Here is a 125,687-nt window from a genome sequence, read left to right as displayed (position 1 = left end):
CGGGGTCCGGGGAAGGAGCAGAGGCCAGGGAGACAGAAGAAGGCAATTAACCTCCCCCCACACACATACCCTGAGTGGGCCTGGAGTTACAGGGGGAACCCGGGGGTTTCGAGCAGCTGGTGATATTGCCCGGACTGGAAGGTCCCAGTGAGGGAGGAGGGACCCGGGGTGGTCAGAAAACAAACCACAGAAAACTTCTCCGTGTTATTGTTGCATAGTGATATCCTGATATTCGCCCTCTTCCCGCACGATTCCGGGACCCCACCGAACATGAACCGCAGAGGCCTGGATCGCAGGGTTTGTGAAGGTCACTCTGCCAAATTAGAACAACGCGGCTCCCGAGGTCTGGGTCACTAGGGGATGGGACACTGAGTCTAGGGCTCAGCCCTCCAGTGACCTTGGCTCTGCCCAGGCCCCTCTCCGAGTCTATTTCTCGGAGTCTCTGGATTGGACAGCGCCCACCTCTGGGGTCCCTACAGCTCTCGGGAGTCTGTAGGGCTGCCGGCTACGTCTTCCTGGTCTCCTCCAGCTCTCCCCCTTACCTCGAGGAAGCGCGGCGCCCTCTCAGACCACTGTCTTCTCCCTCTTCGCCTTCTGCCCCCGTTGTTCCGCCCGCCCCGTCTCTGAAACAGCCCCCACCCCCTTCTGCCTTGGCCTGGGGTGAGGGGGCTTTCCTCTTGGGAGCCAGAAGGCTTCTACAAGCCTCCATCCTTTTTTTTGTTGTTGTTGTTTTCCCCTCTTTTCTTCCATTCATTCTAAAAATAGCCCTCCCCCTTCCCCACCCCTGGCATCTCGTGAAAGGTAATGCTCTCCCGGGCGGGGTCCTGAGGCGGGGATTCCGCGGTGCGGGCTGGGCTGGGGGAGGCGGACCGCGGGGCGGATGCGGGGGCGACTGGGAACGCTTTTTCCCCCCTCCCATTATGTGTGTAAGCCGCGTTCAGAGGGAGCCGCCAGCGTGACCGTGACCATGTGTGGAGGGAAAGAGAACAAAGCGGCAGGGGCCCTCTGGGGTCTGCATTGTGGAGGCAGAGAGGGGGAGGGCTGCGGGAACAGCGGGGACTCGACAGAGGAGGGGCCTCACCCAACACCTCCCTGGGGGTGGCTTCCAGCCCTTGGTGGGATGCTGAGGCCCGTGTGAGGGAGAGTCGCGAGCCAGTGGTGGCAGGGCACGCATCATTTGGGGTGTCCCCCGCCCTTGAACACCCACAATTGCCCCGTGGGTCCCCCAGAACGTCCCCTCCCAGTCCCGCAGCTCATGTGTCCCCAGTGTCTCCCCACAGTCCCTTCTCTGTGATGCAGCCACAGAATTCCATCCTCACCCATGTGACTGACTGGTCATGTCCTGCCCCACATTACAGGCAATCTCCTGCTTGAACCAAGAGGAGGATCCTGACTCAGCCCGCTCCTGAAAAGGCCACGTGGTCCAGCCCCCACGTGGGGGCCCTTTACCCCAGCCTTTCAGCTGTCACCCTGTCCAGCCTCGGGGGCGTTTGCATCTGCTGTTCCTTCTTCCAGGATCACCCTTTCCTGGCTCTCCTCACCTCTTATTGTCTTTCAGAAGCCCGGTCCAATGTCACCTCCTGCCTAGAGTCGTTCCTTATCTGGCAACATCATCCTAGGTTACTGTCCTCATTCCTGGTGGGAGCGGGTCTGTTCACTTATTCACCTTCTGTTTCCCCCAGGGGAATGGGGGCCCCCGGTGCAACTTGGGCCTGGCTGATGAGAGGAGGGGGCCAGCTCTGATCCAGCACCACCCCAGGAGCTACCCAGCTTCAAATAAAGGGATGGCATCACCCTCTGTCCAGTGAGCTGCCCCAGAAAGCACCCCTAGGACATGGCACAAAAGATGCAGGGCCTGATTCTGCAGGGGCACCGCCTAGGACATTGAAACTAAAAGCACAATCAGGGGCTCAAATGTTCCCCATCTGAGGACTGCTTAGCCCATTATCAGAATAACATGCCCCTGGGAAAAATGATCCATGGGGCCGAGTTTCTGGCCTGTTAAGCAGAAGCCAGGCGGGAGGTGCGGTGGGAAATAAATATGAAGAGCAAAGATGAGAAGTGGGGAGAGGGGGAGGCAGTGAGGGGCAGCCCAGCTCCAGGGGCTCTCAGGGGCTGACCTTTCCCCGTTATTAGCTTTCCCATAATGTTTTATGGTCTTATACTTTTTGAAACCAAAGGGGAGGATAAAAGGAAAATTGCTTTGCTGCTGGAGGGTACAAAAGCTCGGAGAGGGTGTGTGGCCCTAAGGGATGGAAAATGCAGCTGTCTGCGTTGAAAAATCAAGTACTCCCCCCAGTACTTGCCTCTATAAAATTACCCTCCAATGTTTTTCCGAGTATCTACTATATGCTTATGCGCCCAGAGATTGAGGGGGAGTCTGGAGTAGGAGCTTCTTGGGTCACAGGCTGAGAGTAAGGAGCCCAGGAAGTTCAGAGAGAAGGCGGTGATGGCAGCTGGCATGGGCGGAGACATTATGTCACCTCAGCAGGGCCAGGCCCCAAGGCAGAGGGTTTGGAGGGGCTATGGGGGGGGGGGGGGGGGGGGGAGAGAGAGAGAGAGAGAGAGAGAGCACTAGTGCCCGCAGGAGGACCTGAAGGTGCTGTGGGAGACGTGCCTTTGAGCATTTCACTGCCTGGCCAGGACTCCACCTCAAGGTGGTGTTCGAAGCCAGGAGGATGGGAGATGGCATGGGAGGGCACCAGTATGCAGGGCTGTGGGGCACCAGGGAGGTGAGAGACAAAGGCATCATCTGAGAGGTCTCAGTGGCTTTCAAAAAGGCTCAAGGGACAGGCTGTTGGGGGGGGGGGCGGGGGACGGCAGTGAGGAGAGGGAAGTGGTCCGACCAAGATTAGGGCTGCCAGTAAAAACAGTGCACGGAATGAGACATACTTAAAAATTATTCATTGCTTAACTGAAAGTCAAGTTTAACTGGTGTGTCCTGTACCTTTTTTTTTTTCTAAATCTGGAAATCTTAGACTTGGATATCCTGGCTCAGCAAACCTGGGGTTTGCTTTGTCCTGAAGGTGTCCGTCCTCTCCCCCAGTCACCTCTACACCCCACCGTGTTCCCTTCAATAAGCTTCTCTTTGTTTCCCTCATACTGTCCGTGTCCTTTAACTGCTCCCCAACTTCCTCCTCCGTTCCTTCCTTTTCCTCTATTGTCCCCCTCCTTCGACTCTCTCCCTCATCACCCCCTCCTCCGATCTCCTCCGGTACCCCTCTCCCCACCACCCCCACACTTTCCCTTTTCCCCCTACCTTCTTGGGCACCCACTCCGCCTCCTCTTTCCACCACAATCCTCCCCTATCCCACAGCCCCTCCCTCCACGCTCACCCCCTTCCCTAGCGCCCACCTTCTCCAGTCCTCCCCACACACCGCCCCCACCATCGATCCCTCAGGCGCACGAAGGGAAACCCCAGCCGCAGGCGCGGAGCCCCACGCAGGCGCAGAGCCGCCCGGCTTCCCCGAGGCTGCCGCCGCCCCCGCACTGCGGCGGGCGCGCCCGGTTGCCAAGGCGACGGCGAGGGCCGGAGCGGGAACCTGGGGAAGACCCCGCGCTCGCTCCCTCCCCAACCCAAGCCTCAGCGAAACCCACTCCAGTTTGATCCAGTTTCCCCGCCCCGCCCCCAGTGCGCACTGCGGCAGGTGAGGATTCCCTGGCCCACAGGGCGGGGGTCGGGCGAGGGTCCACGCATGCGTGCCGGGCGCGGCTTTCCCGCCCCGACTCGCGCACGACGGGAAAGCCCTGGCGCCTTTGAGACAACCCCCGCGCAGGCGCAGTGAGTGTCCGGCGTCCCCGTGGCGCCGCCTGGTCGTCAAGGCAACGCGCGCGAGGAGGACTGGGAGCGCACGGAACTCCCGTCTCACGCCCCCTCCCGCGCACTGCGGCGAAGCCGGGGATTCCCTGCTGCCTGCACGCATGCGCGAGCCTGGGATTCCGCGGGGATGAGGCCAGAAAGCGACAGAAGAGGATTTTCTTTGAAACAGAACAGTCGTTATTACCGTCGTCTTTATGTGTGAGGAATGAAGGCGGCCCTCTCAGCAGCTGTCCTAAGTTTTACCTTCATTCTCTGGCCTACCAGCCGTCCCCCTACAAGTCCCCAGCAGAGCTTGCCACGCGCAGCTCCGGTGCTCTTCCTACTCTCTGCTCACACACCTGCCATGGCTCCCCGTCGCCCTGGGGCGAAGTCCCATTCATCGCCCCATTCTTCAGCGTGGTGTCCAAGGCCGTGCACGCTCCGCTGGCTTCTTCCCTCCAGTTAATCACCATTGGTCCCCGATCTTCCCTAATCGCCGGCCACAAATACCCCAACGTGGCCATGCAGGAGGTTCCTTTGCCAAGCTCTTCTTCAGTATCTGCCCTTCCTAGGTACCATCTCGTTGATTCTCGAGATGGCCTAGGATTAGATACTATTTCAGTCCTGTTTTATATAGGCAGAAACAGGCTCAGACCCATTAAGGCCCTGGCCTAAGGCCCCCAGAGGTAAGAGGGGGAGCTCAAATGGCTCCACTTGTGGGGAGCCATCTGGGCTCCTCCACCCGTTATTCGGCTGACACCTCAAGCCCCAATTCCGGGCCCCACCTCCACCCCGCTGGCTCACCAACAGCCTGGGTGCTTCCTGGCTATGTGACACTGGCAGATGACTTAGTTTTCCCATCTAGAAAGAAGATCAATATAACACAGGGCTGTCCCCGGGGCTCCGTTAAATGACATTACCATGTGCTAGGCCAGGGCCCAGCATCCAGTGGATTCTTCTCACAGCATCTCACAGTGGATTCTTCTCACAGTCCTCTCTGGGGAGGATTCAGCTCGTTGGCACCCCCTGTAGGGCTCCTTCTGTCTGTCTCACTTCCCTCAACCTCCACGGGGTCTTCCTGGGGTCCATCCTAGATCCCTCACATGCCCCCTAGTCCTTGTCTCAGAGTTGGTTCCTGGGGAAATCCCCAAACTAAGCCAGCGCTCAATATATGTTGGTTCGGGCTTCCCTGGTGGCGCAGTGGTTGAGAGTCCGCCTGCTGATGCAGGGGACGTGGGTTCGTGCCCCGGTGTAGGAAGATCCCACATGCCGCGGAGCGGCTGGGCCTGTGAGCCATGGCCGCGAAGCCTGCGTGTCCGGAGCCTGTGCTCCACAGCGGTAGAGGCCACGACATTGAGGGGCCCACGTACCGAAAAAAAAAAAAAAAAAATATATATATATATATATATATATGTTGGTTTTTATGTCAGCTACCATTGTTTCAGGTACCTGCCATACTGCACTTCAGCTGTACCCAATTATTAATGGCACGCCCCCCCGCCCGCCCTTGAACAGGAGTTGTGACCTCCAGGCCTTTGCATGTGTGGTTCCTTCAGCCTTTTCTGTCCCTTGTCTGTGTGGAAAACTCCCATCCTTCAAGGCCCTCCCTCCATGAAGACTTTTACCTCCCTACTTCTGGGCAGAGCCTGGCTCCCTTAGGCTCAGCCGTGATCCCACAGAGTTGGGGACATCTGTGAGGATCTGCATCCGAGACTTGACACCTGGGAGGACAGAGTTCTTGGCATAGGCCTGAGAGGAACAAGTCTGCTGTGTTGGAGAAGTTGGGAACAAGGAGATAGTGGGGACAGAGCTGGGGGGCTGGTGGAGAGTGAGGGGGATAGGGGCCAGAGGTGCAGGGGCAGGCTTGTGAGTGCAGGGAGGGTGTCACTTGGATGGGAGCCCATAGCAGTGACCTGGTAAATGCGTGGACCCCGCCCCAGACACTTGGGCCCATCTCCCAGCTACCCTTCCTCCCTACTGACTCCCTGAGGCCAACTAAGCTGTAGGAAGCCAGAACTAAGTTGAGCTCTCACCCAGCCCTTCCCAGATATTCGGCCTCCGATGGGATACTCCTTTCTACCCGGATCCGCCTGCCCAGTGCCCTGCCTCTGCGACGGAAACTGACTCATCTTCCACTAAGGCCTGCTCTAAAGAAATCCTCCATCAGGAAGCCTGCCCTGTTATTCCAAATGCCTCCCGTGTTGGAATAACAGAACAGCCTGCATCTCCTGACCCCAAGCACAGTATGTGACCTGGCTGCTGACTCTGAACCAGAATCTCAGGGTGCCAACAACTCGCCTCCAGCTCTCCTCTGGTTCTGCCTCTGAAGTGCTGTGTGACCTGGAGCCAGTGCCTTAACCTCTCTGTGCTACCCCTAGCAAGGCTTCCAGGGGATGATGGTACAGATCTCTCACTGAATAACTGGCGCAGCCGGGCTCAGCTAGCCTGCTAGGACAGGAGCGCGGTTGGGGGCCCCTGTCTTCTCTGGCTGTGGCCTGTGCATTCCACCTCATTCCAGCCCTTCTTTCCCACCACCCACCCAGTCACGTAGACTTCAAGTGCACACTCTGCCTCACCGACTGCCTTTATTGGGCACTCAGCCCCAGGGCACTGGCGCGTGCGGGAAGGGCGAGGGGTGTCACTGGAGCAGGGACCCTCGGGCGGGAGGTGTGGCCAGTGATGCCTCCTGGCCCCCAGGACACGCGCCGTGGCCCCCAGACATCTCTGTAACCCTCGGAGCTGACCCAGCGGAAGGGCGTGTGGGGTCGTGACCCTGGCCGCCACGGGGCGTCTCCCGCAGTTCCAGGCTCACTTGGGGGTGTTGAAGGGCACGGCGCGCTGATTCATGGGGTTGTCCGGCGAACGCAGCCACTCCTTCTTGAGCATCTGCTTCAGCTGTGACAGCCGCATGTTGGGGTTTTCTTGCTTGAGCCGCGGCAGCTGCGCCTCCTCGAAGGCAGTGAATGCCGCCCGCATTCTGCGCTCAGGGTGTCTGTCTGCCGCCTCCTCCGCCACGCTGGTAAAGGCGCAGGCGTCAACGGGGGCTGGGGCGTGGCCCGCCCCGCCCCCAGAGTCTCAAGCTCCCCTCTGGGCCCCAAGCCCCACCCCAAAGACCTAGGCCCTGCCCCGTACCTGAGCACTGCGATGGCATCCTCGATGGTGCGCGCCTCCACGCTGCCCTCCTCCAGCAAGCGGCGGTTCACATTCTCCTCCAACGGCACTTCCAAGTGGCTCTTGGCTTTCTCGGCTGGGGGCGGTAGCGACCGGGGGACAGAGACATACCAGAAACAGAGAGAAATAAGCAGAGACGCAGAGTTCCATGGAGATGAGAGACACCATAGGGGAAGAAGTAGGGGAGAAAGGGAGGGAGGCAGGCAGGCAGAGAAGGATGCCGGAGAATGGAAACGCAACTTGAGCTCCCCGCCCAGTCCTACCTTCGCGATGGGCCAGTCTTGCCCGCCCAGTCCCCAAACTAACTTCCCGGCAGCCCACCACTCAGGAGGCACCTCATACGTGGCTGCTGTCTCCTCACCTCGGGGCACCACATCAGCTGTGGGGACCCCGGGGAGCACAGGCCAGGGTCAGGTGCAGAGTAATTACACACCTGTGTGCCTATGGCGTCCGTGCTCAGAGCCAGGCCTGCCGAGACACCGCCCACCCACCCTTCACCTTGCAGAGCCCAGGCAGCTTCTCTGGAGGTGGGGAGTGGGGTCTGGACTCAGTCCAGGGGGTAGGCCCACTGCCTACTGTTTATCAGGTAAAAGGGCAGCTCCAGAGTGGGCCGAGGCCCTCACCTGGGTCCGGGGCTTCCTTGTGCTGATAGTCTCGGCGGAGTGTCTCCTCAATCTGGGCGCGGGTGACCTTGCTGGAGGTGGCCACTCGCGGGGCCTTGATGCCCTTAAGCCTTGAGTCCTCCTCCTCCAGCAGCCGCTGTGCCTCCTTCTTGCGCTCCAGCTGCTCCAGGCGCCGCTTCTCCTTCTCCTCCTGGGGGATTGGGAGTCAGGAGTGGACCCCGTCCCACTGGCATGGGGTCCAGTTTCCATCTCAACCAGTGTGGATGGAGGCCTTGCTGTGTGCTAGACCCCATGGTGGGCGTAGGGGACACGGATGGGAGCACGATGAGCCTACCTGGGGGCTCCCATCCTATATGACTAGGGAACAACAGGGAACCTTGGCCAAGGCAGTGGGTGGGTGGCTCCTGAAGAAAAAGTGACACCTGGGCTGGAGGAGGAGCCAGCCAGGAAAAGAGCTGGGGAAGAGGAGAGTCCTTAGTGGTGGGAATGGTGGGTGCAAAGGTCCTGAGGCAGGAACCACCTAGAATGACAGAGGAACAGCACAGAGGCTGGTGTGGCTGGAGGGAGGAGGGGAAGTGTGGAGGACGAAGACGTGGGGAGGGCAGAAGTGGTACCATGGGGAGCCTCAAGGGCATGGGGAGGGGTTTGTACTGGATTCCAAAGGTGACAGGAGCCACTGGGGTCTGGACCCATTTGCCATCTGGGACAGCGCTTCTGGCTTTATAGCCAGGAGCCCTTGGGAGGCACCATCGAAGTGTTCCCAGCTGAGCGTCACAGGGGCTGGGACTGATCCCACCCTGGCTCCCCAGGGAGGCCTGGATGCCAGCTGGTCGAGGGGACATGTGGCCTGTAGGACTTGTCCTTGGTCGCTGCCCCTCCACTACTACAGGGACAGAGCGAGGTTCTGGTTCCTTTGTAGTGCAGTGTGGCTGTGTGGCCGTAGGCTTGGAATATTCTGCCGCCTCCCGCCCAGCACTCCCAAAGGGCCCTGCACTGCAGGCACTCCCACCTGCCCACTCACTGCCTGCAACTCTGCCATCTGTCCGCCAGGCCTCAGGGACAGTCCCTACAGCTGCAGTGTCCCCCGTGACAGGGCTAACTGCCCCAGAAAAAGAGGTTCCTGAGGACACGTACTGGGCCTCTGACCTCCAACCTGCCTGCCTGATAGGAAAAAAGCCGGGGGGGGGGGGGGGGGGGGGGGGACGGGGAGGGTGGTGGTTAAAGATCAAGGCTGTTTGGGCACAGCTGCGAGGATCCCATGTCTGTGGTCAGACACCTGGGGTAGGGCCATCGTGCTCTGAGTCTCAGTTTCCCCATCGGTCAGAGGTAATGTCCTCCTGAGGCTCCCCGACCACTGCATGGTGCGTGTACAGCCCACATTCACCCTGTCCACAGCACGGCCTTGCCTCAGGGCCTTTGCACTAGCTGTTCTGCCCTGCTGGAGCACCACTGCCAGCTTCCTTTCCTGATTAACTCTGGCTCATCCTGAGCTCCTGGCTCTCTGTCCTTCTGCTCTACCACATGGCTCTTTCCTGTGTTCCACAAAGCCCTGTTTTCTAGTCTTCCGGTTATCTGGTTAGTCCCTGAGGCAGGAGGCAGGCCCTGGCCCAGCACACAGTAGGTGCTTAAGTAGTGTGCTGGATGAATGAGTGAATGAATTCCAGAAGGCTCCAATCTCAGGAAGGACATGCAGAATGGGGCCATTAGTCTCTAGAGACATGGGACTGAGGCGGGAACATGAGCGGTTATACTTTGACGTTCGGCAGACTTTTTTGAAAAAGACGCTCGCAGTTTTTTATAAAGGCCAGTTAGCAATTGGCAGCATCTGGTGATGGGTGAAGGATGAGGCTGCGGCAGAATATTCTGCAGCCATCAAGAATGAGCCTCATAAGTAACTGAGATGGAACCCAGAGAGTCAGGTGCTCATTGCCGAGTTGCTTAATATGGAACAAATGGAAACGAAATGCCAACCTCTGGGCGGGGCGATGAATTACGGCCCAGCCCAAGGCTGATGGCTGGCGGCTGGCAGAAATCTGGCTGTGTGACCCCATTTAACGGAGGGCATGGCCTTTAGGGTATGGCATTGGGTGAGAAGAGCCTTTGGTGTCACATGGGCGGGAGATGCTCGTTTTCTTTTAGTGTTTTGGAACAAACGTGGATTTGTTTCTTTTTCATAAAAACAGTATCTTTTTAAAGCAGCTGTCACGTAAGGAAAGAAAGAGGGACCGGGTGTGCTGTGTAGACTGTGGGCCCCCCTCACCCATCAGCAGGAAGAGGGATAAACAAAACCCAGAAAACCACCCCATGGGGAAGGAGAACCATCAATGGCTCCAGGTAAGACACTCGGTGGGGGGGCGGGGGGGCCCTGGTGGTCTAGTGGTTAGGATTTGGCGCTTTCACTGCTGTGGCCCAGGTTCAATCCCTGCAGCACGGCCGAAAAAAAAAAAAGGAAAACACTCAGGCGGGGGGACTGCCTGGGAGGGGCATGGGGGCTGGGAATGTTCTAGAGAGCAGGGGTTGGCAAACTCTGGCCCTCCACCTGTTTTGGTAAAGTTTTAGCCTATTTGCATACGGCGGCTTTGTGCTACAGCGACAGGGTCGAGTAGCTTTGAGAGCCTGTCTGGCCCCTATTGCCTGTCGGACCTCTGCCCTGTGCGTTCTTCCAGGTGTGTGCTACACAGGGGAGTGGACAGGCAAATGCTCCCTGGGCCACACCCCTGGGGCATGGACGCTTGCAAGGCTATTAGTCAAACCTCATCACAAACCAGAAGGCAGATCCCTGGCTTCAGCTAGCGCCAGCCTGGCTCCAGCCCGGCTCCAGCCCCTCCTCACAGCCCTGTGACCTGGACTTCCTGTCTTGTCTGTGCCTCAGTTTCCTCATTTAGAGGATGGAGATGACACCGAGGCCCAAGATGCAGGCCTGGGGAGGGCTCCTGGGGCCCTGGGCTGGGCTGCTGCCACTCCCGGACCGTGGAAAGGTCTCTGGCTTTTCTGTCTAGATAATGGATCCTTGGCAGACATTAGTTTTCCTTTGGGGTTTTCAACTTTCCTATATTGTCAAAATGTTGACAGTCAAAAAGGAAATTTAAAGACCTCCATGGACCCAGTGCAACACTGAGGGCGCTGAGAGGAGGGAACCAGTGATATTCAATTCCAACTAAAAACAAGGCAGGATCCAGCCCTGCACAGAAAGACAATGGGAAAAACTCACAAAAGTGCCCAGGCGCCCCCTGAACTGGGCATGCAGGGACGGTGTGTCACCACTGCTATTCCAGAACCTTTAACAGTCCCAGCTGGAGCCTATCACCAGCCCAGGGGGCTAGAAGAGGCTAAGAATGGTTTCTGGTGCCACCTACTGGGCCAAGAGGGTCAGCATCAGCCCTGAACCACTCCAGACACCAATTAAGCCCCCACTCACTGTGTGTGTGGCACTGCGGGCCCCCGCAGGAGACGGCCAACCATCCTGGCCCTCTTTTGTGTTCTTATAAACACCTGGAAATGCCTCCAGGCCCCAGGTCAGCAGGTCTGAAACAGGATCTATCAGCATGTGTCAGCCTCGGCACTGCTGACGTCAGGCTGGCTCACTCTGCTGTGGGGCCATCCTGTGCGCTGCCAGGTGTTGAGCAGTATCCTGGGCCTCTGCCCACCAGATGCCAGTAGCACCCTCCGGCTGCCAGTTGTGACAACCAAAAATGTCTCCAGATGTTGCCAAGTGTCCCCTGGGTGCGGAATCGCTCCAGAGTGAGGTTGTGCCAGTCTAGACCAGCCCTGGCATCACACGAAGGAGAGAGACAAGCTCGTGGAGGGCTTGCCATTTCCTAAACGTGCCAAGTCCTGGCCACCCCAGGGCTTTTGCACGAGACTTTGCCTCTGTTTCTGTCTCCCTTCTTGCTCTTGCTCCATGTCCAATGACTCCTCACCCTTCAGGCCAAAGACCCAGGGGCCTCTCACCGCCTTCTACTGTGTTGACCGCCCACCTTGCCCATGGGTGGGGCGTGGGAGCCCAGGGCCCACCCACCTTGCGCTGCTCCTTCCTCATGACGTGTTTGTCCTCATCCTTCCAGTAGGCATCCTCCAACTCCTTCTGCTTCTTGGCATCAGCTGCTGCCTTGGCCTCAGCCCTCCGTGCCCGGGCCGCTGCCGATTTAGTGTTCTCGCCCTGGAACTTCTTGGGCATCCCTCAGAACGCTGTGAGTGGAGGGCAGGGACCAGTGACTCTGGGGCATCCACCCTCGGCAGCCCCAGACTCACACCTGTGCAGCTACGACCCCCTTGGGGCCTCAGTAGCTCTGTCTATAAAACAAGGGCTTTGGATTTATTAATCTCTCTTTAAAAAAAAAAATCTACTGAGGTGAATTTTACATAATACAAAATGAACCATCTTAAAGTGCACAGTTCAGTGGCATTTAGCACATTCACAATGTTGTGCAACCGTCCCCTCTATCTAGCTCCAGAACGTTTCCATCACCCCCAGAGGAGACCCGGCCCCATGAGCAGCCCCTCCCCCACCTCCCTCCCCCAGCAACCACTCATCTAATTTCTGTCTCTATTGATTTCCCTATTCTGGACTTCTTTCACTCAGCATCATGTTTTCGAGGTTCATCCATGTTTGAACATCTGTCAGAGCTTCATTCCTTTTTATGTCTGACTAATATTCCATTGTACGGATGGGCCACATTTTGTTTATCCATCTGTCCACGATGGACACGTGGGTTGTTTCTACTTTTCAGCTCTTACAAGTCATGTTGCTCTAGATCCCTGCGGGCCAGTCTGTGTGTGGACCCTCCCACTCTGCCGGCTATGAGGCCTCAGTGTCCCGGCCCCACAGCCCTGAGGCCGAATCCCCCTTGCCCTGGGTAAGCAGCTGCCATGAACTGTTCCCAGTGATCCAGCCCAGGCTCACACAGCCAGGAGATTTTAGAACAATCGTAAAGCTGTTGTCCAGCTGGTCTGTGTGAGTCCCATACTGGGTGCTGGGGAAATGATGACACCAAATGGGAGGTGCCACCCTCCCCACACCCAGTCCCCTACTAAGCATTTTATATGGCCCAACTACATTGAATGCTCTCAAAGCCTTAAACACAGGGACTGTCCTTATTCCCTTTCGAAGGTGGGGAAGTCAAGGTATCTGGCTAAGTTGCACAGGGCTGAGCCTGGAGTCTCACCTCTAAAGCCTGCCTTTCAGGTGAGGAAGGGAAGACAAGAAATTAAGATCACCCCACCTCCAGAGTGCTGACTGAGGACACAAGCACTGTGTGGTCAGGGCAAGCCTTCAGCTCTCCAGGCCTCAGTTTTCCTCATCTGGGAAATGGGCTGATGTCCATCACTCCTGCTTGTCCTCTCCCCACTGAGAATCTCCAGCTCAGTCCCTTGCTGAACCTTGGAGAAGTAGGCCCAGCATCGAGAATGATGGGGAAGGAATGTGGGGGCCATCCTGACTCAGGACCACCAGGCAACCCCCCACCACCAACCTCCTAGCTGTGTGGCTTATGGGGGAGGGGGCTCCCATCATCTGAGAAGTAGGGTTGATTCCAGTCCCTCCCTGCACAGGATGCAAGAGCTGCCATGGCAGGGCTGGATACGCCAGCCTGATCCTGTACTTCTCCCAGCTGCTCCTGGGCCCCCTGAATCAAGCAGTCATTACTGAGCATCTACAATGTACCCAACAGAAAACCTCACCTGGATTCCCCAGAAGAGCACTAAGAAGTGGGTGGGGGTCACAGTCTAAGTGTCAGGTGAGGAAACTCCCCACATGCCACCTCTCCCTCCATCTCCCCCTCACTCTCTCAGCAGCAGCCACACCAACCTCCTTGCCTTTTTTCAAGCCTACAATGCATGTTCCCACCTCAGGGCCTTTGCACTTGCCCTGCCCACCACTTTTGCTCCTCTTTTTACCCAGTTAATTCCTATTTAAACTTCAGGGCTCAGCTCAGGTGTTGCCACCTCCAGGAAGCCTTCCCTGACACACCCCCTGACTCTCAGACCATAAACTTCTCTCTGAGGTACTTGTTTAGGTTGCTATCTATGTTCATTTACAGGATTATTTGACAAATGTCCATCTTCCCCACCAGGCTGGGAGCTCTATGAGGGCAGGGCTGGGACTGCTTCAGTCAGTGCCCTGCAGAGTAGGGGCTCAAAAAATGTTTTGCGCAAATGAATGAACAAGCATCTATTTCCAGGGTTCCCTCAGTATTTACTTCACACTCTGTGTTGTGTCCAAACTCAGCTTCTCACTTCTCTTCCCACTCACTTCCCTCTCCAGCCTCTGAGCCTTTGCTCTTGCTATGCCTTCACCCGACACACCCTCCTCTGTCCCTTCTTCCTGTGAAAACCTGCCCACTCACAGAGACTCAGCCCCAGCATCTCCTCCTCCTCGTGTTGCTTAAGACCCCCAATTCCATCCCAAAGCCTGACAGGGCTTTTCTGACCCCCTCTTCAGGCCAGGACTGAATATTTATGTCCCTCCAAAATTTATATGTCGAAGCCCTAACCCTCAATATGACTGTATTTAGAGACAGGGCTGGGACTTCCCTGGTGGCGCAGTGGTTAAGAATCCGCCTGCCAATGCGGGGACACGGGTTCGATCCCTGGTCCGGGAAGATCCCTCTTAGATGCTGCAGAGCAACTAAGCCTGTGCACCACAGCTACTGAACCTGTGCTCTAGAGCCCGCGAGCCACAACTACTGAGCCCGCGCACCACAACTACTGAAGCCTGTGCGCCTAATGCCTGTGCTCCACAACAAGAGGCCACCACAATGAGAAGCCCGCACACCGCAACGAACAGTAGCCCCCGCTCGCCACAACTAGAGAAAGCTCACGCACAGCAACAAAGACCCAATGCAGCCAAAATATAAATTAACTAATTAAAAAAAATGGTACCTTATCCTTTAAAAAAAAAAAGAGAGAGAGACAGGGCCGGTGAGGAGGTGATAAAGGTTAAATGAGGTCTTAAGAGTGGAGCCCTAATCTAGTAGAGCTGCTGTCCCTATAAGAAGAGAAAAAGTCACCAGAGCTTGCTCTCTCCACTATGTGAGGACACAGTGAGAAGGTGCGCATCTGCAAGTCTGGAGGAAAGCCTGCATCTGGAACCAAACTGGCTGGCACCCTGATCTTAGACTTCCCAGCCTCCACAATTGTGAGCAAATAAATCTGTTGTTTAAGCCACCCAGTCAGTGGTATTTTGTTATGGCAGCCAGAGCTAATACAGACAGCTTTTCTCCTCTGTTTGATAAACACTCACACACAGACACTTTGTCATTCAGTAAACACGCACTGTACACCTAGTATGTGTGGGATGCTGGGGAAAGAGGCAGTGCTGATGGGCTTCCTGACAGAATGGGACTCCCAGGCTTGTTGGGAGATAGACAATAAGAGTGGTAACTCCAGATCAGAGCTGTAATGGGGCCATATGGACACTGAGGAAGTCGGGAGGGGGCTTCTGACCCAGCCTGGGGAGGGATGGGGAGGGGGTGTCAAAGGGCTTCCTGGAGGAGACATCAAAGGAAAGACTTAAGGGAGTGGGGAGATCCAAGCCCCCAGGGGTGTGGGGGAGGCAGGCTGGGAAGGGGATTTGTATTCCAGGGTATGGGAAGGTGCACAGGGCGTCAGAGCCCTCTGGGGTTGGTAAGGAGGTGAACTGGAGGATTGAGACAGAAGCACGGAGCTCAAACAGGGGGTCTAAGGAGTGGCTTTGGCTAAGCAGTGGGTACACTTAGGGGGGAATCAAGACCTTCGTGGTTGATTGGATGTGAAAGTAAGAAAGAGAATAAAAGATGAAACTCAACGCTGCCTCCTCCAAGAAGTCCTCCCGCTACCCCTTCTAGGCTCCCCCAGCCCGTCGTCCCTCTCCCCAGCCCTGATCCCATTGCAAGAGGCCAGGGACGTCCGTACCCAGCTCTGTCACCCCCAGGCCTGTAAGCTGCCCAGGAGCAGGACCGGAGATAGGTGGCCTCGAGCACGACGCTGTCCCTCTGGGTCTCAATCGTCCGCTCCGGGAAATGGGCATAGCCCCTGCGGGAGCCCTGGAGACGGTGGTCAAAAGCGCCTCCGTCTCCGAGCACCCCATCTCCAGCCCTCCCGGGGAGGTGGTCCCAGGCCCAGCAGCCCCGCTGGGCCCACCCGCACCCCGCCCCCCGGCTCCGCCCGCGCTGCTACCGCTCCTACCTCCTTCCCCCGGCGCCGGCCCGGTCGCACCTCCGTGACGTCACCGCAGGGCTTGCGCGCTGGGCCCCAGGGGGACGCGTGCTGATTACGTCTCGGCTCCGTCGCCATCTTGGTAGAGGAGATGCTGCTTTGGTCTCCAAGCCAAGGGCGTTAGCCGTTTCTTTTTGTCTTCAAGAAGAGAATATTTTATAAACCCTCATCCCTTGCGCTCACTTCATATGTTAGCTAGTCAGGAGAGGAGAGCAGAAACTACAATCTGGACCATTGTCTCTACAAAGATGGCCGTTGCCCAGATGAAAAATGGAGTCCTCGGTTTCACATGTGGGTCTGGCGGCGTCAGTCAGGAGTTGCTTGGCCGCCAGGGCGCGCCAGAACCTGCGGTCTGCGAGTGGTGAGTAGACGCGCTTCGCCTGAGGAAGACTCAGGCCCTTCGCCATCGCTTTGTGCTTTGAAGACGCTCTCCTAGTACACATTCTCTGCCTCCCTCCTGCGAAGTTGAAGTGGGAGGGAGCAGGAGAAAGGGACAGAGAAGTTAAAACACTCCGCGCTGTCCAGGTGGGGAAACTGGCTCAGAGAGGAATTGAATTTGACCAAAGTGCAATCGAAGGACTCAGAATCCCTCCTCCTGGATTGCTATCCACCCGCGCACACACCTTGCTCTTTGGGTCCCCACTGCCCTGCAGGACTCGCCCCACCTTCCCATCTCATCTCCCTCCTCTTCCCCACTCTCTCTCAGCTCCAGCCACACCAGCCTCCTTTCTCCCAATTGCCAGACACAGTCCTGCCTCAGGGAATTTGCCTGTGCTGTTCCCTCAGCCCGCAGCTTTATGCACGGACGACTCCTTCACTCCTTTCAGGCCTTGGCTCAAATATCCCTTCCTGAGAAAGACCTCCCTGACCTCCCCAAGGATCAATAGATGGTGCCCCGCCCCCAGCCCTCTTTATTGCCTTCATAGCATCAACTTGCTTTGTTGGTTTACCTGTTTATTTTCAGTCTCCCCTATGGCTGTGATGTCTGGAGGATGGAACCCCTTCACCTGGAATATTTGTCACCAAGAAGAAGGGGCTCAGCATAAACATTTATTGTTGTTCAGTATGGGGTTGGGGGTGAAAGTGCCAAAGGCAACACCTAGTTAAGCTTCTACTGGTAAAGATCCAGGTTTTAAAAAGAAAAAAAAAATTTTTTTTTTTAAATTTAAGAAACGAGCCAGGCTTGTCACATCTTCCTGAGGGCGGGAGCCTCTTGTGTCTGTTGACATATCTGAGGGGTGCAGGTCAAGTGAATCGTTCCAGAACAAGTTAAGTCTTCTACAAGGAGATTTCTGCCACCTCCCAGGCCACGGGGCATGGCTCGCATTCCTGAGAACTCTTGACTTCTATTGCTGTGACATTCTATAGCTCTTAGAGGCTCACATTCTCTAGTAAGTATTGAGGGTCTACTCTGTGCCTGTGCTAGGAGCGCAGCAGTGAATGAGACAGACACAGTCCCTGGTCTCCTGGGGCTCACAGTCAGGAAATCATACAAAAAATTATGATCCTAACCTTGGCCAGAAGATGTGCGCCGTATTGAGAGTGGGCTATAGAAGCCTGCAGGCAGATTTTATGTGACACACACGGTTTTATCTGATACAATGATAAATTTTATTTCTCTATTATATATTTGTATATTCATATACCCCTGTATGCCTAAATACACACATAGAGAGCTATATTAACATACTGCACTGCAAATTGTTACATGAATAATGTACACAATGAGGAAAATTCAAATTTGGGTCTTTTTTTCCCTGTAAAGTGGCTGTTACTTCATGTTAAGATGCACAGACATTGCCTTTTGTCCCCCAAATATTGTTAACTCTTATGCTTTTTGAAATGTTCCCAACTTGTTTTTTGAAAAGATCCCTTACTTTTGAAAAAAATTAAGTCCCTCATAACCATTGTTTATTGCCGGGAAAATATTTCTTGTCTTTATGACTTAAATCTTTTCTCCAGCAACCATCATGATTTTACCTTTCCCAAATTAAGTCTCCAAATTCAGAATAAGACAACTCTGAAGATGTCTTTTATGCCTCAACTCTCGTTGGGCATCCTGAGATTGCCATTGGTTAACACAGATATTTGTTCCTTCACCTATAGAAGCAAGGACAAAAGTATCATCAAGTTTGTCTAGAATTCTTGGGGACTTGGTGGCCCGGTGGTTAAGAATCCGTCTTCCAATGCAGGGGACGCAGGTACGATCCCTGGTTGGGGAGCTAAGATCCCACAGGCCGCAGGGCAACTAAGCCTGTGCACCACAGCTAGAGAGGAGCCCATGCAGGGCAACTAAGCCTGTGCTGCAACTACTGAGCCTGTGCACCAGAACTACAGAGAAGCCCCCCACAATTAGAGAGAAGCCTGTGCGCTGCAACGAAAGATCCCACATGCCGAAACTAGGACCCGACGCAGTCATAAATAAATAAATAAATATTAAAAAAAAAAGTTTGTCTAGAATTCTCCAAATTTTAATTAACTCCAAACTGTTAGGAGAGCTTTTTCATTTACCAAATTTAGGATTTTTTTTTTTAAAGTGACAAAAAGAGAGCCATATTCCTCCGTTGGTTGTACTGATGTAAAATTTGCTAAGATAAGTATCTTTCAATGATTGTATACTTTTCAGGTTACTAGAAGCATGGCCATGCAGAAGCACAAAGATAGCTACGAAAAGCAACTGCAAAAGTATTTGTTTCTTGGATTCTAGATCCACAAATTCTTTTCTTTTTGTTCAGTGAAAGGGATGGAGAGGCAGTAGGGATCTTGACTCAGTCACATGGGAGTTGTCCAGCACCATTGTTTATTTCAATCTTTCATTGGATTCAGTAGCCAGGATTCAGTAACCTTGTGTAAGAACTAGGGCAGCAGCAGCAGAATTTGTGGAAGCTTCAGTGACTGGGTTCTGGGGTCTCTGCTCAACTAATTGGACCCCATGCCTGCCTGCAGACTGCGCTTCAGATAGAAAACACTCAGCATTCTCAGCTCCTGCGAGATATTCCTGTTTTCCCTTTCACGTGTCACTCTCCATCACCGTAACACTCTAAACCCTGCCACCCTCCTTTCCTCCTCAAAGAAGGGGAATCCACAGTTGCCTCCCCATGTTAAAGAATTATCCCAACTCAGGACACCCCTGGTGGTCCAGTGGTACAGAATCCGCCTTTCAGGGCAGGGGACGTGGGTTCGATCCCTGGGCGGGGAACTAAGATCCCACATGCTGTGGGGCAATTAAGCCCGTGCGCCACAACTACTGAGCCTGAGCGCCTCAACTAGAGAGAGAAAACACGCATGCCACAACTAGAGAGAAGCCCATGCTCCACAATGAAGATCCCACGTGCCACAACAAAGACCTGATGCAACCAAAAAATAAAAAATAAAAGAATTATCCTGACTCAGGGGTGATCTTATAGAGCTGTGCTGTCCATTAGAAATAAAGGTAAGGTGGGCCACTGATTGGGTTTAATACTTCCTAGGCACCACATTAAAAAGGAAAAGAAACAGATGGAATTCATTTCCTGATAAATTTCACTTAGCCCAATGGAGCCAGGATATTGTGACTTCAACAACTAATAGAATTCTAAAACAAGACATAGCAAAGATCTCAGAAATCTCCCATCTTCCAAGGTCTAAACTTGCCGATAGCCTTGTTGGCACTAAAAATCAAACACCTCAAGTTATCTCATTGTGAGTAAATAGTAGTCTGACATGCATTTGATGGTTCCACTCCCAATCCTGAAGTCTATCACAGGCTGACGTGACTAAATACTGCAGGAGACTCGGAGGTTGCCCACACAGTATCACTGACACGTGCAAGCTGCTTTTCCACATTGTCCACGTAAGCAATCCCAGCATCACCTGAAACCTCAAGAGACAGTGTTCTGAAAAAGTCATCAGAGGAAATCTGCCCTTGAATCTTTTTTTTTTGCGGTATGCGGGCCTCTCACTGTTGTGGCCTCTCCTGCTGCGGAGCGCAGGCTCCGGATGTGCAGGCTCAGTGGCCATGGCTCACGGGCCCAGCCACTCACACGGCATGTGGGGTCTTCCCGGACCGGGGCACGAACCCGTGTCCCCTGCATTGGCAGGCGGACTCTCAACCACTGCGCCACCAGGGAAGCCCGAATCTTTTTTTTTTTTTTTAATTTATTTTCTGGCCGTGCAGCGCGGCATGCAGGATCTTAGTTCCCCAACCAGGGATCGAACCCGTGCCCCCTGCACTGGGAGCACGGAGTCTTAACCACTGGACTGCCAGGGAAGTCCCTGCCATTGAGTATTGATGGAAAGAGTTTCATCAGGCTCTGTGATCTGTGTTTCCCAATTAAAAACAGTTAGTTCATCTTATCCTGACCCCTGGATATCCCTTCCATTGGGAGACCTTAAACTGAGGATTCTTGGCACGCTCTAGAAACCTACAGCTGCAGTAGATAGACAAGTCCCTGTGAAAATTAACAAAGGGAAATCTCATTTAAAATGGAGTCAGGAAGCCCTGAAGGGGGAGCTCTCCCTCTCACAGATATACCTTCTGTTGCAGCTTACTTTACACTCCTGGGCAGGAAGAAGACTGCTACTCCTACAGGAGAAAGGTTTTTTCTTTGCCCAGCAACAGCCCAGCCAATGAGAAACTACCACAACTCACCACTGTCACCACCCTGAATTCTTGCTTTCCTCTGGTGGACTTTCCTTCATAGCAGCGCCCCCCCCCCCCCCCCGCCCCACTTCCCACTTTCCTCTGTAAAGAAATGTTCTCCTTTGTTCTCTGGACTTGCACATGATTTGCCGTAGCTTGCATGGGCTGAATTGCAATTCCTCTGCCATTCCCTAGTAAACTCATTTCACTAGTAAAATAACTGGCTATTTTAAAGGTTGACACCCCCTCCCCCCTCCCCCACATAAAGCATCAGCTGTGGACAACTTCCTCCCAAGATTAATTTTCTGATTCCACAGTCATTTTTTAACTTTGCTTTCCCCCTGTTCATCTTGCGTATTATCGTATGTTGGCACCCTCTATTAAATGGCTGAAAGTTTTCTCAGTATGCTCTTTCTCATCTTCATCCTGGACTAGAGACCTCCTATGGTTTCCTTCTGCCGCTTAAACAAGAAAAAATCTCTCGTGTGTGTGTTTCACAGACTGCAGCTACTCTTCTGGATAATAGCTGATTGCTGCGTCTTCATTCCCCACCTGATCCTGCTGACAAAAACGTAATAGCTATGCCTCTAAACAATTCAGAAGATAGATGTTGAGGGTTGACTTGTGTCTCCCCAAACTACCTATTCAAATCCTAGCCCCTGGTACCTGTGAATGCGACCTTATTTGGAAATAGGCTCTTTGCAGATACAATCAAGTTACAATGAGGTCATATTTGATTAAGGTGGGCTGTAAGGCAATGATGGTGTCCTTATGAGAAGAGGAAAATTTGGACACAGACGTACAGAGGGAGAAGGCCACGTGAGGACAGAGGCAGAGACTGGAGTGATGCTGCTCGAAGTCAAGGAACTCCAAGGACTGCAGGCAGCCACCAGAAGCCAGGAGAGAGGCATGGAACAGTTTTCTCTCTCAGTCTCCAGAAGGGTCCAACTTGCCGATGCCTTGATTTCAAACTGAGAAAGTCAAAATAAATATCTGTCAGTTTAAGCCACCCAATTTGTGGAACTTTGTTACAGCAGGCTCAGGAAACTAACATAGTAGATTTCCTTCTATAGGCCGCTCCTACTATGTACACTTTCCTCACCTACTTAATCCCAAAAGGCATTTTGTAAAAATTGGATGTTGATCTAAGGTCAACAAAAGGCTTCTGCTGAGGTCATTACAACTGTATCAGCAAACCCAGCCCATCAGGAGTAGAGACAAATATTTGGGTTATCTCACGTATAATAATGTGTTCCTATTAGAGACACCCCATTCTGCTCAGAAAAGCAGAATGTGTTCCCATTCAACCTCTCCTGTTCTGTATTACAGGTCCAGCTTCTGCGCTAGAAGTCCCACAAACCCGTTTAAATTCCTTCACCAGTGTCAATTTCTTCGTCGTAGCCAGCCCAGGGCAGTCTACACCACTTCCTGCTACAAACACTTCCTGCTACGCAAGATAATACTGCAGGTCAAGCAGAACCGTCTGTGACCAGAAAAAAGAAAAAGCGGCTTGAATCTCTAGAACAGACCCCAGGTTGAATTGGGGGCATGTTTCCTTTGCCTGGATTTGGTCATCTAGGCTCCTGGCTTTGGGTTCCGTAAGGGGAGGCTTTCAAGATTGTCCCCAGTGATCCCCCACCATCTGGTATTTTATGCCTTTGTGTAAATCCCTCCCTTTGGAGCGGGTCGGACTTATTAACTTGCTTTTTTTTTTTTTTTTTTTTTTTTTGGCCATGCTGCACGGTTTGCAGGATCTTAGTTCCCTCACCAGGGATCGAACCCGGACCCTCTGCAGTGGAAGCGCAGAGTCCTAACCACTGGACCACCAGGGAATTCCCTTACTTGCATTTTTTTTTTTTTGCGGTACGCGGGCCTCTCACTGTTGTGGCCTCTCCCGTTGCGGAGCACAGGCTCTGGACGCACAGGCTCAGCGGGCCTAGCCGCTCCGTGACATGTGGGATCTTCCCGGACCGGGGCACGAACCCGTGTCCCCTGCATCGGCAGGCGGACTCTCAACCACTGCGCCACCAGGGAAGCCCCTTTACTTGCAGTCAATGAATATCACACAGCAAAAGTAATGAGATGTCACTTCCAAGATTACGTTTCGTAGACTATGGGTTCCTATGCCCCAAATTCCTAGCCTCTTTTGCAGTAAGGGTGGCCATGTATGGAAGTATGTTGTAGGGATTTCTAGGAAAGCTTTTTCTATCCTGATAAAAGGGAGATGCATTTAAAAATATATATTTATTTATATTTGGCTGCATCGGGTCTTAGTTGTGGCATGTGGGATCTTCATTGCGACACATGGGATCTTTCGTTGTGGCGCCTGGGCTTCCCTCTAGTTGTGGCCCACGGGCTCCAGAGCATGCAGGCTCAGTAGTTGCAGCTTGTGGGCTTAGTTGCTCCACAGCATGTGGGATCTTAGTTCCCCGACCAGGGATCAAACCCACATCCTCTGCATTGGAAGGTGGATTCTTAACCACTGGACCACTAGGGAAGTCCCAGGGAGATGCATTTTTGTCTTGAATGTAAATGTGATACCTGGACGTGCAGCAGCCATTTTGCAATCAGAAGGCAACAAGCCTGGGGATAAAGAGGACACACTAAAGATGGGGCAGCCAAAAAAGAAAAAGTCTGTGGTATCATGGAGTAGGTGAAAGGGCACCTGGAGCTACCTAGTTCTGGATTCTGGACTTCTTGTTACATAATAAAAATACGTCCATGTGTTTAAGAAAAAAAAGAAAAAAAAAGACCAGAACATGCCTTCCATCTTGGGTGTTCTCTCTTGGAACACTTATCCTAGTGGAAGCCAGCTTCTGTGTCATGAGGCAGCCCTGTGGAGCGAGTGAGCATGGAAGTGGATCCTCTAACCCCAGTGGAGCCTTGAACTGACCTCAACCCTGGCTGCAGCCTCTCATAAGAAACCATAAGCCACAAGTACCCAGTGTGAAACTGAGTAAAGGAAACTTCATTTAAAATGGAGTCAGGAGGCCAGAAGGGGGAGCCCTCATGCACTATCACTTGATGTCAATTACACATCCCAACAGGAAGAGACCTACCTTGCGTTCCCAGCAGGAAAGTGTCTGTCCTTTACTGCCCCAGCAGGAAGAAGGGAGTTTTCGTCTTGCCCAGCAATAGCCCAGCCAGTGGGAACTGTTACAACTTAGCCAACCAGAAGCCATCTCTGCCCTGAACTCTTACTGTCCTCCAATGGACTTTCCTTCAAAGCAACCCCTCTCAATTTCCCCCTTTTCTCTAAACATAACATTCCTCTTCTTTGTTTGCTGGACTTGCCCACAGTTTTTGCTATGGCATGCTTGCCCCGAATTGCAATTCTCTGCTATTCCTGCATAAACCTATTTTGCTGGTAAAATAACTGGCTGTTTTATTTTTATTTATTTATTTATTTATTTTGTGGTACGCGGGCCTCTCACTGTTGCGGCCTCTCCCGTTGCAGAGCACAGGCTCCGGACGCCCAGGCTCAGCGGCCATGGGTCACGGGCCCAGCCGCTCCGCGGCATGTGGGATCTTCCCGGACCGGGGCACGAACCCGCGTCCCCTGCATCGGCAGGCGGACTCTCAACCACTGCGCCACCAGGGAAGCCCCCGGCTGTTTTATTTTTAAGGTCAATGCCAGCTAAGCCACTCCCAGATTCCTGACCCACAGAAACCGTGAGATAAATGTTGTTTTCTGCTGCTAAGTTTTAGGGTCATTTGTTACGCATCAGTAGATAGCTAATATAGGGCCTGATAACCTAAAATAGGACTAATATAAGGACTATTAAAGAGGACTTCCCTGGTGGCGCCGTGGTTGGGAATCCACCTGCCAATGCAGGGGACACGGGTTCGAGCCCTGGTCCAGGAAGATCCCACATGCCGCAGAGCAACTAAGCTTGTGTGCCACAACTACTGAAGCACACGTGGCTAGAGCCCGTGTTCCACAACAAGAGAAGCCACCGCAATGAGAAGCCCACGCACTGCAACGAAGAGTAGCCCCCGCTCGCCACAACTACAGAAAGCCCGCGTGCAGCAACGAAAATGCAACGCAGCCAAAAATAAATTAATTAATTTAAAAAAAGAAGGACTAATAAAGGGTTTGTTTCTGGGTGTTGCTATGGTGCAATTAGCCAACGCAGCCCGTCCAGAGTCTTAAATTCTGCTGCAGAGCCAATTAATTGTCTTGTCAGATGATCCAACAACTGCAACCAAAAGAGCAGGAAGGGTTAACTCCATCCAACAACGTTTTCTGGATAACCTCATGAACAGCAAGATCTCGGCAGGGTGAGGTGCTGGATATCATGGATTACTGTCCCACACCCTGACTTCATGTGGCTTAGTCAAAAGGAGGGACTGAGAAAAAAACAGCCTGACTGCTGCTAGCTGGAAGTTGATCTGGCTCTACCAGCTTGGCTATTCAACAACGTTGCAGAACCTCAAGTGAGGCCACTCTGTGAGCAGCAAGATAGAAACAAGAGGCCTGAAATCAAGTCCCACCGCCTGAAGTCTAGTTAATTGTGCTGTGCCAACCTCAGTTTCCTGGTTTGGATAATGTACTCAAGTTACCTGAGATGTTACTATTGGAGGTAGCTGGGGGGTGGGTACTCAACTCTGTACTATTTTGCAACTTGTTGTGACCTGTAGTCATATTAAAGACGTAGACTTAGAGAATGGACTTGAGGACATGGGGGTGGGGGGGAAGGGAGGGCGACGGGGAGGGGGAAGCTGGGGCAAAGTGAGAGTAGCAGCGACATACATACACTACCAAATGTAAAATAGATAGCTAGTGGGAAGCAGCAGCGTAGCACAGGGAGATCAGCTCGGTGCTCTGTGACCACCTAGATGGATGGGGTAGGGAGGGTGGGAGGGAGGGGATATGGGGACATATGTATGCATATGGCTGATTTACATTGTTGTACAACAGAAACTAACACAGTATTGTGAAGCAATTATACTCCAATAAAGATCTATTAAAAAAATACCTCTTCATCATCATGTCTGAGCAAACCAAAACTATGACGAGAAGTCACACACCCTGGCTACCAGGAGCACCCATCATGTCTCACACTTACGAGCAGTAGCTTCGTGCCCTTCGTCCTGTCTCCTAGATAAAATTCAAGAGGCCCATGGGCTTCCCTCGTGGCGCAGTGGTTAAGAATCCGCCTGCCAATGCAGGGGACAGGCGTTCGATCCCTGGTCTGGGAAGATCCCACATGCCGCGGAGCAGCTAATCCCGTTCGCCACAACTACTGAGCCTGTGCTCTAGAGCCTGCGAGCCACAACTACTGAAGCCCGCGTGCCTAGAGCCTGTGCTCCACAGTAAGAGAAGCCCGTGCACCGCAACGAGATGTGGCCCCACTCTCCTCAACCAGAGAAAAGCCCGCACGCAGCAACGAAGACCCAACGCAGCGAAAAATAAAATTAAATAAATAAATTTATTTTTTAAAAAATCAAGAGGCCCAAATAGGGAATTGTTCCACTTTCTGTTTGTGCCTAATCCAGAGCAAAGCGACACCTCCTTGTTATAATTTTTTTTTTTTTGATTGTGCCACACGGAGTGTGGGATCTTAGTTCCCCAACCAGGGATCAAACCCATGCCCCCTGCACTGGAAGCGTGGAGTCTTAACCACTGGACAACCAGGGAAATCCCAAAACTGTACCTCCAATTATATTGAACCCCAATATAAGAACAAGGCCCTTCTCGAACTCTGGCTGAGATGCTCACAGGTCCCCGTGATATGTGTCTGCCTGGTTACGAGGAGCCAGTAACACAACATACCTAGCATCGTTCAACCAGAGTTCCTGACAGGTCTGCCCAGGCCACTGGGAGAGGGTGCAACAGACAGCTGGTGCTGCCTGCCATGGTCAGAGCCTGGAGTGTGGTTAGAAGGAAAGGTTTTTACCCCTAAAGTCCCCAAATTCTAGGAATCTGACACTTAAAAACTCTAGATTCTTTTTTTTCTTACATTGGGCTAAAATATACATAACAAAAATGTATCATTTTAACCATTTTTAAGTGTACAGTTCAGTGGCACATTAAGTACATTCACACTGTTGTGCAAAACCAGCACCACTATCCATCCACAGATATTTTGAAGCATCCCAAACTGCAACTGCACCCCCGTTAAACGCTAACTCCCCATTTCCTCCCCTACAGCCCCTGGCAACCCCTATTCTACTTTCTGTCTCTATAGATCTGATTACTCTAGGGACCTCATATTAGTGGAATCTTAGAGTATTTGTCCTTTTGGTATTGGCTTATTATACTTAGCATAATGTCCTCAAGGTTCATCCATATTGTAGCATGTGTCAGAATTTCCTTCCTTTTTTTTTTCTATAATTCTTTTTTGTGTGTGTGTGCTGTACGCAGGCCTCTCACTGTTGTGGCCTCTCCCGTTGCAGAGCACAGGCTCCGGATGCGCAGGCTCAGCGGCCATGGCTCACAGGCCCAGCCGCTCCGTGGCATGTGGGATCTTCCCAGACCGGGGCACGAACCCGCGTCCCCTGCATCGGCAGGCGGACTCTCAACCACCGCGCCACCAGGGAAACCCCTAGAATTTCCTTGCTTTTTAAGGGTGACTAATATTCCACTGTATGATATCCTGCATTTTGTTTATCCATTCATCTGTCTGTGGACACCTGGGTTGCTTCCCCCTTTTGGCTCTTCTGAATAATGCTGCTATGAACAAGAATGTGCAAGAATCTGTTTGATATTTGCTTTTAATTCTTTCGGGTATGTACCCAGAAATGTGTTTCCGGACCATGTGATAGTTCTATGTCTAATGTTTTGAGGCTCACCCAAACTGTGCTCCATGCTGGCTGTGATTCTTTTTATTTGGCTGCGGTGGATCTTAGTTGCAGCATGTGGGATCTAGTTCCCTGACCAGGGGTTGAACCTGGGCCCCTTGCATTGGGAGCATGGAGCCTTAGCCACTGGACCACCAGGGAAGTCCCTGTGATTCTTTTTTTTTAATCAAATTATTTTGTGTATTTTTGTTTATTGAGGTGAAATTCACATGACATCAAATTCACCAATTGCACTAGAAAGTTCAGTGACATTTAATACATTCATGATGTTGTGCAACCCTCACCTCTATCTAATTCCAGAATATTTTCACAACCCCAAAAGAAACCCAGGCCCCATTAGGAGTCTCTCCCTGTACCCACTTCTGCAGCCCCTGGCAACCACCAATCTGCTTTCTGTTTGTATAGATTTGCCTGTTCTGGACATTTCTTATGAATGGAATCACACACCCTGTGGTTTTTTGTGATTGGCCTCTTTCACTGAGCATGACGTTTAAAGGTTCATCCATGTTGTAGTGTCTATCAGTACTTCATTCCTTTTTATGGCCAGGGCTCTAGATCCTGAGTCTGTGGCTCTGAATGGTGCGTGTTCACCCACCACAGGACTACTGGCCCTAAGACTCAGGCCTGGAGAGAAGCCCATGGGTCCAGCCACGTGCAGCCTCGTGAAGCCCCGGCCCTGTGCCTCGCTCCTCCTCCAGCTCGGCTGTGGGCTCCGACCCTGGCTAAAGGGCATGAGGCCTCCGCAGGCGTCTTGTCTTGAAAACAAATGTTTGAACAAGGGCTGAATTCAGCAAATATGCTGCACCTTCGTGTGGATTTCAACGACCGAATGGGCTGGGGTGGGGATCAGGTGTTAACATGTGACCAGGCCCCTCGAGGACACAAAGTCACTGTTTGCTTTCTGGGGTTGACCCTTCTCCCTGATAGATGTAATCTGTGGGCTCCCTGCTGTCCTTGCACACCTCGGGTGTGTTTTCACTTTGCCCCGATAATGGCCAATCTGGTGCCTCTTTCCCTACATCAAACATGGGTCCTTACCAACAACCCTGGGCTGGGGTCCCCTCAGACCCTGTGGTCACCCTGGCAATGCCTCTGGTCAAGGGCAGTGCTTTTACACTGCCCTTCGAACATGCGCCCATTTTTATGCACCAGAAAACTGAAGCTTCTGGAAAACTGAGCTGCCCAGTCACTTTAGCTAGTGAACAGCAAAGTCAGGATTTGAACCCTACCCTGGCCTTACATTCAGAGTCCTCACCATCTCTCTGTGGGCCGGGATGAATAGGGGAGGAAGGAGGGAGAGCAGGGTGTTGGACAGATTTTGTTCCAAGGCAATAAAGATCTATGGAGGGTGTGTGAGTTGGGGAGAGAAGTAGGTGTTAAATCCCTCCGGAGTGGGGGGGAGGGCAGGGTAAAGGCCAGAGTGCTGGGAGGAGAGACAGAGGGGCTGGTTCAGAGTCTGAATGACAGGGATCAGGGGACCAATGGGTGCTGGGAGTGGGTGAGAGAGAAGTTCATATTTCTCCCCTGATTGTGTTTTTCTTGATTTCATCAAACATGGTAACTGTGAGGGGCTATAAATTGTTGTAACAAGGCTTCCAGAACAATCTGGCTCTCTAAATCTAATATGTGTGATAAAAGGTAACCAAAAAAGCCCAAGTTTTATAAATCAAAAGATGAATAAGATTTACAATTACTGCTCAGGAAACATTTCTATGATTTACTCTTTTTTTATATTTTTTATTATTATTTCTTTTTTCGGTACGTGGGCCTCTCACTGTTGTGGCCTCTCCCGTTGCGGAGCACAGGCTCCGGACGCGCAGGCTCAGCGGCCATGACTTGGGCCCAGCCGCTCCGTGGCATGTGGGATCTTCCCGGACTGGGGCACGAACCCGTGTCCCCTGCATCGGCAGGCGGACTCTCAACCACTGCGCCACCAGGGAAGCCTGATTTACTCTTTTTTAAAAAAACTAATTTATTATTATTATTATTTTGTAGTACGCGGGCCTCTCACTGTTGCGGCCTCTCCCGTTGCGGAGCACAGGCTCCAGACGCGCAGGCGGACTCTCAACCACTGCGCCACCAGGGAAGCCCTATTATTTTTATTTATTTATTTTTGCCTGCATTGGGTCTTCGTTGCTGCACACGGGCTTTCTCTAGTTGCGACGAGTGGGGGCTACTGTCCATTGTGGTGCGTTGGCATCTCATTGCAGTGGCTTCTCTTGTTGCAGAGCACAGGCTCTAGGGCATGCGGGCTTCAGTAGTTGTGGCTCGCGGGCTCCGGAGCTCAGGCTCAGTAGTTGTGGCGCACAGACTTAGTTGCTCCGCGGCATGTGGGATCTTCCCGGGCCAGAGCTCAATCCTGTGTCCCCTGCATTGGTAGGCAGATTCTTAACCGCTGTGCCACCAGGGAAGCCCCTATGATTTACTCTTAAAGGAAAAAAGTAGATTTCATGGTAATGTGAATAATGTGATCCAGTATTCAGGTTTTTTTAAAAGGAAAAGGAAATCTTTCCCTCTTTAGATCTTTTTTCTTTTTTCATTATGTAGGGGCTCTGTGTTGCTGGGCTACTGTGAGTTTGACCTGTTCCTTGAGTGACTCATTGTCAGGTCAGGATTTGGAGGAAGTGATGTGGATGACCCAGAGAGCGGCAGCAGACTGCACAGCAAATTTCATCAGGATTCTATACTGGTGGGTGGTGACCTGTGAGGTGAGCTGCCTCCTGAGGAGTTTCTGGTTTAGCGGGCATCCCAGGTCCCAGACCCAATCTGAAACCTGGCCCTGGGGAGGACAGAATTAAGGGTGGATCCTCCATCCTTGCACTGTTGTGCCCCAGGTGTACCTGAAACCAGCTGAACCTGAAGGTAACACAAGTAGTGGACCTGACGAAGAGGTAGGTGTGACCACGCCAGTGGAAACTTACCTGCTTCCTGTCCCAGGTCCTGTCTTCTGCTCAGTCTGGCTTCTTGACAACTCTCCCGCCGCACCAGAACAAATAAGAATTTGGGGCCTCTGTCTTGGCCTCAGCTGCAGATGCCAAGATCAGCAGGGGAGACTGAGACACGCCTTCAGCCCTGGGGTGTGTGTTGGGGGGCAGGGAGCTGTGTGGCCTGTCCCTTCCCCCATTTAGGAGAACAAGTCAACAGGAGTGGGGGTGTAGATGGTGAGGAGAGGCAGAAGGCTAGGTTGCTTCCTAGGGCGCCAGGGTGCATCAGGGTCGCTGGGAGGGAGGCTAGGGACCTGCTGGCTTGAAGTCATCGGGTGGAACTCATGCAGATGTTCCGAGCATGTACAATGTACCTCCTCCCATGTACCCTGTGGAACTCAGCTCAGCTGCAGGCTATGGAGATGCCAGGAAGGGGTCAGGAGCCTGGGTGCATGCAAAAATGCTAAATAAAATATTAGCAAATTGAGTTCAGCTGCTTTTTAAAGGACAACATACCAGGGGCGTGCAAGGTATTATTCCAAGGAGGCGAGAAAAATTCAGCCTCAGAAAACCTCATTTACTCAATGAAGAGATGAAAGGAGAAAAATATCAAATGATCATCTCACCGTGCTGGAAAAACATTTGGTAACGTTCAGCAACCACTTCTAATCCTTGAAAAAGTTTTTAGTAAATGGGGAATAGGAAGAAATTAGTCTGATCAAAGGTTGTCATTAGAAAGGAAACGTGCATTGTGTTGGATGGTGAAACAGAAGAGGTAACATATTCCAGAACAAGGTATGGCTGCTAACAGTCATGGCTAATATTTAATACTGATGCAGAAGTGCTGATTAATGCAATAAGAGAAGAAAAAGAACTGAGACCAGATGATACGATCGTCTAGAGAAAATCAAAAAGAATAAGCAAACAAAAATGGATAGAACCTAATGAAGAGACTAAAGGCAAGTCCAATATAGGTGGAACACAGAGGATTTTTAGTGCAGTAAAACTGTTCTGTCTGATACTGTAATGATGGAGAGAGGACATGATGCTTTTATCAAACCCATGAAATGCAAAACACAGAGTCAACTCTAATGTAAACTGTGGACTTCAGAGTTAATAATAATGTATCAATATTCACTCAGCAATTGTAACATTGGCACAATCAGTTGTTCTGATGAAAGTTAAATAGGGAATTCCCTGGCGGTCCAGTGGTTAGGATTCCTCACTGTCACTGCCAAGGGCCCAGGTTCAATCACTGGTCGGGGAAGTAATACCCCACAAGCCGTGCGGCACGGCCAAAAAAAAAAAAAAAGTTAAATATAGGGGAAACTGGGGGAGAGAGGGATGTACGGAAGCTCTCTGAACTTTCTGCTCAATTTTTCTTAAACCTAAAGCTGCTCTAAAATATAGTCTATTGATTAAAAAAAAAATCAATAAAATAATTACCAAAAAAATGTGCTTACTACTGAGTCATTGCTAAATAAGCAGCAATACTCTAACGTGAGTAAACTGCTTGGCACATAGTGTATGCTCAAGAAATGTGAACCATTTCAAAATATTCTTCTGGTTATAAAAATTAATCACTTTAAAAATCTAATATACAATATGGGAAAGGAAATCTTACACATATCATCTTGACTCTTTGTGGGCATAGAATAGTCATGCTTAACCAGAGATGATTCTGTGCTCCCCCCAGACACTGGCAACATCTGGAGACATCTTTGGTTGTCACAACTGGGCGGCCGGGAGCGGGGGTGGGGGGAGGAGGTGTTATTGATCTCTAGTGAATGGAGGCCAGGGAATCTGCTCAACACTCTACAATCTATAGGAGGATTCAGCCCAAAATGTCAACAGTGCCAAGGCTGAGAAATTCTGGCACAGACTAACTCTCTCTCTCTCTTTTTATTTTTTAATCTAAGTGAGACCTGACTATTGGTATCGCTGGGCAACTTGCTTTGTCTTCCTGTCACCTGGAGTCCTGGGCAGCCCCACCCTGATCTTTTTAATCACCTGCCTAGTTTTCTGTCGCCTGAAAGCACCATGTCCTGGATTCCAGGTTCTCAAGATGGCCACCTGGATTTTCTTACGTTTTTTTTTTTTTTTCCTTTAATCTCAATGGCTTTTCTGAACCCTGTTGTGTTCCCCACATACACTGGCCCATTTCCCTGGACAAGGGTTGAGTAGCATCATTCAAAGGCTCAGAGGCCCTGAGCCTTGCTGAGGCTTACTATATATAAAGTTATGGTAATCAAGACAGGTGGGACTGGGAGACTTCCCTGGCGGTCCAGTGGTTAAGATTCAGCGCTTCCACTGCAGGAGGCACGGGTTCGATCCCTGGTCGGGGAACTAAGATCTTGCATGCTGCGCGGTGCAGCCAAAAAAAAAAAAAAAAGACAGGTAGTACTGGTATAGGCATACACCAGAAGTTCTCACCCGGGGCAGTTTTTCTGGTTGTCAAGACTGAGGGGGGGTGGGGTGGGGATGTGCTCCTGGCATCTGGTGAGTTAAGGGCAGGGATACTGTTAAATATCTGACAATGCACAGGACAGTCCTTGCCACAAAGAATGATCCAGTCCCAAATACCTGTAACGCTGAGGATGCAAAACTGTGGGATAGAGAAATAGACCAGTTGGCCAAAATAGAGTCCAGAAATAACCCCACACATGTTTTGGCTCCTTGATTTTTTTTTTTTTTTTTTGAAAAAGATGCCAATGGGACTTCCCTGATGGTCCAGTGTATAAGACTCCGTGCTTCCACTGCAGGGGGTGCGGGTTTGATCCCCAGTGGGGGAACTAAGATCCCACATGCTGAAGGGCATGGCCAAAAAAAAAAAAAAAAAGATGCCAAGGTAGTTCACTAGGGATTAGAAATGGGAAAACTTTTCATACAAAAAGTTTAACTCTTAAAACAATGTAGTTTCTAGAAGGAAACAAAAGAGAATGCCTTAGTGATCTTAAATTGAGCAAAAATTTCTTAGAGTGAACATAAAAGGCATCAACATAAAAAAAAATTATATTACCCTGATACCAAAGCCAGACAAAGACACTATAGAAAAAAAGAACACTACACACCAATATCTCTTATGAACATTGATGCAAAAATTCTCAACAATATACTACCAAATTTATTTCAACAGCACATTAAAAGATTAAACACCATGACCAAGCAGGATTTACTCCTGGAATACAAGGATAGTTCAACATACAAAAATATCAATGTAATATGTCACATTAACAAATTTCTTTTAAAATTTATTTATTTTATTTATTTATTTTTGGCTGCGTTGGGTCTTTGTTGCTGTGCTCGGGCCCTCTCCAGCTGCAGCGAGTGGGGACCACTCTTCATTGCGGTGCCTGGGCCTCCCATCACAGTGGCCCCTCTTGCTGCAGAGCACGGGCTCTAGGCACCTGGGTTTCAGGAGTTGTGGCTCACAGTTCCCGGAGCGCAGGCCCAGCAGTTGTGGTGCATGGGCCCAGCTACTCTGCGGCATGTGGGATCCTCCTGGACCAGGGCTCGAACCCATGACCCCTGCACTGGCAGGCAGATTCTCAACCACTGCACCACCAGGGAAACCCCATATTAACAAACTGAACGAAAAAAAACCATGATTGCCTCAAATGATGTAGAAAAAAAAAGCATTTGATGAAATTCAACACACGTTTGTTATAAAAACACTCAACAAACCAAGAATAGAAGGAAACTACATTAATATAATAAAGACCATGTATGAAAAACCCACAGCTCACATCATACTCAATGGTGAGAGACTGAAACTTTTCCTCTACTATCAGGAATAAGACAAGGATGTCTGCTTTTGCCACTTTTATCGACATAGTATTGGAAGTTCTAGCCAAAGCAATTAGGCATGAAAAATAAATCAAAGTTATCCAAATTGAAAAGGAAGAAATAAAATTATCTTTTTTGTCAGATGACATGATCTCATATGTAGAAAACCCTGAAGATTCCGTAAAAAACTGTTAGAACTAATAAACCATTTTATCGAAGTTTCAGAACACAACTTTGCAGGACGCAATCAACACCCAAAAATCAGTTGCATTTCTTTTTTTCTTATTGGGGTATAGTTGATTTACGATATTATATCGGTTTCAGGTGTACAATGTAGTGATTCAAAATTTTTACAGATTATACTCCATTTAAATTACTATAAAATATTGCTATATTCCCTGTGATACAATAGATCCTTGTAGTTTATTTTATTTTATACGTATTAGTTTGTGCCTCTTAATTGCCTACCCCTATCTTGCCCCTCCCCCTTCCCTCCCCCCAGTGGTAACCACTAGTTTATTCTCTATATCTGTGACTATCTTTCTGTTTCATTATATTCATTCACTTGTTTTATTTTTTAGATTCTACATATAAGTGATAGCATACAGTATTTGTCTATCTCTGTCTAACTTACTTCACTAAGCATAATACCCTCCAGGTCCATCCATGTTATTGCAAATGGCAAACTTTCATTCTTTTTAATGGCTGAGTATATTCCATTGTATATATACACCACATCTTCTTTATCCATTCATCTATTGAAGGACATTTAGGTTGCTTCCATGTCTTAGCTATTGTAAATAGTGCTACTATGAACATTGGGGTGCATGTATCTTTTTGAATTAGTGTTTGTGTCTTCTTTGGATATATACCCAGCAGTGGAATTGCTGGGTCATATGGTAGTTATAGTTTTAGTTTTTTGAGAAACCTCCACACTGTTTTTCATAGTGGCTGCACAAATTTACATTCCACCAATGGTGTACAAGGGTTCCCTTTTCTTCACATCCTCTCCAACATTTTTTATTTGTGTTCTTTTTGACGTTAGCCATTCTGACAGGTATGAGGTGATATCTCATTGTGGGCTTGGCTTTGCATTTCTCTGATGATTAGCCATCTTGAGCATCTTTTTGTGTTCCTGTTGGGGCCATCTGTATGTCTTCTGTGGAAAAATGTCTATTCAGGTCAGCTGCCCATGTTTTGCTTGGGTCTTTTTTTTTGATATTGAGTTTTACGAGCTGTTTGTATATTTTGGATACTAACCCCTTATCAGTCATATCATTTGCAAATATTTTCTCTCATGCAGTAGGTTGTCATTTCATTTTGTCAATGGTTTCTTTTGCTGTGCAAAAGCTTTTAAGTTTAATTAGGTCCCATTTGTCTATTTTTGCTTTTGTTTCTTTTGCCTTAGGAGACAGATCCAAAAAAGTATTGCTATGATTTAAGTCAAAGAGTGTCCTGTCTGTGTTTTCTTCTAGGAATTTTGTGGCTTCCAGTCTTAAATTTAGGTCTTTAATCTATTTTGAGTTTACTTTTGTATATGGCATAAGAAAATGTTCTAATTTCATTCTTTATTAATTATTATTATTATTTTTGGCTGTGTTGGGTCTTGGTAGCTGCACACGGACTTTTCTCTAGTTACAGCGAGCGGGGGCTACTCTTCATTGCGGTGCGCAGGCTTCTCATTACAGTGGCTTCTCTTGTTGCGGAGCATGGGCTCTAGGAGTGCAGGCTTCTGTAGCTGTGGCATGTGGGCTCAGCAGTTGTGGCTCGCAGGCTCTAGAGCACAGGCTCAGTTGTTGTGGTGCTCCGCAGCATGTGGGATCTTCCTGGACCAGGGCTCGAACCCCTGTCCCCTGCATTGGCAGGCAAATTCTTAACCACTGTACCACCAGAGAAGCCCCTAATTTCATTCTTTCACATGTAGCTGTCCAATATTCCAAGCACCACTCATTGAAGAGACTGTCTTTTCCCCATTGTATATTCTTGCTTCCTTTGTTGTAGATTAATTGATCATAAATGTGTGGGTTTTTTCTGGGCTCTTTATTCTGTTCCATTGATCTATGTATCTGTTTTTGTGGCCAGTACCATACAGTTTTTATTACTGCAGCTTTGTAGTATAGCCTGAAGTCAGGAAGTGTGATACCTCCAGCTCTGTTCTTCTTACTCAAGATTGCTTTGGTTATTCAGGGTCTTTTGCGTTTTTATACAAATTTTAGAATTATTTGTTTTAGTTCTATGAAAAATGCTATTGGTATTTTGATAGGGATTGTATTGAATCTGTAGATAGCCTTGGGTAGTATGGTCGTTTTAACAATATAATTTCTTCCAATCCATGAACACAGTGTATCTTTCCATCTGTTTTTGTCATCTTCAATGTCTTTCATCAGTGTCATAGTTTTTTGAGTACAGGTCTTTTATAGCCTTAGTTAGATTTATTCCTAGTTATTTTATTCTTTTTGATGTGATGGTAAATAGGATTGTTTTCTTAATTTCTTTTTTGGATAGTTTGTTATTAGTGTATAGAAATGCAACAGATTTCTGTATATTAATTTTGTATCCTGCAACTTTACCTAATTCATTGATTAGCTCCAGCAGTTTTTTGGTTTGCATCTTTAGGATTTTCTATGTAGAGTATTACGTCATCTGCAAACAGTGACAGTTTTTGCTTCTTCCTTTCCAACTTGGATTTCTTTTATTTCTTTTTCTTGTCTGATTGCTGTGGCTAGGACTTCCAATACTATGTAGAATAAAAGTAGCGAGAATGGACATCCTTGTCTTGTTCTTGATCTTAGTGCTTTCAGCTTTTTACCATTGAGTATGTTGTTAGCTGTGGGCTTATCATATATGGCTTTTATTATGTTGAGGTATATTCTCTCTATACTCACTTCATGGAGAATTTTTATTATAAATGGATGTTGAATTTTGTCAAAAGCTTTTTCTTCATCTATTGAGATGATCATATGATTTTTATTCTTCAGTTTGTTAATATGGTGTATTACATTGATTGATTTGTAGATATTGAACCAAACTTGCATCCCTGGGATAAATCCCACTTGATCATTATGTATGATCCTTTTAACATATCGTTGAATTTGGTTTACTATATATATATATTTGAAGATGTTGGGGGTAGGAGTTTATTAATTAATTAATTTATTTTTGCTGTGTTGGGTCTTCGTTTCTGTGCGAGGGCTTTCTCTAGTTGTGGCAAGCGGGGGCCACTCTTCATCGTGGTGCATGGGCCTCTCACTATCGCGGTCTCTCTTGCTGTGGAGCACAGGCTCCAGACGCGCAGGCTCAGTAGTTGTGGCTCACGGGCCTAGTTGCTCTGCAGCATGTGTGATCTTCCCAGACCAGGGCTCGAACCTGTGTCCCCTGCATTAACAAGCAGGTTCTCAACCACTGCACCACCAGGGAAGCCCTGGCTTACTATTTTTTTGTTGAGGATTTTTGCATCTATGTTCATCAGTGATATTGGCCTGTAATTTTCTTTTTTTGTGTGATATCTTAATCTGGTTTGGGTATTAGGATGATGTCAACCTCATAGAATGAGTTCGGAAGCATTCCTTCCTCTGCAATTTTTCAGAATATTTTGAGAAGGATAGGTGTTAACTCTTCTCTAAATGTTTGGTAGAATTCACCTGTGAAGGCATCTGGTCCTACACTTTTGTTTGTTGGAGTTTTTATTATTATTATTATTATTACTGATTCAATTTCATTACTGGTAATTGATCTGTTGATGTTTTCTGTTTCTTCCTTGTTCAGTTTTGGGAGATTTTACATTTCTAGGAGTTTACCCATATCTTCTAGGTTGTCCATTTTATTGAGGTATAATTGTTTGTAGTAATCTTATGATCCTTTGTATTTCTGTGGTGTCAGTTATAGCTTCTTTTTCATCTCTGATTTTATTGATTTGGGCCCTGTCTCTTCTTTTCTTCATGAGTCTGGCTAAAGTTTTATTGATTTTGCTTATATTTTCAAAATCAAGCTCTTAATTTCATTGATCTTTTCTATTGCTTTTTTGGTCTCTATTTCATTTATTTCTGCTCTGATCTTTACAATTTCTTTCCGTCTTCTAACTTTGGGTTTTGTTTGTTCTTCTTTTTCTAGTTCCTTCACATGTAAATTTAGATTGTTTATTTGACTTTTTCTTGTTTCCTGAGATAGGCTTTTATCTCTATAAACTCCCCTCTTAGAACTGTTTTTCCTGCATCCTGTAGATTTGGATCACTGTGTTTTCATTTTTATTTGTCAGGTATTTTAAAATTTCTTCTTTGATTTCCTCAGTGACCCATTGGTTGTTTAGTAACATATTGTTTGGCCTCCATGTGTTTGTGTTTTTCTGCAGTTTTTTTTTCTTGTAGTTGCTTTCTAATCTCACAGTGTTGTGGTCAGAAAAGATGCCTGACATGATTTCAGTTTTCTTAAATTTACTGGGACTTGTTTTGTGGCCTAACACGTAATCTATCCTGGAGAATTTTCTGCACACTTGGAAAAAATGTGTATTCTGCTGCTTTTGGATGGAAAGTTCCATATATATATATGGAGTCCTAGTGTGTGACACACATTTGATCTAGTGTGTCATTTAAGGCCAGTGTTTCCTTATTAATTTTCTATCTGGATAACCTTTCCAGTGATGTAAGTGGGGTGTTAAAATCCCCTACTATTATTGTGTTGCTGCCAATTTCTCTCTTTATGTCTGTTAATATTTGGTGGGAATGTAAAACAGTATTTTAAAAATTAAATAGTATTTAAAACAGGAATGTAAAACAATATTTAAAAATTAAACCGAATTACCATATGATCCAGTTTTCCACTTCTGGGTATAATCCCAAAAGAATTGAAAGCAAATATAGAACAGATATTTTGACATCAATAGTCACAGCAGTATCATTCACAATAGCCAAAAGGTGGAAACACTCCAAAAGTCTATTGGTGGATGAATGGATAAACAAAACGTGGTATATACATACAGTGGAATATTAGTCAGCCTCTAAATGGAAGGAAATTCTGACAGCTGCTTCAGCATGAATGAACTTTGAAGACATTATGCTAAATGAAATAAGCCAGACACAAAAAGACAAATAATGTATGATTCACTTATATGAGCTCCATAGAATAGTCAAATTCATAGACAAAGAATATAGAATGCTGAGGAAATTCCCTGGCTGTCCAGTGGTTAGAACTCCAAGCTTCCACTGCAGGGGGCCCGGGATTGATCCCTGGTTGGGGAACTAAGATCCTGTAAGCTTCATGGCACAGCCAAAAAATAAAATAGAATGATGGCTACCAGGGGCTGGTGGGAGAGGAGAATTGGGAATTAGTATTTACGGGTATAGAATTTCAGTCTCAGATGAGTAAAAAGTTCTGGAGATGGATGGTGGTGATTGTACAACAATGTGAATGTACTTAATGCCACTGAACTATACACTTTAAAATGGTTAAAATCATGACTTTTATTTTATGTAATTTTTGCCACAAAGAGGAAAAGAAAAAATTATAATTTTTCGGAAATCAAAACTACAATTCTGATCTTTCACAGGCAGTATTAAGCAATTAAAGAGGCAAGACACAATTTGGGAGAAAATATTGGCAATGCTTATAACCAATGAAGAGCTTGTATCCAGAATACAGAAATAATTCTTACAACAATAAGAAAATAAAGAACCCCATTAAGAATTGGGCAAAAGATTTGAATGACACTTGGTCAAAACTATATAGATAGATAACAAGCATGTGAAAAGATGTTCAAAATCTTCAGTTATCAGAGAAATATAAATCAATACCACATTGAGATACTACCCCACACACACGAGAATGGCCAAAATTAAAAGGATGGACCATGTAAGTTCTGTCAAGGATGTTGAGCAGTTGGAACTCATATATTGTTTGTGACAAAGTAAAATGAGTCAACCACTTTGGAAAACAGTTTGACAATTTCTAAAATAAACATACACCTACCCCGTTGGATCCAGCCATTTCATTCCTAAGAATTGACCCAAGAGAAATGAAAGTTCACACAAAAACATGTACACTAATGTTTTTAGCAACTTTCTTTGTAATAGCCCAAAGCTGGAAATGTCAGTGAATGGATGAACAGACGGTGGTCCATCCATACAGTGGAGTACTACTCAGCAATAGTAAGTGATGAACTACCGGTACACACGACAACATGGCTGGATCTCTAGAACAGCAGCCAGACCAGCTTGTTTTGCCTGCACTGGGAAGCCTCAGCCCTGCTCCCTGCCCCACCCCGAACTGTGCTTTGAGGAAGGACCATCAACCAGCTGAAAGTCTGGTTCCCACTTTACTCAGTCATTGATTTAAAATTTGTGATGGTCATTTTTAGGGCTTCCCTGGTGGCGCAGTTGTTGAGAGTCCGCCTGCCGATGCAGAGGACACGGGTTCGTGCCCCGGTCTGGGAAGATCCCACATGCCGCGGAGCGGCTGGGCCCGTGAGCCATGGCCGCTGAGCCTGCGCGTCCGGAGCCTGTGCTCTGCAACGGAAGAGGCCACAACAGTGAGAGGTCTGCGTACCGCAAAGAAAAAAAAAAAAAATTTGTGATGGTCATTTTTAAGTCCAAATCTAAAGGTCTCCATAAAACAGCCTTCACAGAGGGCCAGGTCTCTGAGTGGTCACGAGAGGCCAGATCAGGAGGGGTACATTCATTTCCTGAGGCTGCCACAGCTTAACACAATAGAAATTAATTTTCTCTCAGTACTGGAGGCCCAAAGTTCGAAATCAAGATGTTGGCAGGGCCGTGTTTCCTCTGAAGGCCCTAGGATAGAATCCCTCCCCTGCCTCACTCCCAGCTTCTGGTGACTCCAGCAATCCTTGGCATCCCTTGGCTTGTACGTACATTACTCATCTCTGCCTCTTTGTCCACATAGTTTTCTCCCTGTGTGTCTGTGTCTTTTCTCCTCTTCTAATAAGGACACAGTCATTAGATTCAGGGCCCATTCTAATCAGTATGACCTAATTTTTAGTTTTAATAATTTGTTTATTTTTGGCTGCATTGGGTCTTCGTTGCTGCATGCAGGCTTTCTCTAGTTGTGGCGAGCGGGGGCTACTCTTCGTTGTGGTGCGCGGGCTTCTCATTACGGTGGCTTCTCTTTGTTGCGGAGCACAGGCTCTAGGCGTGCCGGCTTCAGTAGTTGTGGCACTGGGCTCAGTAGTTGCGGCTCGCGGGTACTAGAGCGCAGGCTCAGTAGTTGTGGCATACAGGCTTGTAGTAGTGCTCCGTGGCATGTGGGATCTTCCTGGACCAGGGCTTGAACCCGTGTCCCCTGCACTGGCAGGCGGATTCTCAACCACTACGCCACCATGGAAGTCCCAGTATGACCTAATCTTAACTTGACCAAGTACACCTGCCAAGACCCTATTTTTAAAGAAGCTTACATTCTGAGTTTCCAGGTAGACGTGAATTTTGGGGCTACCTTATTGAACCTCGTATAAGGGCTCCAACTGCTAGGTGAGCAGGGGACGCTTCTCTGGAGGCCGTGGGAGCCATGGCAGGTGTGGGCAGAGGTGGGTACAGCCAGCTCTCCGTGTCACAGAAACCCCAGGGGCTGGTGCAGGGACAGTGTACAAAGGGCAGTGAGGAGGGGATCCTTTGGGAGGGAGTCAGGAGGGGAGAGAAGCTGTGTGTCTGGGAAGGCAGTGTAATGCCCCCTAGCATGGGAGTGATCACCTCGCTCTGATGCTTTAAATACTCAGGTTTATTCATCATAGGCTCGGGGATAGTGATAAAGAGATTTGCACTGAGATCTGACTGAGGAGATCTAGGGTGACAGCCAAAATGATTTTTCAGAGAAGACAGAACATCAAGAGTCCATTTATTTGATGTGCATGGATGAAGTCTCCAACCAAGGGTCAGACGCGTCTCTGGTGAGCTCGCCTGTATACCAGCAACACATCGTCAACGGAGCCTCAGCGTCATGCAGCACCCAGGTCTGTCCCTGACCTGACCCGACTCACTGTGTGACCTCAGGCAACGTCGCTGAGCCTCAGTTTCTTCCTCTGTAAAGTGGGCTCATGGTCCTTAATGGATGAGATGGGTAAAGTGTCCAGGCACAGAAGGAAGGCTGAAAACATTATTCTTCCTTTCTCCTTCCCTCCTCTTCACAAGATCAGAGGCCATGTGACGTCTGTCCCTCCAAAGGGAGGAAAATAGGGAAGGGATGAAGGAGCTGGTGTCCAACTCTCGATGAGTCTCTGGTTTGCTCTGTGACCTTGGCCAAGTCAATGCCCCTTTCCAGGCCTTGGTTTCCCTACCTGTGAAGTGGGCACAAGGGGTTGGGCCTGAGGATGTCCAAAATCATTGCTATGGTTCAGATAATTCCCAGGGAAGAACTGGGGTCTTTCTCAGACCCCAGTGTTGGGCCTGGGGATTTCCCATGTTGTCCAGAGGGGACTCCAATATCTTACTTTTGTAGGTAGAGAAATATCTGGCCTTGTTTTGGGGGAGTGGGCAGGGGTGCAGCATCTAAGACTTGGGTCCAGCTGGAAGGAGGAGGCAGGATGAAATGACTTTCTGGAGGTGGGGCTTCACCTCTTCCCATAGGGTAGGGACGTGCAGTCCCGAGCTTATTTGCATATGATGTGGCCTAGCCAATAGGAGCCCAAGACCATCGGCTCATGGCCTGGGATTGGCTCCCCTGGGGTTCCATCCCAGGCGGTCAGTCCCTGACTGCCTCAGAGGTCTGTCTCTCGCAGGTTAAGACCTTTGTCATGTTCACTGCCTGGGGTCCTGGAGCCAGCTCCATTCATCTCCTTCTGACCCAGGAAGAGCAGATGGTCCTCGTCAGTGGGCAGGAAGTCAGGAGGCCTCTTGGTTCCTGGGGGCAATTCTTCAGCACCCTGGGGGGAGGAGAGAAGAAAGACCCTGTCATAAAGACCACTTCTGCTGTGTCAGCTCAGATATCCTCCAGTTGGGGACAGAGGGCCTGGGAGGACAGAACCTGGGCAGAGTTGCACAATATCCCCTTGTCCAGTGCATAGGTCAGTCCTGTCCCTTCTGCCTCCAAAACCTCCATCCACTTCTCTCCCCCACGCCCGTGTCACCTACAGTCCAGGCCATCAGAGCTTCCATGGATGCCTGCCCACCTCCTCTCTCTGACTCTGCCTATTGTTCTTCCAGAGAATATTTTCCCACAGCAGCTGGAGGGAGCTTTAAAACACTTAAGCCAAATTCCCTCCCTCCCCAGCCCTCACCGTCGAGTCTGCTCTGGCCTCAGACCCTTTGCACCTGCTGTGCCCTCCACCAAGAATGCCCTTCCCTCAGATTTCCCTATGGCTGTCTCCTTCTCATTCTGGACTCTATTAATGTCCCCTCTTCCAAGAGGCTATCCCCATCATAGCATTCTGCTTTATCTTCTTCCTAATATTCACCACCTGCTTAGATCCTATTCCTTTCTCGGTTTAGCCTTCTTCTGCTCCTGCCAGTACAGGTCTGGGTACACAGCAAGTGCTTAATAAATAAGGGAATGAAACAGGGATTCCAAAGCAAGAGCAGGCCTGGATCAGACCCCCCAGGGACAATGTTTCTTAAACTCAGGACATTCCAATAGCAGCCACACGGCTTTGGCCAAGGTTGGTCTACTCCCTGTGGTGTTTCTTATGTAAGAGTTTTCCTAAGTTGACTCACTTTTGAATTAAGCCATTTTCTTTTCAGGAGACACTTTATATCAACACCAAAAGACAAACCAGTTTCCCTTGCCATAGATCGGAAGTAATCGTAAAAACAGATACGATGAAAATGAATTCTGCTCAGTGCTTGTTAAAGGGGAAAGTGTTGAAGACACATTAGCTCCCAACTGAGCCTTTCCACTGGAAGTAAGGAGAAGTTGAGAAAGACAAACATGCTGACTCACCCTGTCACTTCCCTGAGTTGTGGCCACACACAGAGCACCCGAAGCCACTTCACTGCCCCTCCCCCAACTCCAGGAGCAGAGCCCTAGACTGACCTTCATCAAGCTGTCATCCAGGGTGGCCACTTCTTCCTTAGGGGCCACAGATGCCGTCTGCCGTGTGAGGTCCCACCACAGCAGACCAGGACCCAGGGCACTGCGCTTGGTGGGGCCTGAGGGGGCAGAGAGAAAATGGAATTATTTAGCGAGGGGTGGGGGGCGGGGACTGGAGACCAGGTCCTGGGGAGGGGAAGGGAGAGCTCTGATGGTTTCCAATCCGAGATCTGATGGTGACCCACTGGGGACACTGGCAAGTCTCTGCCCCCCTCTGGGTTTCAGTTGTCTCATCTATACAGTGAGGGGTTGTAACAGAACAACAGTGGATGGCCAGGAGGGTCCGGCACATGGTTCCGTTCACTCCTATGTCCCTATCGTCTAGAATATTGCCCAACAGAGAAAGACTCCATAAAGGCCTGGTGAATGTGAAGTCTGAGACTCAGGAAGCGAGAACAGGTACTATTATCTCTGTTGATTTCTTTTGATCTCTTTCCACTTCTCCATGGGATTCAGAATGCCTGGAGGAGCGCAGAGTTGCTAAGGCCTTGATGAGAAGATATATCAGCACCAGGGACAGCGTCTCGTGGCCCTACCGGCCTTCCTCTAGCAAAGACTAGAAGAGGGAATAGAGAGGTGGATAGGGGATGCCTCTGTTTCTGCCTTTGCAAAATAGGACAAGGCCCACGAGGTGGAGGGTTGTCCTGAAGGTGATGCAGCACAAAGGGTGTAGATGTGGCTAGCACACAGTGGCCACTTGGCTGGCAGAAGGATCCTTCCTTCCCTCCCTGTCTGGTGGGTCCTAGAGGCAGAGGGATGGACAGGATGACTTCTAAGAATGCCACATGCCCTCCTTACCCGTCAGGCAGCTGATGAGAGCTCCACATAGCACGGTGCTCACTGTGCCCAGGGCACCATAATAGAGATAGGAAATGGCGTAGAAGCTGTCAGTTAAGGTGCGTTGATCAGGGTCCATTTCGAGGCTGGGGGAGGGAGAGTTGAGCATGAGTCTAAAATCCACTCCCAGCCCATTTGCTTCTTCCTGTCTCCACTCCCACGACCCAGCCCAGTCCTCCATTATTGCTCATCTGGCCATGTGCCAGTTCTCCTTCCCTGCTGCTATCCCACCAACACCCTCAGGCATTCTGTACACACAAGCAGAGGGAGCATTACTAAAATGTAACTCAGATCACCTCCTGCTACTTCTCATCACCCTCCATGGATCCCTATTGCCCTCAGAATCAAACCAAAGTAAGCTCTAAGAAGAAAACAGCTGTGAACCTTTATGACCTTGGATTTGGCAATAGTTTCTTAGATATGACACCAAAGGCACAAGCAGCCAAAGAAAACACAGAGGGAATTCCCTGGAGGTCCAGTGGTTAGGACGCCTTGCTTTCACTGCTGAGGGGGTGGGTTCAATCCCTGGTCAGGGAACTAAGATCCTAAAAACCACGTAGCACAGCCAAACGAAACAAAACAAAGAAAACATAGATAAACAGGACTTCATCAAAATGGAAAACTTTTGTATATCAAAGGATACTGTCAACAGAATGAACGACAACACACAGAATGAGAGAAAATGTTTGCAAATCGTACATCTGATAAGGATCTAATATCCAGCATTATAAAGATATAAAGAATATATAAATTACAACTCAACAATGAAAAGACAAATGGCCCAGTTTAAAAATGAGCAAGGGATCTGAGGAGACATTTCTCCAAAGAAGATATAAATATAGCCAGTAAGCACGTGAAAAGATGGTCAACGTCCTTAGTCATTAGGGAAACAGAAATCAAAACCACAATGAGATATCACTTCATACCCAGTAGGATGGCTAGAATTTTTAAAAGGGGAAAATAACAAGTATCGGAGAGGATGTGGAGAAATTGGAACACTCATATGTTGCTGGAGGGAATGTAAAATGAGGTAGTCACTGTGGAAAACAGTCTGGTGGCTCCTCAGAAAGTTAAACATAGAATTACCATATGATCCAGCAATTCCACTCCTAGGTATATATCCAGAGAAATGAAAACATATGTCTACACCAATACTTGTACACAAATGTTCATAGCAGCACCGTTCACAATCACTAAATGTCCATCAACTGATGAAGGATAAATAAAATTGATCCATCCATACAGTGAAATATTACTCAGCCATAAAAGGAAGGAAGCTCTGATACATGCTACGATGTGGATGAACCTTAAAAACACCATGCTGAGTGAAGGAAGCCAGAGACAACAGGCCGTGTGTTGTACAATTTCATTCATATGAAATGTACAGAATAGGCAAATCCATAGTGACAGAAACTGGATTAGTGGTTGCCAGGGGCTAGAGGGAGGTGGAAACGGGGAGTGACTGCTAAAGCGTACAGAGTTTTATTTTTTGGTCTTTTTTGTCTTGTTTGTTTTTGAGGTAATGAAAATATGCTTCAGTTAGTGGTGATGATTGTATAACCTGGGGAATATACTAAAAGCCACTTTTAAACGGCTAATTTTATGGTCTGTAAATGATATCTCAATTTAGAAAGAAAAGAATCAGATTCCTCTGGCTGGACCTCTTCTCCTATCCTTACTCCTCGCATTAAATCCACCCCAACCTCACCATAGTTGGAATGCACTACAGTGAACACTGGGGGACTTCCCCGGTGGCGCAGTGATTAAGAATCCGCCTGCCAGTGCAGGGGACACGGAAGCCCGCGCACCTAGAGCCCGTGCTCCGCAACAAGAGAAGCCACCGCGATGAGAAGCCCGCGCACCACAACGAAGAGTAGCCCCCGCTCGCCGCAACTAGAGAAAGCCTGCCCGCAACAATGAAGACCCAACGCAGCCAAAATAAATAAGTAAGTAAGTAAATAAATAAATAAACTGGACCCTGGTCTCAGAGCCTTTGCACTTTCTTTCCCCTCTGCTGGAAATGCCCTTCCCTCACTTCTTCCTGCTCCCCGCTCCTCCTCTCAATCGGGCCAGGATTCCTCCCTGGCCACGCCTCCCGCTCACACCAGCTCGCTCACCTGGAGGCCCTGCTGGAGGCGTTGGCGGCGAGAAGCGGGTCTAGGATGCCAGAGGCGTTGGCCGAGGGCACAGCACAGCCGGCGGCCGATGAAGGCAGGACCCCCATGGACTGCGCGCTAGGCGGGTACAGAGTGGCACCCACGGCCACCCACAGCGACAGCGCCAAGCCCACCGCCAGCCCGGACAGGACGCCCTGATGGGGGACCCAGTGTCAGTGGAGGGTACTCCCAGCCCCTCACCTCGCTCACCCCCACTCACCAGCGTATTGCAGGCGGGGAGGAACATTCCCAGGATGAAAGCTCCTAGGAGGGGGCCGCTGATGACTCCCATGATGGTGAAGGAGCCCTGGGAGAGTGGGTGGGGTTCAGACTGAGAGCAGAGCTCTGCCACCTTTCCTGTCCTCAGTTTACCCGCTGGGAAAGGAAGACCTGGGGAATTCTACTGTGGACCTTGAGACTCCTCTGTGCCCTAAAGGGGAGGCGACTCCTTGTGCCTGCCTCTCTCCCAAAGACAAACTTGGTTCCACCTCCAGGCCAGGAGGCCCTTCTTGCCCCCAGGCCACCACTCCCGCTCCTAGCTGCCCCCCCCCCCCGTCCCCCCCCGCCCCCCCGCTTTTGGCCAGGTGGCTGCAGGAAGTATCCTGCCTGTGGCATCAGTCAGAACTCAGTTCTGCCGCTGACATGTGTAACCTTCTCGGAGCCTCATTTCCACGTGGATGTTGCCTCACCTCTTGGGGAGATTAGGGCAGGGTGGGGAGCGGGGCTCACCTCGAGAACGCCACCCCCCAGCAGGGAGGACAGAGCTGCCACAGTGAGACAGGCCGAGCCGTAGATGAGCGCTGTAGTGGATGGGGATGGCACTGTCAGCGGGGAGAGGCTGCCCTGGCCCCCCACCCGGGTCCCCCAACTCACACAGCCCCTTGGAGATGATGACAAGTCTCCGGGGGGTCAGACTCGGCAGCCGAGGTTTGATGAGGTCCTCCACAGTGACAGCAGCCATGGCATTGATGCTGGTGGATGCAGTGCTGGCGGGTACAAGGGAGGGGAGAGGGTGTCCTCAGGCCACATCAAGGGATTGGCCACACACACCCTGGGGCCTATCTGCTAGGGGAGGCCCCCAGCTGCCCACACTATCTGGCCTGCCAGGACCCCCAGCCAGCCCGAGGGCAGAGGCAGGGGTGACAGAATTCCTCAGGAGTGGAGATGTCCACATCTCCACACTCCCCCATAGACCTGAGACACCCTCGCAGGAGCAAGGACACCCATGACCAAGGACACAAATGACACAAGTTCTCATTACAGAGCGATAATGGGGTGCAGAGAACAGTCTCATGGAACTCTGGTCACAGCAGGAGCAGGCCACAAGTTGTAGAAGATTTGAAACTGCCAGAGTGTGAGGCCCCTGAGGGCAAGAGTGGGGGACCGCTTGGCCATGGCTGTGCCCCAGTATTTAGAACAGCAGTACCTGCCACATAGGTGCTTATCAAACATTTGTTTGGGGGATGGAGGACAGAAAGAAGGGAAAGGAGTCTCGTGTGGCCCTGCCGGGGACTAAGACGGTAAAGACTCTGGAGCTGGGGTCCTGATGCCCAGGGTGTGCCCTTTGCCAGAGCCCACCTGATGGGGACTGAGCAGTAAAGGATGGACATGCCCAGAACATTCCATCTCACAGGGGAGTGGCTGGTAGAGACAAGGAGGACCCACGGGCTCAGATGTGGCCAAGTGAGCAAGCTGTACCACTCACCTGAGGGTGCCACTGTAGGCACAGGCCAGAAAGAGCCCAGGGACTCCAGGCAGGTCCACGAAGATGTCCAGCACCATCAAGGGCATGTACTGGGGGGAGTCGGGGGTCAACCTCCAGGACAGCAGCACCCCAAGGGCAGGGGCTTCTGTCTGTCCTTACACTGCACGTCCCCAGCACCCTGTACAGACCAGGCTCACAGTGGGCACTTAGCATGTGTGTGTTTGTTGATCGACTTTGTGATACCATGCAAAGAGCCCTGGGACCTGAGTGAGGCAAGGTCCTGTGTCATCCCCACTTTACTGATGGAGCCAGTGAGACCAAAGAGGTACACACCTTCCTTGAGGTTACACAGTCAGACAGTCCAGGATCTGACCCCAGAGGAGGATCTGATGGGATGGTCTTGCAGCCTCTGCCAGCTCTGAACCCCAGGGTCAGAGATCCCGCCAGGGTGTGCAGGTCTAGGTCTTGGCCCTGGTGCTGCCCCTGACTTGCCTGTGGACCTCAGGCAATTGATCTACCCACGACCTCCCGCCTCAGTTTCCTCATCTGTAAGTCAAGGGCCATGGCAACCTTGGCCTCATCACATGTTGAAAGATTTGATGGGAAATTAACTGCTTGTGAAGGGAACAGCATAAGGCACAGAGACACTTGGGACACGAGAGAGGGTCATTATGGTTAATGTCATCATTTCATGATGGACCATGGTCCCATCTCCTCCTTGATAGCCTTCAGGGAGTCTGAAATGCCCCTCCCCTACTCCCTCCCATGGCTTCCCATCACCTCCCAGATCCTCCTGTGAGCTGAGCTCTTTCCTGCCTCTGGACCTTTGCACAGGCTGTCTCTACTGTTCCACTCTCACCCGCAGAGACTCATCCAGAGGTTCACAGTGGGGGTGGGTAGATAGAAGTGGCCTAGGAGCCTGGACCAGACTCACCTGGTCTGGGGCAGAGATACGCCCTGCCAGGAGAGGGTCACAGTCAAGGTAGAATGTGAACATGATGATGCCACAGAAAGCAGCACTGGACACGATCAGGAACAGGCCCAGTTGGTTGACGAGCACGGCCCTGGGGGGAGAGGTGGTCTCAGAAGGGGAGGGGAGCAGCACGTCCCAGAAGTATCCACTTTGCCCCTCCCAAATACTCACAGTTTGGCCTGTTTCTCCGTGCGACAGGCCATGTAGCGCTGCACCTGTGCTTGGTTCACACCATACATTGAAAGCCATACCAATGTGCCACCGACAACAAAAGTCCAGAATGTGTAGCGGCTCCTTGGGTCCAGGTCAAAGCTGGATGAGGGCAGGGACAGTCAGCCATGTGGGGATGCCACACTGACTTCACCCTCCCAAAGTGCCCCAGATAGCCATTCTGCACCTTATGGGCCTTAAAGGGATATTTGGAGTAGGTTCTGAAGTGTGACTAGGAGTTTGAATCATCCACGTATGCATTCAGAAAACATTTTTTCTATGTTCAGCTGGGAGCTCAGAGAGCCTGCAGTCCCCAGTCTGGGCTAGGGGGTGGGGTGGTGCACAAGTCTGGGCCAGATGGAGGGATGGGGGCGGTGGGAGTACAGAGAGGGGGAGCCAGGGTTCTGTCCATGGGGAGTCTCGGGAGGGGAGCAAGGAGGGCTTCCTGGAGCAGGAGGCGTTGGCTGGCTTCTCTCAGGGCAGACAGATGTCAGCTCCATCGTTTGGCAGTATCCCCCTTTATGTTTTCACTTACTCCATCAGGTTGATCCTGGAGTGGTTCTTGGCAAGCTCAAGTACTTGCCCAGGTCCACCCACGAGCATAGTTCCGCGAGCCAGGACAACCCAGAAACCACTCAGCATCACTAAGACCTGAAACACGTCGGTCCAGATCACAGCCTTCATGCCGCCCTGCAAGATGTGACAGAGAGGGAGACGGGGTGTCAGATGGGAATCTGTCTGGGGCCTACAGGACAGGGCAGAGGTAGGAGGGAGGAGTCAGGTGGCGGACCTGGCTGGGGCCAACCTGGCCTGGCCTCCAGCAGTGGCTGGGACCAATACCCCTCTCTGCCTCGGTTTCCTTATCTGTAAAATGGGGGTAATAACAGTACCTTCCTCAGGGTATCATTGTGAACTAAATTAGTTACTATAAGAAAAATATTTGGAAGAGCATCTGGCACATACAAGTGTTCAGTGAGTGATGGCTGCCACCATTATTATCATTATTAGTACTACTGTTGTTATTAGCTGTTGTTTTTACCCATCCAGCCTTCATGTCTTTGGCATGTTCTTCATGTTTTTGTCTTGGCAGCCCCTGGATTTTCCTTTGGAGAAGCCCCTTCCCCCACCCAGGTCACTTGGGTGAAGCTAACCCTGCTCCCAGCTCCAGGAATAGCCAATCAGAACATCCTAGCTACCCAAACATCTGTGAATGGCTCATCCTTCACAGAATACCAGAGCCAGCCAAACAGAACCCTTCAGGGACTTCAGCCAGCCCATCCTGAAATTGGAACTCACTTGCTGCTGGAAGGAAGCCAAAAGGGATGGAAGCCTGGAGCTAATGAGGTCCCTAGAGATGGGAGAGGGACCCAGAGGACTCTGTTGTAGCCCCTGGATCCACCCATGCCTGAAGCTAGATTGTCCTTGGACTTTCAGCAATAAACCTTTCAAATCACCTTTCATAATAAAGATGAGGAAGTAGGCCCAGTTGGGACACAGGCTTCCTCCGGAGGAAGGGAAGGTAGGGAGTGGATGGGCCTGCCCACAGTCTCTCCCACTCAGTGGACATGGAGCCCCACGTCGGGTGGGGGTAGGGGGACATTCACCACAGTAGTGTAGAAGGTGCAGATGACTCCGGTAGACAGGAGCGATGCCCAGATGTCCAGCCCTGTCACTGCAAGGAGACCCTCCCATTAGGCCGCTGTGCAGGGTGTAAACTTGGCCTCCACTCTCTTGGGCCCTCTTCTCTCCAGGAGGATACTTCCCTCCCAAGTCTCTCCTAGGGCTGCCCCTTCTTTCTCCTGGTCCAGTCTCTGAGCTTTTGTCCCCTCCTCGTCACCCTCCCCCGAGTCAAACCTTGGTTCAGGATGAGCGCGGGGGCGTAGATCACGATTCCGGTGTACAGCATCTGCAGGTAGAGGGCAGGGGCAGGTGAGTAGGGGCGGGGGGATTGGGGGGCTCCTGGGTTAAGAAGGCATTAGGAGATAGGGGGAGAAGGGTGGTTGGGGTACGTGACTGGGGGCAGATGGGCAGGGCCATGTAGGGTCGCGGCGGGCTCGGGTAGCGCGTATGCGAGAGGCCTGTGGGCCAAACTTGTATTATAGATGAAGCCTCTTGGGGGCGGGGCCAGAAGGATTGTGGGCGGGGCCTAGGCAAGGCTTTGCGGGGTTGGGGCGGGACCCACGGGGCGGGGTCGTGAGGGAAGGAAGAGGGCTCTGGGCGGGACCGGCCAAGATTTGACCCGAGCTGGAACCTGGGGGCGAGGGCGGGGCGGAGGCCACTCACTGTAGCTACCAGGTACTGCAGGGTCCCGCAGAGCCGCACAGCGCGGCTGAAGCGCAGCTCCAGATACTGCAAGGAGGAGCCGAGGGCTCATGGTCACTTGGACTGGCCTTACCCAGGGGTCCGACGCGTCTGGGGTCCTTCACTCGCCCTCTTGGCTTCTGCCCGCCCTCGGGAGGGCAACTGCGCTCTCCGCACTCTTGCCCACGGGGGCTCCCGCCCGGAGCACACACTCCGACCTACCTGCACACACCTGCGCACACGCGCCATCCCCGCGCCTGTCCACATGGCGCGTGCCCAGGAGGACTGAGCCATCAAGTGTGTACACATCAGCCCCACCCACTCCCATTCATGTCTGATAGTCCCCCGGGGCTGCCGCCTCTCTGAGTCAACTTTGGCAAGATACAGACAGTGCCTGTAGCAGGCTGCCTACCGTACACTGGTCAAGATTTTAATCACTTTGCTCACTGCCCTGGAGCGAGGTCCTGTAATTAGCCCAGTTTGACGTTTGGGAAACCCGAGCAGATAGGCAACCCCTTGCCGAAGGTAGGAGGAGGCGGGGATGTCGGATTTCGAATCCTGAGCCCGCCGCCCGGCGAGCACTCGGGTGTACGCAAGCCCAGGCATGTGGGTTGCAAGTGTGTGCCTGTGCGCACGTGAGTGCGCTCCTGGCCGAGCCTGGCCACGCCCTGACCGGGTTTCCACCAAAGGGAATCCGGACGCCGGCTCGTCTACCTCCTTCCTGCCCCTGGCCCCAGTGCCTGGGGCTTCTTCCCAGAGCCCTCGCCACCTGTCCGCCCGGGGGGCCCCCACATTAAAGCACTAAGGAGCCCGCCTGCGGCCCCCTGCGGCCCCCTGCACAGCAGTTCAAATCCTCAGGATCTCCCCCGCCGCGACCCTGCGTTCCCAGCCAGGCAGGTCCTGACGCTGCCGGGCCTCTGCCTGGTACCTGGTAGGTGCTGGTGAGGCCCAGGCGGTAGAAGACCGGCAGGAAGAGCAGGGCAGTGAGCAGAGAGTTGAGCAGCTGTCCCAGGCACATCCAGAGGAACTTGAGGCCGTAGCGGTAGGCCTCGGCCGGCACGCCCAGCACCTGTACCGCCGACATGAAGCTGGCGGCCAGCGAGAGGCCAACGGGCAAGGCAGTCAGGCGCCGGCCCCCGGTGAAGAAATCCTCGGCGCTGCGCTGCCCGCCCCGGGCTAGCCCGACCCATAGCCCGATGCCGGTGGACACCAGCAGCATGAGAGCGAAGACCCCGTAGTCCCAGGCTCCGAACGTGGCCCGCGCCCCTGCCTCGACGGCGGCCATGAGGTGTGGGTGAGGGGACCAGGCGTGTCCTCCGCCCTTCCAGCCACCCCGCGTGTCTCGGGTCAGGGAAGTTGGCAGTGGCAGAGGAGGCAGGACTGCGCAGAGGTGGGAGGATGCTCGGCCTCGGCAGCTACACGGCAAGCCTGTCCCCTTTGGTCCCCCGCGGGCCGGGGCTCCCTGGGCAAGGAATCTGTGGCTCCTTGCTGTGGTCGCCTGTCTCCCTGTCCCTCCTCTTCGTCTTCGTGTCTGTCTCCACCGTCTGTCTGTCCGTCCACCTGGCCTCCCACTCGGTCCGATTGCCCGGTGCAGCTGTGCGTCCACCACCCAGACGTCTGTCCCTCTCCCTGGGAGCTGTGCTCAGCGCTGACTGCAGGAGGTCTCGGTGGGGCTCAAAGGGGCAGCTCGCGGTGGCGGGCTGTGGATTTATTGGGCTCCCGGGTCAGCAAAACTCCGCCCCCAGACGTGGGGGCGGGCAGGACCCGCACCCTTTCCTCCCTGGATTCGATCGGATAAGCCGGGACAGGACACGTAGGTGGCTGCTGGGGGGAGTGGGGTGGCGGAGCTGGGGAGGCTCCCAAATGCCCCCCGCTTGCTTCGTGTGGCACTTTCCGCTGACCATAAGCTGTTAATGCCTCCCTTTGACAGGTGGGGAAACTGAGGTTCTGAGATGGCATGTCACTCACCCAAGGCCACACAGCCTGGAGCAGTGGCTGCACCATTCAAATCCCCACTGTGCTTTTTGCACCTTGAGCTACGGGGAGCTCACTCACCCACAGGAGTGGGGTTTACTTTCAAGGTTGCAGGGTCCCATAAGGAAAGTTTGCTCTGCTTGAAACACCGCCCCCAACTGGCACCATGACCCACTCCCTTTCTCTAGAACCAAACCCCACTCTCAGGCTAAGTTGAGTGGGAGGCATTCTAGTCCTGAATGCATACATATTTGAGGAAGTCTTTGCTTCTCTCTGGGCCTCAGTTTCCCCATCTGTAAATGGGGGTAAAATAGCCCTTGCCTCAGAGGAGTAAATTGAACCTGGATAACAAAAGCCTGGCACAGAGTAAGTACCTCATTCATTCATTTCTTTGTCCACTCATTGGTTCCTTCACCAAACATGCACTGAGTGTCTACGCTGTGCCAGACATTAAGTGTATAATGGAGGTCACGGGGACGGATTGTCTGTGGCCATGAACCTGAATAAATGGAGACAGGACTACCTGGGGAAGTAGTGCCTGGCATGTCCCTATCGCACAAATGAGGAGACCAGCGGTACAGGGGAAGGGGAAGTCCCTTGTCTAGGGTCATGTCATCAAGAAACTCAGACACTGTCATCTGGAGGCTCTGACCTCTGGGTTCAAGTCCTAGTTCGACCTCCAAAAGCTGGGTTCCCTCCTCCATAAGCGAGAGGGATCTAAGAATTTGCCCGGTTTCATGCTAGGGCACTGGAACCCTCCCCAGCCTCTGCCGCCCCCTGGTGGCCTCTTCTGGCCTACACACGTCACCCAAGCTGGGTCCAGCGTCCCCCAGGCATCCTCATGTTTCGCCCAGGACCGTCTTCTCACTCTCTCTCCGCGCAAGGGTGCAGAGCCAGCCTGCTCTTCCCTGCATCTGCTGCCTGCTGGTGTGCACCTTTCACCTGTGCCAGGAAGATGGGGAGGACACCGAATTCCTCCTCCTTCTACTCCCCTGCTGCATGCTCCTGGAAAACCTGGTGGGAAAGGGGAAATCTAGGATTCCCACAAGGCCAAGCAAGCGAATGCAAATATATGCAAATTGATGCAAACTCAGGCAAAACCTGTCGTATCTCCCCAGGGAGGTTCACTGGGGACACAACAGGATCCAGGTGGACCCACCCCGCTCACGGCCTCATGGCTCTGACCAAGCCAGCAGATGAATACCCATTTCAGAAGCTAATAGATGACAAGAGTGAAGCAAGGTCAAAGATGTAGACAGCCTGGGGGGCCACTTAATGTGGGGTCTCAGGGAGGCGCCCTGCAGGCAGAGAATGAGCCAGGCTTCGAGAGAGCTGGGGGGAGGGCCCTGAGGTGGGAAGGAGCAGGACAGGGAGGGACGCAGTGGACCTTGAGCCTTGGCGAGGGTTCTGGGTTTTATTCTGAGGGCGCTGGTCAGTGGGGGCGGGCCGCCATTAAAGAGTCTGGAGCAAATGAGGGACCTAACGAGAGTTCTAGGTTCTGAAAAGCCCACCATGTCCAAGGCGGCGATTGAGGGGTGGGGAGAAATGGGTGGGTTCAGGACATGTTCTGGACTTCCTGCACAGGAGGCCCAGAGTTGGAAGCCCTGCAGGGGGCGTGGTAGAGGAGAAAGTATGGAGGAGGGCAGGGATTAGGGAGGGGAAGCAGTCACACCTTCCCCAACTGTGTGATTCCTCATGGAATGGGAGGAGGGCAGGCAGGACCCCAGGACCCCCTGTCGATGGGGGGAGAGGAGCAGGGCGATCCCTGAAGGCCCAGCAGCAGCAGTCTAAGCAAAAGGGGCAGGAATGTCGGGGTGCTGGGTGCGTGTCTGCTGCCCCCACTCCTGCCTGCTGCCTGGGTTCCAGCGTTCCCACGTCTCCCTGGTGACAGGGCAAGGGGCGGAGACGAGAGGTCACGAGCTACTCTAGCCCTAGCTTGACCTGCTGGGTATCTGTCCTTGAACATCTAACCCTGCGCTCAGTAAAAGCAAACCTTTATTACCACTGGTGGCTGTCATGGTCATTGTCATTGTGAGATTCTCTGATTCCAAGTCCTAAGGATTCTGATCCTACGATTCTCAGAGTCTCTGGGCGTCAGGATCTACTACATGTCTCCTGCCACCCCCACCCCCACCCCCACCGTCTTGCCCTGGCACCTGCCCTTGGTCCTGACACAGGAGTGAGGTGCAGGGTGGGTCAGGGATGGGCGGCTCTTCCCCAGGGCTCCCAGCTCTGACCAGTCTGTGACAGCCAGCACCTTGACAAGCCCTGGGAGTGTCTCAGCACCTGAGGAGGGAGGGGTCCACCAGGCCTCTCGGGTTCCAGATTCTTGCCCATCCTTGGGCTGGCCGGGTGAGTCCGGGCAAGGACCTGTTCCTGGGCCCCAGCTGACCACAGAGAGGAGTCAGTGATCCAAGTGGCCAGTCCTGCCTCACAGACCACACATGGATGGGCCCATTTCCTCCTAGCTCTGGGCCTTTGCGCTGGTTGGTCCTGGCATCTCAACTCCCACTGGAGATTGAGGGTTCAGCTCAGCGGTCCTCACCTCCAGCCAGCTTTGGAAAGCCTACAAAGGTGTTTACTTCTCATGTTCTAGTCATGCAGACCCAGGGTAAAAACAGCTGCTGGAGTACCAGCCTTTGTGCCTATATTCTAGCCAGATGGTAGTTCCTGGAAATGGCACACCTCACTACTGCTAGTGTCACATGCCCATCCCTAGGTTAAAAGGAGGCTGGGAAACTTCTGGGTACCATCTAGATATGGAGATTCCTCTTATTGAGGAAGGAGAGAAGGAATATTTAGCAATTTCTGCCAGAAAGCACAGGGTTAATGAAATCAACTAGGGAAACATAAAGAAAAACTTGGCCTGGCCCCCCAAAATACACCTTAAACATCAGAAAGTACCCTGAGGAAAAAAGTATTTGCAACATATGTAGATTTTTTTCAGGCTTTTGCCCCAAATACCTGAGCTTTTTCTTCAGGGGGTGGGGTGGGTGCACACCACATGGCTTGCAGCATCTTAGCTCCCCGACCAGGGATTGAACCCGGGTCCCAGAGGTGAAAGTGTGGAGTCCTAACCACCTGACTGCCAGGGAATAACGATGCCAGAGCTTTTAAAAAGTGGTTCAACTTCGTAAGATTTTTTTCTTTCATATAAACGACTTTTGTATCAGGGCAGAAGGCTTTCGCATAAGGAAAAGCAAATTCAAATCCTAAGATGTGGTTTTTTTCAGCCACCGGCTTGCTAACCCAAGTTGTGGGCAAGGCTGGAGGAAAACATGACCCCTTCTTATTAAGTGCTGTTGAGAATGAACTGGTACATCCGTGGAAGACATTTTGGCAGAGTTAACATCAAAAATTTGACCCAGCATTGCCAGACCCAGGACTTTACCCCACGTGGTGCAGATACAGGTCATCACCACTCTTCTCAGACTTACTTAACTCCTCCTGGTGACGCAGTGACACACGTGCCCTCTCAGACTCAGTCTGGTGGGGGACAGAAACCCAATGGTTTACAGTCTTCAGTGAGGCAGTGATGATCTGTGGAGAGTAGTCTAGGCACAGCGCTCAGCAAGTGCAAAGGCCCGGGAGGTGGGGAAGAAGCACCAGTGTCGGAACAGGCAAAGCAGCCAGCAAGGACCCAGGGCCTGTCTCTCCCACGAGAATGGCTAGCTGTGCCTGAGCCCTGCCTCCGGCACCTCTCCAAGAACAGGTGGGGTCTGAAGTGAGCTGGTTTTCTGGACACCACCCAGGATCATCCTGCCAACTAGCCCCACCGCCACAGGTGGGGAAGGGGAGACTGTGCCCCTATCCAGGACCACCCTCCAGGACTGGTTGCTCTCCCCGCCCCCTCAACTACCTCTTTGTGCCTCAGCTTCTTCCCAATCGACGGCTCTCTGGAACACAAGGCAGGTCCTCGTTGACCTGTGTACCCACCGCCTGCAGAGTAGTGACTCCCTAAGGCCTGTCAACTGAGCAGATCGGGTCAGTGTCCAGACCTTCTGAAGAGGACACTCAAGGTTCAAAGGGCCAGGGTTGCCCAGGGTGACACACCAAGGACAGATGTTCCCAACATCTGAGCTCTTAGCTGTGCCTCAGCCTCCTGGCTGAGGAGCTCAGGCCAGGGTGGGATTAGCTTCATGCCTGGAATTCCAGGAGACAGATGCCCACTGTGAAACCTTGACCGCCTTGGGCAGGATTAGGACAGCTTCATTCAAGGGGCCTCCAGCTGGCGAAGGGGAAACAAGCTAGCACAGCAGGCTCATGACCCTCTTGGACGCCCCCTTGTGCCTGCTGTGAGGATCCTGACCAGGGTTGTAGGCTGGGTGGGGAAGGCCACACACAGAATGAAACCAACCCCATCAACCTGATCTCCCCCAGGGTGCAGCTGTCATCTCACCACCACAGAAATGGGGGGCGGCGGGGGGAGGCACAGAGCTGAGAACTGTGTCTACCAAGGCAGGTAAGAAAGATCTGGGGGCCAAACCTGTGGCCATACAGCATACCCCGAAGCTCACAGCACAGCACAGAGCTGCCTGCTGGCACCGAGAGAGCTGAGGGGGGCAGGGGCTGGCCATTCCTAGAGCTCCCCTTCTGGAGAACCCAATGTCAGGGTCCTACTCGAGGAGAGGACTCCTCCCAGAGCACTCACAGCTTGGCTGCACCCTTTTGAGTTCTGCAGGGTGTGCAAAGAAAACAACTGTATCTGAGCACCCGGTTTTCCCAGCGAGTTTTATTTGGGCAGACCTGGGGACAGGGAGGTCCTGCATCTAAAAGAAGGTGTTGGGCCTCTTGGTGGTGAAGCGTGGCTTGTGCTGGCGACGGAGGACCCGGTGGGGCAGTGGGAATTTGATCTTGGAGTCCTGTAATAAGAAAAGGCAGGCAAGGGGGTTGTGGGGAGGCTCTTAACCTCGTCTCCCAGGGACCACTGAGGTGTGGCCACCCCCACTGGGCTCCTGCGTCAAACCCGGTGCTTTACTGCATCTCCCAAGTCTGGAGGAGCTGCCTGCCCAGCAGGGCCCCGAGGGCACTCACGTGGAACTGCTTGACCGCTGGCCGGCGGCACTTGCTGGCTGCGATCTCCTCCACCTTCATGATCTGGATCGAGTGGGCCCGGGCACGGTGCCGGGCGCCCATGTCTCGGTCTACAAGGATCAGGAATGGAGGCACTTGGGGAACAAGTGGCCACAGCACCTGGTCCCAGCAGGTACTGGCTACCGAGTGTGTAGAACCTCCAAATTCACTTTGAGGGGCATGGCTGCAGGCCCCCAAAGGCGACAAGATCCACTTGCTGTTAGCACCTCTGTTTAAACTGCTGTTACAAGAAACAGCAGTTCTTGGGTTTAGGTGCTTGGGCTCTGGTCCTGGTAGGTGACCCACCCTGGGAGCACCTGGGGCTGCGAATGGCAGGTCCCAACACTGGACAGGGGCTGGATTAGGTTCTGAGCAGCAGTTGCCTCTACACAAGGGGCTGACCTCAAACCTCAAGAAGGAGGTTCCAGATGCAGTTGGTGGTGGGCGACTGAACCAGCTCAGGAATGACTCGAGTACCCTCCCTCCAATCTCCTAAGTCCACTTGCTGCCAAGGTTCCAGAAAAAGGTGTGCTTGGGGCATCCTCTCCGCTCCTCCTGCCCCCAAAGCAACACCTCCTGTGCCTCCCCTGTCACCATCCCTGGGACTCCCACCTGCACCCAAGGAAGCTCTTGCGTTTGTCCTGCCTCAGTCTGGCAGGAAGGATGCCAGACTGAGCCGCAAGTGCCTGCCCTGTGAGCCTAAAGGAGGGACCCGGTGGCTTACAGCACTGGGTGACAGCGCCGGCTGTGGTCAGGTCCCGGTACTCCCGGTACATGTTGTGGGTGCCACTGCGGGAGTCATAGCGCAGCCAGATGCCGAAGTTCTTCACCCGCAGGGGAGATTTTTCGAACACCTGCCAAAGAGAGGAGACCAGCTGAGGCGAGAGCAGCAAGTGCGCTTCAATCAGACCCCCCCCATCCCTGAACCTCTGCTCCCGCCCCGCCCTGCCGCTCCAAAGGACAGCCCAGCCCCCAGGCCTCTCTTGCCTGTTTCCCAGTCCCCGCACCTTCAGACATCTGAGGGGAAATGTGCTGTGCAAGGGGAATTCCCATGGCAACAGCACGGGTGCAGAGCAGTCCAGGCTGAGATGCTTCCCCCATGGGAACCGACACAGCTCCAGACCACCCCTCAACACAACTCTCCTGGGACCATCTGGGCCAAAAACCATCTGCTGCCCAACGTAGCCTTACAGTGCAGAGTCCAGCATCTCCCCCACCACTTTACAGATGAGGCCCAGCCCCAACCAAGGGGTCCCAGCAGCCCTTCCCTGGGCCTTGGGCTTTCTCATTAGGAAAAGGGCACCGAGCCACCTATTCCATCCCAACCTAGGGCCTGAAGAGCACAAGGGAACAGGCCAGAGTTTGTAAAGTCTGCTAACTCTGTGGGGTGACAGATGCCCCATGGGAGGGTGTAAATCCTCTCCGGATCCCACCCAGCCTCAAACACCCCATACCTGTCCACAGTAGACAATTTCCCCTAAAGACTTCTTCATCTTCTTCAGCTGAGATACAAAGTACCAGAAGCGGGACTTGGCAACAACATGGTTAGGCGCAAAGATCCGCATGCGATAGAGGGGCGGCGTGCGGCACTTGGGGGTCGGCAGGCAGCGCCCCACCACCTTGTATTCTCGAAGCTGAAAGAGAAACGGGGGTGAGGTGGGGCCGGCACCCAAAGCCCAGAGGTAACTGTGGAGACTCACTCTGCTCCCCTTCCCAAGCCCGTTGACAACTGGATCAGAGGACGGAGACAGGCAAGTCCCACCCCAGGGCCTCCGTGCGAAATCTGGCTGACTGTGGGTCATGCCACTGTCTGAACCTTCCACATAAAAGGGAGCGAGAGTGGGGAGGATTAACCAAGGTGCCTGTGTGCCCTTGGCCCTGGCTCAGGAAAGCTGGGTGAGCGTCGCAACCGCTCCCTTCCTCTCCCTTTCTATGGGCTGGCCTGGAACAGTCAAGCTGTCTCCTTCCTCCAGAGCATCTCTGCAGCTCACAGTAACTTGCCAAGATCCTCTTTCATTCCAGACCCCAGAGACAGTAACCAGCCTGGGATCTCACAGCCAACTCCAGGCAGAACCAGGACAAGAATCCAGTTCCCTGCCCAGCTCTGGGCTCCCTGCTCTGCTGTCATGACTTGCAGCTGCCTCAGTTTTCCCAGCTGCTGTCCAAGGGGTTTGGACTCCCAAGTGTAAGCTCCCTGTTTACACAGATGCAAAAGATGAAGATGTCTGCCAGGTCCAAATCCTGTGCTATACTAGAAAGGAACCATCTCCATAAGATGTCCCGTCACCATTTTACTAATATCAATAGAAAATAACTCCAAACCTCACAATCTCGGTTCCTACTTCTGTCAACCTGACTCATCGGCCTCCCGGACCACCCATTCAGGAAGGGATACCGATGCGGTCGGTCCCTTTTCCAGTGTGGAAACTGGGGCTGGAAAGCTGAAAATGACCCACCCATACTGTTTCTCCCCAGGGCCTACTCTTCCATCTCTGTGCTATTAACACCCTCTGATTTTACCCAGTACTCTCCACAGCGATAAGGCTCGCACTCTCCATGTCAGCTCGAACTTATAATAAATTTCTTCTATTTCTCTCACAGCCATGCCAGGAGAAACAGAATTCTATTGCCCTCCCGCCCTCCCACCACCCTGTCCACTTTGCTGACGAGGAAACTGAGGCTCGGAAGCTCGATGAGGTCCCGCGGCGCGTGTTTCCACGCCGTACAACTTGTCCCTTCCCCTGGAAAGGAGACTCGGCCTCCCCGGCCTCCGCGATCCCCGAGCCGGCCAGGGCCATGCATCGGCCTCCCCACGCGGCTCCCGCAGTGGCCGCCATGTTGGCTGCAACTGGGGACGGCGGCGCGCGGGACCTAGCCGGAACAAGCACTTTCCCGCGTGTCCCATGCCTCCTCCCGTGGCCCGCGATTCGGTCCGCTTCGCGTTTCCCGACTCCCTGCCCCACCGCGATTGTCTTACCGTGCCCGAGGCCTTCATAGCGCCCTATACACGCTCGCCGCCACCCTCGAAAAGGAAGTGACCGGCCTCGCGCAGCCGCTCATCTCGACTTCGTGGACGGAAGTCCCTCCCATTCGATGCCGCGAACCCATTGGCTCGTCGGCCCCGAGCTCAATAAAATCTGCTTCTTCATTGGCTCCAGATCCACAAAACTCTCGCAGCCCGGCCTCCGTTTGCGGCGAGACTACAACTCCCAAGACCGGGGGAGATTAGCACGCCTGTTCAAACGCGACGTAAGGGAGCGTCGGCGCGCGCGCATGCTGGGCGTTGTAGATACACTGGGAGGTCTCGGTGGCCAGTTCCGTGTTCCACTTATCCGGGAGCCTTATGTAGGTAGAAGCGGACCTAGGGTGGTCCAGGGGCTATGATGAGGTCGCGGCGCTTCTTCCCACTCCGGGTCCCTTTTCTCCCGGAGGTGTGTTAACGGAGTTCTCGAGTTCTCGTCTGTTAAATGGGAATAATACTGGTGTTTTTCCTCCTAGAAATGTTACAATAATTAGATAAAATAGGGCTTCTCTGGTGGCGCAGTGTTTAAGAATCCACCTGCCAATGCAGGAGACACGGGTTCAAGCCCTGGTCCGGGAAGATCCCACATGCCGCGGAGCATCTAAGCCCGTGCACCACAACTACTGAGCCTGCGCTCTAGAGCCTGCGAGCCACGACTACTGAACCCGCGTGCCACAACTGCTGAAGCCCGTGTACCTAGAGCCCGTGCTCCGCAACAAGAGACGCCACCGCAATTAGAAGGCTGCGCACCTCAATGAAGAGTAGCCCCTGCTCGCCACAACTAGAGAAAGCCCGCGCGCAGCAATGAAGATCCAACACAGCCAAAAATAAACTAAAAAAAAAAAGAAAAATTAGATAAATTAAAAAAATGTAAAACGCCAGGGACAGAGCGATTAACAATCGCTAACGTTCATTAAGAGATGGAGTGGTAGTTATTATTATTATGGAGGGGTGTCTGATTTGTGTTTCATAGTAGCAGATATTAAAACCCCATCTGCTTGCTTCCAGTACAGATCCTGGGGCAGCGGGGGACGGGGGGGGGGGGGGGGGGGGGGGGGGGAGGCGCTAGAACTGATCAAGGTGCAGCCCCACCTTTGAGGGGTTCCGGGCTTAGCAATTTGTTGGGGCAAAAAGAGGCTCTCCTGGAGGGGAAACGGAGAATGGAAAAGGAAAGAACTCACGATGTCAGACTGTGAAGAAAAGCAAAGAGGAAAGAGGGTAAATTGGAGGGTTTATTTTAGGAGGGAGGGCTCTTGCAGGAGGTGACAAATGAGCCCAATTAGAATTTTTTTTATTAAGGAAAAAATTAATAATGGCTTAATTAAGATATAGTTCACATGCCATACAATTCACACATTTAAATTGTACAATTCAATGGTTTTTTAAATTGCATTTACAGATATATATATGTGTGTATGTATATATATATATATATATATATATATATATACACACACACGCACACAGTTGTGCAACATCACCGTAAAATTTAGAACATTTCCATAATCCCCCAAAGAAGCCCCTTACCCTTAGCAGTCACTTTCCATTCTCTCCCCCTTCCCCAGCCGAGGGGTACTAAGAATCTACTTTCTATCTCTATGGATTTCCCTATTCTAGACATTTTACATAATTGGAATCATACAAAGTGAGATCTTTTGTGATTGGCTTCTTTCACTTAGCATATATTTTCAAGGTTCATTCACATTATACCATGGATCAGTACTTCATTTCTTTTTATGGCTGAATAATATTCTATTGTGTAGATATATTTTGTTCATCCATTCTTCAGTTGATGGACATTTTCGTGGTTTCCACTTTTTGGCTATTGTAAATAATGACAGTTGCGTGCAAATCTTTGTGTCAATGTATGTTTTAATTTCTCTTGGGTATTGCTAGAGGTGGAATTGCTGGGTCACATGGTAATTCTATGTTTAACTGCCAGAGTATTTTATAAAATTCCTGCATCATTTTACATTCCCATCAGTAATGTGTGAGGGCTCCAAGTTCACTTCCTCACTGACGCTTTTAATTATTTGTCTTTTATTATAACCATCCTAGTGGGTGTGAAGTGGTATCTCATTGTATTTTTTATTTGCTTTTCCCTGATGACTAATGATATTGGGCATCTTTTCCTGTGGTTATTGGCCATATGTATATCTTCTTCGGAGAAATGTCTATTCAAATTCTTTGCCCATTTTTAAATTGAGTGGTTTTTTAAAAAAATAATTGAGTTGTAAGGGTTCTTCATATATTCTAGAGACTCATAGTTTCTTATCAGATATACGATTTGCAAATTTTTTTTCATTCTGTGGGTTAACGTTTCACTGTCTTGATGGAGTCCTTTGAAGCACAAAAGTTTTTAATTTTGAAGTCCAACTTATCTATTTTTTCTTTTGCTGCTTGTGCTTGTGGTGTTATGTCTAAGAAACTACTGCCTAATACAGAGTTATGTTTATGTCTATGTTTTCTTCTAATACTTTTATAATTTTAGCTCTTATATTTAGGCTTTTGATCCATTTTGAGTTAATTTTATGTGTGATATGAAACAACGGTCCAACTTCATTCATTCACATGTGGATATTCAGTTGTTCCAGCACCATTTGTTGAAAAGATTATTCTTTCCCCTTTGAATTGTCTTGTCAAAGATAAATGTGTTTATTTCTGGATTCTTAATTTTATTCCATTGATCTATATAGCCACCTTTATGCTGGTACCACATTGTTTTGATTGCTGTAGCTTTGTAGTAAGTTTTGAACTGGGGAGTGTGAATTCTACAGTTTTGATCTTGTTTTTCAAGATCAAAAAAGCTATTTGGGGTCCCTTAGATTTTCATATGAAGTTTAGGATTAACTTATCAATTTCTGCAAAGAAGCCAGCTGGGATTTTGACAGGGATTGTTTTGAATCTGTAGATCAATTGGGGGAGTGTTGTCACCTTAACAACAGTACATCTGCCATTTTACTTTTTGTTTTTCTATGTGTCCTACGTCTTTTTTGTCTTTCCTCTATTCTTCCTTTACTGTTTTCCTTCTTTTTTTCCCCAGTTTTATTGAGATATAGTTGACACATAACACTGTATTAGTTTCAGGTGTACAGTATAAGGATTTGATATACGTATATATTGTGAAATGATCACTACAATAAGTTTCGTTAACACATCCATTACCTGACATAGTTACAGTTTTTTTCCCTTGTGTTGAGAACTTTTAAGATCTATTCTCTCAGCAAATTTCAAATATACAATACGGTATTGTTAACTATAGTCATCATGCTGTACATTACATCCCCAGAACTTATTTATCTTGTCACTGGAAGTTTGTACCTTTTGACTCCCTTCACCCATCTCCCCTAACCCACCCCCACCTCTGGCAACCACCAATCTATTCTGTTTCTGTGAGTTCATTTTTTTAGATTCCACATATAAATGGAACCTATGTGTGGTATCTACATGTAAGTGGGGATCATACAGTATTTGTTTTTCTCTGTGTGACTTATTTCACTAAGCATAATACCCTCAAGGTCCATCCATGTTGTTGGAAATAGCAGGATTTCCTTCTTTTCAATGGCTAATAGTCCCTTGTATACATATTCCACATTTTGTTTATACAGTCATCTGTTGATGAACACATAGGTTGCTTCCATGTCCTAGCTATTGTAAATAATGCTGCAATGAAATGGGAGTGCAAATATCTTTTTGAGTGAGTGTTATTGTTTTCCGTCAGTTAAATATACAGAGGTGGAATTGCTGGATCATATGGTAGTTCTAATTTTAATTTTTTTTTAGGAACCTCCATACTGTTTTCCATAGTGACTTCATCAATTTACATTTCTACCAACAGTGCAAGAGGGTTCCTTTTTCTCCATATTATCACCTCCAATTGTTATCTCTTGTCTTTTTTTTTTTTTTTTGGGCGCACAGCAGGCATGTGCTATCTTAGTTCCCTGACCATGGATGGAACCCACACCCCCTGCAGTGGAAGCACGGAGTTTTAACCGCTAGACTGCCAGAGAAGTCCCACTCTTGTCTTTTTGATGCTAGCCATTTTAACAGGTGTGAAGTGGTATTTCACTTTTTAAAAATAATTAATTAATTAATTAATTAATGTGGCTGCGTTGGGTCTTCGTTGCTAAGCATGGGCTTTCTCTAGTTGCGGTGAGCGGGGGCTACTCTTCGTTGAGGTGAGTGGGCTTCTCATTGCTGTGGCTTCTCTTGTTGCAGAGCATGGGCTCTAGGTGCGTGGGCTTCAGTAGTTGTGGCACACGGGCTCAGTAGTTGTGGCTTGCGGGCTCTAGAGCGCAAGCTCAGTAGTTGTGGCGCACAGGCTTAGTTGCTCCGCGCATGTGGGATCTTCCAGGACCTGAGCTCGAACCCATGTCCCCTGCATTGGCAGGTGGATTCTTAACCACTGTGCCACCAGGGAAGCTCTAGCTTGCCTCTTTATTGGCTTTTGAGCAGCGAGCAGCCAGACTGCAATTTCAGTAACATTACTACTTGGTGTCATTTCCTGACTTCAATACAGCTTTGTTCCTCTCATCTCCTTTGCGCTATTATTGACAAATATATTACATTTCTACATGTTATAGGCCCACAAATAAAATTAATATATATTTTTATACACCCGCTTTTTAAAATCAGATGAGAGAAAAGGAGAAGAAATATGCCTGTATGCTGTGTTTTATAATTACAGAATTACCTTTATCTGTGCTCTTTAATTTTTTTGTATATATTCCAATTAATGCTTTCCCCCCCCCCCTGCATTTTGGGGTCTTTCTGTGCTGAAGAAGTCGTGAGCCCAACATGGGAAGGAGATTAGTTAGTCCATGTCTTCCAGGTGGATACTTAGGTTGTGAAAACTGGGAAACTTGGCCGGAGAACATGATGGAGGAAGGGCGGTCAGGGCATCAGTCCTACACCCTCCTGGCTCTGGCCCCTTGCTTGGGCCGTCCGACAGGCAAGAGGCGACTCCACCCGAACAGCGCTGCCGCGAGTGTCCACCAGGTGGCAGCAGAGCCTTTGCCCGTCTTTGCCGGGTCGAGGCCCATAGCCGGGGACATCTGTGTGGGATAGGCACAGGTTCGAATCCCACCGAATGTGTCCTGGCGCATCACTGCTCTGGGCCTCAGTTTCCCTATCCGTAAGGTGAGGTTAATAATAGTCCCCAGCTCTTAGGATTGTTAGGAGGTTTAAATGGCATATAATTGTTTGGACTGGGGTGGCAGGGGCTCTGCCTTTGCTGGCTGTGCCCTTCCCACTGTGCCTGAACTCTAGGCCTCGGTTTCCTCAGGCTGTGGGGAGGGAACAGGCGGTGGAAAGAGGTCCTGGAGGCTGGGGCACAAATCAAGTCCTGGGAGGGCAGGAGAGGGTCCAGAGAAAGGGAAGTAAGAAGGACAGGGGAGGAGAAGGGAAAGGGGAGGAGGATGAAGTAGAGAGGGAGGGTCACAGGCAGAGCCCTGGCCTTGGGACCTGGCGCTTCTATCTCCAAAGCCTGGGTCAGGGTGACCCCTGCAGCTAGGAGGAGGAACGAACGTGTGGGGTGTGTGTGTGTGTTCTGCCTAAAAAGCTTTTTTTTTTTTTTTTGGCATTTTGGTCCTGCCTGGCAAGTTTTGCCACGGTCTCCGCCGCGCCCCTGACCCACCCTTTTGCGCCTGCGCACCCCTCCCGGCTCCCCCACCTCGCGCCACGCAGGAACCCGAGCCGGATAAGCTGGTGCTGGACCGGGGATCTCAAGCCAGGCGTCCCTCCGTTTCTGTCACCATTCAAATTAGGTGCAGCCAGGTTCCTGGTTCGAGAGGCGGCCCCTGAGCACCTGGGAACAGTTTGTTAATCCAGGCTTCTGGGGTGCACCGCGGCTTGCATCACCAAGTAGCCCCTCCTATCTTGACGGTCACCTTCGGAGCTCCCCTATCTTGCCCACCCCCTTCTCCATCTCGGCTACTGGCACCTCCATCCTTCCAGAGCCCGGTTGGCAGGAGTTTTGCTCCTTTCTTTTTGTCCCCAAAACGTCCCCAAGACATCCACTCCCTTGTACCCCAGGTGCCACCCCATCCTGGCCCTAGCCTCCTGCCCCCTCCTCTCCTGTCCCCAATTGTCCCTGCTCCCAACTTCCTAAGGCTCCTCCGCCAAATTCATTCATTCATTCATTCATTCATTCATTCATTCATTCATCAGTGCTTACTGTGTATCGGGAGCTGGGACACAGCCCTGACAAGGTTAACCAAAAACTCCAGCCCTGGGGGAGCTGACATACTAATGCGGGAAATGGACAAAAACAAGATAAATAAGAAAAATGCATGCCACAGCAGAGCATAGTGTGTGCTAGGGAGAAAAATTAAGTGAGGAAGGTGCTCTATGTGGGCTCCGTGCAGCTAACACCCCCCAACCCACGCCCAGGGACCAAACCCGCATTTCCCTTTCTCAGCCTAATCTGGGGTGGGGGAGTCCTAGGGCGTTGTGAGGTGGGGAAGCAAAGCAAGCTGGAGGCTCCACTTCCCCTAGCTTCAATTTTCCCGTCTGTAAATGGGAATCACAGTGCACACCTCTGAGGTGGTTTTGAGGATTAAATGAATTATGTGTCAAAAGCCTCAGTGGGGGGCTTCCCTAGTGGCACAGGGGTTAAGAATCTGCTTGCCAATGCAGGGGACGTGGGTTCGATCCCTGGTCTGGGAAGATCCCACATGCTTGGAGCAAGTGAGCCTGTGCACCACAACTACTGAAGCCCGCACGCGACAACTACTGAAGCACGCGCGCCTAGAGCCCGTGCTCCGCAACAAGAGAAGCCACCACAATGAGAAGCCCGCGCACCATGGGAACAAGTTGTTTATGTTTCCCTGCAAAGAGAGTCTTCACCAATACGAGGAAATCTTCATTGTCTCTTCTCTTTCTATACAAACTGAAGCTTCCTGCCCAGACTTCCTGCACCTTGCTTTTTCCCTCACAGAATATCTGGGAGGTCTTCCCACACTGTCAGCATTGGGGCTACCTTATTCTTTTTCATATCTGCATAATATTTCATGCTGAGAATGGCCATACTCTATTCAGTGAATCCCCTGTGGCTGGACATGTAGGTTGTTTCCAACTGATTGCTGTTATAAGAGTGCTTTGATGAATAAATAACACTGCATAGGTATCATTCCTGGAAGGCTTATTTGCTAGAAGGAGAATTGCTGGGTTTCAGGGCGATTTCTTCAGCTTCGTCTGGTCCCTTCCATTGGGCTGGGTCATTTCCACTTTTTTTTTTGGCTGTGCTACACGGCTTGTAGGATCTTAGTTCCCCAACCAGGGATCAAACCCACAGCAGTGGAAACGAGGAGTCCTAACCACTGGACCACCAGGGAATTCCCTCATTTCCACTCTTGACAGAGCAAACGAGAATTTGTTCCTGCAGACCCTCAAGAATACACCAAGTTCTCACACTTTTCATCTGTGATGGTCTGACAGGTGGGAAACGGCCCCTTGGTATTCCTTCCTCCCTACCACCCATCTTTTCGGCTTGACTGAAGTATAATTGGAGTCCACAAAATTGCACTTATTTAAAATGCACACTTTACATAGTTTTGACAAGTGTGTAAATCTATGAAATCATGATTTCGATCAAGATCATGAACACCGGGCTTCCCAGGTGGTGCAGTGGTTGAGAATCGGCCTGCCAATGCAGGGGACACAGGTTCGAGCCCTGGTCCAGGAAGATCCCACATGTGCGGAGCAACTAAGCCCGTGCACCACAACTACTGAGCCTGTGCTCTAGAGCCTGCAAGCCACAACTACTGAACCCACGTACCACAACTACTGAAGCCCGCGCGCCTAGAGCCCGTGCTCCACAACGAGAAGCCACTGCAATGAGAAGCCCGCACCCTGCAACGAAGAGTAGCCCCCGCTCGCTGCAACTAGAGAAAGCCCGCATGCAGCAACGAAGACCCAACAACGAAGACCCAATGCAGCCAAAAATAAATAAATTTATTACAAAAAAAATCATGAACGCCATCCCCCACAGTGTCCTGCACCCCTTTGCTGTGCTTTTTCTCCACTTTCATCCCCAGGCAACCCTGATCTACTTTCTGTCACTAAGATGAGTTTGCACAGTCCAAAATTTTATATGGAAGCTTCGTGCTTGTCTTCTCTCACACAGCATCATGATTCAGAGATTGTTCCATGTCGTTGTTTGTATCAATAATTCATTCCCTTTTATCGCTGAGTTGTATTGCACTGGATGGCTGGACCACAGCTTGTTCATTCATTCACCTGCTGATGAACTTTTAGGTTGTTTTCCGTTTAAGACCATTACAAATAAAGCTTCGATGAATGGTGGAATACAAGGCCTTGCGTGGACATCCATTTTATTTTCTCTAAATACCTAGGAGTGGAATGGCTGGGTCAGAGTGTAATTCTATGTTCAGCTTTAAGAAACCACCAAACTCTTTTCCACAGTGGCTGCATCATTTTGCGTTCCCACCAGCAATGCATTGTCAACACTTGTTATTGTTGGTCTTTTAAAATTTTTCCCATTCTAGTGGGTGTGAGGTGGTATCTTCATGTGGTTTTGATTTGCGTTTCCCTGATGGCTAGCAATGTGGAGCATCTTTTCATGTGCTTGTTGGCCATTCATACGTCCTCTTTGGTGAAGTGTCTGTTCAAATCTGTTGCCCAATTTCTTATTGAGTTGTTTGTCTTTTATTATTGAGTTGTTAGAGTTATTGATATATTCTGGATACAGGTATTTTGTTTATTTAATATATGCATTGCAAATATTTTCTCCTGATCTATGTCTTGCCTTTCTGTTTTCTCAGTGGTGTCTTTTAAAAAGATTTTTTTTTCTTTTTAAGATTTTTTTTTTGATGTGGACCATTTTTAAAGTCTTTATTAAATTTGTTACAATATTGCTTCTGTTTTATGTTTTGGTGTTTTGGCCATGAGGCATGTGGGATCTTATCTCCCTGACCAGGGATTGAGCCCACACCCCCTGCATTGGAAGGTGAAGTCTTAACCACTGGACCACCAGGGAAGTCCCTCTGTGTGTCTTTTGAACAGCAAAATGATGAATTCTAACTTATCAATGTTTTCTAGCTGAGACAACTTTGCCTACCACAGTTTGCAAAAATTTTTCTTCTATTTTTTTTCTAGATGTCTTATACCTTTAGGTTATACATTCAGGTCTGTGATCCATTTTGAGTTAATTTTATGTATGGTGTGAGGTAAGGGTTGATGTTAATTGTTTCCCATATGACGTCTAGTTGTTCCAGTACTGTTTGTTGAAAAAACTTGCCTTTCCTTCTTTTAGTTGCCTTAGTATCTGTGTCAACAATCAACTGGTTATATTTATATGAGTCCATTAGTGTAATCTATTCTGTTTTATTGATCCACCTCTCTATCTTTTCACCAATACCAAATTGTCTTGATTACTCTAGCTCTATAATAAGCCTAGAAGTCAGGTAGAATAAGTCCTCTGATTTTATCTTCTTTTTAAAAGTCACCTTGGCCCTTTGCAATTCTATATGAATTTTAAAGTCAGTGCCAGTTTCTATAAAAAAAAATTCTGCTGAATTTAGGTTGGAATTACATTGACTCTGTAGACCATTTTGGGGACAACTGATGTTTTAATAACATTGAGTCTTCCAACCCATGAACATGGTATTTCTTTCCATTTATTTATGTATTCATGAATTTCTCTCAGCAATATCTGTAGCTTTTAGTATAACAATCTTAGACTTCTTTTGTTAGATTTATTCCTAGGTATTTTATCTTTTTGGTGTTGCTGCAAATGGCATTTAAGATTGTTTTCATTTTCAGTTGTTTCCTGCTAGTATATAAAAATTCAACTGAACTTTACACATTAATTTTTTAACTTGTGAACTTGCTAAATTCATTTATTAGTTCTAGTAGTTGTCATAGATTCCCTTGGATTTTTATATAAACAATCATATCATCTGCAAACAGGGACAAATTTACCTCCTCCTTTCCAACCTTTAAACCTTTTATTTATTTTTCTTGCCTCATTGCAATGGTTATGACCTCCAGAACAATGTTGAATAGAAGAGGTGAGAATGGGCATCCTTGTCTTTTTCCCAATCTCAGGAGGACACAATTCAGTCTTTTACATTAAGTATAATATTACCTGTAGATTTTTTTGGTAGGTATTCCTTACCAGATTGAGGAAGTTCCCATTTGCACATGGTTTGCTAAGACTTTTTATCATGAATAGGTGTTGAATTTTATCATTTCCTGCATCCATTAAAATAATTATATGGTTTCACTATACAGTTGACCCTTGAACAACTTGGGGGGTGAGGGGTGCTGACCCCATGCATTCAAAAATCCATGCATAACTTTATATTCAGCCCTCCCTATCTGAGGGCCCACTGATTTAACCAACTGCAGAATGTGTAGTACTGTAGTACATATTTATTGAAAAAAAATTTGTGTATAAGTGGACCCTCACAGTGCAACCCCATGTTATTCAAGGGTCAATCCTGCTTTTAATTTGCATTTCTCTTATTATGAGTGAGGCTGAGCATCTTTTTCTGGGTTTAACAGCCATTTGTATTTCATTTTCTGTGATTTCTGGATTCATATCCTGCTAAGTCATTGGCATTTTCTTATTGTCTTCTAGGAGTTGCTTATATTATGAAGATATTTTATCCATGACATGAGCTTACCTTTGTTTCCAGTTCCATTTGTTTATCCTTTGTATTTATGGCTTTTTGCCTCGAGAAAATTTGGGATATTTGCATCACTGAAGTTTCCAACTTATTCTTTTTTTTAAATTTTATTAATTTATTTTTGGCTGTGTTGGGTCTTCGTTTCTGTGCGAGGGCTTTCTCTAGTTGCGGCAAGCGGGGTCCACTCTTCATCGCAGTGCGCGGGCCTCTCACTATCGCGGCCTCTTTTGTTGCAGAGCACAGGCTCCAGACGCGCAGGCTCAGTAGTTGTGGCCCACGGGCCTAGTTGCTCTGCGGCATGTGGGATCTTCCCAGACCAGGGCTCGAACCTGTGTCCTCTGCATTGGCAGGCAGATTCTCAACCACTGCGCCACCAGGGAAGCCCTCCAGTTTATTCTTGGGCAAATTCTGGGCTCTGCTTCCTGGAATCTCCTCATGGAGACGTCACATGCTCCTATCTGGGACTGGTGGTGCCACCTTTGTCCTGACTCTGTTCCCCTCCTGCTCATTCTCAACATACCACAGTGACCATAGAGTTGTCAGGGGCCTAGAGACTCACTGTTCTTCCTGGAGGGCAGGAACCTCCCTCTCAGGGCCAGGGATGGGAGTACACATTTGCATTCTTCTCTGCTGAAGCCACCCAGGAAATGAAAGAAAAATATTATGGCTAAGCTCCCATGCAGCACTTCCTGCCACAAGCCTGCTCTGGCTCCCACTGTGCTGAGGACATACCTCATACCTCTTCCCTCCACCCACAAGGCCCCACTGACGCCTCCAAACGTCTCAGCACACCTTTTCCCTGCCACCCTGTCCTTCTCGGGAACACTGTGACCTTGCCCAGCTTCTCAGCCTTTGCCTGGGCTGTTCCTCTGCCAGAACTCCCCATGCCTCCAGATCACTCTCTGGTTAATTCTACTTGTCCTTGGATTTCAGTGTCAAGGTCACTTCCTCCACGCATCCCTCCCAGACTCAGCGTTTCTCCTAGCAGCCTGGCACCGAGGGCCACTGAAACACTGATTCGATAATAGTTTATTTATTGTCATCTCCCCCACTAGACTGTTGGCTCCACCAGGCAGAGACTGGGTCTGCTTCCTCCCCTGCTGTGTCCCCAATGCCCTGCACACAGGAAGTGCCCAAGAAGTGTCTGTGGGTGACTGAATTAAAGTCAACAAAATCGTACCAAAGCCAGGGCTTGTGCCAGGGCTTGTGACGGGATTACAGAGATGCAAGTGTCCTCTTAAATCTATCCCCAAAGCTCTACCTTCTGGGGTGTGTATCCTACTAAGGACACTGGCCTGGGTCTGACCTGGACACTGCCCCACTCCTCCACTCATGACAGCCTCAGGGGTGTTAAAAAGCATCCATCAGACTCCGCTGTGATCTGACCCCAGCTGACTGCCTGCCATCCCCCTCCCTCCTCACTGCACCAGCCACGCCCTTGGGGCCATAAACAGCTTTTATGTTTATGTTTATAAACAGCTTTTATGTTTATAAAACATAAAACAGCTTTTATGTTTATGTTTATAAACAGCTTTCATGTTTATAAAACCTCATCAACAGAGGACTCACTCCCACCTCTGGGCCTTTGCGCTTGTCGTGTTCTCTGCCAGGAGCCCTCTTCATCCCGCTTCAGATTCCTGTTTGATCCATCCTGTCCTCTACACAGAGCCTCCGACCCCTGCACCGGAGCCCCAGCCTGTGCCTGTCCTGTCACCTTGGTTTTCTTTGTTATCCATAATGATTAATTGCCTCCCTGCCAGACCAGATAGTGAAGTGAGCCTGAGGGCAGGTCCGGGTCTGTCTGGTTTTCACAGTTTCTAGGGCTGGGCTTAGGGCACAGAGCACAATAGTGGGCTATTATCCCTCCCAGGGTCTCATGGGAGAAATACCTTGAAGGAGAAATTGACTTTTGTCTGGGGCAACTTCCCTGCCTCCTTCCTGGGCAGATCCAGCCCAGTTCCCTTCCTTAGGTGTGAAATTAGCTAATCTAGGTGCCCAACCCACACATGCCACAGATGGGTAAACTGAGGCTGGAGAAGTGAGGGTATTGCCAGGACCCCACAGAGAGTGAGTCCTGGAGCCTGCTGAGGTCCCCCTGTGTGACCTGGGCCCTTCTCTGTGCTGTCATCCCTTCCCTTAGGTCTGGGGTCTCCAGCAGCCTGTCTGAGCAGGACTGCTGCTGCAGAGGCTTCCGGAACTTTCTGCCCCTCCCCGCACACCCCCAACCCGTCGCCCACATGACCATGACTTTCGGTAAGTGACAGCAGCTCAGGAAGCTGAGGGGCCCACACAGGAAGGAGCGAGTGGGACTTTCCTCCCGCTGTTGCTCGCCTCTGCCGTCCCGTAGCTGGCCCAGAGGTCCTCACCTCCAGGTAAGAGCTGGTGGTGTCACAGGGCTCTGGTCGGGGATGGGCGTGGGAGGAGACTGTGTGGATGGTCGCAGCTGGGGACAAAGGCAAGTTTGCCTTTCAGGCCTCTGAGGACAGCTGCCAGATGTGAGCTGGGACAGCTGGGTGTGTGGCCTCTGGCAAAGCGCTCCCCTCTCTGGGCCTCAGTTTTGTTCTGCATAGGAGGCCTCGAATTCCCAGCTTCCTGGACCTGAAAGAATCATTACGCATGCGCCCAGGGCTCCCGGTCCCTGAGGGGACAGTTCGATGCCCCTAAAATCCCAGGTCCCAGGCCAGAACACTGGGGGACCAGCCAACCTTCCCGGCATGCGGGACTTTTGGTGTTAAAACAGGGGCATTTTTCTGGGCTCCAGACAGACTTTCTTTTTTTACTTTCGATATTTTAAAAATCATGTTTTTGTTTTTGTTTTTATAAATTTATTTATTTATTTTTGGTTGCGTTGGGTCTTCATTGCTGTGAGGAGGCTTTTCTGTGGTTGTGGCGAGCAACTCTTCGTTGCTGTGCGTGGGCTTCTCCTTGCGGTGGCTTCTCTCACTGCGGGGCACAGGCTCTAGGCGCGTGGGCTTCAGTAGTTGTGGCATGTGGACTCAGCAGTTGTGGCTCACGGGCTCAGCAGTTGCGTCTTGCGGGCCCAGTTACTCCGCGACATGTGGGATCCTCCTGGACCAGGGCTCGAACCCGTGTCCCCTGCATTGGCAGGTGTATTCCTAACCACTGCGCCACCAGGGAAGCCCTAAAAATCATGTTTCTTTAAGATTTATTTTAAACACAAGACACACTGTGTGATTCCATTTACATAAAGGTGCAAATTTGGGCAAGATCAGGACGACTGTTAGAAATAAGACTGTGGGCGCCTCTGTGGGGAGTGACAAGATGGGGTGGTGGCAGGGAGGATCAGAGCTCACGGGACGGGAACGTTCCAATTCCTGGTCTGGGAGCTGGTGACAATGGACTGTTCCTTGGGGAAAGTTCTCTCTCCCCCACGCCCTGCCTCCCTGATGGTAACCCCTAAACCACTGTCCTAAGGGACCTTCCTGTCTGGTTCATCTGGCATTTGTCAAGGGCTTGCTGGGCATGTCACCAAGGATTTGTGCCACTTAGCGTGGATTAAACGTGTTGACAGCTCAGGCTGGGCTCAGCAAGCCACCTCACTGAAGCAGGTGGGAATCAGCACATTTCACAGCCGAGAAAGCTGCGTCCCAGCAGTGGAAGCCCTGCTGGGGTCATGAAACCAGAATACGGTGGGGCTGGGATTTGAACCCAGAGCCTGGGGTTTTTACCTATCCCCAGTCCCAGGCTTATATTCTGGGTGTGTTAAGCTCTAATTAATGCTATCAGCCCCGTTCTGCTATTATTTTGGAACATAGTTTTTATCCAACATTCTCTTTTTGTATCTTCTTCATTTGGGTCAATTTACGTGGCTCTTCTCTGTCTCCCCCCTTTTCCTCATTGGGTTTGAATCCCTACTCCTCCCTCTACCCAGCCAGGGGTCCTGAGCTCTGGGTCCCCCAGGGCGACAGAGATCTGGAAGTTGGCTGGTGTAGAACGCCTGAGAATAAGATGGACGGTTTCCTCCTGGGCCTATCCCAGGGAGGGCTTCCTACTATGGGGACCTAATGGTGGGAGTGATGAAAGGAACTGAGATGCAGGGAGCAGGGGAGACAGACACAGAGATCTCTGTTGACTGAGTCATCAGTCTGGATCTGCCCCCAAGGCATGCACCACACCAGCTGCAAAAGCTTCTAGCCCCAGCCTCAGAAGTGCTTGAATCCTCCAGCTTCACAGGGAGGGATGGCCACTTCTATCCCCACCCATGTGCACAGGCCAGTATCTATCTGCTTTCCGGTTAGCAAATCCCTATATCTGTGATTGATTGGTCATGACTGTCTGGAGGAGGGTTGGAGAAGTGGTATGTGTGGAGGCTGGAGTTCGACTAGAGATGTCTGTCCTGGGCACCAAGAGTCTGGAGTGTGAGTTCACACAAAGTTGTGTGAACGTCTTGCAGCCTCCCAGCACAGCCCTCACCTGGGGGGTTATGGCTCCTCACCCACCTTGCACACTCAGCTCCCCCTCTCTGTCTCTCTCCATCTCTGAGTTTCTCTCTGTCCCTGTCTCCTCCCTCTTTCTCCGGCTTCATCCCTATCTCATCCATCAGCATCTCTGCCCCCAACCCCACCCCAGAAGCTTTGTAGCCTTGTCCCCTGATCACAGCTGAGGAGCTGCCTCTTTTTGTGTCCAGGCAGGCTGCACTCATGGCACCTCCAAGTGAGGAGACGCCCCTGATCCCTCAGCGCTCCTGCAGCCTCTCCTCTTCAGAGGCTGGTGCCCTGCACGTGCTGCTGCCCCCGCGGGGCCCTGGACCCCCACAGTGCCTATCCTTCTCCTTTGGGGACCACTCAGCTGAAGAGCTATGTGTTTGGGCTGCTAAGGCCAGTGGTGAGTGGGTCCCTAGAATGTTTGGCCAGAGGGAGGGGTAGGACTGTGCGGAACACAGATTGGGAGCTGGAAGAACTGCCAAGTGGAGTCAGCATTGGAGCTGGGGTTAGAGGGATGAGTAGGGGTGTGGTAAGGGAGGAGGGTGCACAGGAAATGGCATGGCAAAGACTCAGAGGCGTGATGGTATACTAGGGGAAACAGCTAGTCATCCCTCGAGGTAAACTGTACATGGAAAGAGATGCTCTGGGTAGAGGGGCAGGGAGCCCTGAGAAGCAGACTGAGCACATGGCTTCTCTCCTAAGGGCAATGGGGAGCCCTAGAATGGGTGCGAGCAGGGGTGGGACATGATGTCAGAGCTGAAGGTGAGAAAAAGCCTGTGGGGCTGCATGGGGATAACATGGCAGCCCCGCAGGGGACAGATGGGGAGACTTGGAGGGAACTGATGGGGGCGTCCCCTCAGGCATCCTGCCCGTGTACCACTCCCTCTTTGCTCTGGCCTTGGAGGACCTGTCCTGTTGGTTCCCCCCGAGCCACATCTTCTCCGTGGAGGACACGGGCACCCAGGTCCTTGTCTACAGGCTCCGGTAGGAAGTATCCCCTGCCCCCTCCCCTGCCACAGGTATGGGTTAAATGATACCAAGAGGGCATGCCTTTGGCTGAGGGCTTTGGAAATGGGAGTTTAAAACAACAGTGACCCCTCAATCATCATCTCCATGTACCTCCTGGTGGATGCCCCAGGGAGGGCATGATCACTGCTCATTTCACAGGTGAGGAAACTAATGCCAGAGAGGGTGGGTCACTTGTCCAAGGTCACACAGCAAGTCAGTGGCATAACCTGGGCTCTTTGAGGTCCTGGCACTGTCCCTCCATCGTATCCCCACTCCAGGGTTCTCCCCTCTCGCACAGCTTTTACTTCCCCAACTGGTTTGGGCTAGAGAAGGTCCACCGCTTTGGGCTACGAAAGGACGTAGCCAGTGCCATCCTTGACCTGCCAGTCCTGGAGCACCTCTTTGCCCAGGTAGGGGTCTGCCTGGGGCTCAGCCCAGGGGTGGGGTCCCTGGGGCAACATCAGGGCTTGTGGTTGGGCAGCCTTGGCTGACCCTCCCTGTGGCAGTCCAGGGGTGGAGGTCAGCCCAGGTGTGGGGGTCTACAGAACAGCATCAGGGCTCATGGTTGGGCTGTGACTGGCCTGCAGCACCGCAATGACCTGGTCAGCGGCCGCCTCCCGATGGGCCTCAGCCTCAAGGAGCAGGGTGAGTGTCTCAGCTTGGCTGTGCTGGACCTGGCCCAGATGGCCCTCGAGCAGGGTCAGCGGCCCGAGGAGCTGCTGAAGACCATCAGGTGAGGGCTTCCAGGCTGTGGCGCCCAGCCTCTACCTGGGAGTGAGCCAGCATGGCTCCACCAGAGCACTGCCAGAGTCCAGGCCCACCTTGGGGCTGCCCACCTACAAGCCACCAGTGTGTTCATGTGACCCAGCCCACACCCCTCCTTTCAACACAGTCCCGCTGAGACTCCATTGTCGGGCTTCAGGCAGCTAAAAGGACTATGTGTGTCCCTGTCTGTCTTATGGGCCCCAATGGCCCTTCCTATAGAGGCCCTACGCCCATGCCTGTCCCTGAGTGTGTCTCTGTGCCCCCCTAGTGAGGCGACACTCCAGCCCCTCAACTAAAGTCTGGGTTGATGTACGTCCCTGCCCTCCCTGCGGAGGCCCCTCTCCACATTGAGGGTCCCACTCCCCCCGCTCTCAGCTACAAGGTCTGCCTGCCCCCGGGCCTGCGCGACCTGATCCAGGGCCTGAACTTCGTGACGCGGAGGCGTATCCGAAGGACAGTGCGCCGGGCCTTGCGCCGCTTGGCCGCCTGCCAGGCTGATAAGCACTCGCTCATGGCCAAGTACATCATGGACCTCGAGCGGCTGGACCCAGACAGAGCCACCGAGACCTTCCGCGTGGCCCTCCCCGGAGCTGCTGGTGGTCAGGATGCGCCGGGGCAGCTCCGCGTGGCTGGCGGCAGTGGCATCGCCTGGAGCCCGGGAGAACACGAGGTGCGAGGTCGGGTGGGTTGGGGCTCTGGGCAGGGCCAACGGCGGGGACGGGGCCAAGGGGGCGGGGCAAGGAAGTGGGCGGGGATTGAGGGGCGGGGCCGAAGAGAGGAGGGACTGTGAGAGGGCTTGTGGGGGAGGGCACCCTGCTGAGTGAGGTGTAGGGCTGAGCGAGGAGGCGGGAATGAAATGGGCGGGGCGTAGAAGGAGGGGATAGTTGGGTGGGCGGGGTTCAGATGGGGCTAACTGCAAGTTGAGGGAAGAGGCAGGACTGAGGGTGGGTGGGGCTCCCGACTGTACTAAGAGACACCGCGAGATAAAGTGGAGCTAAGTGAGGGAGGGGCTCGGGGTGAGGTGGGCTGGGGGACCTGCCGAGAGAAGGAGGCGGGGTTTGGCAGTGGTGGGGTGGGAGAGGGATGTGACTGGGTGAGGCTGAGAGGGGCGGGTCTCATGAGTATGGGTTGTATGGGTTGGTGGGGTCCAGGCTTCCAAAAGGGACTGGGGGCTCGGAGTGGGAGGGATCCCCAGCTTCAGTCCTCCCCCTTCTTCCCAGGTCCTCCAGCCCTTCTGCGACTTTCCAGAAATCGTGGATATCAGCATCAAGCAGGCCCCACGCTTTGGCCCCGCCGGGGAGCACCGCCTGGTCACCATCACCAGGACAGACAACCAGATCCTGGTGGGTGCTGGACCCCGTTCCCCTCCTGCCTTACCCGAGGGCAGGGATGCGGGACTGTCACCCTCGGGCCGCAGCGTGCGCTGACGCGGATCCTCACAGGAGGCCGAGTTCCCGGGGCTGCCCGCAGCGTTGTCCTTCGTGGCGCTCGTGGATGGCTACTTCCGGCTGACCACTGACTCCGGGCACTACTTCTGCAAGGAGGTGGCGCCGCCGCGGCTGCTGGAGCAGGTGGCTGAGCAGTGCCATGGCCCCATCACGTAAGGACCCGTCCCCATGTGGCCAGACTCACCGGGACCGAATCTCGGTCACTCCCCTTCTTGGAGCCTCTGTGTCCTCGCCTTTCAGGAGCCCTGGACAAGGGATCAAGTGCTTGAACAGCGCCAGGTGCATAGTTGGCGCTGAACGAGTCTGGGGTCTCCTTTCTGCTGCCAGGGCAGCCGCTTCCCTCCTCGAGGCCCCAGAGCCATTTTCTGGGGATGCTCGCAGTGCCCGGCTTCACCTGCAGCCTCCTCTTTAATCCCTGAGGCAGAAGCCCAACTTCTGGCTCAATTTATAAATGGGAGGGAGTGAGGGAATGTTGCCTGGTGACCTTCCCAGGGCTTCAGAGAAACCAGAATTAGAACTCAGGTTTAGTTTGGTTTCTGTGCCTCTATCTCTCTGTTTCTCTCCATCTTCGAATCTCAGTTCCCTCCCACCTTTCCCCACAGCTTGGATTTTGCCATCAACAAACTCAAGACTGGGGGTTCACTTCCCGGCTCCTACGTTCTCCGCCGCAGTCCCCAGGATTTCGACAGCTACCTCCTAACTGTCTGTGTCCCGGTCAGTCTACCATAGGGGCCAGGAGGGCAAGGAGGGCTTCCTGGAGGAGATGATATTTGAGCTGAGAACTGAAAGATGAGTCAGCATTACTTCCTGAAGAAGGGGAGGGAAAAGGCATTCCCAGTGGAGGGAACAGCATAGGCAAAGGCTTGGAGATTTGAGGGGGAGGGTGCCGCCCACTCCCACTCAGGGACCACTCCTCTTTGCAGACCCCCCTGGGCCCTGATTACAAGGGCTGCCTCATCCGGTGCGACCCCACAGGAACCTTCTCCCTGGCTGGCCTTGGCCAGCCCCACAGCAGTCTTCGAGAGCTCCTGGCAGCCTATTGGGGTGGTGGGTTGCACGTGGATGGGGTTGAGCTGAACCTCACCTTCTGCTGCACCCCCAGACCCAAAGGTGAGCCTGCTTTCTCCCCTGAGCTGAGTGATCAGTCTGGGTCCCTGCCTTTCTGTGTCTGTTCCAGCTCTTGTATGGCAAGTGGCAGAGACTGCAGATCAAGGTAGTTTAGGAGGGAAAAAACGGTGATTCGGGACTCGTGGGATAGAGGGTGCTTTCAGGCATGGTTAGATCCGGGCACAGCTGGATCTGAGTGATGTCACTAGCACTTAGCCTCTGTCCATCTCTTGCCTCTTCCTCTGGGTGAATTTTGCTCTCAGACAAACCCCTTCGATGGGACAGCTTTGAGGTGTGAGTTCTCCAGAGTCTCCCAGAATCCCTAGCAGGACTGAGACCAGGCTGCCCACAGCATCACCTGCTCATTTGCACCCACTGCAGGGTTCCTTCCCTCTCTGTCTCACTCTCCCACCCCTCACTGGGACTTCCTGGAGTCTCCTTTCAAATAAATTATGTGCCCTCGAGTCCTCCTCTTAGTATTGGCTTCTGAAGAAGACCCCACACTGAGACAGGGAGTGAGCAAACCTTTGAGGACCTTTCACCTCTGACCTCTGGTTTTCTTCCTCCATCCACTCCCCATAGAAAAGTCCAACCTGATTGTGGTCCGGAGAGATTGCAACCCACCCACATCATCCCCTGTTCAGCCCCAATCCCAATGCCAGCTGAGTCAGATGACATTTCACAAGATCCCTGCTGACAGCCTGGAGTGGGTAAGGGGCCCCAGGAAATGGGGGGGATGCCTCAGTTGAGATCCAGAGAGACCAGGTCTACATCTGTCTCTTCTGTGTGGCCTCAGGCATGTGATGTAACCTCCTCATGCCTCTGTTTCATCATCTGTAAAATGAGTCCTGTGCCTTGCTTGGACCAGGGCTAGGGGACTGGATCCATGGGAGCCCCCTTACTGGCCTCTCATGTTGCCCCCTCACTCTCCAGCATGAGAACCTGGGTCACGGGTCCTTTACCAAGATTTACCGGGGCTGTCGCCATGAGGTTGTGGATGGGGAGGCCCGAGAGACAGAGGTGCTGCTCAAAGTGATGGATGCCAAGCACAAGAACTGCATGGAGGTGAGCAGGGTGGGACCAGGCCTCCTGGGTTAGGGCCTGGGTGGAGAGAGAGTCATGGATTCAGAGAAATTTGAAACACACAGGGTCTTAAAACAACAGAAATGTAGCCACAGCATCTCCATGAAATATAGAAGGGTCGGGGAAGTTAGATGCAAACAGAAAGAGTACACCAGACAGAGGGAACAGCCAGTGCAAAGGTCCTGAGGCAGGGCCAAGCCTGGCATGTTTAAGGAACAGCAAGGAGGCCAGTGGGTCAGAGAGAAACGAGCAAAGTAGAAGAGAGGAGTGATGCGGATGGAGGCATCAGCAGGGGCTGGGCAACACAGAGGAAGGTTTGAGCCCTTCTCAAACCCCAGATCTCCCACTTGTGTGAGAGATTCAAGGTAGAATACAGTGGGGACTTCCTGCCTCCATCAGAAAATCATGATACAGAGTGCTGTGTGCACTAATGGCGGACTCCAGGGCCAAAGGATGCTGGCGGCCAGGTCTCCTACGCAGGTGTGAGAGCAGCAAGTTTGGGGTCCTTGGTCTGACCCTGAAGTGGAAGAAACCCATGCATCTTCTCTCCCTTCTTTCCTCCCCAGTCATTCCTGGAAGCAGCGTCCTTGATGAGCCAAGTGTCGTACCAGCATCTCGTGTTGCTCCATGGCGTGTGCATGGCTGGAGACAGTGAGAGACATTCCCCGCCCCACCCCTGCCCTGCCTCATTGAGCCCATCTACAGCAGCAATAGCCGTACACATCCAGAGCCTGCCCTGGCTGGGGCTCCGTTCCACCAGGGTCTATCACCCTCCCCCTCAAATCTCCAAGCCTATACCCATCTCCCTGAATCATCACTCCTTGGGCAAGCAACTCCAGGCTCCCACCAATACCAGCCCCCCAAAATTATCTCAAGTCAGGCAGACCTGGGTTCCAGTCTCACTCTGTTGCAGCTTTGCAAGGTCCACGCTACCTCTCCAAGCCTCCGTTCCATCAGTTCAGCTCATCAGCTATTTATTGGGAGCCGAGTATGTGCCAGGAGCTGGGTGCCTAGTGTAGAACACGATAAGCTGATCAGGATGATAAATGATTTTGTGTGATGGGGGCAGCGCAGGGCATTGTGGGTGATCAGAGGCTGCTAACCCAGCTTGGAGGTCAAGCAATGATTCTGGGTAGGCAAGGATAAGTTCTAAGCTGGAAAGGCAAGGATAAATAGGCATTAGGGAAGTGAAGGAAGAGGGATGTTCCAGGCAGAAACACAGAACATGCAAAGCGCTGGAAGTGAGTCATGGAGAGAGCTTGGCACCTTCCAGGCATTTCAGACAAATGGTTCTGAGATGGGAAATGGGGAGGAAGAGAGGTGAGTAGGGTAAGGATGGAGGAATAGGGGAGGGAGAAGTCAGAGCTGAGAGTTCAAGGGACCCTTGAAGGTGGAGCTGGGGCACAGCCTGTTGAACACAAGTGCAGTCCTACCTCCCAACCGTGCCCCTCCCTACTGCCACCAGGCATAATGGTGCAGGAATTTGTATACCTGGGAGCGCTGGACACATATCTGCGGAAGTGTGGCCAGCTGGTGCCGGCCAGCTGGAAACTACAGGTGATCAAACAGCTGGCTTATGCCCTCAACTATCTGGTGAGTGCTCCTCTGCTGCTCCACCCTCCATTCACAGAGTGTACGGGGCTTTGAGAGTGGGCTCTGTCGTGTGGACAGGAGTTTGGCAAGGGTGCAAGGGGAGGGCATTTTAGACTGAGGGAACAGCATATAAACAGGTTCAGAGGTGTAAGAGCAGAAGGGAACAGCTTGTAATTCATGGAAATTGAGGGGAGTAGTGAGCAATGAGGCTGGCCAGGGCAGGGGGCTTTCCAGAAGAAAGAACATTAGAGTTGGGACCTTGAAGATTAAGTAGAAGTTCATTAAGAGGAGAAAGGAAGGAGGGCATGTCAGGCTGAGGGAACAGCCTGGGCAAAGGCTGCAGCTTAGAAGGTGTGTTGTCTGTCCTGGGGTGCACCAGGCAGGTTGCCTGGCAGGAGAACAGGGTGGAGATGTGGGAGAGAGAAGCTCATGGGAAGAATGAACAAGAGCTGGATCTCAAAGGGCCTTGAGTGCCGGGCTGAGGACCTTTGACTTTATCCTGAAGGGAGTGGGGAGCCATGGGATGGGGGAGCAGTGTTTGAGAAGAGGGTGGGACATGGGGGGTGGACTGCCAATAGTCTAGGGAGCATGCTGAAGTACGGCCTGAGCAGTACCAGGTGGGCTTTGAAGGATGTGCAGGAGTTCGCCAGCCAGAATATTCATTCATCATTCTTGGCATTTTCCTATGCTTGGTCCACTTAGGAAGACAAAGGTCTCCCTCACGGCAATGTCTCAGCCCGGAAGGTGCTCCTGGCTCGGGAGGGGGCTGACGGGAACCTGCCTTTCATCAAGCTGAGTGACCCCGGTGTCAGCCCCACTGTGCTAAGCCTGGAGAGTGAGTGCTGAGCGGTGGAGGAGGGAGGGGCCTAGTGAGGCAAGGAAGCAGATCTCTGATCCCATCCTTGCCCCTCCACCAGTGCTCACTGACAGGATCCCCTGGGTGGCCCCTGAGTGTCTCCAGGAGGCCCGAACACTTGGCTTGGAAGCTGACAAGTGGGGATTTGGTGCCACAGTCTGGGAGGTGTTCAGCGGTGTCACAATGCCCATCAGCACCCTGGATCCTGCCAAGGTCAGAGCACGCGTATTGGCCTCTAGAGCTCGCATTGGACAGAAGGGTAGACTGAAGTCCAGCTTGGGGAGGATGGGGGTGTCTGGGGGTGCCTTCTGAGGTACACTGGGGGTGACCAGCCCCTCCTCCTGCCCTCAGAAGCTCCAGTTTTACCAGGAACGGCAGCAACTGCCTGCACCCAAGTGGATGGAGCTGGCCCTGCTGATCCAACAGTGCATGGCCTACGAGCCAGGCCAGAGGCCCTCTTTCCGCGCTGTCATCCGTGACCTGAACAGCCTCATCACTTCAGGTGCCCACTGGGCCAGGCAGGGTGGGCAGGGCCGGCATGTCATATTGGGCCCAGTAGGAGAGCAAAGTTTGCATGTAGAAGTTTCCCTGTGTGCCTGGCAAGGTTGGAATGGTTGGTGACTGTGACAGTCAGCACGAGTTTCAACAGCTGCTGTAACAAACAGGCCCCTCAATTCAAGGTTGAACATGATGGATGTTTAGTTCTCATTCAATGAGGGTGTCCAGGTCAACAAGAAACTCTCCCTTTGTGCTTCCCCCCATCCCATGGCCTCAGGCCCCTGCTGGATCCTCTGCAAACAAGAGAGAGAGTATAGAAGGTCCCACCTAGGGCCGGGCCTAAGGGGGCATTCAGCATGTCTCTGTCCCCTATCAGCCTGAGCTCAGTCATTTGACCATACCCCACGGCAGTGGAGTCTGAGAAATGCCCTTCGGTCTGTGTACAGCATGTGCACTGCATAAGAGGGCTGCCTTTGCCCAGGAGCACCTTTTTCCAGCCCCACAAAGTACTTCTTGGCTTGCAGAGGCCCTGCCATAATGCACAGAGAAGCTAAGCCTTCAGATGGAGGTCACACAGCAAGTCAGTTAGGAGTGGGGGCTTAGGGCCCAATACACTGCTCACTCACTGCCTGTGCCCCCCAGATTATGAGCTCCTCTCAGACCCCACACCTGGTGCCCTGGCTCCCCATGATGGGCTTTGGAATGGTGCCCAGCTCTATGCCTGCCAGGACCCTACCATCTTTGAGGAGAGACACCTCAAGTACATCTCACAGCTGGGCAAGGTGAGGAGGGTTAGGCTGGGGTGGGTGGGGTAGCACCCATGCACGTGGACACCAGCCCTGCTGTCCCCCAGGGCAACTTTGGCAGCGTGGAACTGTGCCGCTATGACCCGCTGGGCGACAACACAGGCGCCCTGGTGGCCGTGAAGCAGTTGCAGCACAGCGGGCCAGAACAGCAGAGGGACTTCCAGCGGGAGATCCAGATCCTCAAAGCCCTGCACAGTGACTTCATTGTCAAGTACCGGGGTGTCAGCTATGGCCCAGGTGAGCCACCTGCCAAGTGGATGCTCTTCAAATCACACATCCTCATCCTTCTGCAGTACCATTTTAGGGTGGCCTGAGAACGCCAGTGCGGGTGCTACTGACTGGTCTTTTTTTTTCTTTTAATTAATTTTTATCGGAGTAGAGTTGCTTTACAATGTTGTGTTAGTTTCTGCTGTACAGCAAAGTGAATCAGTTATACACATACATATATCCCCCTGACTCGTCTTGTTTACTGATCTAGACTGCCTTGGGATCGACAATTTCCCCACCGGAAAAAATGGGTCATTATGAGGTTTAAGAGAATCAATGAATATTGTTGAAAGTACTCAAAAAGACATTAGCGATAAGCGTCACCGTTGCCGTTCCCATTTTACAGAAAGCAATATTGAGGCCAGGAGGGACACGAGGTCCTACTCTGAACCGGGAAGGAGAATGGGGAGGGGGAGTAGACAAAGTTAGGCCCTGTGGTGACTCCTCCCTGCCTCCCCCGCCTCCCTAGGCCGCCTGAGCCTGCGGCTGGTCATGGAGTACCTGCCCAGCGGCTGCCTGCGCGACTTCCTGCAGCGGCACCGCGCGCGCCTTGACGCTGGCCGCCTGCTCCTCTACGCCTCGCAAATCTGCAAGGTGCGGGTCGGAAGAGGGCGGGGCGCCCGTCAGACCTGCGGGAACTGACCTGGCTCGACCTGGGCAAGGTCTGCGTGGATTCGCCAGGAAGGCTGAGGGTTGAAGTTTGGGATCCAGGTCAGGCTGGAAGTGGGGTTGAGTTAGGGCTAAGGTCAGGACTGGAGTGCAGGATGGGTCAGAGGTAGGGTTAGGCTCGGGGTCTGGGTTGGGGCTGGTGTTGGATTCCATGTCAGACTGGGGCCCCCGCGGAGTCATCCTGGGGTCCATATTCCATGCCCTCCCGCAGGGCATGGAGTACCTGGGCTCCCGCCGCTGCGTGCACCGCGACCTGGCAGCCCGTAACATCCTGGTGGAGAGCGAGACGCATGTCAAAATCGCTGACTTCGGCCTCGCCAAGCTGCTGCCTCTCGACAAAGACTACTACGTGGTCCGCGAGCCAGGCCAGAGCCCCATCTTCTGGTAGAGACCTCCCCCCCGCCCCCCCCCTCCCCCCCCCCTACCCAGGCCCCTCCCCTACTCCCACCTTCCTGGCCCCGCCCCTCCTCCCCAGGGTCTGGGGCCCGCCCTGGCCGCGCCCCCACCGCCCCGGCCCCTTCCGGACCACGCTCCTTTTCTTGTTCTGGCTCCGCCCTGACCCCGCCCAGGCCCCGCCCTGGGGCGCCACAGGGTTGGAGACTTTCTCATAACTCCCACCTACCGTGACCAGCTACCCCAGTCCGAGGCTGCGTCCTTTCCCGTCCTATGCCTTACTGTCGTCCCCCAAGGCCTCCCTGTTCCCCTCCAGGTACGCCCCAGAGTCCCTCTCGGACAACATCTTCTCGCGCCAGTCGGATGTCTGGAGCTTCGGGGTCGTCCTGTACGAGCTCTTCACCTACAGTGACAAGAGCTGTAGCCCCTCAGCCGTGAGTCGGCACCCCTGGACCCCCAAGACCCTCCTCCCCACCAACCCCTTCCTGGCCAACACCCGTCCTGTTTATGCCCGCGTCCCTCTCTTGCTCAGGGTCCCCTGGTCCCAGCATTAGAGGCTCCAGTAAGACCCCTTTTCACTATGGCAGACCCCCACCTCCCACACCACCACAGGCAGCCCCTCCCCCATGCATCACAGACAATTCCTCCTCCTCCATTAAGGAGGGCCCCTTCCCCCACCACGGGTGGGTGATTCCCTTCTTCCCTTCACTGTGGCTGACCCCCACATCACGGGCGGCCACTCCCCCTTCCATCATGGATGGCTCCTCCCCCACCTCGGGCCCTCCCCCTTGGCTCCAGGAGTTCCTGCGGATGATGGGATGTGAGAGAGATGTGCCAGCCCTCTGCCGCCTCCTGGAGCTGCTGGCCGACGGCCAGAGGCTGCCCGCACCTCCTGCCTGTCCTGGTGAGGTGAGCACTGGAGGGCCTGCCTCAGTTTCCCACTTTGTAGGTTCACCAGGGGGCCTGGGCAAGCCTGCTGGTCCCTCTGGGTCTCTCCACCACAGACATCTCTTGATTGAGGGCAGGGACCAGAGCACGAGGCTGAAGGGGATTTCTGGCCTCTACTTTGCTGCTCTCTCACTGTATGGCAAGTCACAAACACTTTCAGAGCCTCAGTTTACCTGTCTCCAAAATGGGAATAACAATGCCTTATAGGGTGGGAGAGGATCAGATTAGCTAACATCTCTCCATTGCTCAGCTCTGAGCCTGGCATACCGTCGGCGCTCAATAAATGATGGTGACTCTTACAGTTTCTCATCACAGCTCTTGTGGAAGTGTCTGACATGTGGTTGGTCATTCACAAATTAATCTGTTCGGGCCACAAACATTTATTGAGCGCTGACTGTGTGCCGGCTCTGTGCTGGGTGCTGGGGACCCAGCAGGGGACGAAGAGATACTACCCCTCCTCCCTGTAACCGGCAGAAGCTAACAAGAACATTCTGGTGGTGATCAATGTCTGGAAAGAGATGGGGGTGTGTGGTCAGGGATGGCCTCTTAGAGGGGGTGAAGGAGGAAGAGGATCTTACCCATGGGGAAAGCTGGGAGAGGGCATTCTCAGCGGAGCACACAGCAGGTGCAAAGGCCCTGAGGTGGGAATGAGTTTGGTGTATTTACAAAATGAGATGGGGGCAGATGTGGCTGCATGGAACAAGAGAGGAGGTGATGGAGGTGATGGTAGAGGGAGGGAGGCAGGGGAGGTGATGAAATTTTGTTCTAAGATCCATAGGGAGCCATGGGAGGCTTTGGAGCAAGGGAGGGATGGAGTCTAATTTCTATTTTAAAACTGTGAACAGGAGTCATGTCCTTCCTACCACTCACATGTGACCCTGTTGTCTCTTCCCACCCCCTCAGGTTCATGAGCTCATGAAGCTGTGCTGGGCCCCTAGCCCACAAGACCGGCCACCATTCAGCGCCCTGGGCCCCCAGCTGGATGCACTGTGGAGTGGAAGCCAGGGATAGTGTCCAGAGGCATGAGACCCTCACCTGCTTGTCTAGAGGGAGAACCCCATTCTCTGTCTTTTTTATATCTCCTGCACACAGACCTCTGGGTTCTGGTCTCCATGGACTGGCTGTGTGACCTTGATCAGGGACCTGCCCCTCTCTGGCCTCCCGCTTCAGAGACCCCCTCATGGGGCAAATGACATTGCACTTGGGGGAGCACCCCTGGCTTGTAGAGCAACAGCAGCCTCGTAGCATTGGGAACTTGTAAAGATTCAAGACAGATGCAATGGTGGGGTCTACTGAGCCCCCACCCCCAGAACTGAGGGACCAGAGTTCTTCCCAACCTCTCAGGGCCTGGCCTGGAGCTTCCTGTCTCTCATTTCCAGAGGAGACATTATATAGCTTTAAATATGTGATCTCAGGCTTCTATTCCCCCCTCCCTCTTTAGCTGGAGGAAGCCAAGGACAAGAGAGCTGCCCTGGCTGAAAATTCACTTTTTGTGGGGAGCCTGTGTGACTGTTTAGAATTGTGTAACAGACCAGGAGAAGCTGATGTCCCACTCCACCCAAACTGAACCTGAGTGTCCCAGGGCTTCAGTTTTCCTCTCTGTGCGCTGGGGCCCTTTCTGTCTGGACCAGAGGATCACACAACTGATGACAATGGAGCCTAACAGGAGTTTTTCAGTGGGTGAAGGAAGGAAAGGCATTCTTGGCAGAGGGAACAGCATGGTGAAAGGAGGAGGCTCAGAGTACAGAGGTTAAGAGCGCAGGTGTTGGAGCCCATGGTTCTGCCACTTATTTGCTGTGTGATGGTGGGAGAGTTGCTTCCTCTCTCTGGGCCTCAGTTCCATCCTCTGTATAATGGGCAATAGTGTTGGCCCTTTGGCTGTACAGAATCAACTTCTGGAGGCTTGTGAGAAGGCATCTTGTGCAAGTTAAGCTTACCCCACCACTCCTTCACACCAGTCTGCAAGGTTTTACTGCCACTTTTTGCCTCCCTGGAAAACGCTTATTCATCTCTCAGAACCCCAGCTATCACCTCCTTGCAGCGTTCCCTAGCGAACATTCTCCCACCACTCCCAGTCAGCCCTGTACTTCTGACCCTAGGGCTGGGGTGGTGTCTGCGTCCAGCTCCATCTCTTCTGACGTGGAGGCTCCTTGGGGGCTGGGCTGGGCACAGAGGGGACTCTGGGAGTGTTTGTTGAATGAATAAAGAAGTTCAGTGAAAAGGATGGTTTGTTGCTGGACTTGGGCAATGGGGATCCTTGTGGGGGTGTGAGCGGGGGAGGAATGTGCTTAGGGCTGGGGGATAGAGACCCCTGGGGGCCACAATGGGAGCCTCAGGGCAGGCTGGGGGAGGAGGGACAGGAGGATGGGGCCCTCGAGGACAGAAGCCCTCCCCCCAGCCCCAGCTGCTGGCCTTGGCACTGTCCTGTGGAACTGATTACAGGCTCTTGGTGGGTGGAGGGAACAGGCTGCTCTAGTGGGGGCCAGAGAGCAAGGCCTGGTTGGGAGGGTTAGGCTATGGGGAGGGGTCCAACATTAATGGGGGCCAAACCAGTCCCTCATTTGCTCAGCACTGCTGGAAAGATTTGGAGAGTGACAGAGACAGGGAGAGAAAGGCCAAGAGAGACTCGAGAGAGACAGAGGGAGCAGGGGAGAGACAGAGACAGAGATCTCTGTGCCTACTGTCGTAGCCTGCTTTGGTGAAAAGGGGGAGGGGCTGCAAGGCAGGGTTTTCAGCTCAGGGTCTCACCCGCGTTGGGTTGAGTAACCTCCCTCTCTGCCAGTTTCCCTCCTTGGTAAAACTGGCATCCAGACTGGCACCTGGTAGAGGCCCTCCATCCCCTGCCCAACCCAAGGAGACCCTGGTGTGGGAGAGGCAGAACCGACCAAGACTCGCAGCCCCAGGGCCCATCCTCTTGTGACCTTGGGCAAGTGTGGGGGGTCCCCTCTCTGAGCCTCAGTTTCCTTATTTGTCCACTAATAAGGACAACAAGGTTCTGAATGGCCCTGGTCTCAGTTGGTTGGATGCCCACTGCCACCATCCCATGGAATTATTATTTCTCAGTTTATCTATTTCTCCTCTTTAAAATGGTTAAAAAATAAAGACTCCTCAACCAGTGGTCCCCCTGGGAGAGATACGCCCAAGGCCCTGGCCCAGGGAGAGAGACCATGGCTGTTTTGTATGGATCTCGGCCTATCAATAATCAATGTTGGGCTTCCCTGGTGGCACAGTGGTTAAGAATCCGCCTGCCAATGCAGGGGACACGGGTTCGAGCCCTGGTCCGGGAAGATCCCACATGCCGCGGAGCAACTAAGCCTGTGCGCCACAACTACTGAGCCTGTGCTCTAGAGCCCGTACGCCACAACTAGTGAGCCCGTGCGCCACAGCTACTGAGCCTGCCCTCTACAGCTCGCGAGCCACAACTACTGAGTCCATGCGCCACAACTACTGAAGCCCGCGTGCCTAGAGCCCGTGTTCTGCAACAAGAGAAGCCACTGCAGTGAGAAGCTCGCGCACCGCAATGAAGAGAAAGCTGCCGCTCACCGCAACTAGAGAAAGCCCGCGCGCAGCAACGGAGACCCAATGCAGCCAAAAAATAAAATAAAATTTAAAAATTAATTAATTAAAAAAAAATCAGTGTTGTGGCTGGACCGGCCCTTGAGTTCTTATTATGACTGAAAGATGCCATTCAGCAACAACCATCAGGAAACTTTGAGAAAATAAAGGTTTATTACTTATAAATTACACAGCACACCCGGAAATTACACAGCACTCCCGGGGCCACAGAGCAAGGTCCTGGGTAGAGAGAGCAGTGTGGGTCTGGGGTCCTGCTTTCACTGGGGTCAAGGGTGGGAGCCTAAGAGTTCGTGGGCTCACTCTTTATTGGTGAATTTAACATAGGTTGGAATATAAAGCATAAGAAGAGAAAACAAAACAAGCAACCAAGTGGCCCAAGTGGTCAGTGACTGCAGTCAGCTGAGATGTGTAAAACAAAGGTGCCTCAGCGGGAGGAGGTGGCCTGGCCCTTTACCTAGTCACATTTATTGGGGAGCCATCTCTGAAGCCAATGCTTCCGCAATCAAACGTTGTCAGGCACTCATATATCATAAAAAAAAGGAAACCCAACTATCAGGGGCTCCAGTATGCTTGCCCTGACCCTGCCCTTGACCTTCTCCCTGGACCATCCTGCAGGAATGCTCTTTCCCCCTCCAAGGCTCCCAGCTGGGGCGGACCAGCGCCTATAAGGGGGATCCCCGCTGGGGCCCGGTGCCTCCCGCAGCCATGGACCCCCGTCGGCTCACCTGGGCGCTGGTGCTGCTGGGCCCGGCCTTGGCGCTCGCCCTAGGCCCTGCCCTCGCCCAGGAATCACCCGAGAAGCTGTGCGGCCACCACATCGTGCGCGCGCTGGTGCGGCTGTGCGGGGGCCCGCGCTGGTCCTCCGAGGATGGGCGACCTGTGGCCGGCGGCGACCGTGAGTAGGGGCGGGCGAGGACTGTGCTGTGAGGTCTCTGGGGCCGGGCGTGGGGCAGGTGCATGCAGACGGGTTTGCATGCATGTTCTGGGGTCCACCTACCGGCTGCGCGGGTGTGTGCAAGTCCACGGGGGATGCGCCCCCTGCCAGGAGCGGGAATCAGTGCGCGGCGAGCGACGTAAGCGAGTCTGAACAAGTGCGTAGCCAGATCAGATCCTGTCTTTATTTACAGTTTCAATATTTTGATCTTCAGGAATTTCTGCATGCCTTTTAATTTTAAAATATTCCGTGACAGTATGTTTGATCTTGGTTGTTGAGGTTTTTTGGCGCCCCCTGAAAATCGTGGGCTCCAGGCCCGAGCCTGGCTCTCGTCACCCTAGTCCCGGCGCTGGTGCAGGGAGTATCAAACAGCTTTGTGTACAACGTCTGTCACATGCGTGTGTGTCCTGTGTGTGTGACACGGGTACAGATGGGTGTGCAGAGGTGCGCAGGGAAGTGGGAGGGGCTAGGAGGCTGTGCGCCTGCATCTGTGTGTACATGTATACGTCGTATGTCACCCCTTCTGTCATCTGCTCTGTGAAGTGTCTGTGCCTTCTTACCATAGGTGACACGTGGGAGTGTGCATAGCTGGGGACTTAAGTGTGGTGTGGGTGGAGACTGCACACATCCGGATGGGGGATTCAATCTGTGCCTGGTATACACTGGGCACTCAATAAATGTTTACTTTCTGTTTCTGTGCATGATGAGTGGAGGCTGTGTGTGCAGTGTGAGTGGGGTCCTCTGGGGTCCCCCCTCTATGCTGAATTCCTCCCTGTCCCCAGGTGAGCTGCTACAGTGGCTGGAAGGACAACATCTCCTCCATGGGCTGATGGCTAGTGAGGACCCCGTGCTGGTACTCGCCCCACAGCCCCTGCCCCAGGCCTCTCGCCATCACCACCACCGCCGCCACCGGGCAGCTGCCACCAACCCTGTCCGTCACTGCTGCCTCAGTGGCTGCACCCGGCAAGACCTGCTGACCCTCTGTCCCCACTGAACCCTCCTGGGGTGTGGCCTTGGGGAAGCCCGAGACCCACAGGGGTCCAGTCTGGTGAACTCCTAATGCCACACAGCACCATGAAGCCCCATGTCTGGGGGGGGACTTTGTTGATTACCTCCTAGGACAAGGCGCTCACCACCGCACCGAGGCCACCTGTCCTCTGGGGGGCCAACTGAGGAAAACACCAGATCCCAAACTTGGCTTGGAGGATCCTTGGTTTCGTGGAGATGCCAGACACCTGTTCTCAAATGTTCTCACCTCAGAGGAGCCCCAGTTACCCCGCTCCCTGCATTTGACACCCCTCTTGCTGTCTTATCAATAGTAAATAAATAAGATGCCTACAGAATCTGAAGAAACTTTTTGCATTTTCTCAAGAAAAAGGCACAAGCCTGGGTCAGCCTTTGTGTGGAATTGTCCTCTGGCAGCCGTGGACCCACCAACACTTCCAGAAACTTAATAACAATTGGAGAATCATCACAATAAAAAGCGAGGAAACTGAGGCCAAGGGAGCTGGCTGTTTGCCAAGGTCAGACAGGGAGGGAATGGTCAAGTTCAGGATTCGAATCCAGGTCTCTGTCATGGCTCATGGGGGGCCTTAACCTCACTGAACGTCCAACACAACACGTGAATGTCTGAATGAGTCACAGTGGATTTTTTTTTTTTTTTTTTTTTTTTTGGTGGTGCTGTGGGGCTTGTGGAACCGTAGTTCCCTGACGGGGGATTGAACCCGTGCCACCTGCAATGGAAGCGTGGAGTCCTAACCACTGGACTGCCGGGGAATTCCCCTCACAGTGGCTATTTAGTGATCCAACGCTCACCATTCTTTTCACTTGCATCCTCCTTTCATCCTGAGATAGGAACTGTATTTGACCCTCTTGAAAAAAATGCTCGGGCATTTGACGATGTGATCTGTTCACGTGTGTGTTAGTTTCCTAAGGCTGCTGGAACAGCCGCAGACTGGGTGACTTAAAACAGTAGAAACTTATTCCCTCCCAGTGTTAGAGGTCAGAAGTCAGAAATCAAGGTGTTGGTAGGGTTGATTCTTTTTGAAGGGCTCTGAGGAAGATTCTGTCCCCCTGCCTCTCTCAACTCTGGGGGGGCTACTGGCAATTCTTGGCTTGTAGGTGCGCCACTCCAAGCTCTGCCCCCATTTTCACATCGTCTCCTTTTCCATGTCTTTCTGTGTGTTCATTTCTGTCTCTTCTAAAAGCACTCTCATTGGATTCAGAGCCCACCCTAATCCAGGATGATCCTATCTTGATCCTTACCTTAATTACATCTGCAAAGACTCTATTTCCAAATAAGGCCATATTCTGAGGTGCCAGGTGGTTGGGAACTTTTGTGAGATGCTATTCAACCCGATGCAGCAGGGGAGGAGCACTCTTTCCTGAGGGCAATGGGGAGACACAGAAGGTGTTAGAGCAGGGGCAGGATGAGATCACATCTACCTGGTAGAAACCCCTGCAGCCCCTGCCTCATCCAGGCCTGCCTCCTCTGGCTTGGAGGCTGCCTCAGCCTCCACCTTCCCTTTCAACAGTCTCCATGGCAGCTGCAGGGCTTCTTAAAACTTAAAAATCAATCATGTCGGGACTCCCCTGGTGGCTCAGTGGTTAAGAATCCGCCTGCCAATGCAGGGGACATGGGTTTGAGCCCTGGTCCGGGAAGATCCCACATGCCGTGGAGCAACAAAGCCGGTGCACCACACCTACTGAGCTCGCGTGCCACAACTACTGAAGCCCGTGCGCCTAGAGTCCATGCTCTGCAGCAAGAGAAGCCACCACTGTGAGAAGCCCGCGCACCACAACCCCTGCTCACCGCAACTAGAGAAAGCCCGTGTGCAGCAAAGAAGACCCAACGCAGCCATAAATAAATAAATAAATAAAATTAATCATGTCATTTCCTTGCTCCAAAGATGCCGTAACCCTCAAAACAACACCCTCTCTCCTCACCCAAACCCACAAGGCCCCATGTGACTAGTCCCTGTGATCTCCTGTCCCCTCTCCCTCCATCTCCTTACCCACCTCCAGTCACAGCTTCCTGGCTGCAATTTAAATGCTCTTGATCAGCTCACCTCAGGGCCTTTGCATATGCTGTATCCTCTGCCTGGAACATCCTCCTCCCAATTCTTCCCAAGGCCATAACCTCCTCCTTCAGGCCCCATCTCTGCAGTCCCAACCCCGACTTCCTTCCTGGCTAGCGCCCGTCCCCAACACCGTGTGTCCAATTACCTCATTTTAATTCTCCTCAAAGTTCTTACCACTTCTGGTAACTTCCTGTTTCACTGTTCACAGGTTTGTGTCCTCACTATAAGGTGGGTCAGTGCCCACTGACCTTTCCCATGGGGCTGGGAGGAGGAGTACAGGGCAAGGTGTGTAGCACACAGTAGGTGCACAATAAATACTTAAAGAGGGGACACAAGGAGTGGGACAGAGGACAGTAGAGCTGTAGCCCCAGTGAGAGGAGGTGAGCCCGGGGAAGAGAGGGGAGGCTGTGTGGTGGCGGGGCGGGATTCAGAAGGAGCCTTGCCAGAAGCAGGTGGGTCCAGCATCCCATGCAGCTAGGAGCAGTATCACCGCTGTGCCTCTCTCTCCGGAGCCTGCCATCAAGCTGGCAGTGAGAATCAGTCTGCAGGGGGGAATGTAAGCTGAGGGCAATAGGGAGCCATGGAGGGTGTGGGGGGGGCAGGGGAGGATGATGTGAGATCTGCCTGACAGACGCTTCCATAGCCTCTACTTCATCCTTGCCCTGTTTTACTGGTGTATATTTTCTTCTGGAAGTGAGATTTTAAGGATGAATGTAGACTGATCTGAGTTAAAACTTGTAAATCACTTAAAAAAACAAAAAAAAAGACCTCTAAGTCTTTGCAAAACATTTTATTCCCTGAGGACCTGGTCTCCAGTCCTCACTCTGCTGTGTGAAGCCCCCTTTGCCACTGCCCCAATCCCTGTGAAGCCTGTCTCAGACACCTGTCCGAGGGTGGCAGGGCTGGGGGGGTCACCAGTTCACTTGGATCTCCCCAGTCTGAGAGACACACAGGGGCGGGGGCCAGTCCTGGGTCCCGAGAACTTAGGGATTCCCAAGGACCTGAATATCCCCCTTCTCTGGGCACTAAGGTGTGTGTGCTGGCCTTGGGCCCAGGGAAGACCCCTCTTGCCCCAATACTCTCTCCTGTATTGTTGGGGAGCACCAGTGTGGGGCTGGGTCCTGTCAGGGACTCCAGAAACTCTGAGCTCCCATAGCCTGAGATAGCTCCCTCCCTCCTCTGCCCAATGTTTCCAGCATTAGAGCACTTGAAGCCACAAGCAGGGAGGGGGTGGTCCCATTCCCAGACTCTCTGGCCCCTCCCACCATCTGAGGGGTCCAAGATCCAGGGAGGGGTGGAGAACAGAAACCCTCTCTTCCCAGCTGAAAAATCCTTCTTGCTTCGGCTGCATGTGGACCCAGGTGTCCTCAAACCATTGCAGGAATTCACCCACCGTCGCAGGTTCACAACCAAGGAGAGGCTGGTCACTGCTTAGGCTTCAGCCCACGATCAAGGTCAGGGCTAGGAAGTGGGACATGGAAAAGGGATGGATGCAGCAGCAGCAGCTGGGGCCCTAGCAGAAGTGCTTCTGCCATTAGCTGACATGGAAAGAGATGGTCCTTCCAGCTGAGAGTCTAGGGAGGATGATGGAACACGGTCTAGGCAGTACTAGGTGAGTTTTGAAGGATGTGTAGGAATTCACCAGCCAGACTCATCCAACCTCCCTGGTACTCTCCTAGGTCCTTCCCACTTAGGAGGACAAAGGTCTCAGCTTCCGGGAAGGAAGCTGCTGCCCTTTCTATGGGGATGGAGACAGTAGCCTCGAGGCTGGGGGCCCTGACTCCACCTCTGTGTAGATCTGTGTCCACTTGTCACAGGTGAGGTTGGGCTGGTTCAGCACGTCCCACATGAGCAGCATCTCGTAGGGCAGGAAGCGGTGCACCAGCGGCAGCTCTCGGTAGAAGCAGGGGTCGAAGGAGGACAGGTGGCTGGAGGGGGCCTGAATACCGGCCGTGAGGATACCACTGTGTGAGGCCCTCCTTCTTTTGGCACATGCCCAGGAAGACATCATCAATGGGGAAGAGGTCCAGGGCGGGGGTGTGTGGCACAGGGCGGTGGCTGTGAAGCGGGACAGTAGGAAGCCACCACCCCTGCAGTAGGGCGGGTAGTGTTCCTCCTCTGTCACCACCTTCGGCACACAGTACTTGCTCCAGGGAAGGCGGACGGGGCACACACTGTGGGTCAACTGCCCCACAGAGAGGTGGTGGTCAGGGTTGTCACCCTGAAGGTAGGTGACCACGTTGTCTGGGTGGGCAAAGACGTCATCATCCCAGTTGAGCATAAAACTGGCATGTGCATCGTGTCTTCTGCCACTGTAGGAAGAGCACCTGCAAGGGGGGGTGGACAGGGCACACGGGCTTGATGCCTGGGGCCATCAGCTTTGGGTCCCTGTCGGCCACCCCAGCCCAGTGAGGCCAGGCAAGGATGTGTTTTCTAGTCAGGCTATTCTGGGTTAAAGGACTCACTCTGTGGTCTTTTGCAACCAACTGCCCCTCTCTGTGCCTCAGTTTCCAACTTTCCAGACAGGACACATCATGGGAACTGCCTCCAGGAGTGTTGGGGATCTACAGAGATGATGCTCCGTAAAGCACCAAGAAGTGCTTGAAAATTGTCACATTTACATTTATTGCTATTCCTTCTGACTCTGCCTTGCCAAGCACTACCATTAAATAATTACTTGTATGACTGTTATATAACATCTACCTCCCCCACCAGACTCTGGGGTCCCCCTGGGTGGGAGCTGTGTCTCTCCTATGTGCCATCTCTTCGGCACCCATTATGGGGTCAATACTTTGTAGGCACTGGATTCATGTTTGTCAAGTTGATGTTTATCACATGCTTTTGTGCTCTGCGTTAAGAATGTGGCATGTGGGCTTCCCTGGTGGCACCGTGGTTGAGAGTCCGTCTGCCGATTCAGGGGACACGGGTTCGTGCCCCAGTCCGGGAAGATCCCACATGCCACTGAGCGGCTAGGCCCGTGAGCCATGGCCGCTGAGCCTGCACGTCCAGAGCCTGTGCTCCACAACGGGAGAGGCCACAACAGTGAGAGGCGTATGGCAATAAAAACCAAAACAAAACCAAAAAAAACCAAAGAACGTGGCATGTTAAGAGGTTCTGGGCCCTCTACCCACCTCGGCTTCAGCTACCTCCATAACTTTGGCTGCATGCTAGGCACTGTACTCAGTGCCTGCTCTACCTTGAATCCTTCATACAGTTTTAAGAGGCAGGTGTGGTCTTCAGTCCCATTTACAGATGAGGAAATAGAGGCTCTCCAGAGAAAGTGCCTTGAGCAAGGTCATACAACAGAGAAGGTCTGTTGTTCAAAGTCTTGAACCCAGACCTGTCTGTACTTACTATGAGCAGGAACCTGCACTGGGCCCCTTTCAACTTGTGTTACTCAGCTTACTCCATCCCCACCCTCCACATCCTGGGTAGGTCCTTGGAGCCTTCAATTCCTCCTCTGAGCATGGGCAGGTTTCTGTCTACCTCTCATGGTTTCTTTTCCATCAGAAAGGTCTTTGTTGAGTATCTTCCACACAGACCTGGGCCTCATGGGGAGACAGAACCAGAACAAAGAAATAGGATGTGTTCTGTCCAGCTCTCCCCATGCACCATTGCCAATGTTATCTGAGCACCTGGCACTGGTCCAGGTGCCTTATGAATATCATCTCATGTAATCCTCACAGCAGCCCTCAGAGATGGGTGAGTTCAATTAATATCCCATTTCCCTGATGAGCAAACTGACGCCCAGAGAGGTGAATGATCGTCCATGGCAAACAGCAGATAAGCAGCAGAGTCTGGATTTGAGCCCAGGTCATCAAGGCTTGGAAAGCCAGGCTTGTAAGTCCTTCCTCCCTGCCTCCCTTGGACAAAGAAGACTTCGGATCACCATGAGGACAGGGGCGAGGTTGGGGCGAGGTTGATGGGAGTTTCTGGTCCCCAGAGCTCCTCAGAGGAGATGGTAGCAACTTTGGACAGGAAGGAGAGGTGGCCCCAATCACGTGACACCCTCCCTCCCCCAGCCCACCTGTTTGAGCGTGAGGTTGAAGAATGAGTCGTAGAAATCCCACTGCAGGATGTCACCGTGCATCCGCGCCTCCATGGCCTACAGCCGGTTGACCTTGCGCGTCTCCGGCGGGTTGGGGTCCGTGCCCACGAGGAAGAGGCGGCGCAGCTGGACGCCGTGCACCTGGCGCTCACGGCCCCACCTGAGCCACACCAGCTCCCGGTGCTCGTAATTGCTGGGCGAGGACTTGATCACCAGCAGCAGAAAGACTGGCTGCACGCACTTGTCAGGCGGCACGTCCTGGAGCAGCACGACATCGCGGCAGTGTTTGTACAGCAGGAAGTTGCGGATGTGCTGCGGCTGCCTGGCGAAGTCCGGCAGGGCGGCCATGGAGGAGTTGGCCAGGCAGGGGGTGGGCGGTGGGCGGGAGGGTGGCGAGGGCCAGACCAGAGCCACGGGGGTGCCCGGTGGCTCCTTCAGGCCTGGGCAGGTGGGTGGTGACCTGCAGATTGAAGAGAAGGAGGAGGGTGAAGGTGCCCAGAGCCACAGCCAGGCCCAACTCTGTCCGCAGGTGCCGAGAACACCTCATTCTGGTCCGCCTGAGTTTGGGATTGGTCCGAAGAGACCCCTGGGCAGCTCCTGCAGACAATAACACTCACTGAAGATGCCTGAAGATGCCAGATGGGCCAAGCACTTTTCCAGAGCTACCTGTGGACCTCAACACCTGGTTGCAGCCCTACGGTTGCTCAAGTTGGAAAAATACTGAAATTCACCCCCAGAGATTCCCCCGGCTCCCACCTCCTCCAGTACCCCATGTTGGCTCTGACTGTTGCCCAGGTCCCACCGGGGATCAATAGTTACAGAGAAAACAGGCATGGAGATGCCAAGGTGAGCCTCCCAGATTCAGTGTGCCCAGAATCCCACCCCCCCCATCCAAGCTGGTCCTCTTTATGTCCCTCTCTCAGAGATGGCCCAGGAGCCTCCCCGAGAGAGGCAGAGAACTCCCTTTTTAGCAGTTGAGAGCTGCTGGGATCCTTCCTGCTTCCCTTTTCACTTGCTCCTCCAGGAAGCTCTGAGCTTCTGGGATTCTGATATAACCGTCACTCATTCGTCTTGACTATTTTTAATGGTCCTGTGAGCTGAGCGTGGGCCCTGGCTCTTCACAGAACCCTCAGGCCCAGCATGTCTCAAACAAAGCTATCTTCCTTGGCAAACTCCTCTTCCTCCTTTAAAACCCATCTCAAATGATCCATTCTCTGGGTAGTCCTCTTGGACCTCTCAGGTCCAAGACCTCTCAGACCTCCTGGTCTCCTATTTAGCCCTGTCTCCCTCTCTGGCTAAGTCATTGAAACAGCAGGGAAGGGGGCAGGGCACAACCTTTGAAAGAATGACATAGCCCGCAGACATGACATAAACTGACTAGAACCAGATGGCTCCAGGATGGCAGACAAGTCAACTTCCACTAGACCTTGAGCCTCAGTATACACTCACTGTTAACACATCAGCAAGCTAAATGACACTATAGGCACCGTGACAGTTCCAAGACCTACCATAAGGATCAAAAAGTGGGCGGTGGCCCAATTCTTGGAAATCCCCGCCCTTTCCTCTAATAGCTGAATACTCCTCCCGCTCATTAGCCTATAAAATTACCCACCCCTATAAAAACTGATAACCCCATACCCTGGTGCCTTTCTCACCTGATATGGTGTGTGATCTCAGTAGGAAGACTGTGGGTTTTGGCCGGGTTCGAGTCCAAGTGTCAGTCTGGGTTTAGGCTGGGTTCGAGACCCAGCACGTGGTTTCAAGTCCCAATCTGAGGTGTACGGTTTCATCATGATCTCTAACTTTTTCGTCCCAAGACCGGGGGCTTCTTGAGGGTCCTGGCATTGCCCAGCATGAGGCAAACACATGGGGGAAGCAGAGAGTGTCTGAATGAATGAATTTATGAATAAAAGTAAATTCATTAAGTTTCTCTCTGGCACACTTGTTTTGGGTGGGGGGGGGTGTGAAGTAGAAAAGAAGAGCTTTATTGCTTTGCCAGGGAAAAGGGGGAAGCAGCAGGCTCGTGCCCCTCAAAACTGTGTGTCCCAACCCAGGAGGGTTTGGCAATGGTTCAAGGGCAGGGTTGCTGATAAGGATTAATCCTCCTTTAATCTGGTCTCAGGTGGTCTTTTCTGGAGTGAAGAATGCTAACATTTTCCATTTGTTGGGGGTTTTAGTTCTGGTCTCAGGATTTAACAAAGCTCAGGTTCTTGATGTCTCGTCACAAAGAATTCGGTGAGAGACAAAGTGATAGGTAAGAAGTGGATTTATTTAGAGAGAAACACACTCGACAGAGTGTGGGCCATCTCAGAAGGTGAGAGCAGCCTGGCACACTCTAATTTATCCATCACCCCCCCCCCCCCCCCGCAACCCCGCCTGAAGATTTCCTTTCCCATATGTAGGCAGAGCCTTTGGTCTCCTGTCCAGATCCCTTTCCCAGGCTTCCCCGGACTCCCTCAATGTCATTTTGTCTGGAAAGGTGGTATCTGTGCTGTGTTCCAGCCCTAAATTTGAAGATCTATCTTCCAGCGCAGCATGAAAATGCCAGATTACACCCAAGGCAGAACTTACCAATTCAGTAAACACTTATTGTCTCACCTCAGAGAGGCGCCCTCTGGAGTCCAACTCCTGGGTTTAAATCCCAACTCCATCACTCCCTGGCTGTGTGCCCTCCATACTTAAGGTCTCAGTTTCCTCAGTTATAAAGGGGGCATCTGAGCAACTCACTAGGTTGTGCAGGTGTGAAGGGAGTTCTCGGCACCTGGTACCTAGTGGGTATTCAACAAGTATTTGTTGAATGAATATGTGAACCCCAGCACTTACCTAAGATTGCCTCAGGATGTCTGTGCTCGTCTGGGTTCTCCTCGCTCTCGCCTCTGGCACCTAAAGCACTGTGGGGTAGTCAGTGGATTCTATTAGGCCCCTCGAGCTCCAAGCAACCCCACCCAGCAATTGCCTGGGAGCAAGAAGAGAGTAGTTTCCCATTTTATCTAGAGCCACAAATGGGTGCTGGTGCTGGGGACAGAGGCTCCTTCCCTGATCCATGAGGCCATTTCCCCAACGTGCCCATCACTGTCTTTGCACACTGCCTGGCCAAGGTCTCTCCAGCCAGGTGTCTCCCCAAAATGGGGCTCAGATCCCACTCCACAGGTTCTGCTGTGTGACCTTGGGAAAGAAGCTTGACCTCTCTGAGCTTCAAAGTAAAATGGGAATTAACCCTATGTAAAAGTGTGGTTGGGATTTTAACCTCAAACATGCTGAGCACGGTCCTGCCTCAGGACCTTTGCACAGGTTGTTTCCTCTGCCTGATTCTCCAGATTTCTATACAACTCCCTCCTCCCCCTCCTTCTTGTCTTTGCTCAAATGTCCCCTTCTCAGGAACACCTCCTCAGGACACACCATCGCACTGGCAGCCCTGATCCCCCACCCTAGCCTACTTTTTCTTTCTTCCACAGCACTTTTCACCTCCTAAAATAAAAACTTAAAAACTGGGGCTTCCCTGGTGGCGCAGTGGTTAGGAACCCACCTGCCTATTCAGGGGACATGGGTTCGAGCCTTGGTCTGGGGAGATCCCACATGCCGCGGAACAACTAAGCCCGTGTGCCACAACCACTGAGCCTGCGCTCTAGAGCCCACGAGCCACAAGTACTGAGCCTGTGTGCCACAACTACTGAAGCCCGCGCGCCTAGAGCCCGTGCTCCACAATAAGAGAAGCCACCGCAGTGAGAAGCCGGCACACCGCAGCAAAGAGTAGCCCCCGCTCGCCACAACTAGAGAAAGCCCGCGCGCAGCAACGAAGACTCAACGCAGCCAAAAATAAATAAATAAATAAATTTAAAAAAATGTACTGCTTCTCATCTATCTTCCTCACCAGAATGCAGGCTTCCATGCAATAAGTCTTATTCATCATTTTATCCCCAGCCCCTAACTGTGCTGGGTGCGGAGTAGGCGCTCAGTAAATGTGTGTTGAATGAATGAATGAACAAACGAATGCTGGGATGCCACAGCATCTGAAAAAATATTGACTCTTGGGACTTCCCTGGAGGTCTGGTGGTTAGGACTCCGTGCTTCCATTGCAGGGGGCACGGGTTCGATCCCTGATCGGGGAATTAAGATCCCGGAAGTTGCATGGCGTGGCCAAAATATATATATATTGACTCTCAGAATGAATTTATACATTCATTCATTCGAGCCAATATTTACTGTGCTTCTCCTGTGTGCCAGGCACCTCCCGGGAGCGGGTACACAGTGGTGAACAGGCACGGGATACCTCAATGTCTCTGCCACTCTGGGACCCACATGCTTGAGGGGGAACAAACACTAAATAAAAACCTCAGTGAAGAGATACAAGGGGATGAATGCCACGGGAGGAAACGAGGTTGGGTGGCGGGTATGGATTTTGAGGTCTGGATGACACTTAAGCTGCGATGTGAATGGCACAGAGGAGCCATCATGGCTGAGGGTCTGAGGGAAAGATCCCCAGGGAGGGAACAGCAGGTGCAAAAACCCTGAGGTGGGAATGAGCCGGTGGAGTCCGAGCAGCTGGGGACCCTGTCTGCGGGTGGCACAGAGCCTGTCTTGTTTCCATGGCGTCCCTGGGTTAGCTGCCAGCCTCAGCAGGTGGTTCACCATCTGGAGGGTTTTTGGAGACCCAAAAAGGCAAATCATCATCTTGAGAGGAGACTGTGAACTGAAAAATGATGCAAGAATGAACAGAATCCTAGAAGGACATTTTCCTGAGCTGAAGAGGGGCCCGAGTCCAGAGTGGACCACAAGAAAGCAGCGTTCCCAGGTGAACCTGGCAGATCCCTGAGCTCCGAGGACAGGAAAAAACTCAAGAGCTGCAGTAGAAAGCCCAAGTCACCAAAAATAAGACCAGAGATGTCACAACATTCTCTTCGGTGACACTGGTGGCCAGAGACCCACAGACGCTGGAAGACAAGGGTGTGCCTGGGACCCTAACTTCTGGCTAAGAGACACGCTCATTCAGAATCCCATGAAAATTTAGAGGGTGATTCACCCCCTACCCCATCTGCAGTTTAGAGTCTAAATCAGTTTTCAATCAGGGGTTATTCTGCTCCCACGGGATACTTACTGGGCAATGTCTAGAGACATTTCTGGTTATCATGATTGGGGCAGGGTGGAGATATGGGACTGCTAATGGCATCGAGCAGGTGGAGGCCAGAGATGCTGCTTAAATTAACATCCTATAGGGCACAGGACGGCCCCATGACAGAAGATGATCCAGCATTTTCAAGATTGAGAAATCCTGGTCTAAATAAACACAGAAACCAGAACAGAGAACTCAAAAGGAGGAAGGATCCAGAGAGGAGAATGAGGGACTGAACAAAGAAGCCTGATATATAGGTTTAGTTAAGTTCATTAGACGGAGTATTTATTTCTATTTAAATAGAAAATCAAACCTAAATGGCCAAGGATCTGTTGGCTGGGAATGTGTTTAGTGCCAAACAAGAGCTCCAAAACAAAGAAAGATACCTCAACAAATAGAAATATTTACAACTCAGCCAAACCTGGACATTGGGGAGGGGAAGGTGTGAGAAGAGGTAAAATGACTAAATGGGTCATATCACTGGGATCAGGGTATCTGGGCGAAATAGAAGCTCTTGGGGGTGGCCATTTGGTTTTAATTAAATCCATTAACGCCTGTTCTTTTCCTTGCATTTTCTTTCTTGTTTATTTGTAAGATCCCTTTGCATATGAAACACTTAATCTTTGTTGGCTACCTGCATTCCCAACTTTTTCTTGCCAGGTCTCTGGTTTCTTTAAATGGAGGGATCTTACAGCGACTTCACCCTCCCAACCCCCATAAGGCTCCTGACTGGGGTCTGAGAGCTCAAGTTGGGGGTGGAAGGGATGGAGGCTCACGTCCCCTTCCCCTTACACTAGACCTCTATTAATGCATCCCAGATCCCCTTCCCTTTTCCAGCCACCAAGGCTACCTCCACCCCTAACTCATGGCCCCTTAGAACTTCAAGCGGCAAATGTTTCCAAACTCACAACATCCCACATCCAGACTGGCATAAAAAAGAAACTCCAGGCCCCGCTTTCAGCCAGGCTGAAAGTGCTGGGGATTTACTGGTCCAGGATACCTTGCTGGGTGTCTCAGTGGGCTGTATCCCAGGTAGTCCCCAGCCTCTCCTTACGGGCCTTACTTTCTAAATGGGCTGGGACCTCACACCTACCGTGGGAAAAGCTGAGGCTTACGGGCTCCACTTAGCCAAGGATGGGAAGCCTCTTAGTATTACTTCCTCCTAAGCGACTGTGCGGCAGCTCTGGGGACTTTGCTGGTGGGGCTGTATGGCTGGTGAGAAGTTCCTCTCAGGTCTGCTTTCGATTCCCTGACCCCACACAAGACTCTCCTGTCTACCCTCTCCAGTTCTGGAAGGATTGGGCTTGTGGAAGCCCAAATAGCTGCTCACTCTGAAGTTTGTGGGGTCTGAATAACTCTGGAGGAATCCCCACCCCCATTTCATAGCTGGAGAAATGAAGCTCAGAGAGTCGTCCCAAGGTGGCCCAGTGGGTGACTCACATTACCACAGAAATCCACAGTATCTCCAAGTCCTTCAGCTCTGAGAAGGGTCTCAGTGGCTCTTATCTCAAAACACATATATGAAAACTATTCATTCGTTCAACAAATAGGTTCTGGAGGAATTGAGAAGCCTCAACCCTGGGCCTGGCCCCCAGAAGCCCTCAATCTGGGGGAGACAAGTCCAGACACCTGTGGGATCAGGGATGGGCCAGAAGAATGGATCAGGATATTGAAGCTGAGGTTTTGAAGGATGCATATGAGTTCACCAAGGGGAGTTCAGGTAGCAAAGAGAGCAAATGCAAAAGCAAGGAAGGGAAAGAAAACAAAGCCTATTGAAGGAATCATGTGTAGTTTATTTTGCTGAAAAGCAGAATTTGGAGAGGGGTTGATTTCTGAGGCTAAGAGGTGGGGCCAAACCCTGTAAAGACCTTGAACGCCAGGCTGAGTAGTGGGGCTGTTTCCTGGGGGCATGGGCGAGCCATGGAGGTGTGTGACCAGGAAGCAGAGAGGTCAGATTCCTTGTTGAATGGTACCTCTTTGCTCTGAGTTGACCTTGGTGAGTCACTTCCCCTTGGGAGTCTATTTCCTCATTAGCACATGGAAGTGCTGAGAATACTCCCTGCCCCACAGACACACAATGGGTCACTCCATATTGAGTATTAAAGGGCTTGGCATACGTTGACTATGCGATGACAACCTCAGTGACCTTGGTTCATTGTCCTGGCTCCTTTAAGTGCCCCCACTTACAGATGGGGATACTGAGGCTCAGCATAAAGCAGGAGTGTCTATGAACATGTACGAATCCAACCGTTTTACTTGTTGCACTGACTTGTGGGCCATAGAGTATTTACTAAGCACCTACTGTATGCAGGGTGCAGGGGACATAGGCATGGCCAAGCCAGCCCTTCTTTTATGATATTAATACATGAGGAAGTGATTTGTTTAGTCGCAGCTGCGATAAATGCTGTTGAAGAAGGAGGGATCCCTGGCAGGGGAGGGACCTGACCAGCCTGGGGACATCCTGAAGGATGAAGGGAAATCACCTGGGCAGAGCCCCAGGGGACAGGCATTCTAGGCAGAGGGCACAGCAAGTGCAAAGGCCCTGAGGTGGGCACAAATTTAGGTTATCAAAGGGAGAGAGAGGAGGCGGTGTGGTTGGAGAAGTGGAGGAGGAGGGAGATACAGGCAGGGTTGCCAGATGATGGTGGGGGAGGAACAGGAAATGGGGCAGACCACAAAGCAGCTCTTATGTTGCAGGTGAGGCGCAATGGGGAGCCATGGACGGTGTGTGAGCAGGGGAAGGACAAGATTGAGTTACGCTTTGAAGAAGTCCCCCGTGGGGCCACTGAAGGGGAAAACGCGATCAGGGCAGGAGTTAGAGGCCAGGGCAGCAACCAAGAAGAAGAATTTGGGGACCTGGATAGGGGCTGGCTGGCGGGGTACAGGGACGTGGGTGAGTTCAGCAAATAAGATGAAGGGAGTCATCAATATTTAGAGCCTGGGACTTCCCTGGCGGTCCAGTGGTTAAGACTCCATGCTTCCACTGAAGGCAGCACGGGTTCGATCCCTGGTTGGGGAACTAAGATCCCATATGCAGTGTGGCGTGGCCAAAAAAAGAGAAAAAACATTTAGAGCCCGGATGTGGGGGACAGAGAAGGATGGACCAGGGAGAACAAAATGTGAGAAGTCTCTGAGCCTTTCACGAGGGGCCGTTATGGGGCAGCAGGCGACCCAGGCGTGGTGTCTGGGCGAGAGCCTTCGGGACACGATGCCATGTAAACCAGGAAGATCCATCAGGCATGTGACGGATGAACACATCCATATATTGCTTGCATGTGGCAGGGCCCCCTCCATGCTCCTCCCTACAGACAGTAGTGCCACGGCGTACAGAGTCACAGCAGTGATGTCCGGGCTGACTCTCAGGGCCCATCACCCAGTCCCCCCACTGCAATACCGGCCAATCCTGCTCGGGGCTGTTTGCCCTCCATGCACTGTTGCAACTTCACCATCACTCAGAGCCTGCTTCCTGCAGCGCACATAGCAAAACCACTAGTTTTTGTTGGCTGCAACCCCAAAGCCTCCCCCTGGGGTGCTCTCAATCTCCTTCTCCTCCCGCCCCATGTCCACTGCCCCCTTTCCTCCACTCTTGCCACACCAGCCTCTTCACAGCTCCTTCAAACACCCAGGCTCAGCCCTGCCACAGGACCTTTGCACCTGCCTTTCCTTCCACCTCGGACGCCCCTCTCTCCCGCTCTACCCCCTGGTTCTCCTTGATCTTCAGGTTTCCGCCCAACATCATCTCCTTAGAGACGCCCCAACCTCCCAGCTAAAACACCCCACCCCGGCTCTGCTTTCCTCTGCTGCTCTCACCACCATTAGACAAAACTGCTCACTTCCCTCCTGTCCATCTCCCCAGCCTGCCTGGAGCTCCGGAGGTGGGGCCCAGCATCTTGGCCCTCACAGCTCTGTCCCCAGTTGGTGCTCACTGCTGTTCGTTGCATGAGGAAAAATGCTAACGATGACTCACATATTGGCTACTTCCTTGAGCCTCACTTCAGGCTAACCCCGTTCTAGGCAGCAGCTGCCGCTGTCCCCTACCCGGGACCTTGGGGATGCAGGTGATTCAGTCCTGAGGAGTCAGCAAGCACATCCTCGGAGCCAAGGGGGCAGGACCAAGAGGCACTGAATATTCCTGACTCCGAACACTCCTAATGTGCTCAAAGGGCCAGATATTCACGGCACTAAAATATTCAGGATGCATTTAATGAGCAAGAAGCACTGAATATTAGTGAGGTGCTGAATATTCATGACCTGTTAAATATGTAGGAGGCACCCAGCATTTATAATATATGAAATACTTATAAGGCAACAATGAATAGTGGCAAGGCACGTTTGTGACGCATGAATGAATATGCATATTATCACAATGAATATGATATGAATGAGGCACTAAACAGCCCTGAAGAGACACCGTCACTGAATAGTCATGATTTGTTGCATATATATACACACAGTACTAAATATTAATAACCCACTGAATATTAATGAGACACTAGATGTACGGAAGGGGCTGACCCCTTGGCAGAATTAATTAGGGACCCCCGCTGGTGACAGGGCTCTAGTCCCCCAGCCTCTGCCTACACCCCCAAGTGACAGTCAAGGTCTGTCAAGGACCCAGGCACGTATGGCTCCAGGCACCTCTGTCCCCCTCACCTCCCCTGCGGAGGCCAGGAAGGCAGAGAAGCTGAGACACATGGGGAAGTGAGAATGTCACACAATCCAGGTGGCGAGGCCCTACCCGTTAGCACCCTTGGGGGGCCTGGACCAGCCCCCCCCCCGTCCCCACCCTGCATTATTTCACGGACAGTGGGGGCTTGCCTGACACTGACTTGGAGGCCTCCATCACATCAAGGCGATTCCCCACACGATGCTCCCAATTTCCAAATGAGGAAACTGAGGCTTGGAGAGGGTGAATCTTGGGTCCCTCTCCAGGCCTGTCAGACACACACCCATGCGACCCCCTCCTTACCCCAGCTCCGGGGACCCCCCAGGCCTGGGTGCTCCCAAACAGCCCAGTCACTGGGGCTCAGTTCTTGAAGCAGGAACGTGAGGGCGGCTCGTTCCCCGCCCTCACCCAGCAGCCGTGAGGACCAAGAGAGCCGATGCTCCTAAGACAGCCACCGTGGCCCCCGGGGAAGGAAGGCCCGACCCGGCTACTGGTCATCTGTGGACTCGGGGCAGGTAGCTGCCCCCCGCCCGCTCCAGGCCTCAGCAGCCTCATCTGCGAGGCTGCCTGGCGTCAGCTGCCCGCTCACGGTTCACCCCCCGCAGGTGCTAAATAAATACGAGCTCCACCAGGGCTTAAGTTGCTCCTTCACTCCCCACCGACGCTCAGCTGGGATCTGGATAGGGATGGGGGCCTGGAACATTCTGGGGCTGCCACAAGGAGACGTGAGGGGTGGGGGGCGGTGACAGGAGAACCCCATTTGTGTGTCTAACCCCCTGAGCCCTGGGAAAGGCTAGAGGACTCAGCGGTCACCTTTTCTCCAAGTCACACATATACGAAGTGACAACAATGACCATATCAGTATCGGCGGCAGCAGCTACCGCTATCACTTGCACACTGGTCACCGCTCCGAGCTGAACGCCCTGGTCTAGGTTCTGGGCACCCAACCAAGTTGATGGAGACAAACCACCATGTGTGGGGAGCCAATGGGCTAATGGGGAACAGAGGCAGCGAAGGAGACAATTTTCCAGAAAAGGGTAAGTCCCAGGAATGAAGACCCAAGGACGGGAGCCAGGGGTGCTTGCAAGAGAGGGTGCGAACCACTGGCCTGTGGATGGGCCCCCGTGGCTCTCACTGAGCCTCCCAAGGAGGTCCCCTGTTCCAGTTCCCAAGGGGGGCAAGGTAGGCACAGAGAAGGCACCCACCTACCAGAGACCAGGTTGCTGGAATTTGAACACTGACGAGCTGGACCTGTGGGCGATCCCTCTCCGGTTCATACCAGTTTGGCCTTCCAGTAATGACGGGCTGGTCCCTTTTTACAAGGACCATGAGTTGCTTTTGTAAACAGGAAGAAAAAAGAAGAGAAAGCCCAGTAAAGATAATTCGTAAGAAAGCCTCGTTATGGGCCAACTCTGCTTACCATGTGTGTAAGTGGGTTTTATGCAAATATACGTCCAACATTCACTCTGGTGAACCCCTGGGCGTGGAAGAAAGGGTGGGAGGGGGCAGGGTGACACACACACACTTTAGACCCTTGAGTCCTCTGTTTCCAGGTCCCAGGGCTCCTAATGGATGACTCATTGGATAAGCCTGCCCTCCCCCACTGCAGGAACTGCCCGGGGTACCTAGGATGGGTCCAGGAAGGATTCTGAGGCTGGACATAGGCCCCTGATTAAATGCCAGCCCTGCCCCCAGCTGAGCCTCAAACGGCATCTCTGGGCTCATTTCCTAGATGGGGAAACTGAGGCTGGGGAGGCAGGCTGTGCATCGCAGTTCAACCTCAGAATCTTCCCATGATCCAGGGCTGATGTGCAAATTGAACCTCTGGGAACCTTCTGGAGGACCTCCACACCTGGTCAGGGCCCTCATCCAGGCTTTGTCAGACAATTTCTTTCATGCAAAGATAAATATCACCAATGAGCCACATAATCAGGGTTAGAGTTAACATGCGATATCCTGCATGCAGCCTTTCCACCATCAGCTCATCGACACTCCACACTTGCGCTGGGAGGTAGGGCTATGTTAGCCTTATTTTTATTGATGGGGAAACTGAGACACAGAGAGGTCAAGGAACCCATTCAAGGGAGGTCAAGTGGTAGCCCAATCCCTGCCTTTAACCACCACCCGGTGGGACCTCCTGTAGTCTGCTATCTTGGTAGTGAGTTCCCCTATCATGGGGGGCAATCAAGCTGAGCCAGACTCCCATCAGGTGGAGGGACCACAATGGGCATCCTCCCTGGCTCATGGGGGGTGGGGGGCAAGTTATTGCCCCACTCTGGGCCTCAGAGGCTGTTGGCAGGAAGAGAAGACGCTCAGTGACGTCTTATCTCCTCCTCCTGGGCTAACCCAGCCCAGCCCCAGGGTCCCTGGGCCAACAGGCTTGTCTGGATTCCCCAAGCTCTGGCCTGGAGCAGAGAAGCTCTAAGGCCCCTTCTCAGTTCCCCCACACCCAGAGTACCTGGCAGGAATCACTCTCTGCACCCTGGGGGTGAGGGAGAGGGGAAGGGAGGGTGTCCAGGCTGGGCTGGGCAAACATGAACTGCTCACCTAGGCTGCTAAGAGGTGGGGGCCCAGTGACCTGATGCAGGGGCCACACCTCTTCCTCTGGACTCTTCAGCCCTGTCTGTCATGGTGGCCACCTTGGGAACTGAAAGGGCAGTGGGAGAAAGTGGTAGCCCCAGGGCCAGCCCCAAATCCAGCAAACTTCCTCTGGGCCCTGAATTCCAGATCTGGACAACAGGGAGGCCCTGGCCCCAGGGGGTGGGAGGCGAGGGGAGGGGGGGAGGGTGAGGGGGGAGGGGAGGGAGAGGGGGGAGGGGAGGGCTGGCATAGAGGGTTTGGGGGGAGGGGGATGGGTCCTCAGTTTCCCCATCTGAAAAGTGGCCATGATAAAAAAATCTGACCCAGAGGGAAAGTTGGTTGAGAACCTGGAAAGGTGGCGAATGACGTAACTGTAATATACTTACGGTGATGGCTGACATTCTGTGGGCCCCACTGAGTGGCCATTGCACTTACTGACTTATTTCAGCTTCACCACAGTTCCGTATCATGAGCCCCAGTGGACACAGCAAAACTGAGGCTCAGAGACCTACAATCACTCACTTGGGGTCTTTCAGTGACCAGAAGCGCCCCCACCATAAGAGCTTCCACTGCCTAACACCTCAGGCATCCTCATGGAAGCCAGGTCATTTTGCTACCTCCCAGAGGGGACACTGAGGTGCATTCAGAGACCAGGAGCAACCAAAAGCAAACAACACAGCCAGGCACTGGCTGAGCAGGGACCGGAATGGATCCCAGAGGAAACTGTGAACTGGGGTGCCCAGGCTGGAACCTGGTCCGGCGCCTGGCAGCGCTGGGGTTCAGCAGTGGTTCCCTCAAGCAACAATAATAAACCCAACCTGGGACCCCGGGTGCTGTCCCTGCCTATACGCTCTCAATCAGTACGCTAACAACCTCAACAATAACGATAACAGTAATAGTAACGGCCAGCACATACAAAGCTCCCTCCACTCCTGGGTTCGGATCCCACCCTACCCTAGGAGGAGGATGGGAGGTGGGGGTCCAGGGTTGCTTCACCGTGTCCACGACTGCGACGGGACATTGTCCAGGATCAGGGATGCCACAGCTCCACATGGCTTCGGTCTCCCCCCATTCCCCAGGCGTGGGTAAGGCTTCCTTCCCGGCCAAGACTGAGCCGGCCTTGGGCCGCAGGAGAATACTATTACCGATGGGTGAAGGCAACAGGGTTATTGAGACCCGGGGCTCCAGGATCTCCCCGCCTCTTCAGGGTAAACGCGGCAGATACCCGACCCCAGGGACCTGCAGGGGCTTCCCTAGAGCCCCAACTCCGCCCCCCACCAGGGTTCCGTTAGATCCTCCGGGGCCCCCAGTACTCACCCCCAGACAGCCGTCCAGCCTCCGACCTCTATCCCTGCTCCTCTTGGCTCGCCCTCGCCCTTCCCGGCTTCGCTGCTTCCTGCCTGCCTTCCGCCGGAGCCCCCACTCCCAGCTGGGCCGTATCTGCAGGGCCCAGTACAAGTTCTCCTGCCGGCCCCTCCCTTCGTCCCTCCCCGGCCCCGCCCCTTCCCCTCCACTGACCGCAGGGCACCACCCAGGCCGCTTCTAGCCTCCCCCGCGCCTATTCCGGCTCGTGACTCCACTTGAGTCCTGCCCACAGTCAGGAAGTGAGCTCCCCGCGGCTGGAGGTGTGCAAACAGCGCCTTTTTCGACACAGGGCCCCGGGCAGGGTTGGTCCAACGTGTGTTCGATGAAGAAATGATTAAAAGAGGGGCAGGAAAAAAAAAGAGGGGCAGGGAGGCAAGTTGAACCCAGTGGCTCTTCAAGAGGTTAGAATGTTTCAGAACCCGATGAGCTATCCTGAGACCCCAGACGTCTGGATGCCGCGAGCTGGCATTTTCAGAAGTCGGATTGGAAGATTCTTGGGATTGGGGCTGGTGAAGATTCGAACCCTGCTGTGTGCTGCGTGAGTCTCTAGAAGTTTCTGGTGTTGACACGTTAGAGTTGGGAGCTCTGGGGAGGGGGAAGATCCAGGTCCACAGGTGTGAGCCAGGTGATGGTTCAAGTCATCCCCTGTTTCCTCTCCCATCGCGATTTCTTCCCGTGGAGGAAAAGGGGCAGGTTCTGGCTGTGCCTCAGTTTCCTCGTCTGTAAAGTGGAGGAAGTAAACCCCGGTTCCTCTAGCTGGGACAGGTCTGGGGGACAAGGTCAGCACAGAGCAACTCCATGATGTACACTACAGCGGTTGAAGGGCGATTACATTAAATGTCTGCATCAAATGGGGGCATTCAGGCCTCAGAGGCTCTGGCTCATACACTTTCTTGCGGCGGCAAACCCTTGAACTTTGGAGCCCATGGACGTTTCCTGGGCTTAAGGTCTTCTCCTATCCTACGGGGTCCCCTTGGGTTTCCTGCGTTCATGAGCCCCATAAAAGAGCCGCAGTCAAACACCGGATCTGGTGGGCGTGGCTCCGCCCATCTACCTCCACATCAGGCAAGGGCCCCTTCCTGTGTCATCTCCCGGGGAACGTGAGGGCCCTGGGAGCTGGGTCACACCCAGCCCTGCTTGCAACGTGGAAACTGAGATCCGCCCGGTCAGAAGTTTGAGTCTGCTATACTGCCAGAGTGGCTTCAAAAGCGTCAGGGGGGCTTCCCTGGTGGCGCCGTGGTTGAGAGTCCGCCTGCCGATGCAGGGGACGCGGGTTCGTGCCCCGGTCTGGGAAGATCCCACATGCCACCCGTGAGCCGTGGCCGCTGAGCCTGCGCGTCCGGAGCCTGCGCGTCCGGAGCCTGTGCTCCGCAACGGGAGAGGCCACAACAGTGAGAGGCCCGCGGGCTGGAGGGAGATGGGGAATGGGGAGCGGCAGCTAATGAGAATGGGTTTCCTTTTGGGGTGATGGGAATGTTCTGGAACTAGATAGAGGGGATGGTTGACAACATTGTGATTGGGCCACTGAATTGTTTACTTCAAATAATTAATCTTCTATTATGTGAATGTCACCTCAATTAAAAAATTATCTTAATTAGGCCATTCACCCACTGGGGGTGGCCTCTGGCTGGTCACCTAATTGCTTTGTGCCCCAAATCGAAGTTTTGGGGCATCCCAGGTGTAGGAGACCAGGGCGTTGTAAACCACCAAATGACAACCCACCTGCCTGGGGTTGGCCAGTTAAATGGGGATACCACCTTCCCTCCTGGGACTCACCCTCCCAGGTAGGCACATGTCACACCAGCTCTGAATGTCCGGGCACATAAGAGGCCGCACCCAGAAAGGCCTTCTGTGTTTTAAAGGTTGCCCAGCCTCGCTGGTGACCCAAAGGAAGCAAATGAAAGCCACCAGGAGGTGCCATTTTCCCGTCTCTCATCAGATGGGCCAGAACCCAAACCCAGGTAAAGCTCAGAGGCGTGGCAAAGTGTCTCCTCACTCAGTGGCCCACAGCATGGATACGGCACCCTCGCCACTCAGCCTCAGGACCAGCAAAGGGACCGTCTTAGAAGGCTCAAGGCCACTGAGCGTGCACGCACTCATGCACCCGTGTGTGCAAAGACCTGGATGGAGGGGGCAATCCCACAGGCTCAGATGTTTGATTCTAGCTGCTTTATGGGGCCCATGAGCTCAGGGAACCGCAGAGCCCCACAGGGCGAGCGTGGACTATGAACTTGCAGCTGAGGAGCTGAGGGCCGGAAAGGGAAGGGCCCCACCTCCAGTGGCTCCGAAGTCCTAGCTGTTGGAGGCAGTGAAGTGTGTGTGCTGGTGACATCACTGCCTGAAATGCCCCCATTTGCTGCAGAGACCAGTGTAATTGCCCTTCATACAGACGGTGTTGATCGTGTACTTGCTCTGAATGGAGGATGCTCCCCAGACCTCTCCCAACTAGAGAATTTCCCCCCATTTTACAGAGGAGGAAACTGAGGTACAGCCGGCCCCCCCCCCCCCACACCCTGACTTTGGAGGACAGGGTGGGAGGATCAGAGCACACAGGCCAAATCCTGCTTTCTGCTTCCTGAGCTCCATCTGGCCCTGGCTTGGTCCCTGGAATCTGCATGGTCTTCAGGGTCAGGCACCCAGCATACCCACATGTCCACTGGGACCCAGGACTTTCCATCAAGTTCAGACCTGCTCTCCACCACAGCATGCTGATTACCACACCTGTCCTGGGCCCACCTCGGGCTACCCCTTGCACACCTGCACTTAGGACTACCCTCCACCCCAGGACCCCCAATAAATAAAAGAATACCAGCACTTCTGGAGTGCTTATTCTGTACCAGGTACTCTTCAAAGTATGTGAGCTCTTCACAACCACCCAGTGAGGTGGGTTACAAATGAGGCCTGGGGAGGTCAAGTCACTGATTCAGACACACAGCCACTGAGGGCCAGGCAGGCTCTAAACCCACACCTTTTGACTTTGCAGCCTCACAGCTTCTAAGAGCTTTCTCCTGCTCACAGCTGTCTCTACAGCCTGGCATACAGTAGGTGCTCAATCAGTGTTTGTGGACTAATTGCTTTCTCACAGAACTCACAACTCACCATCCTTCTGCCTGGCATGCCCATATCCAGCCTGCAAACTCCTACTCAAACTTCAAAGCCCCCTTTATAATGCCTTCTGCTTAGGAAGTCTTTCTGGCATCCCCCTCTAGGTTCCTCTGGCCCTTGTTCTCTTCCACCAGCCCACGGGACTGGAGGGGTCCATGGGGCTGGGGGTGTTCACGTCTGGCTTTTTCTCCCCCAGTATCGCCCCGCACGGGCTAGGTGGGGGTGGAGGGGCAGGGCTAAGGATTATTAAGGATATTAGATTTCTCCCACCCATCCGTCTTTTCTTCCTCTTCTCTCTGGCGATGTGAAGGAAATTTCCTGGAGCAGGAAAAGGCTTGTTATTTATTTTATTAGAAAATAGAGTGTTTATTTAAAGAACATTAAAAGGCCAAGGACCTGCATGAGAGTTGGCATGAGCAGGAGTGGATCTCAGGCTCAGCCAGTCTGAGTGTTGGGATCCTCTCCATGGAGTCAGGGCCTCAGGGGAGGCCAGGGTGGGGGACCCTCGGGTCTAGCAGGAGGGCCAGGGAGCAGTCAGCGAGCACCAGGACGCAGTGCAGAGCTGGGGCCAGTGGTGCTGGTCGGCCTCTGCAGGCTCAGCAGCTCACCAAGTACATCCCTGTGGAGGCAGGGTTGTGAGGGGTGCGGGGGGGGGCCCTTGCCCCTACCCTGGGATCCCCCAATCCTCTTCAAAACACCCCCCGTAACTCACTGTTCCCACTGCCCCATGGACCCCAGCAGCCCCTTGTGGGGACGGGAGAATGGGGGTGGGGATGGGTGCACCAGAGGGGCTGCTGGCTCCCTTCCTTGGGTTCTTGCAAGGATGCCGGCCAGGGGACACTTCTTCTTTTATTGGCTGCACCCGCGGCATATGGGAACTTAGCTCCCCGACCAGGGATCGAACCCGTGCCCCCTGCAGTGGAAGCTCGGAGTCTTAACCACTGGACCGCCAGGGAAGTCCTGTAGGGGACACTTCTTGATCCCTCTCATTGGGGCCCCGACCACCCCTCTCCACCTGTGCCCCCCATCTTGGGTCTCCAGGCCCCAACACCCACCTATCCTTTCCAAACACCCCAAATGCCTCCCCCAGCCCCGCACCCTGGCAGAAGCAAGGAGTGGGGCTCAGAGCCCGGCCTGGTCTTGGCTCCGGAGATGCGCAGCGGCAGGGCGAGGGCGTACCTGTGGCGAACCTTCTCTTTACCAGTGACATGCGGTAGCCACTCCCCACCAGCTCCAGGTCCACGCCGGACAGAGTGGCCCCCTCGCTGGTGAACTGAGCAGCCACAGGGCTGGGTGTGCTGGGCCCCGAGTGTGGCTCCCAGCTGGCAGACAGGCGGCCAGAGCCTGGGGAGGTCTGAGGTCAGCTGTGTCCTGTTCCCCGACCCCAGTCCTGCTGTGACCTGGGCTCCTCCTCAGCCCTGCACCCGAGCCCTTTGATCTGTGGCTCTGTCCCGTTTGACTTCCTCTTGTGTCCTGCACCCTTTTCCTTTGGCCCCACGGGGCTGTGTGTGGTTTGCAAAGGAATCCTGCCTCAGGGCCTTTGCACCTCTTGTGCCCACCCCTTGGGATGCCCTCTCCTCCAGCTTCGTCAAAGCCCTTTCAAGCTTTCCTTGATGCCTACACTGCCCTGCTCCTAGCACATCCCCAATCCTCCCCTAGTTCGTTTTTAAAATTTTTTTAGCTGTGTCGCGCAGCTTGCGGGACCTTAGTTAACCGACCAGGGATCGAACCTGCGCCCTCAGCAGTGAAAGCGGAGTCCTAACCACTGGATTGCCAGGGAATTCCCTCTCCCCTAGCTGAAATAAGCCTCTCCCATTTGAGACCCCCAAGACCTTAAGCACAATCATAACTCACCCCCTGTCTCGGACACATCCGGAAGCTTCCATAGGAGCCTCTTCTCCTCCAGGTTCCTGGCATCAAGAGAAGCTTGGTCCGGTCTCCACCAGAAAGGACATGGGGAGCCCAGGGTCCCAGCTCAGTTGCCTCTTGGCTACATGACCCGAGAAAGCCGGGTCTCCTTCCTGGCCTCAGTTTTCCCATGTGTGAAATGGGGGTGGGGTGTGGAGCAGGTGGTTCCTGAAGGCTCTACAGCCTTGCAGCACTTTTAGATGATGCGTTTGGCCCTATAAATTTGGCTTCTTGGTGGCAGGTTCTACCTTTTGTACAAAACAAAGGCAACATTGTGCAGTGACTGAAAGCCAGGGACCACCAGTGGGTGGCTGGGTTGAAATCCTGGTGTGACCTAGGTAAGTGACTTAGTCTCTGTGTGCCTCAGCTCCCCCTCCATAAGTGGGGATGATGGTGGCCAACCCCTTGACGGATTGCTGAAAGCCCCAAGCCTGTCAGTGTGTGCAGAAAACAGGAAACAAGCCTGACATGTAGGAAGCTCTCGGTGTCAGACATTGTTATTGCTAGTAACATCACCCTTAGCTCCAAGCAAGGTGAGCCCACAGGGAATGGTCAGGCCTAGGGTGGACCCTTCAGTTGGTGTATCAAAGGGAGCTCTGCTAGGTTCTGGGGGCACTGCTGAGCTTCCCCAGGCCTCCCACATGCCCTCACCAGGTGGCAGCCGGCTGCAGGCGGACGTTGGTCACAGGCTCCCCTATGGGCAGCAGGATCTGGACATTGGTGAGTGGCGTGGACACGGCTGTGACACCAGGCCGGTAGCAGTACTCCACCGAGACCTGAGTGAGGGTCGCCCCGCACTGCCAGTGGGTGCTCAGCTGCAGAGGCACGGACTGGGGACCGGGGCGGGAGAACTAGGGGAAGGGAGAACAGGAGAGAAGACACGGCTTGAGCCATCCTGTCCTGCCACACCGCATACTATTCAGCCACACTGCCCCTGCCATGCCACCCGCCATTCAACTGACCTGACTGCACTGCCTAGGACACCCCAGGGGCTCTTTGTTGATGAGAGGCTGTGTTACAACACGTCTCCAGCAGAGGGCAGACGAGTGCCCCATTCTAACAAAGTCTTGGGGACAGGTGCCAGCTGCCAGGTCCTGGGATCGGACCTCTTCTAATCTGCACGATGGGGCCATCTGCACTAGTGGAGGCCAGGCCGCCCTACACTGCCCACCCCGCCTACAGCTCACCCCACGGTCATTGCTATCAGCCTCCATTTCTGCTGCCTGCTCACCCTGTCCCCATCCACCATCCCCTCCCTGCCCCCTCTGCCCCCCGCCATCCACCTGGCCCACCTGGTACCGCAGCAGCACTACGTTGTAGTAGGAGGCAGCTGGATTCTGTTCTGCCTGACGCTGCAGGGCCTCAGTCAGAGCCGCCATGTTGAGCCAGAAGTCTTTGGTCTCAGGGTCGCTCTGGGAGGGGTCACTGCAGAGACCAGGAATAATCACCCCAACCCTCGGGAGATGCCGTCCCAAGGGCCTCCAGCATCCAACCTACACCAAGGGCTTCCTAAAGATGCAGATTCCCAGGCTAACCTTGGGACCAATAAAGCATAACTCCCAGGGAAGGGCAAGGGTGGGAAGCAAAAGACAGAAGGAGAGTGAGTTTCAGAGAGGGAGAGCAGCTTGCCCAGGGTCACACAGCAAATCCCGGGAGGCAGAACAGGAATTCAGAGCCGGGGTGCTCCTGGCCCCCACCAGTCCCTGGAACCCCCTAACTTTTCTCCCTTTCCTCAACAGTACCTGAAGAGCAGGTCAGCATTGGGGTGGAAGTGCTCAATGGGGGCCGTGTGCACGAGGCGGAAGCTGAGGACCGGTGGGGGTGGGGTTCCGCTGAACACGCGCACGATACCAGCAGGGAAGGTCATGGTCAGCTCCCCAGTTACTCGAGCCAGGCAGCTAGTGGGGGCGGGTGGTGAAGGCACTGGGCGTTGGCTCAGGGCTGTGCCTGGCACCTCACGCTCCCCTCTCTCCTAGTTTCACTGTAGCCTGTGGTTCACCAGGTCCCTCAGAATCAGCAAGGCTCTGACCATGGCCAGCCTCCCAGCCCCAGCCTCCACCTCTTGTGTCCCTGCCTGGACAGCAATCCAGACACCAGGAAGAATCCACACTGGGCTGAAGGAGACAGGAACACCCCCTTCTCCAGTTCTCTTTTCCCCAGGCCACCAGGAAGCTCAAAGCAAAACATTCAGTTTTGTAACTGTCCTCAGCTTAGGTTTCCGGTCCAATACTCTCCTCCTCTTTGTGGCTTGATCTTAAGGTCTTTTCGGCTGGGCACCGCCCCCAGATTATCCCTGGTCCCTCAACTCACCCTTAACCTGCCCCCTCCACGGGCCTGGCCTCTGGTCTTGCTCCCTTCAGTTTGACGCCCACAGCAGCCTCAGAGGAGTTCCTCTAAACCGTGGCTACATCAATGCCTAGCCCTGCTCAAATGCCTTCCATGGTTCCTACAGCCCTCAGGATGGGTCTGGTTGTTTAGCTCAGTGTTCCACGGTAAAGCAGATCATGAAACCCATTTGAAAGCTGTCCCTGCCGGAACCTAGATGCACAGCCCCCAGGGAGCCCTATGTTTGCCTGTCACCATCTGCACTGTGCCCCACCACTGTGTACCTGGGGTTGTGGCCACGGAAGTAGGCGTGGACATACTCAGTGAAGGCAGTGGCCACGGGCAGGGCATCCTGGGAGCCCAGGACCACAGGGCTTGGGCCCCGGGAGACTCCTGGGGGTGGCAGGGAGGGAACGAGGGACAGGCAGAGTGAGCACAGGTCCCAGGCTCCAGAACCCGCCCTCTGCCGACACGGCCTCCATTGTATCACTAAGCCACACACCCGGATCAGAGGTGAAACTGAGGCCCAGAGAGGACCCACGTACCATGTCCTGTCTGGGATGAGAAGCTGGGCCGTTCTGGGATGGTGCTGGGGGCTGAAGAGCCCAGTGGGGAGGGGCTCAGGGAACGAGACTGGAAGGGAAGAAGATAGGCCAGCCTGTGAACACCCTAGCAGCAGTGCCCCGATGCTGACCCTGGAGGCGACCCCCAGCCCGGCTCCTGCCACCCCCCCTCACCCTACCAGGTCCCCGTTGCTGCGCATGAGGGGACAGGATGCTTTCCTGGAGCGAGGTCTCCGGGGTGGGGCTGCCAGGCCCTCCCTGGCTGCAAGGTCAGCAGGTACAGGCATCAAGTCTGGGGAATGAGCATAAGAACAGACATGGCTGAGCTGCTGCCTGGGCCTCTCCAACCTCCCCAGGGGAGGAACTCAGCCCCAAACTGGGAGTTGGGCTTATAGGAGGAGACCCCCTGATGGTTGGGAGTCCTAGGGCTACAGAGAAGGTGCTGGACAGGACTGTAGACACCATCTGCAACCCTGAGTCTCCCAGACACTACACTGGTGGCTCAATAAGGGGTGAGCTCCCCATCACTGGGGGTATGCAAGCAAGGGCTGGATGCTCAGGAGGTAGGCACTCTACGGGGGCAGGGGTGAGGATTTGGCAGAGGCATTTTACCCAACATTCGGCAGTTCCAAGGGTAGTCTCCCACCCTGGCTTGCGTCTGAGTCACACCCTTCTAAATTAACTAATCATGGTGTAACACCTAGGTTCCCCTCGCTCTCTTGCTTCACTAGTGTCCCTGCTTTGCTCCATCTACAAACGCTTACTTGCCCATCTCCCCTCCTACCTACACCCCAGGCTGTGCCAAGGTTCTCAACAGGGTTGGATCCTTCATGATGCTGGGGCCGCCCTGCATACTGTAGGGTGATGAACAGCCTCACTGGCCTCCACCCCTCAGACGTCAGGTATACCCCGCCCCCAAGTGGTGACAATCAAGTAACAGTGGTGACATTGCCAAGTGTCCCCTGAGGGGCACAACTGGCCCAGTTGAGAACCTTAGTTCTACAGTAAAGCGCAGACAACTGTATCTGTCTACACTCATGGTCTACACTCACTCCCCTGAGCCCTCCCTTGAACCAGCTCCAACCAGGCTCTTTCTTTAACCAAGGATGGTACCAAGCCCCCCACCCCACCCCCTGCCACCCCGTCACCACTGCTGGGGACCTCATGTGGTCACAGCCCACAGTCTCTCTGACTCAGGCCCCCAGGAGCCAACCAGTAGCCAATGCCCTCCTTCCTCCCCCCCTCTAGCCCTGCCCCTGCTCCAGCCTGGGCGCTCTCCTACCCTCTCCCTGGGCAGCCTTCCATCCCACTTCAGCTTGCTGATGTCTTCATACAGCTGTCCACAGGGTGCTCCAGCCTGGCCTCCCCCATCCACCTGCCATCTAAAGGCCCAGCCTTGACACGCCCCCACCCCAGCTTCTTCCGCCCCATCTTCCCTGCTCTTTCTGCCCTTCCCTCTCCTTTCAGCTGCCCTCAGGTCCTCTGCCCTGATTCCTCTGTTCTCTGGGTCCCGTGACTGTCTTCTGGCCTTCTCCCCACTGTTACCCCATCACCACTTACCTGGACTCACCTCCCTCGTCTCTGGCTCTCATCCTTGCCTACCGAGCGGTCAGAGAGAGCCTGCAATCCGAGCAGGTCCCACCCCTTCTTTGCTCACGGCCCTCCCTCCTGTGGCTCTGACCCTGCTAGGGGTAAAACTCACATTCCTTCCTGGGACCACCAGCCCCCACCTGATCCCATCTCCCTGCCGACATCTCCCCCTCCACTCCCTCCTTCTCCCTTCATCACTCTGCTCCACCCGCACTGGCCTCCTAACTGTTCCTCAAAGGGTCTTGCCTGCTTCCACCCCAGGACCTTTGCACAGGCTGTGCCCTCTGCTGGGAATGCCCTTCCCCCGCCATGTCCGTATGGCTGCGTCCTCACCTCCATCAAATCCCAGCTCAGATGTTCCCTCCTCAGGGAGGCCCTACCCTTCTGAGTCCTCACCAGGCACCTGCCACCTCCTGCCTTGTTAAATATCCGTATCACTATTGTCCCTGCAAGAGTGAGGGTTTCTGCCTGCCTGGGTCCCGGCTGTGTCCCCAGCATCCTGTTCAGACCCTGGCCACATTAGGTGCTCAATCCTCCCCCAGGACTCAGATAACTCTCAGACTAGGGGTGGAGGAACTCACCTCCTCCAGCCACAGCCTCCACCCCCCAGGGACCCGGGGATGGTGCGAGGGGCTGTGGTGAGTCTGATGGCAGCAGGGGCTGCGTCCCCCTCGACTCTGGGGGCGGCACCCTACAGGTAGGTGGGCTCTGTGGGGTGCCTGGGCGGGGAACCCAGGAATCCGGGGAGGGGCCGGGTGCCACGTGGGACGGTGAGTCCAGGCCAGAGTCCTCCACGTTCTCGGGCGACGAGGAAGAGAAAGGCGAGGGGCTGGAGGTGAAGCCGAGACTGCTAGAGCCTGGGGGAGGGAAGGGGGCAGCCAGCTCCAGACCCCACTCACACGGAGTCCCGTCCATCCTCCCGCAGGCCACGCCCATGTCGAGGAAGGTCCGCCCCCATTCGATGTCTCCCCCACCCCCCCTCCACCCCAGGCCATGCCGTCTGGCTACTTTCACCTCCACTGATGCCTGCCTATCCACTCACTGTCATCCTCACTCCCACGAAGGCCACACCTTCTCGCCGGCTCCGCCCATTCGTGCCATGGCCTCGCCCACCCTCACTTTGACCCACAAAGGACCCCCACAGTCCTCCCTCCGGCCTGGCCCACGGTCCTGAGCCTCCTATCCTTGCAGTGGCCCCACCCTTCCTCCTGCTGGCCGCCCGTGTCCCCGAAGCCCCACCCCCATCACCTGTAAAATCTTCATGGTCAAAGGCGGACTCTAGGGGAGGCCCAAAGAGGTTCTTGGAAACCTGCTCGTCCGATTGCAGCTTCTCTGCACAGCTGGGGACAGGGAATGGACAAGAGGGGCGTTTCCATGCCTCCTCCCACTTCAGGACCTTTGTACTTGCTGTTCTTGGTCTTGAGCTCTGTCCCCCACGATCTCCCTGCGGCCACCTCCTGCTCCTTTTCAGGGCTCAGCTCAGAGTCCTCGCACCTCCCCTGCTACCCCTCCACCACGGCCCCAACTAAAGCCACCCACTCCTGTTTTCCATCACATTGCCTGCTTCAGTTTCTTCACAGCACTTGGAAGCGTCGAATATGCTCTCACTTATTTACTATTTAAAAAATCTGAGCCTCTAGAATGGGACTCTGAGGAGCACCTGTCTAGGCCATTTATCTCCAGAACCCAGCATAGCACAAGTACACATAAGGTGCTCAATAAATGTTCATCAAGTGAATGACTGAGTGGTCCCTCAAAGACGACACGCCCTTAACTGCCTGCCAGGATAAGAGAAGGGGAGTCGGAGACATGGGGAGGCAGCAGGGGAGGAGGAGAGAGGCAGGGATGGCCCTCACCTGCCCACTCACGTGGGCCCAGTGCCCCACCTCCCATGGAACCCACCTGCCAGCCCTTGGGGCAGATCGAGGCCTCTGTAGTTTCCCAGCAGTGTCCCCTGCAAGAGACGCACCTCCTTGAGCCCTTCTGTCGCCAGGCCTGCACTGCTTCCCGCTCCACACACCAAGGAGACCGAGGTTTGGAGCTGTCTAGTCAGCGGCCCAAGGTGACCAGCAAATCAGGCAGAGAGGGGGTCGAACCTGAGCCC

The 125,687-nt window shown here is 52.6% G+C and overlaps 7 protein-coding genes and 1 non-coding gene across 16 annotated transcripts in view; 2 read left to right on the top strand and 6 right to left on the bottom strand.

The window, feature by feature from the left end:
- Positions 1–6,364: 6,364 nt before the first annotated feature.
- CCDC124 (coiled-coil domain containing 124) lies at positions 6,365–15,788 on the bottom strand. 5 transcript variants are annotated; one of them, XM_027084668.1, is made up of 5 exons: positions 15,757–15,788; positions 11,612–11,781; positions 7,594–7,783; positions 6,932–7,046; positions 6,365–6,815 (listed from the first exon to the last, which is right to left on the bottom strand). In XM_027084668.1, exons 2-5 carry the CDS (start codon positions 11,768–11,770, stop codon positions 6,608–6,610), a joined length of 672 nt encoding a protein of 223 aa, XP_026940469.1. In that variant the 5' UTR covers positions 11,771–11,781; positions 15,757–15,788; the 3' UTR covers positions 6,365–6,607. The 5 variants fall into 5 exon arrangements, with proteins under 5 accessions (XP_026940469.1, XP_026940468.1, XP_026940467.1 ...); XM_027084667.1 differs by lacking the exon at positions 15,757–15,788 and adding an exon at positions 15,484–15,614; XM_027084666.1 differs by lacking the exon at positions 15,757–15,788 and adding an exon at positions 12,759–12,987.
- A 25,952-nt stretch (positions 15,789–41,740) lies between these two features.
- Positions 41,741–53,788, bottom strand: SLC5A5 (solute carrier family 5 member 5). Its single transcript, XM_027084661.1, has 15 exons — positions 53,055–53,788; positions 52,109–52,174; positions 51,680–51,731; positions 51,430–51,497; positions 50,361–50,515; positions 49,787–49,927; positions 49,577–49,706; positions 48,643–48,731; positions 47,811–47,923; positions 47,667–47,737; positions 47,158–47,244; positions 46,899–47,092; positions 44,743–44,867; positions 43,888–44,003; positions 41,741–42,781 (listed from the first exon to the last, which is right to left on the bottom strand). Exons 1-15 carry the CDS (start codon positions 53,409–53,411, stop codon positions 42,617–42,619), a joined length of 1,929 nt encoding a protein of 642 aa, XP_026940462.1. The 5' UTR covers positions 53,412–53,788; the 3' UTR covers positions 41,741–42,616.
- Positions 53,789–58,804: 5,016 nt separating this feature from the next.
- Positions 58,805–62,278, bottom strand: RPL18A (ribosomal protein L18a). 2 transcript variants are annotated; one of them, XM_027084663.1, is made up of 5 exons: positions 62,151–62,278; positions 60,628–60,807; positions 59,898–60,027; positions 59,135–59,244; positions 58,805–58,962 (listed from the first exon to the last, which is right to left on the bottom strand). In XM_027084663.1, the coding sequence occupies exons 1-5, from the start codon at positions 62,166–62,168 to the stop codon at positions 58,870–58,872; spliced, it is 531 nt and encodes a 176-aa protein (XP_026940464.1). In that variant the 5' UTR covers positions 62,169–62,278; the 3' UTR covers positions 58,805–58,869. The 2 variants fall into 2 exon arrangements, with proteins under 2 accessions (XP_026940464.1, XP_026940463.1); XM_027084662.1 differs by lacking the exon at positions 62,151–62,278 and adding an exon at positions 61,496–61,549.
- Positions 59,321–59,453, bottom strand: LOC113609010 (small nucleolar RNA SNORA68). The gene has a single exon (XR_003428473.1). It is a non-coding gene; the product is annotated as a small nucleolar RNA SNORA68 (small nucleolar RNA).
- A 12,843-nt stretch (positions 62,279–75,121) lies between the features above and the next one.
- Positions 75,122–90,871, top strand: JAK3 (Janus kinase 3). 2 transcript variants are annotated; one of them, XM_027084659.1, is made up of 24 exons: positions 75,122–75,219; positions 77,496–77,692; positions 78,153–78,276; positions 78,599–78,710; positions 78,888–79,033; positions 79,441–79,735; positions 80,286–80,408; positions 80,508–80,665; positions 81,116–81,227; positions 81,437–81,623; positions 82,203–82,330; positions 82,554–82,685; positions 83,270–83,354; positions 84,169–84,296; positions 84,999–85,131; positions 85,214–85,365; positions 85,504–85,654; positions 86,293–86,432; positions 86,504–86,693; positions 87,193–87,317; positions 87,604–87,776; positions 88,102–88,219; positions 88,584–88,694; positions 89,637–90,871. In XM_027084659.1, exons 2-24 carry the CDS (start codon positions 77,509–77,511, stop codon positions 89,742–89,744), a joined length of 3,315 nt encoding a protein of 1,104 aa, XP_026940460.1. In that variant the 5' UTR covers positions 75,122–75,219; positions 77,496–77,508; the 3' UTR covers positions 89,745–90,871. The 2 variants fall into 2 exon arrangements, with proteins under 2 accessions (XP_026940460.1, XP_026940461.1); XM_027084660.1 differs by lacking the exon at positions 75,122–75,219 and having other exon boundaries at positions 77,478–77,692.
- A 1,568-nt stretch (positions 90,872–92,439) lies between these two features.
- Positions 92,440–111,343, bottom strand: B3GNT3 (UDP-GlcNAc:betaGal beta-1,3-N-acetylglucosaminyltransferase 3). Its single transcript, XM_027084657.1, is given in 11 exon segments — positions 92,440–93,392; positions 95,509–95,627; positions 96,056–98,296; positions 98,298–98,358; positions 98,361–98,617; positions 98,619–98,650; positions 100,351–100,842; positions 100,844–100,968; positions 102,027–102,257; positions 103,195–103,262; positions 105,467–111,343. Coding segments are annotated over 6 exon segments (1,152 nt in total). The 5' UTR covers positions 100,919–100,968; positions 102,027–102,257; positions 103,195–103,262; positions 105,467–111,343; the 3' UTR covers positions 92,440–93,392; positions 95,509–95,627; positions 96,056–98,061.
- Positions 92,998–94,237, top strand: INSL3 (insulin like 3). The gene is made up of 2 exons (XM_027084658.1): positions 92,998–93,204; positions 94,026–94,237. Exons 1-2 carry the CDS (start codon positions 93,015–93,017, stop codon positions 94,235–94,237), a joined length of 402 nt encoding a protein of 133 aa, XP_026940459.1. The 5' UTR covers positions 92,998–93,014.
- Positions 111,344–117,520: 6,177 nt separating the features above from the next.
- FCHO1 (FCH and mu domain containing endocytic adaptor 1) overlaps positions 117,521–125,687 on the bottom strand; it is a 22,828-nt gene continuing 14,661 nt past the window's right edge. For 2 of the 3 annotated variants that reach the window (XM_027084654.1, XM_027084655.1), the window contains 12 exons: positions 125,486–125,537; positions 124,832–124,923; positions 124,165–124,440; positions 122,173–122,285; positions 121,976–122,063; positions 121,715–121,823; positions 120,848–121,003; positions 120,398–120,530; positions 119,757–119,956; positions 119,052–119,107; positions 118,377–118,541; positions 117,521–117,816 (listed from right to left, as the gene is read on the bottom strand). In XM_027084654.1, the coding sequence (XP_026940455.1) occupies positions 117,794–117,816; positions 118,377–118,541; positions 119,052–119,107; positions 119,757–119,956; positions 120,398–120,530; positions 120,848–121,003; positions 121,715–121,823; positions 121,976–122,063; positions 122,173–122,285; positions 124,165–124,440; positions 124,832–124,923; positions 125,486–125,537 (1,463 nt within the window). In that variant the 3' untranslated portion in view covers positions 117,521–117,793. The remainder of the gene's footprint in view (positions 117,817–118,376; positions 118,542–119,051; positions 119,108–119,756; positions 119,957–120,397; positions 120,531–120,847; positions 121,004–121,714; positions 121,824–121,975; positions 122,064–122,172; positions 122,286–124,164; positions 124,441–124,831; positions 124,924–125,485; positions 125,538–125,687) is intronic. The other variant, XM_027084656.1, reaches the window with a different exon arrangement.

This window comes from Aethalodelphis obliquidens, unplaced genomic scaffold (genome assembly GCF_003676395.1).
Source record: "Aethalodelphis obliquidens isolate GAN/ISIS:26980383/991018 unplaced genomic scaffold, ASM367639v1 scaffold53, whole genome shotgun sequence".
Lineage (NCBI taxonomy): Eukaryota > Metazoa > Chordata > Mammalia > Artiodactyla > Delphinidae > Aethalodelphis > Aethalodelphis obliquidens.
Note: the sequence above shows the minus strand (reverse complement) of the source record. Positions and strands in the feature narration are given on the sequence as shown.

Coding starts and splice junctions, on each gene's coding strand:
- JAK3 (XM_027084659.1), top strand. CDS start 77,509: ATGGCACCTCCAAGTGAGGAGACGCCCCTGATCCCTCAGCGCTCCTGC. Junction 77,693..78,152: donor TTGGGCTGCTAAGGCCAGTG/GTGAGTGGGTCC, acceptor GCGTCCCCTCAG/GCATCCTGCCCGTGTACCAC. Junction 85,132..85,213: donor CACTGTGCTAAGCCTGGAGA/GTGAGTGCTGAG, acceptor CCCCTCCACCAG/TGCTCACTGACAGGATCCCC.
- RPL18A (XM_027084662.1), bottom strand. CDS start 61,534: ATGAGTCAGGTTGACAGAAGTAGGAACCGAGATTGTGAG. Junction 60,808..61,495: donor GTAGGAACCGAGATTGTGAG/GTTTGGAGTTAT, acceptor TTTCTCTTTCAG/CTTCGAGAATACAAGGTGGT. Junction 59,245..59,897: donor CGGCGCTGTCACCCAGTGCT/GTAAGCCACCGG, acceptor TGATCCTTGTAG/ACCGAGACATGGGCGCCCGG.
- INSL3 (XM_027084658.1), top strand. CDS start 93,015: ATGGACCCCCGTCGGCTCACCTGGGCGCTGGTGCTGCTGGGCCCGGCC. Junction 93,205..94,025: donor ACCTGTGGCCGGCGGCGACC/GTGAGTAGGGGC, acceptor CCCTGTCCCCAG/GTGAGCTGCTACAGTGGCTG.
- SLC5A5 (XM_027084661.1), bottom strand. CDS start 53,411: ATGGCCGCCGTCGAGGCAGGGGCGCGGGCCACGTTCGGAGCCTGGGAC. Junction 52,175..53,054: donor GCCTCACCAGCACCTACCAG/GTACCAGGCAGA, acceptor TCCTCCTTGCAG/TATCTGGAGCTGCGCTTCAG. Junction 50,516..51,429: donor GCACCTTCTACACTACTGTG/GTGAATGTCCCC, acceptor CACATCTTGCAG/GGCGGCATGAAGGCTGTGAT.
- CCDC124 (XM_027084668.1), bottom strand. CDS start 11,770: ATGCCCAAGAAGTTCCAGGGCGAGAACACTAAATCGGCAGCGGCCCGG. Junction 7,047..7,593: donor CAAGGAAGCCCCGGACCCAG/GTGAGGGCCTCG, acceptor TACCGCCCCCAG/CCGAGAAAGCCAAGAGCCAC. Junction 6,816..6,931: donor GATGCCATCGCAGTGCTCAG/GTACGGGGCAGG, acceptor CGCCTTTACCAG/CGTGGCGGAGGAGGCGGCAG.